We start from the raw sequence: 144,179 nt of genomic DNA on the forward strand, positions 1-144,179 counted from the left end.
CTACTACTGCACTATAACCCATCCTTATGTTCCTCCAAGCAGTTATTCATTTGTAGATTTGCAGGAGGCTACTCCTCTGCACTTCAGTGATGGTTTGCTGTCCCATTGTTATTACCCATCCTTCCGATATAGTGCTGCTGGCTAGACTGTCTGAAGCAGCTCTTTAGTGCTAGACTAACAGCGAAAATATGCTCTCTACATCCAACAGTTATTGACGAGACCGGCTAGAGATACTCTCTAGCACTCGATCACTAGCAGTTACCCCTCCCCAACTGCCTTGCTTCACCCCCAGACGAAAACATTTGAACATTCCCACAGTGCCTTAATTTCCCCTCAACTTTTGAATTTCCTGTCAATATAAGGAGGGGAGTTAGACTCCACAATTATTCTGAGTCAGCCACCTTGTATTGTGATATCATCGCTAGGCTGTTCCAGTATTCCACAGATGATGAAATGGATTGAGTACCCTACATGTCATAATTTTTATAAATAAAGAATATACATTATTATTATGTCCTCTGCATTGAAACGTAATTACCATTTTAATTCGCTGCCAAAATTCGAATTTACCACGAAAATTTGGATTATTGTCCTCTGCATTGAAACGTAATTACCACTTTAATTCGCTGCCAAAATTCGAATTTACCACGAAAATTTGGATTTCCTCCGATTTTGGAATTTCTCGCCGATTTCTCAATTTCCCACCAATAGAGATTGTGTAGTGGAGATCTGGGGATTTACCAGACGGCAAGGGGGGTGAGTGACTGATCAATTTAATTAATTAATTAGTTTGATATTAACTTGATATCAAAAGTGGGGCAGAATCAGCGACGGGGACGTCTCTGTAGGAGTGGTGTTGTATCAGCTGTGTCCCACAATTCAAATTCTCACCCACACTCTCAATCTCTGTCTCACTCACGCACGTCCTCCCACACACACACACACACACACACACACACACACACACACACACACACACACACACATACATACATACATACACATGTCTCATCATTCAGTATGATTTCTGTTCAATGTCGATATAGTTTTCAACACTAACAGGATTTATTCTTGTATCCTGTGCAGGAGAGTGATATTAGAAACAAAGTACTATCAAATCCAGAAACAGTTTCTGTCAGAAATGAAAAAGAGTACCCAACGATGGGAGATGAAAACTACCAGAAACAGATTCACAATACCAAATTCTGATTGGAATCTAGGCAGGCAGAGCATCTGTAACTAAATTCTGCAACAGGTGATCACGACTCAGTCATTTGTTGGAAAACGTTGCAAAGACGTATAATTTATAGAGTATACAAAGGGTACATCAGAAGTACCTCTTCATAAGAGTTGAATTTATGACATTAAAAAGGAAAAGCCGACAGTAACTATATCAGAAAATCTTTAGTTTATGAATAATTAATTAAAACTTTCTTTCAGCATATTTTATACTAAATTCATACAACTGAAGTTTGTAAACAATAATTAAAATTTAGTTTTTGAGCTATATTATACTATCGATACAGTTCCTCTAAAAGCTTGAGATTAATGTTTGGTCTGGAATTCTAGGTAAGTGTCTGATCAGTCCATTTGCCGTTATAGTATGTCTCACACAAGCTTTCTACAAGAACTTAATTCGTCACACGCAACCAGACTTCGTGAAGTACGTACCGCAGGAAATAAGTGGAAACACTTAGCTGATGTAAGATGCTGGTTTTTGGTTTGGGGAAGGAGACCAGACAGCGTGGTCATCGGTCTCATCGGATTAGGGAAGGATTGGGAAGGAAGTCGGCCATGCCCTTTCAGAGGAACCATCCCGGCATTTGCCTGGAGTGATTTAGGGAAATCACGGAAAACCTAAATCAGGATGGCCGGACGCGGGATTGAACCGTCGTCCTCCCGAATGCGAGTCGAGTGTCTAACCACTGCGCCACTGATGTAAGATGTGTCTCTAGTAAATCTGAGACACATTGTGAGAGATGCATAAGATAATATATACCATCTACATCTACATCCATACACCGCAAGCCACCTGACGGTGTGTGGTGGAGGGTACTTTCAGTACTTGTATCGGTTCACCCTTCTGTTCATCATGGACATAGGATGAATAGGCGAAAACTTCTATAGTCCCATAAGGGATACTGCGGCATGCGTAGCCTAACGTGTTATGGCAGGCTGCAAAATCGTTCTGTATCACTGGAAAGTGAGTAAAAGCAATAGAAGTGCACTGAAAAGATTTGTTACTGATTTCAGATTTGAGAAGTGCCTATAATGGAATTTCATCCCTGTCACTCAAGAGTTTCTTGACACTATCTTTGATGCCACTGACATCCTTTAGATATGACTAGAGTACTTCCGGGTTCCGCAATGGTAAGACACGTTGCTGTAACCAGCGACTCAGTCAACGATACTTGCTGCAACAACCGACGGTGCCACACACGCGCAGCAGGCAGCGAGCACTCTACACCGGGCCACATTACGTAGCGCGCTCTTGTCGTCTCCAAAGTAGGGTAAATCTGCCTGCACAGCACAACGACAATGAGCGAATGTCGTATTCAGTTTACATCATACGCTCTTGTTAGCGTTTTGCCGACTATGTTGGTGTTTGGCTGGATTTCTCATAGTAGCATGATGTTCGTGGGCGTATTTCATAGACACGCAGTATTTCAAAGCATTCACAATTTGTGTAGCCGCAACTAGCCAGAATTTTTTTTTGTATGCAGCGCTCTCAATATATACTTGTAACTGGTCTTTGTAGTCACATAAAAGAAAGAGGTACACAGTGGCAACACAATGAAATCAAATCGGGTAGACGGCAGTTAAAATCCATGACCAACCACCGAGAATTCGGTATTTAAGGATTTCCTTAAATCGATTAAGACAAACTGAAGGGTTGTTCTTTAGGAAGTATGTTCTTTCTTTCTTCCCCGTCCTTCGCCAGTCAGAGTTTGTTCTTCGTCTCTAATAACCTCGTCGTCGGCTTGATGTTTTCTTAGTGTTCTTCTGTACTTCAAAGTTTAGGGACGTCTGACTGCTCCGTCTTCAGTTTCCGCTGCCACGCTCTGGGTCTTCCTCTTGCCTGGTAAAGCACGTTCTTTGCAGCTAATTTTATCATAATGAATTATTTCCTTCAAACCTTTCATTAAAGTTGTAAATATCTGTCTGATTCCTAATGTCCTAATTGCTCATACGGTCTTCCATAGTAACAGACATAACTTACCTGAGAAATCACGTTTGTGCTGCTTGTAATTTTATAGAGGGATTCTCGACTCACGTTCACATAGTAAAGCAGGTGGAGCCACAATTTCATAAAATTTTCGTTTTGGTTCCTTCTACATTACGTTTTGGAATGCTATGGTTATAATTCCAGATATCGACTGATGTTTGGTAATCTTATATTCTACATCCTTGTTCTAAACACAGCTTTGTCTCATCCGAAAAGACTGAAGCTGCAGACCTGGTGAAGTGCGATGTTATCTATTACTTTTTATTTTGAATCCTAAGAATGCTTGTGGGATACTCCAGACTAAAACTCCTTACGATTCCTTTTCAATACCTTAAAGCTTCCCCAACACTAATTAGGCTTGATTTCTGATTTTCTTGTTATTAACAACACAGGTCTGAATTTGCTGTTTATGCACTGAATACAAAAAGACCTTAGTTTTCTCTCCATCACGTCAGAATTGTTTGCAAATCGCAATTTCTCAAAGCGTGTTATATGCGGGGTGTTTCAAAATGAATATTCGGCTTTTGTCGCTTTGTAGCAGTAATTATGTTCAACATACAAATATAAATTGTACGTCAAATGAAAGCGCAACTTAATCAGTTTTGTTTGTATATCTTTGCGCAAAGAGAAGAGTATGGAATAACCAAGAGTAACTGATCAACGCGTTGAACGAGTGAGAGGCTTTCACGCAGAGATCCAAGAAACCCTTTTGTAAGGCTAGTCGTGAATTAGCAATTCCAGTGAGTCTATGTGTAAACTCTTAACGAGACGCTTCAACTACGTCCTTATGGTTTTCAGTTCTAAAGCCTACAGACTATAATTTACGTGCCAACTTCGCAAACAAAATTTTGCTGCATGGCGATGAAGATTTTCTAGATCGTGTCGCCTTCAGTGATGAATCGACACTTCGACTAATTAGAGTTGGGAAAACATACACAATGTGCACAACTGGGGTCAGCCAGTTGACACGTAAACTATAGTCTGTAGGCTTTAGAACTTGTAAGAACTGCAAACGATAAGGACGTAGTTTAAGTGCCTCGTTGAAAGTTTCCGCACAGACTCATTGGAATTGTTAAATTACGATTTGCCTTTCGAAGGGGTTTTATGAGTCTCCACGTGAAAGACTCTCACTCATTCAACGTTCTTCATTTACTCTTGGTTACTCCATAAACTTCCCTTTGCGCAAAGATATGCAAATAAAACTGTTTGAGTTGCTCATTCATCTGATGTACAGTTTATAGTTGTAAATTGAATATAATAAATGCTACAAAACGATAAACCCCGAATATTAATTTTGAAGCACCATGTACATGAAAAAATCAGAAATATGAGTTGTACTAATAGATTTAAATTCATAGGAAATGCTGCCAACTATAGGTTTATGAAAAAAACGAATGCTTGAAATAAGAAACTGACAGTTGTCAACACTTTACTCATTAAACGTGTTGTACATCTCAGCGGTCCAGTGTTGGCGAAACCGTTCAAAACTATCAATCTGTCCTCAGCGATCAAAACTGTTTATGTCAGTGTATATATGCTAAAAACAACCATATACTGTTAGAAATGGCGCCACGAGGCTATAAAAATCTGAAAATTTCGTTTGTTACATTTGTCGTGAGTGGTCAAGGCAAATAAGACATACCACATCGCTCTGGCGGCAAGTGTATCTCGTGTATTTCGATGTAAAAGCAGAAGATCAAGAAAAAACTTGGGCACCCCACAATGTTTGCTTTACATCTGTTGAAGGATTGAGACAGTGGTCAAGTGGTCAATAACATGATTTCAAATTTAGCGTTGTGATGGTCTGACGACAGCCACAACATCATTGTCTTGATTGTCGTCTTTGTTGCACGGGTGTTCGCGATTTCAATGTAGAGTGTAAAAAGAACATCGCCATCGGCTTCACCTCCTGCCCCTCATCATGCAGACGTACCAGTGCCTATACAGCTGGAACATTTACATGAAGGAGATGGTTCAGAAATTGAATCAAATGAAGAAACTGAAGATAACAAAGAGGAGTGCGAACCTTTCAATTCTGCACCATAAAGTGAAGTCAATAAAAGAGGCTTGAGAATTACTTGGTTCAAGGCTTAAAAATAAGAATTTGCTTACAGTTGTCACTTCGTTTTCTTCGTTCAGGTACAGAGAAAAAATATTTAATTATATGCTTTTCGGAAGAACGAGACTCAGTATTCTGCAATGATATGTGTAGAACATTTAAGATATTCAACATTGCGTACGAAAGCACTGATTGTAGACTATTCATCGATTCTTCCAAAGAAAGCTTTAAAACTTTTCTGCTTCACAACGGAAACAGATTTGTATTAGTACCCATAATGCACTCTGCATATTTAAACGATACGACAGTATACAATTTGTTATCCAGAAAATTAAGCACAACGATCGTAAGTCGATCATATGTAGTGATCTCAAAATATCGATAATCTTTGGACAGCAAGGGGGGTACACAAAGTTTCCTTGATTAATACGTGAGTGGGATAGCAGAGAGACAGGGAAATTCAATGTAAACAGGAAGATTGGCCAAAATGAGCTTCTTTGGAGCCTGGAGTAAAAAATATGATCCAAAAACCTCTCATCGAGTCGGCGAAAGTTCTGGTTCCACCTCTAGATATTGAATTACGATTAATGAAGCAATTTGTGAAAGCCTTGCCAAAAGATAGTAAAATGTATTTGTAACAAATTTCCAGCCTTATCAACTGCAAAATCAAAAGAGGATGTCTTAACTGGCTGGGGCATTAAAAGCTTTGCAAAGATGGAAAATCTGAAAAAGAAGTGCAAGTTGTTGAAAAAGAAGCTTGATTTGCCATTAAAGACATAGTAACTAAGTTTTTGGGCAACAAGAACAATCAGAATCTCAAGTCTGCCGTTTAGGTTATGCCACAGAAATACCAAAATTTAGGTTGTTCCATGAGTTTTATGGTTCATTTTCTACATTCGCATTTCCACAATTTTCCTGAGAATCTGGCTGTGTCTGGTGAAGGGAGCGGTGAGAGATTCCATCAGTAGAACAAAGATAGGAAAAGCGTTTCCAAAGAAGATGGAATACTACAATGATGGCGAAATATTACTGGGTGTTGCACTGAGACAAACACAGAAGAGCATTTGTACGGAAAAGCCTGTAACAGAGCATCGCAAGCCCAAAGAGACGTCGACCTGACTAAAATCTTGAGTTTCTTGTATTCTATTTTCTGTTATATTATTGTCTCTCATAATACGTTTTATACGAAAGAAACCTATTTCACTCTGACATCAAGTCCGATATTGTGATATTTTTAGACATATTCTGATGTGATGGAATATAATTAAGGTTGCTTTCGGGCACAGCGCACCAAGATACATAGGAGTCTATCATCAAAAGCTACAAAACAGAAACTTCGCGGGCTATTGCAATCCCTGTAAAATTATTGCTGATGCATTATTTATAGTATGCGGTAGAACAGACAGAAGTGAATTAAGCACAGTAAACTGGCTTGACCTTTCTAGATAACTTCAAAAAAGGGTCCCTCTTGGCAGTCTCATAAAGTGAAGAGGTCGGTGAACCCCCAGTTCGCTATGTGGAGAGTTCTGAATGTTCAGTGCCCCAGCGAATTGAAAAGTTGCGGCTGTGACGGCTTGTCGCGGCAGTGTTTACGAGGCCGGCGCCAGCTCCTGGAGAGCGAGTGCTCCCAGCGGACAGCGTGATGGATCGCCGAGGCGCGCTGCCGGCTCTGAATACTGAGCAGCGCCTGATTAACTCCGCTCGCAGGCCGCCCACGCCGCACCACGCGCGACGCCCATGCGTCTCGCCAGCGCCTGCCGGGACCCCGCCGGCAACCCGCACATCACTTAGGCGCAATAGAGGCGTGTAGCGCGGCACTGTCTACCTCTGCCACCAGCCATTGTGCCACTCAACATATCATTAAGCGAAGACCTGGCGAGGATGGCAGCATCGCCCCGTTGACACCAGAGAAACGTTGCTGTGATGTACTAGACAGCTTAGACGGCGACTCCTTACCTTTCGTTCGAAGCCAGCGAGTGTACTGTTAATGAGATTATGCAAAAGGCCTAGAAGATAATGTTACAGCAGCAAGACACTGTCGAAAACATGGGCAAATTTAGTTTGGTGTATTGAATCCTACTGTATTTTTCCCTTAACGCCATTGTTACTTGAACGATCTCTCAACGACGGGATATTTTCAGTGGTTTCAAGATGGTGACTTTTGGTCACTGGTCGTTGTCTCGATAGTCTGTTTGTCTTGTAGAATAAGGTAAAGTGAAACCAATTTTTCTTTAATTTCTATTATACGTGTAGAAGACTTGGAGTATGTGATGATAGTCATAATCTAACATAATACAATATTTATTGGTCAAGAAAATTTTTTAAGCTCTAGTATATATTTAATTATGAGTGGTTAAATTTCTGAATTTTTCCTTTACTACGGAAATTAACATTTGTGTGTCTTAAAGCAAATTTGTGTTTCTTAAAAACAGTTTATTTGTCAAGTTTTTAAAAACTGACCTTGTACAGTTCTTAAATTTTTTGGTTGGGTCAAAGGCAAATAGTTAATAGTAGTGCAGTATCAGGTTGACCATCAACTCCTAGTTGATACTATGCACAATAAAATTTCTTTGCTTTTAGTTGAATGTTATAATGTAGAAGTTAAAAATTAGCATGTTCCACTCCCCTTGTTACCTGCCGCCTATCGCTTTCGTCTCGTCATGGTGTCGCTTAGTAAGCGCCGAAAAGTCAAGGACTCCAGTTGCAGGCAGTACCATAGAGGCATTGTCCGTCGTGGAAAGCTGTTACTTCAGAAATTCCGAAAGCTTCTGAAATTCCGAAAGCTTAGGTTCCAAGAAGAACTGTTCAACCTTTTACTTCCAGACAGGTCTCGCGAAACGATCATGGTGAGAAAATCAGAAAATTAAGAGGTCTTCCGGAGGTTTATCGATAGTCGTTGTTCCTATGTACCATTTTCAACTGGAACACGGATGTGGGGAATTGATAGTGGAGCCAGAAGTACGCTGCGTCACACACCGATAGGTGTCTTCCTAAGTGTAAATGTAGATGTGAATGTACACTACAGTATTCTTATTTTAGGGGCTCTAACACTCGATTCATGTCTATAGAGGCCTCTGAATTAAGTGGCTTCTTAGAGAGGAATAGAAATAGGTGGTACAGTATACTAATCTTACCTTAGACGTTCATGGTGCTTCACTCGTAGTATCGAAGCGTACTTTCCCCTGCTATCTCTGTCAATCCCTCGTCTGCCGTTTCATTTCCGGACGATAATGACTCTTCGCTAGAGTTCGTTCAGACCGTTTTAATTAATTTTCTATTTCATCTTCAGTTAAATCGTCTCTCCTCCAGTAATTATACAGCACTTTAACTTGGCATAAGCCTTTTTGCCAACCTGCTAAAGTGACGTATGTTATTTTTCTTATTTTTAAATTTCTCAGTAGCAATAACGACATGCTTGATACGTTACTGTTGCTAGTTTCATTCTTTGCAAACTTCCAGATAAGTATTATGATATTCATGTCTGGATGTTATATCAGCAGATGTAAGGGAACCAATCAACTACCTTGCAAACGTTTGGCTATCAAATAAAAAAGAGGTGCCAGTGCTCCTTAATTAATGCTAAGAGCGCAGCTTTTTCTTAGATTTAACTCTTTACTTGCCAGCTAGGACGACATTTCACTTTCTCTTGAACTACAGAAGTGTGACATATTTTTTTACTTATTCCGATGTGGAGCATAATAAATGGGCGTATATCTAGGAGGATATTCTAGAATAACTTTAGTCTCTACGTAATTTTTACAAAGTTTCTAGTCCATTTCTGTTCGATTGTGTTTGAGGTATCTGTGATTAAAGTTTATAGTGAATTCCTCGAGGATTAAGCTCGTTTAACATGCGTCTGACTTTGCTTAATCCTGTTTAATTACATCTCACAACGGAAAACCCAACATGTCTTTAACCCAGCTGTCTCACCTCGTGATGTGACTGTGGTGTCACCGCCAGACACAACACTTACTAGGTGGTAGCCTTTAAATCGGCCACGGTCCGTTAGTGTACGTCGGACCCGCGTGTCGCCACTATCAGTGATTGCAGACCGAGCGCCGCCACACGGCAAGTCTAGTCTAGAGAGACTCCCTAGCACTCACCCCAGTTGTACAGCCGTCTTTGCTAGCGATGGTTCACTGTCTACATACGCTCTCATTTGCAGAGATGACAGTTTAGCATAGCCTTCAGCTACGTCATTTGCTACGACCTAGCAAGGCGTCATAGTTAGTTACTATAGTTACTATCTTCAAGAATGTATTCTGAAGAGATAATATTGTGAACATGTACCGACAAGAGCGACGTTCATCATCAATGGATTAATGTTAAATATCAAACCGCTGGCCGTGGTGGCCGAGCGCTTCACTTAAGTAACTGTTTAGACTTCGTACATATGTGCTGTTTGTGTTTCTCTTTTTTCGTTTATAAATGTATAGCCATGGTGTTCTTTTAATAACTGACAAAGGTCTTTTTAGGCACTTGTGGGTTTTATTGTTCTGAAGAAGGTGTAGTTACCTACGCCGAAACCTAGGTAAACAGTAGGGGCTTTTTTCGCAGTCGATGCGGGTTTCTAGTTTTTTAATATATTAACCAATGACTGCTGACGCGCTGCAATGTTGAAGGTACTTGGTTCGGAATCGATGCCGCGATTACGAATATGTGTTCTTCCTGCTTGGTGTGTGCCGAACAACAATCAGCACCACCGTGGAAATTCTTTGCATGGCCAAAAGCCACTTCCCCTTGGTAACGCTTACACATCGATTTTGCTGGTCCCTTCTGCAATGCTCGATGGTTGGTAGTGATAGAGTCATTCAGTAATTTTCCTTTTGTTGTCCGGCTGTCTTCCACGACATCATCTGCCACCATCCAAGCTTTATCTGCTATCTTTTGCATTGAAGGTCTTCCACAGACAATTGTTTCCGACAATGGCCCACAATTCATGTCCGCAGAATTTCAGTCTTTCTGCAAGGCCATTGGTATTCAACATCTGCGTCCGCACCGTTTTCGCTGCAGTCAAACGGTGCCGCTGAACGATTTGTCAGGACTTCCAAGTCACAGATGTTGAAGTTGAAAGAGTCGCATTCTCGTGAGGACGCGTTATTGCTCTTTTTGTCCTCGTACCGCTCTCAGCCGCGAGATGGTCGCTCGCCGGCTGAGTTGCTCCACGGTCGCCATCATCAAACCTTGATGTCTTTGCTACATCCGCCGCATCAGGTTCCTGTGAAGCGGCAGACACCTGCTTTTGCCCCAGGCGACGTTGTCTAGTACCGCCACTATCGAGGTTCACGGCGTTGGCTCGAAGGGCGCATTTTTCGCTGCCTCGGACGCGCTATGTATCTGGTTTTGGGGGCCTCTGGTGAGGTGCGCCGGCATCTCAATCAGCTGCGCCTCTGTCGTCGCACGGGTTCTGCCGCTCGCCGTCTGCTTTCAGCGACGGTGTCGTCCGGTCAGCGCCCCGCGGACCCATCTACTGGCTCGCCTCAGCCCCAAGTGTTACCGACGCTGCCTTCTATTTTGCCCCATGGCGACGCTCCGCCGCCGCTGCCTGTTCTCCGGCCGGCGACGCCCGCAGTGGACGCGTCTCTGCAGCCGCCGGGCGCCTCCCTGGGTCACGCGCCGCCGATCGCTCCCCGGGACGTCCTCCGACATGGAACTCCTGCCCGCTCCGGACGTCTACGCCCGTCGGGTGCCCCGGCCCTATGGAGATTGACCCTTCGGCCCCTCCTGTCTCTCTACGGGCACATACACCGCTTGTTGGCATGCACCCTGGAGCAGGTTTTCAGGCGTTCCCTAGGCCCCCGCGGTCCGAATGGCAGGGAGCGGGTGGCACAGCCTCGCCTGTTGTTAGGCATACGTCAACATGGGGTCCTCCCCATGGCGGGCGGAGGCCTTATACCACAACCGTACGCCGATATGCGGAGTAGGAATGTGGTGTCACCGCCAGACACCACACTTGCTAGGTGGTAGCCTTTAAATCGGCATCGGTTCGTTAGTATACATCGGACCCGCGTGTCGCCACTATCAGTGATTGCAGACCGAGCGCCGCCCCACGGCAGGTCTAGTCTACAGAGACTCCCTAGCACTCGCCCCAGTTGCACAGCCGACTTTGCTAGCGTTGGTTCACTGTCTACATACGCTCTCATTTGCAGCGACGACAGTTTAGCATAGCCTTCAGCTACGTCATTTGCTACGACCTAGCAGGGCGCCTTAGTCAGTTACTATAATTACTATCTTCAAGAATGTATTCTGAATAGATAATATTGTGAACATGTACAGTCAAGAGCGACGTTCATCATTAATGGATTAAAGTTAAGTATCAAACTAATTACGTTCGCTTTCTGAATTCTCATTCCTTGTCATGTTCCAGACCTCACGTCAGTATAGTTCTTCCCTCCCGCCAGACTGCGTGAGCTAAAACGCGTGCATTTCCGTCTCCACTCGTAACACGGTGTTGGCTCTTCTGCTAACACAAAAGTGACAAATCGAGTTTCTGGCCGTTGTGGCCAAGCGGTTCTAGGCGCTTCAGTCTGGGACCGAGCGGTGCTACGGTCGAATGTTCGAATCCTGCCTCAGGCATGGATGTGTGTCATGTGCTTAGGTTAGTTAGATATAAGTAGTTCTAAGTTCTAGGGGACTTATGATTTCAGATGTTAAGTCCCATAGTGCTCAGAGCCATTTCAACCATTTGAACAAATCGAGTTACTCTCATTTTCTACATACACATTCCGCAAGCCACCATTCAGCGCTTCATGGAGGATACCTTCTACTACTGCTGGTCCGTCCCTTTCCTGTTACATTCGCAGATCGGGAGAGTGGAGTAAAAATAGTGTTTGAATTGAGAAATGTCAGTCAGATTTGTTTCATGAATGTCAGACGCACAATGCATCCCAAGTGTACTCGCAGTGCTGAATTCACTTCACATACCAGCCAGATTTAGTAATTATGAGCCTCTGGTGAAGGAAAGAGCTGACGTGTTCATTTATTTTACTTACGCAACACCTACTGGTTTCTCTTACTTTCCTATAAACACCGTCAGTGGACAGATACGAAAATAAACGTATTTGAGATCATTCTCCGGAACATCCAATGTTAGTATAGCAGTCTGTTAGCGTTACCAACTTAACCTTGTAGAACGGAGTTGCAGAGTGCTGACAGTATCGGTCATCGGCAAGTGTGGGTACTGTAGTTCGATTCATCAACGGTTGCTGTTCGCGCGCGCCGGCCGGAGTGGCCGTGCTGTTCTAGGCGCTACAGTCTGGAACCGAGCGGCCGCTATGGTCGCAGGTTCGAATCCTGCCTCGGACATGGATGTGTGTGATGTCCTTAGGTTAGTTAGGTTTAATTAGTTCTAAGTTCTAGGCGACTGATGACCTCAGTAGTTAAGTCGCATAGTGCTCAGAGCCATTTGAACCATTTTGCTGTTCGCGCTGGTCGAGAAACGAACGTGGGTTGCCGGTCCCAAGCGACAGTTGCGTTACACGCATACACGTGCTTTGCTCTCGGTGTAAGCGTGAAACCTGAAAATTTTATCTCTCACTTACTTTTGCAGAATTTTTCGCTTACCACCACCATCAGGCATGACAACTCGCAAGAAATTGAATAAATTTTCACTGATTGACTCGTTACGATGTCATTTAATGTTCGCAGTGAGTACGACATTTACAGCAGAGCACTAAGAACACTATTTGAACGGTCATTGCGTGTCGGAGAACGCATACGTGGGTCGGCAGAACGAGCCTAAATCTGACCGCCCTCGTCTGTGACTCTAATTATGGGCCAGCACATCACAGAAACGAGGTTGGCAATTTTCTTCTTAACGGGCACTGACCCCAACCACCTAACGAAGAAAGCGACTATTCGAGCGCGGGCCTCTTCCATCACTCTTCTTCTGGGACCCTCTAAATATAGGGCGCTCGTGTGAGAGGCCCGTTTTGGAGATGGATAAGGGTACTTGAACTGAATAGTTAACATATGATTGTGTTTAATTTCTTTCATTTTAGTTGTGGTAGAGAAGATGTGATACGCAACTCCCTTTGTAATGCTTTTACACAATTTCGTGTGGGTGAATATATCTTGGCAAAGTGCATTTCATGTCTTGGGAGCAGGCACCACATGTGCGTTCTTGTCTGAAACGTTAGATTGTCACGTACTGCCTTATTACTAGCTTCGATACATTTCCTTTAATAACCGTTGCGCTAATCATATGTTGAATTTATTAATATGTTAACAGTGTTGTCTTTTTGTTCAGTAAGGTAGTGCAGTGGTAGTTTGAAATGTTGCGCCGGATTCAAAACTTCAAATGGTTCAAATGGCTCTGAGCACTATGGAGCTTAAAATCTGAGGTCATCAGTCCCCTAGAACTTAGAACTACTTGAACCCAACTAACCTAAGGACATCACACACATCCTTGCCCGAGGCAGGATTCGAACCTGCGACCGTAGGGGTCACGAGGTTCAAGACTGAAGCGCCTAGAACCGCACGGCCACAGCAGGCGTTTGCGCCAGATTTCGCCACTTGAGGTCACTTGGTCCCGCTGGTTACGAGGTGCCCTACTCATCTTCCACACACGCGTCGTTTGGCAGTCTGTGCGGAAAATCTTGCCAGCCCCGGCCCCAGCACCCAATTCTCCAACCAGTAATAATCAGTTCATGTAACCTGTTGCGCCACTGTACCCATATTCCACTTTCCATGCACCTTCACGCCTTATCCATCCTCTCGCGCCGGAATATTAGCTTACTTCCACTCCCCAACAATAAAAACTGTCACTAAATACATCCCATATTCCAGCCGTAATCACAACACTCCACTTCACACCATCCTCCCATTTTCTCCTTCCCCATTCATCCACCTTACTGACGTCTAGTCTCTACCTGCAGTTCTATAGGACCCCATAGTCATACTCGCCATCGCATTTTTATGATGACTTTTTTTTCTTGTATCACCTAGCATCACCATTACACTTTGGCATCATTCATAATTATCAGTCACTGGAAGTTATTATAATATAAAATCGTCAAACGAGTTTTATTAAAACGGTCAATATTTTACATCTATTTCTATTTTACAAAAATTCGTTTTTATCATTTGTTTTTATGTAAAAATCGTAAAAATCATCAATCAATGTGTTTTTATTTTTTTTTCAAAATCACCTCTGGTTGGTATCTTTCTACATATTTTAAATATCTTTTAAATACAGCTTATATAAACATTGGCTCAAGAGCAGATTTTATCCTTCACCATCCCACCTCATTAATGGGGAATTGAAATAAAAATAAAGAAGAAAACAACCCTGGCGCTCGATAGTTTTTACTCCTGTCGGCGATGGATATCAATCGGAAGCTCAAGAATTTTATTTGAGCTAATGCGATTTGAAAACGGAGAAAATTTTATTCAATATAACTTTTGTCTGTTAGCCCAACACGTGCCGCCCAAGGTGAGCTGTGCTTGTCATGAACATTTTTGTGAGTCATCGGTCTCCGGAGTGCTTTGATGCAGCCCACTTAAATTCCTCTCCTGTGACAACCTCTTCATCTCAGAGTAGCACTTGCACCCTTCGTCCTCGGTTATTTGTTAGCTGTATTCGCATCTCTATTGCTCACTACAGTTCTTACTCTCTACAGTTCCATTTAGTACCATAGCCGTTATACCCTGACATTATCTCTTCTTCTTTTCAGTGTTTTCCACACGTTACTTTCTTCGCCAATTCTGCAGAGAACCTCCACAGCCCTTATCTCATAAGTCCACCTGATTTTCAATATGATTCTGAAGCACCTCATCTCTTCTATTCCGCTTTTCCTGCTGTTCACATTTCGTTCTCGTACTATGCTGTGCTTCAAATGTGCATTTTTAGAAATTTTTCCTGAGAATAAGCCCTGTCTTCCCAACCAGCAGCCTTCTCCTGACCAGGAATGCTTTTTAGTCTGTGATAGTCTTTTTGTTATGTCCTCATAGCCTCGTTTGTCTTGCGTTATTTTGCTTCCAATGTGGCAGAAATCCTTAGTATTGTCTACATCGTAATCACAAATTTTAACGTTAATTTTCTGGATATACTTTTGTATATTTCTCGTCACTACTACTCATTAGACTGTTCTACAGATACTACAACGCTTCTTCACTTTCACGGGAGATTGCAAGGTCATCGCGAATATTGTATTGGTACACTTTCACCCTGAATTTTAGTCCCATTCTTGAAGCTTCCTCTTATTCCACCATTGCTTTTTCAATGTATAGATTTAACACTAGCGGGAAAAGACTGAATCCGTGTCTTACCCAGATCTTTTAATCCGACCACATCGTTCTTGGTCTTCCAGTCTGGTTGTTTCCATTGGACTCTTCAACTTATTGTTTGTCATCCATCTTTCCTTGTTTATAACTCTATTTTTTTATAATTTCGAACATCTTGCACCATTTACAATGTTAAACGTGTTTTCAACGTCGAGACATTCTATGAAAGTATCTTGATTTATCTTCAGTGTTGCTTCCTTTATTAAACGCAACGTCAGGATTGTTTCTCTGGTATCTTTGTTTTTCCTAAAGCCAAATTGATCGTAGCCTAAGAGATCGTCAGTTTTCTTTTCCGTCGTTCTATGTATCAGCAACTTCTCTGCATTAGTTATTGTGCTACAGTTTTCACACTTATCTGCCCTTACTGCCATCGGAATTATATTGATATTATTATTATTTCCGAAAGTCTAATGGTATGTCGCCAGTCTCACAGATTGTACACACCACTTTGAATGGTCGTTGATCGCCATTTCCTCCAACGATTTTATAAATTCCGATGGAACGTTATCTATCCATTCCACCTTATTTATCTAAAATCATCCAGAGGTCTTTTAAATTATGACTATTATATTTCACCTCCTATGTCTTGTTTATCGACTCTAGTTTCATCGTCTATCGAATCATCAGCCATATCCTCTCCCCTTAGAGGTCCTCAGTGTACTTTTTCCACCAATTCGCTTTATCCTCCGTGTTTAAATGTGTAATTATCCTTGCCAAAATCACAAGAGAAGGAGATTAAAAGACTGGAAGGCACAGAAAAATTCGAGCTGGATTGCGTCGTGGTCCGAAAGAAATTCTGAAATCAATGTTGCTGGTAATGCATATCATCCTTGCTTTTTGAATTGATAGTATTTATTTTAATTTTTCTATGTGCTAGTCAGTCCTTCGGATGATCATTTCTCTTTCGATTTCTTCACATTCTTCCTGCAGCCATTTCACCTTGCCGCATAGCACTTCTTATGTCTTTCGGTCCTATATTCCCTTCTTTACTCGAACGTTCGTTTTCTTCTTTCTTTCGTCGACCAGTTGATGTGTTTCACCTGTTAGACATGGTTTCTTTGGAGTTATCCTTCTTGTATCTACATTTGGCGGTCCAACATCTGTGATTTTCCTTTTTAGATATGTCTACTTCTCTTCAACTGAACTACCTACTAGGGTGTTCCTTATCGCAATATCCACAATCCTAGCGAACTTCATTCATGCCTTATCATTCCTCATTATTTCTGTGTCTCACTTCCTTCTGCATTGATTCGTCCCGACGCTTCTCTTTACCTTGAGTCTCCTCTTCAACATTACTTAAGTGTGATCTGAATATGGTCCTGGGTACGCAGCGCCATCCAAAATCCGATTTCACAGTTTCTGTCTGACCATGACGCAATCCATCTGGAAGTTTCCAGTGTCTCCTGCTCTTTTCCTAGTATACCTCCTCCTCTTTTGATTCTTGAACAGAATGTTCGCTATTACCATCTGAAAGTTATTCCAAAGCTGAGTTAATTTTTCCTAAATTCTATTTCTTCCCCTACAACCGCGTTCGAATCCCCCACGATTATTAGGACATTTGAGATCACCAAGACTCTTTTTCAATTAAAGGCCACATGTTCTGTGGATACACATATTCCTTTACTGCAATTGTTTCCATTGCCTTCTTTATCCTCATGTCACTGATCATTATCGATTCTTACGTCATTCATGGATAATTTCCCACGCCAAGGAAAGAAACTGCCCTTTCCTCTGGTCTCTTAGAAAAGGCCGTCGATAGGGTGGTCTTCGACCATAACTGCTAATGGCTTTTATTCAAAATTTAAACTATAGCTGGGTTCCAACCCGGACGACTCAGACGTTCAGATTGTTAGTCAAAGACATTACTTCTAGTCCACGGCTTCTACAAACGGATGGTTACAGATTGGATATTGCTGCCTTCAGTCATTATTCCTTCCGTCATACTTTCCCCAGGGCCTGAGCGAGTGGCGTTTTTCTAAAAGTAGATGAACTATTGCGGTTATGAACTATGCCACGAGTTCTAAGTGATCGCCACTGTTGAATGTTATAGTTCAGCTTGTAGTATTCAAAATCTTGAATCTAACGAATATCTATACGTACTGGAAATTTTCTTTCGTTTCGTAATCTTGATTTTAATATTTGTTGTTGTTGCCGCATGCCTCAGATACGACGCACTCGCCCCTGGCTCCTCTATTTGCTCTCAAGTTACAGAAATGCTGGTAGATTGTAACCAGTTTCCTCCTCCGAATGCTAAATTATTTTTATTACCTGTACATTGAGAGAAATGCTGATGGCAATAAAATAAGAGGAATTATAGGTTGCACAGAAAGATTTAATTATTTGTTTTCCCCATCTGCTCTTGGAAAGTAGAACTCTAGAGAAATAGTCTGAAGGTGGTACCACGAATCCTCAGCCAGATTATTAAATGTGAATTGCAAAATAGTCATATACCCTCATCCATCTACTGTGTTGCCTCTCCCAGTTCGAATACGGGATTGCCTAGCCCTATATGATTTGCAGAGACCTCACTCGTAATGTGTACCTATCAAAAAATGCTCTCACCGGAACAGAAAAAGGCGAATATGTTCCTGTTTATTTTAAAACACTCAGACTGAAAAGTGAGGTACCAGCTGTCTCATTCTGCCGTCCTCAACAGCTTTAGAATTTTCTCAAAAATCTAGACCTTTGAATATATTCACGCTTTTTTTTAACATGCATCTCACCTAATCCAATGTCAGTTGCTCTTTCTAATTCACTCATTCAACTCAGCTCATTGTCATTTTCTCTTTGTGTCTCTCTGTCATTGTTTCCAATGCCACAGACACAATCCTTTTCCTTCTATCCTACTACTACAGTCTCCTCTCATGTCACCGACTCCCTCTTGCTCTTTCTTACTGCTAATATCTCAGTCCTTCCTTCCTACTGCTGTTGTTTCTTCTCACTGTCATTGTCTCTCTCCCTCTTCTTTGTTATCATAGTCTTATACTCTGTCTCTCATTGTCACTGGCTCTCAAGTCCTTCCACTTTCTTTTTCTCTCCATCCCTCTGCTTTCCCTGCCCCGGCAATGTGTCCTTCACTCTTTCCTTAGCACTGTTCTGACACTATGAACTATTTCCCCACTCTCACTGTGTCGTTCTCTTTCTCTCACACTGCCGTTGTCTCCTCCGCTTTTTCTATAGTACAACCACTGCCTACGGTCTTTCAGTATTTCTTATCTTTCCGTTTCTTCTCCTCTCTCAGCACAAAATGCACGAGTATATTCGCAAGCCACAGTTAAAGGTGCTGAGGAAGGTACAATCAGGCAACTGGTACCTCACTTTTTAGTCTGAGTCTTTTAAAACGTATAGGAACGCGTTCGCATTTTTTGCTTATGTGTATAAGTAGGGTAAACTTGAATCTATGTATCTTGGAAACGGATAAAGATATTAGGAAAATTTTCAAGGTTGTTCGAGATCAACATATTAGGAATAAATCGCATAAATTTCAGCTATTTTCCATGTATATCCGTCTTGGAATCCTCGGCTGGGTTTTGGTCTGCTGATGACGGTGAAAATATAGTTAAAAAACCGTTTTGTGAGCCTTTCCGAGGAACCGCAAAAGAGCTAATGGTGTCTCCATAAGTCCCATCAAGCTCACCGCAGATCACATCAAACAAACAAAGAACCAACAGATTTTCTCCATTTGCATGATCAGGGGGAGTTTGTAATATTCATATTTTTCCATGTACTGTAGGATAGTGACATTAATTCAGTCCTTCTGTTGGGTATACAAATGGTCGCTAGCCCGAACCCTATCCAAAACACTTGACCCTACAATGTTATTACCTATACAACCCAAGATATGGGCACTAAAGAATTGTACTTTTATGCGTTGCGTTTTGGAACATATTAGGTACACATGCTGCAGCAGGCATACCAATTAAGGGACCAATTATTTGTTAATTTGCCACACAAACCAAACGGACATTAAGTAACAGTGTTGTATAAACATGTTATGAAATGTAGATTATGTTGTGAGAGCTCCTTATTATTTAATAATAAATTCTCATTCGTGATGCATCAAAATTGCTTCTCCAGAGACGTATATTGTATCATATTATTGTGGTTTTTATTCGCATTTTTATGAATATCCCAAGAAAATAGCCCGAACGACTTGCAGGTGTGTCACTTGAAAAGGAATAGCACTGAAATTAATCCACAGTTAATGAATGTAAACCTAACGCATTATCCGTGACGTCAAGTTTGCGATTTATGGCATCTTCGTAGACATTGCCTGGTGCACTTCGTGCCGCTCATACCTATGCATGAGGTGGCACATTGAAATCTTCCACCAGCATTCCTCCAGGTGAGATAAGCCATTTGGCCACTCGCTGTCTCCGATGGGAGCTCCACGAATACACGCTACCAATGATGCCATACAACGTCACTGCCAGTGACTCTGGCTGACACGGTTTTTTAAGCAATCCCACTCAGAGCTTCACCCTAAGAGTCTCCCGTGAACTTCCAGACTTATGAACGTTAATACGGAGGACTGCAGTGAAGAAAATACAGACGTGGCAAATGGTTCAAATGGCTCTGAGCACCATAGGACTTAACATCTGAGGTCATCAGTCCCCTAGTACTTAAAACTACTTAAACCTAACTAACCTAAGGACATCACACACATCCATGCCCGAGGCAGGATTCGAACCCGCGTGCGTAGCGGCCGCGAGGTTCCAGACTGAAGCGCGTACAACCGCTTTGCCACAACGGCCGTCCAGACGTAGCACGATGCTACTAAGCTTTACTAGATGTCAGACTCTTATCAGAATCTATTATTATTTAAGACTGTCTATCAAGAACTTTAATCATATATAACTCAATACCACAAAAGGACCGATAGCACCTCAAAGCTGTGTACATTTCAGTTCTTAAAAGTTTATATTGTAAAGAAACCTATTTATAGTGTTACCTTGTTGTAGATGCCTAACAGTCTTTATTGGCCACCTCAAACTACCTACTCTTCAGACGTCTATTGGTGACTGGTCTGCTGCTTTGACGATGGAAGTTGTCGGAAATTCGTAAAATTTGAAATTGTTTTTGTGTGTTATATATTTTAGTTCTGGAGAGAAGTCACTTGCTCTATTCTGTTTCAGAACCAACCAATTACTTCCGTCCTCAATGAAACTGACCTTCTTATGGACGCACAACAAACGGAGTAAACAGTAACGATTGAAACACAGAAAGCCAGTGGACAGGTGCCACCTCTTCCGTTCCAAATTTTTATAAAAAACAGGAGGAATGGACAGAGTACCGCCTGCAGCTAGAGCATAGTATCACGCGAATCGCAATGCTCTCTTGTGTTTTCCTGGGAAGGAGTGTACAGTTTTAAGCTATGTAGGAAGTTCTTGCCTCAGAGTCCCAAATAAGACTTTATGAAGGCACTGTTAGCCAACTGACTGACTTCTTGGAAGCTGCGAAGTATGTAGCTGCTGTTCGTTTCAACATATGTTTTTTTGTACATTTCATCATAAAAATCATTTTTACAAGGAATGGATCACTGGACTCTAAGGCATGACTAGGTACTGCGAGTTAATCACCTGTTGTGGGGCTTCATTTCAAGGCGAAAAGCTTCGTGATGTCATTATTGCTAACATTTCTGATAACAGAATATGAGGTGACATTCTAAAGCATCATAACCCTGACATCACTGATGTGCTTCAAGTCATTGCAGCCCAGGAAGTGCAAGACTGTTGTTGCGACGTAGACTGAGGACAGCTCGCAGCGGCCCTCTTCTGGCATGGCTTACGAAAAATGCCGCTACTGCATAAATATGTCGTGAGGAGCTTAGCCGCATTTTCGGCTACTTCAGACCTTCCAAAGTCTTGCGTGAAATGTTATGTAATTCCTTCTCCGCCATCCAGAATGCTGACAAGTGTACATGCATACGAAACGTAATGTAAGTTCTGTTCCATACAAATCTCGACTGGAGAAAATGGAAATAAATGTAAAATCTCATTTTGAATCAGTACTCACTCTTCCCGGCAATCCACACGGTAACCATAAACGAAAGCGATGGAACTGCACAGCGAAATGCACAGAGAAAAACTTACCTCTCCTCTCATAGGTGTACAAATGCTGAGAAGATGACTCTTGTGTATACTATTATTTATAGAAGTTTGACAATGCTGGCGCTAATTTTGTGTTTATCATTTGACGATGCTTCTATGGCTCCAGTGTAGTAGGACATGTTTACTAAAACTGATCAGAAGATAGTCATTGTGGACCGAAACCGATAGTCTGATGACATAAAAATTTGTGACCATGGACGTGAAGTAAAGGAAATTTATTCTCTTTTCGGGCCAGTGTTCAATTCACGATCATGTCGCAGCTCGTGGTACAGCTAAACGCTTCATCAGTCACAAAGACAGTTCTCCTTAAGTCAGAACAGATGGTCACATTCACAGGGCAAACGGCATCATCACTCTGCAGATTGGCAGTCAGTCTGTACTGGTGTTTCAGTTACTTTGATTAATAAAAATAGTGATGCCCTCAATTACAAAACTCACGCCTTCATCTCACGGCATACAATGGTGAAACTATCTTTGTTCTTGTAAATATACTTCGTCAACAAATTATACAAATACAAGTACATCAAGGCCATTAGAGTTATTCTACATCAGTGCCATTCACAGTAGTTCAGTGACGTTCTAGTGCCAATATTTTTGGCATGGACGCATTCGATTTATTTGGTTTAGGTATTCAGAACAGCTCATGTTATTGATGCCAACTTGCCCACGCCATCAATTGTGTGAAAAATATGGACATTTGCTCTGCGGCACACGGGGACATGTTAAGAATTATTACGTACACACAACGGTCTTGAATACTGCAAAATCTGAGTCCTACCCCGCTCGTCCTGTACCACATGTCATTCGCGATGAAGCTGCATCTCAACTCAACCGATTTGAACAAATCTGAGCTTTTACACCCCATTCTGAAACTTAATTGGCATCGCTACTTGTAATCACAATAAAAGCACATGGGGATATCGGACTTTGTGTCGACTTCTAAGCTACAATTAATGCTGAGACAGTGACTGAATCCTTCTCGCTGCCATATATTGATGGATTATGGATTCGGATCAACTAGCAAGTGGACTATTCTTCTACAAAATTAATTTAGCTGAAGCATATCTTCAATTTCCCCTGGATGAAGAAACAAAAAAAATTTTGGTGATTAATTGCACGTAGATTTGTATCAATACCAGCCAGCACCTTCACTTCGTATGATCTTCTGCTAGTTAGTTAGTTAGCTATTTCAACGCTTCTTGGACATGTGACGTCGGAAGTTCCGTCTTGTTAAAATCATTTAGGTCCCATCACTGTATTCGAACCAATACCGGAACACCATCTCAAAAATTTTCAGTCTCTTTTTCACGTTTCAACTGTCACAGGATTCAAGTGTAATTTGCAGACGCGTTCATTCGTCAGCACTGAAATCGAATATTTAGAAAATGTCATTGAATGGCTTGCCACTCGTCCAAAGAGTAAGCATTTAGAGACCATATGAAGATAGCTTTCTACTAAAAATACACGAAAACTCTAAGCTGTTGCTGGCAAACCGTCTTACTAGATCAGATTCATTGCGAGCACAGCGCAGAGAGCCGCTGCCTTGCGTCACCTCTTACGTAAACATATTCCTGTTAATTGGACAGGAGAATGCAAACAGCCTTTTCAAAAACTGCAAAATGCATTGATTAATCACGCACGTCTTATGCATTTCGATCAGCAAAAGCAGGTAGTGCTTTAAGTTGGTATACAGTCACACAGAATAGGGGTATTTTGCCGCAGAATGTTGGCAACACAGAGTACCCGCAGGTTTTACATGTAAGATGTTGAACGAGGTCCAACTCAGCAACAGTCAGCTAGGAAAAGAAGCTTTAGCCATAATTCACTGTGTCACAAAATTTCTGCAATATCTGTAGTGCAGAAAATTTTTCTTGTGATTCATCATCTCGCACTATCAAAGAACTCACATCTGTCTTTGGCTTAGAAGGTTTGCCACGACCAGTTGTTTTGAACAACGGTCCATAATTTTCGTTTTCTGACTTTCAACAATTGTTCCTGCGAAATAGAATTCAACATAACCGATCTGCAGCGTTGTCTCCTTAGTTGGACAGTGAAGCTGTACATTTCTTTCGCACTTTCATGGCTACTCATATGAGGTAAAATGAATTGTTGTCTTTCCTTTCTTTTTTTTTTTTTTTGAGCAATTATTACACTTCGCCAATAGAACCTTCACGAGGGCATTTCATAAACAATACACACTAATTTTGTATACTTACACTTTTTTCCAATACATCTTTACAGTATTTCAGTTTAGTCTCCCAGCTGCTCTATTACTAAATCCCAATGCGTCGGAAGCTCTATTGTTCCATTCAGGAAACCACTTCCGTTGATCTTTTGAATGGCACGGGTATCTATACTTCCAGAAAAGGATAACGACGACCACTTCTAGGTTTTTTCAACTGCGGAAACAATTCGAAGTCATCGAGAACTTCAATGAACGCACTGCTTGTTGCCGCCCGGCCTGTGTGGTCATATGGAGGGCTAATTTTTCATAAATAAATGCTAAAAGTTACTTAACATGTTGGAAAAAATTACATTTTCAATAAATTTTGTATGTTCTATAGCACTGTAATATTCGTCCCTATTTCCCAGACACCCTCTACCATTATTTGGATTGCCGTCATGTTGGCTTGATTCGGCTTAACAAATTGGTACAGTGGCGGAATTGTAACTAGGACGTATTAAGTAGGTGTTTGATGTTATTATTATATGTTTTTAAATGTCCTTTCGGATCATATGGTGCACCAGTCCTAATACGTGACCGAAACTGAGATGTGAGTGGCAAAGACACTATCTGCCGTGGTCAGACAGCGTGAGCAGTCCGACAGGCAAAGACTACTGTGATAGCAGCTGGCCACGAGAAGAAGTGTAGAAGGCCATCTAAAAATTGAAATAATTCTTAAAAGCAATGTCATAGCTCTATATTTTTGGTGAATGATTTTTAAATGGTGTAGCATGGGATTAAATCAGTCGTCGTTGAATTATTCTTGAGGAGTGTAAGATTGGAAGAGCCTTGCTAAAGTGGGTATTTTCAGTGCAGGTGACATGTGAATAGTCATAGCTTCCTCTTTTTTTTCTACACGAGCACTGATCGAACCGAAATTGTCGAAGAATACATTCTGCCAGTTTACGCTTGTGAATTGTTAGTAAATATTGGATGGTTAACGTAGTGAATAGTTAAGATAACGAGGGAGATCTGGCTATTTGGCAACAAGGAGTGAGTAAAAGTATTTTATTGGAAGCGCGAGTTCTGTGGTGCAATGCTAATGGAGATCTGCTTAGGTATCAAAAAACGGTTCAAATGGCGCTGAGCTCTAAGGGACTTAACTTCTGAGATCATCGGTCCCCTAGAACTTAGAACTACTTAAACCTAACTAACCTAAGGACACCACACACACCCATGCCCGAGGCAGGATTCGAACCTGCGACCGTAGCAGTCGCGCAGTTCCGGACTGAGCGCCTAGAACCGCTAGACCACCGCGGCCGGCGTTAATCTCTCCATTGTCTGATGTGCAATCCTTCAGTTCTTCATATGGCACTCATGATTTCCATTTTGTGCAAAGATCCCTCAATGTCGTCTGCTAATTGGAATCCTAAAACGTTATTCTTAGTTTCGAAAACATTTTGCGCATTATGTTGCCCTTCATATCTGAAACGAGTGGTCAGTATATACCGATACATTTTTTTTTACCCAGTAGTTAGTTAGTTAGTAACGAACATGTTTGACAGATCATTTGAACAATTCTTTTATTGAAGTGATGTGGATCGGAACAATTTGCAGGATATGTATACATGTTTAGCGTTAACATTAATCAACGTATTTTTTAGTCCTGTTCATGTCACTACTCTTAAAAACTAGTTTATTTCGGGTTATTAGTTGTTAAACAGAAATAAGTATATTAAATGCAACGAATTTCCTAGAAGGAATGACTTTAGGTTTGATTTAAAACTTGCTTTGCTGCCTGGCAGACATTTTATTTTATTGAGAAAATGATAAAAAATTTCCCTTACTGCGTTTTGAGCTTCTTTCTGAGATACTGACAGCTATAATAATGGGTAATAAAGCTCATTTTCTTGTCAAGTGTTGTTGATGTGGCCACACTGTTCTTCTCAGATTGTGAGGGATTATTTGTGACTAACTTCATTAGTGAATACATGTGCTGTGATGGTGCAGTTAAAATGCCTAACTCCTTGAAGAGGAAGCTTCACGTCGACGAAGGTGAACAAACCATACAATTCTTACTGCGAGGTTTTTTTGAATCAATACTTGTTTAAACATTCTTCGATTTCTTGCCGCGTCAATTGAGAGTAAAACCTCCAGATTTCGACGATTTCCACAATCGTAATCATACGGAGCAACTGAAGATAACGATGGTGGAAATCGTCGAAATCTCGAGGTTCTACCCTGAACTGACGTGTCAAGAAGGCCGAGAATGTTTTATACAACAGTGCCGTCGCGAAATACTTACTTCTCAAATCAGTGCTTTCCTTCTGAGTGATGAGCTATCCGATAAAATTATTCCATAACACATTACTGAGTGGAAATCTGTACCTCGAGATTTCGACGATTTCCACAATCGCCGGCCGTTGTGGCCGAGCGGTTCTAGGCGCTACAGTCTGGAACCGCGCGACCGCTACGGTCGCAGGTTCGAATCCTGCCTCGGGCATGGATGTTTGTGATGTCCTTAGATTAGTTAGGTTTAAGTAGTTCTAAGTTCTAGGGGACTGATGACCTTAGAAGTTAAGTCCCGTAGTGCTCAGAGCCATTTGAACCGTTTGATTTCCACAATCAAGGAACAACTGACGATGACGATGGTGGAAATCGTCGGAAGACCGAGGTTTTACCCTGAACTGACATACCAATAATTCGAGAATGTTTTATACAATGGTACCGTCGCGAAAGACTTGGTTCTCAAATAAGTGCTTTCCTTCTGAGTGATAGGTTATCCCAGAAAATTATCCCATAACACATTATTGAGAGGAAATCTGCAAAAACGTCAGGAGGTGGATTCGTTAGTTTACGAGACCAGCAATTACACGAAGAGCAGAAGCAACTGAAATGCTCGAGAGGCTCACTAATACGCCTCTTCCAGTTCAAGTTTCCATCAACATGCACACGCAAAAGTTTAGAGCATTCTACGCTATACACTGACTCCTGTTCATGTGATACATCAATTTCTGGTATCACTCTATTTCTTGTACTTAACTGAACGTAGTGTGCTATTCCTTTTTTTAAATTATGGAGTGTCCATTTCCTGAGAACCACTTTATAATTTTTTGAAAAGACCATTTAAGATCACTTCTGTTGCTTTCATTCTAATGAGACGTATTATAAAAATAGTATTGTCTGCATAAAGTACCAATTCCATTTTGACGAATGTTAAATAAAATGTCATTAAGATAATGAATAGGAGAGGGCCCAAAGTCGAGCCCTGGGGTACTCCCTTAGTGATTTATCCGTAGTCATTAAAATTTCCTACGTTTCCATTATTGTCTGAATCACTGAGCATTATTTCCAGCATTCTTTTTATTAAGTATGATTCGTATAGTCTGTGTGTAAAACCAACGGTTCCATACAACTTGAATTTTTTCTAAGAGAGTATCATGATCTATAGAATCAAACGCTTTGAAAAGACTACAAAAAGTAACAGCTGGCGATATTTTAATATTTAAGGCTTGTAATATTCGATGAGTGAATGTTTGAAGAGCAGTGTCAGTCGACCAGTCCTTGTGGAATTAAAACTGTGATATGACAAATATATTGTATCTACTTAAATGTGAGGTTACCCCTGAGTATATTACTTTGTCAAATACTTTGGAAAAAAGGTATCAAGTAAGGGAATTGCATAATAATTATTTAAGTCCTTCTTGTCATGTTTCTGATAAAGTAGTTTAATGTCTGCATGTTTTAATGTGGCTGTAAAAGTTCCCAATGCTATTGATACATTATGTATATCATTAAGGACATTACTTATTAAATTATAGCAAAATTTCAGAATTCTGCTGGAAATTCCATCAACATATGAGATTTTCGATGTTTAGAGTTTACATAATTCTGTCAATTTCAGTGAAGTGTTTTCATACCACTCCTAGTTGCTTAAAATTTTTGTAGAGTGACATTTTAATGAATTCTCTTACTTCTTGAACTGAACACTTAAATCCTATTTTTGCGGACATATTTAGAAAATGACTGTTAAAATACTCACAGTTTATGAATTAGCACTCACAACAATGCAATTTAGTTTCATTGTTATGAAATCTTGTTCACTGATTAGCTGTCATGTTACAAATACTATAATACCCCACATCATTTTAATCTGAATATGTGTATTGTTCATTTCTGTCAGGAAGTGTGTACTTGTGTCCATTTTAATGATTTTCCTTTAAACACTACATATTCTTTGTTACATGCACGTGATGCAGCATCTTTACTTACTCTCCCTCTCGTATGAGGCTTTTATTCCCTTTTTGTTATCCATGACTTACATTTTTATGGATTTTATTGATAACTTTTTAAGAAATCTATTTTCAAATTTAGGCGTAAATTCACTGCGGAATAATTTGAATTTGACATTAGCATATCTTTCTATATATACTATATACTTCATCCTATACCTCCTCTTGTGACTTACTTTTAAACACTGTATGCTGTTGTCATTAAGAAGTCGTATTGCTTTATATGGACCTGCTTCAGGGCTGTTTTTCCATTAACTGGGCCTCGTGATCAGATGTATTATCTATGAGGGTCCTATTACCTTTCTGCACATAAGTTGGAAAATTAGCTACTCAGATTAGATTGAAAGTCATGAAAAATGACTCCATCTTATTTTCTTCTGTCTGTGTCTTTTAAGAAACATGCACTGAAAACATCACCAACTTCCGTTTCTTATTGTATGACAGGTAGCTCAATAACACATTCAGATTTCTCATAAACGCTGAAAGTTTCCTAGAGGGGGTCTGTAGACTGTTGCAATTACAAGAGGAGTATTCTGCAGTAACAACTCACAAGCACATTCTTCTAGGTTCTGATCTACACAAAACTACTTACATCAATGTTTTTCACCCTGAGTCCTACTTTCACATAATTTCAATTCCTTATATGGTGTACAGAAATGTAAACAATATCGATCGCTTCAGAATTTTTCACATCTTTTAGATGTACAAGAGGCTCATCTACCTTGTTTTCCAGCCCCCTAATGTTCTGATAACACTAACTGATTTTCTATTCTGGAAACTATTATGTACACAATGGTCCTGATCTGTACTAATGTCTTTCAAGACTTTCTGCCCACAGACTGATTCTAATGCAAAAAAAATGAGGTTCTGTTGTTCCAGTAATAATGTCGATTTTGTTAGGTGTGCTTGTGGCCCCTTTACACTTTCTGCAAGATGCTCAGCTAAACTGTCCCTCCATTCCTATTCACGTACAGGCCATGATTTGTGTATCTTCATCTCCCAATTGCAGCAACAGATATAGTCGAAAGCAACCCACTTATCTCTTTGTTTACATGATGGACATGTATCTCAACCCATGTCCCTACAAAATCTCCACAAACCCAACACAAGTGTGCTGTTGGTACAGATAATTCTTCCAGGTCACACTTAGTACTCTAAATTGCTAGCGAGGCTATTTCTTGCTCCTCTGTAAGTGTCTGATTCTCTTCATTAAAATCTCTGTACAAAGCTCTTAAGTCGTCTGTCAGCTGGCTAAGCTTGGCACTAGATTTCAAGGTGATTGTGACATGGTATTCTACACTTACCTTTTCCTGTAGCAGTTGGGCTACACTCCGCCCATGACTCCTTCCTAGCAGCAAGACTCTTTTGTTTCTAATTGACTTTTCAACCCACCTATCCTTAACATGGTTCTTATGATTCTGCTCCACTCTACATTGCTTAAAAACTGGTTGATGCTCTTGTAGTGTATCAATATACAAGTCAAACTGATTGCTATCCTGAGTATGAAACGTGGTTTCTGAAGTACTGTCGATTATTACTTGTCACCTTCTCGCAGTTCCCAGTGGCTCCCTCTCCCTTCAATGTATCTAATTCAATACACGCCATTTCTAATTCCGCCTGAAAGGCACAAATCCATCTTCTCCGTACCACAGTTCTCTTGCATGCACTATGGAGTCTACAATTCCATAGGATAGACTCAGTTGATACTCTTCTGGCTTTCCCACTGCAATCGCCCCAGTTAAATACACTAAAGAGCCACAGAAACTGGTACACTTGGCTTATATTTTGTAGGGCCCCACGAGCATGCAAAAGTGCTACAACAAGACGTGTATTGGACTCGACTATGTCTGACGTAATGCTGGAGGTAATTGATACCGTCAATCCTGCAGGGCTGTCCGTAAATCCGTAAGAGTACGAGGGGGCGGTGATCTTTTGTGAACAGCACGTTGCAAGGCATCCTCGACATACTCAACAATGTTCATCTCTGGGGAGTCTGGTGGCCAGCAGAAGTGTTTAAACTAAGAAGAGTGTTCCTGGAACCACACTGTAGCAATAATGGACGTGTGGAGTGTCCCATTTACCTGCCGGAAATGCCCAGCTCCATCGGAATCAATGGACATGAATGGATGCAGGTGATCAGACATGAGGCCTACGTACATGTCACCTGTCATAGTCGTATCCAGGGATCCCATATCACTCCAACTGCACAGGCCCCACACCATTACAGAGCCTCCATCAGCTTGAACAGTCCCCTGCTGACATGCGCGGTCCATGAATTCATGGGGTTGTCTCTATACCCGTACATGTCCATCCGTTCGATACAATTTGAAGCGAGATCAGGAAACATGTTTCCAGTCATCAACAGTCCAATGTCAGTGTTGACAGGCCCAGGCGAGGACTAAAGCTTGGTATCGTGCAGTCATAAAGGGTAAACGATCAGGCCTTCGGCTCCAGATTCCCATATCGATGACGTTTCATTGAATGGTTCGCATGTTGACTTTTGTTCAGGGCCCACCACTGAGATCTGCAGCACTTTGCGAAAGAGTTGCTCTTCTGTCACGTTGAACGATTCACTTCCGTCGTCGTTGGTCCCGTTCTTGCAGGATCTTTTCCCGCCGTAATGATGTCGGAGACTGATGTATTATCGGTCTCTTGGTATTCACTGTACACTCATATAATGGTCGTACGGGAAAATCCTCACCTCATCGCTACGTCGGAGATACTGTGTTCCATCGCTCGTGCGCCGACTGTAACACGACGTTCAAACTCACTTAAATATCGATAACCTCTCATTGTAGCAGCAGTAACCGATCTAACAACAGCGCCAGACACTTGTTGTCACATACAAGGCGTTACCGACTGCAGTGCCGTATTCTGCCTGTTTACATACTTCTATGATTGAATACACATAGTTATACCAGTTTCTTTAGCGCTTCAGTGTATCGACCCACATGCTTGCAAATTTCTCCGTTATTTACTAACCTTACGTAAGATCAACATTTGTCAAGCATGATGATAATTTTATCGTAAACTGAAAAGCATGAAAACGCAGCTAGACCGTTAAAAAGTAAGAACTGGCGATGCCTTATCTTTCCATGTGTCGTGCACTCAACTTCTAAGCGGCAGGCGGACGTAATGATTTTCCTGAATGTAAGTAAGATTTTCCTGTATGTAAGTTTTAGATAACAGAAGATAGCAGAAGGAGGAAAACTAAAACACGACATTTCTTGCAACAGTCTTAAACCGGCACTATCAGTAATTTATCAAAAAACCACCACAACAACAAAAAATGGTTCAAATGGCTCTGAGCACTATGGGACTCAACTGCTGAGGTCATGAGTCCCCTAGAACTTAGAACTAGTTAAACCTAACTAACCTAAGGACATCACAAACATCCATGCCCGAGGCAGGATTCGAATCTGCGACCGTAGCGGTCTTACGGTTCCAGACTGCAGCGCCTTTAACCGCACGGCCACTTCGGCCGGCCCACAACAACACATAACGACTAAAAAGCTGAATGAAGGTAACGCTTGATAGTAAACACTCAACATATACTTTCTTAGCTTAATTATTAAATTAGATCACACACTAAACGAATTAAAATCAAAAAAGGTTGATATTTAAAAAAAATAAAAACAAAAAAGTTAAACATGCACTATCCAGAAAATACGAAAAGTGTTGCAGTTTATTGAAAAGAACACAGTAGCTGCTGGTTCTTGCATTATAAACAATGGGATGACAAAAGTATTGGAATACCTCTTAATATGGTATGGGACATTCTTTTGCCAGGCCGGACATGGACTCAAGTCGTTGGAAGACCCCTGCAGAAATACTGAGCCATGCTGCTTCCATAGTCGTCCATATTTGCAAAAGTGCTGCCAGTGCAGGATTTTCTGCACAAATGACATGTCGGTTACGTCCCACAATTGTTCTATGAGATTCACGTCGGGTGATCTGGGTGGCCAGATCATTCGCTCGAACTGTCCAGAATGTTCTTCAAACCAGTCGCGAACAGCTGCGGTCCAGTGAGACGGCGCATTATCATTCACAAAAATTCCATCGTAGTTGGGGAACATGAGGCGCATGAGTGGCTGTAAACCATTTGCAGTCTGTTGGACCAGAGATTCCAGTACATTCCATGTGAACACAGCCCACACCTTTATTGAGCAGCCATCGGCTTGTACAGTGTCTTGTTGAAAACTTGGGTCCGTGGCTTCGTGGGGTCTGTGCCACACTCGAACCCTACCATGAGCTGTTACCAACTGAAGTCGGGGACCATCTGATCTGGCTAGGGTTTTTCTGTGGTCTAGTGTCCAACCGATATGCTGACGAGCCCAGCAGAGGCGCTGTTAGCCTAGACGCTTACGTCGATCATCTGCTGCCACAGCCCAATGACGCCAAATTTCGCAGCACTGTTCTAACAAATACGCTCGCCGTACATCACGCCTTGGTTCCTGCCATTATTTCACGCAAGTGTTGCTTGTCTGTTAGCATTGACAACTCTAAGCACACTATATACTTATATGGATATGATGTCTGTCCTTTCGGACATATAAGTCTAGTGCGTCAGAACATGAGACATTCATATTCCATTGTCTCAAGTTGCAAGAGTAACAACGTACCGCACAGATGGTGGTAGTATCGTACACAAGGTATTAAGAGGCAGGGCACTGGCGGAGCTGTCATTTGTGCTCAAGTGATTCGTATGAAAAGATGTGCGACGTGACTTTGGTCCCACGACGACAATTAATAGATTTTAAACGAGAATAGCTTATTGGGGATAGACGCGTGCGACATTCCATTTCAGAAATCGTTAGTAATTCAATATTAAGAGATCCACAGTGTCAATAGTGTGCCGAGAACAGAAAATTTCAGGCATTACCTCTCACCACGGACGACACAGTGGCAGACAGAAACCAGTGTAGTGTGCTTAGGAAATTAGGATTATATTAATACCTTCAGCTGCTGACGGGCGTTGATATATATCAACGGGGACAAGTGAATTTGTTTGCCCCGACCGGGACTCGAACCCGGGATGTCCTGCTTACATGGCAGGCGCTCTAGTCATCTGATCCACCGAGGGCACAGAGGATAGTGTGACTGCAGGGACTATCTCGCTCACACATCTCTCGAGACCCACATTCTCACCTTGTATGTCCACACACTACATTCGTAGTGTCCCACCCCAACACACCCATTACTCGTGGAAGACATTCTTACCAAGTCCCGTAAGAGTTCGGGGAATATGTGTGCATCCGTACAGAAGAAGAACGTCATGGCCGGTATTGCCAGAACTATATACTTATATGGATATGGTGTTTGTTCTTTCGGACATGTCCGTAAGAACAGACACCATATCCATGTAAGTTTATAGTGTATAAATATCTGTCCCGTACATTGTTACTCCTGCAACTTGAGACAATAGAACATGAACGTCTCATCTACTGACGCACTAGATTTAAACAGTACAATATTGTCTGATTGTCATAACGATATTATGAATAGAAGCCGTGAGCCAGAAACCATTTGCGTGTCACACAATTTCTAAATCATGTATCAGCGTACTGAAGGAACCTCTGTTTTGTTGCGAACGTCTGCCCCGTCTTATGGTATGCTTTTTTTCAACTGTCTTATATTAATTTTGGTAACATCTCCATTTAGAACGAAACGCTGGCTAGTTCAGTATTTGTGTTTAACAATACATTGCAGTATCGATCCTAAAATATTTTCTTAACCTTCACAAGGGACATTTTTGTCTTTATTTTAGCAACCGGTACGTCATTACGAACTGAAAACGCACGATATATTTTTTTTCCTTTTGTTACCAAATTATTAGCAAAAAAAAAAAAAAAAAAAAAAAAAAAAAAAAAAAAAGACGATAAACGATATTCATTCCCACGCAATCCTCTTTCTCAATGCATTCCGAAAGTACTTCCACAGAAACTGATTCTGTTGCTCTTCAGCATAAATCATTCAAAATGATATATAGTTTGTCAATGAAATAGGGAATTACGCCTTCATACAAACGGTTATTCTTGAACGAACAAATGAGTCAGGCAACTCTGAAAAACACGTACGCTGACGAAGGGAGACTTGACTACGAAACAGTGAACTAAAAGGTTCTGAATTTGATATTATTTTCTACTGTCGTTGTCGAGCTATACACACATCAAAATGTCAGTTAACAATCACACCTGCATGAAATTAAACAACATTATAAATATTCACACGTCTAGAACAAACGCTGAATTTATAACACTGCGAAAGTTCCGGTTAATTAAAAGCAGGCAGCAGAGAGTTACAAATGAAGAGCGACTGTTGCCATCGATGCTTCCGGAGCTAATTAAATCAATATCAAGTAAAGTGAATCGTATGGGATAAATTATCCAGAAACTAATTACGTTTGTTATAGTTAATATTATCGCAGTGCTACTCTACCCTCGAAACATTCCGTAGTTCAACTAAATTCGCTAATTGTTTTTTAGGAAAAACATCAAATCGTTGTGTCAGGGGTGAAAATTTCCTTAAGAAAGGGAAGGAAACAAATTTTAAAAATAATACTACACCTACTGACAAGTATAGTAACAAAGTAAGAAAAGCAAAGGAACTCTCGTACTAGATTATTTATTTGCGTTCTTTTTAATCTGGTTAATTAGGGCCTTCTCAGTTGCCATCCTTAGCGAATTTATCAACTTAATATGCACAGAAAATGGATGATAAGTAATAACAATTTTCCTCTTCTTCTTCGTTCCCACGGCAGGCTTTTTACTGTTCGTTAGAGTTTCCATCTTTTCTTCGATCAGCAAAGGAGACTCGTTTTGCTTTTAGTTAACATGTCTTCATTTTTACTGCCAGTCTCTCAGGGTACTTTCTTTGTAGCTGTTTTTTACGCCAGGGAAGTGCTATTGACAAGGGATTTCAAATTGATTCCGTATTTCTAGATTTGCAGACGGCTTTTGACACTGTACCACACAAGCAGCTTGTAGTGAAATCGCGTGTTTATCGAATATCGTCTTATTTATGTGACTGGATTCGTGATTTCCTGTCAGAGAGATCACAGTTCGTAGTAACTGAGGGGAAGTCATCAAGTAAAACAGAAGTGATTTCTGGCGTTCCCAAAGGTAGTGTTACAGACCTTTTGCTGTTTCTCATCTGTCTAAACGTTTTGGGAGACAATCTGAGCAACCGTCTTAGGTTGTTCGCAGATGATGCTTCCATTATCAACTAGAAAAGTCATCGCAAGATCAAAACATATTGCAAAACGATTTAGAAAAGATATTTGTATGGTGCAAAAATTGGCAGTTGACCCTAAATAACGAAAGTAGCGAGGTCATCCACATGAGTGCTAAAAGGAATCCGTTAAACTTCGATTGCACGTTAAATCAGTCTAATCTAAAAGCCATAAATTCAACTAAATACCTAGGAATCAAAATTATGAACAACTTAAATTGGAAGTAACACATAGAATACACTTAGAAAATGTAACGGACTACTAAAGAGACTGCCGACACTACACTTGTGCGTCCTCTTTTAGAATACTGCTGCGCGGTGTGGGATCCTTAACAGTTAGGACTGACGGAGTACATCGAGAAAGTTCAACGAAGAGCAGAACGTTCTATATTATCACGAGATAGGGGAGAGAGTGTCACTGAAATGATACAGTATTTGGAGTGGACATCATTAAAACAAAAGCGTTTTTCGTTGCAGCAGAATATTCTCATGAAATTTCGATCACCAACTTTCTCCTCAGAATACGAAAATATTTTGTTGACGCCGACCTACATAGGGAGGAACGATCATCTTAATTAAATAAGGGAAATCAGAACTCACACGGAATGATATAGGTGTTCGTTTTTTCCTCTCTGTGTACGAGATTGGAGTTACCTGGAGTTTTTGTGAAGGTGGTTCGATGAACCCTCTGCCAGGGACTTAAATGTGTTTTCAGAGTATGCATGTAAATATAAATGTAAGTGTACCAATGTTGACCCAATAGCACCATCATTTCTGACTGCAGTTGGCACAGGGCATCAAGAGTGGACGGCGGTTCAATGGAAACGTGTAGCCTGGTCGGATAAGTCACGTTTTCTAACTTATAGAGTGCAGCAATCAGATTTTATTACGGAAATCCAAATTTCGCATAGTGGCTAGCCATTCTCAATGAACTATTTTCTATTCTCGATGCATGTAAGTCCCTATTGTTCGGGCGTCAACAGGGACTTACATGCATCGAGAATAGAAAATAGTGCATTGAGAATGGCTAGCCACTAACCGAAATCTGGATTTGCGTAATGAAATCTAAAAAAGGACGACTGCTTGCTGCACTCTGTGATTTATAACTAACATAACAGTCGCTGTGTGCACCCACTTTCCGAATGGAAGGTAACCTGATAAATCACATTTGTTACTGCAGAACGTCGATGGTCGTGTTCAGATACACGGTCATACATGCGAACGGTTGGAACTGTTGCTCGAAACATGCGCCACACCAAGGACGTAGCACGGGTGATTTGGAGGTGAGGGTGGGGGGGGGGGGGGGAGGGGGTCAGTTTAATGCCGGGGAGTCCATGGGACATGTGGCTGTAATCGAAGCCACCAAAACACCAGTACTCTGCATTAACATTATTACGGACCACATGCATCTCTTCAGACTTAATGTCTTCCCACTTCCTCCAAGAGGTTAACTATCCGTGTCTCAAGGCTTGAATCGCACTGCAATGGCTTCACGAGCACGGTAGTGAATTCGCATTAACGTCTTGACGACGAAACTCGTTTGTTCCGAACCAGACGCAACACACCTCTGACGCTATGGGGCTCCAACTTTGCGATCACAAACTACCGGCCCGTAATTGAAGGGAACTGCGTAGATATCTAGAGTGACATTCTTTCAGAAACCTAAAAAGGACTTTTCGAATTCATGGAATGCAGAATCGCTGCTGAACCGCATTTCAGTTTTAGATCAAGACACTACTAAGCAGATGGTCATAATGTTTGGACCCTTCTGTTTATCCCTAAATCAAGAAAATTTGGAAATTTGTGGTAAGGTCATATGGGATCAAACTGCTAAGGTCATCGGACCCTAAGCTTACACATCATTTAATCTAATTTAAACTAACTTACACTAAGGACGACACACACACCCATGCCCGAGGGAAGACTCGTGCCTTCGACGGGGGGAGGGGGAGCGGGAGGCGCGCGGACCGAGACATGACGCCCTATAGCAAAGGTTGGATTTGTTTCATTCAGCATCACTGCATAAGCGGTAGTCACTACCCGTGTAAAGCTGATATAGTAACGAACAGTGAACAATGGACATCTCTAAAGACACGACCGCCGATTATCGTTTTCCCACGAAATTATGGCAGATATCGTTATGTAAGATGATTCACATCGCCGAATTGAGAACGAAGTAGTAACTGCGTTAAAACTACAAAAAAAGTCCTTGGCAACCATTTAGTTACTCAGATAAAACCGTCTTACAGCGATATTCATAGCTGATTAGCAAAAGTTTCCATGTCTGTGGAGGGATAAAACCAATTACTGGAGTTTAAGGACCCTTAGACATGTGTCATTTGAGAAATTTTACTAGCTCGGCTTAGGAAGGAATGGCAAGTGAAATTGGTTTGATCTTTTTCAAAGGATACTTCCAGGAGTTTACATGGTCTGTTTAGGAAAACTACGGTATACGTAACTTTGCATCGCTGGACAGTGATTTTCGGCCCCCTTGCTCGGAGATTATTCCAATGTGTGAAAGACTGCACCACCTCGCAGTACCATCAAAGGGGAGCAAGTGGTGAAAACCCCAAACAAGGGGAAATGCTTCCTTCGGTAGAGTTTACAAGAATTTTGAATACGAACACCTAGCCCTACACCCAGTCGCCAAAAGGGCACGTTCAGCCAGCGAGATTGAAGAAGCCAGTTTAAACTATCTTCCCTCTCGTATGACTATGTCGGGTCTTCGTGATGATAAATTGCCACTTCGTGAGACGAGCAACGTCTGGAAGCCATCAACCACTTTTGTCTAGCGCACGAGCAATCCAATTTTGAACTATGTGACAGGGAAGATTAATTTGAATAATACTAATATTTTTGTTTACACGTGGTACACAGTTCATCCTCACAATATAAATAAGTTTATGTGAGTTATCATTCGTGTTTCAGTGGACAACAACATAATCATAACAACATCCTTTCCAAGACTGTCTTTAGTAATGTCGTTAACGTACTGTAGTTCCCCCAGCTGGCTGGTTACGTCTTTGAATGAGGTAGTGTTGCTAGTGATCTTCCTTACCCACAGCTCCCGCAAGTTGTTTGAAAGATCAGGATTCGACCAGGGCCCTCACCTGTTCTGACTGAATGTGAACAGTTACCGCGATTGTAAAAAGGTCTTTTGGTACAGGATGCGACAGCAGGCCAACGTATATGTGAAGAGTTATGAGTTGGAATGCACTGAGGTAACCGTCATCACCCTTCCAATATTTTTGGTTGATCGCTGTGCATTTGGGCAACGTGAACATATTTATTGTCCTTTTACATTGCAGAATCATACGGATACCCTTGAATAACGTTGATTTTTTAATTGTAAGCGATCGTGTTGTAGATGCTGCACGACGTCGTTATTGAAGTCTGTTGGCCGTCATTGTAGCATTTATCGCTGACAAACACTGGGAATTTTTTCTGTGTTCTAAATGGTATTATGGTGCATAAATTACAATAATGAATTTCTTGCTGTATCCGCCTACGTCCTGATCGTACGCCGCGTTCCAGCAACGTTTTCGTTAAAAGGCGTGAAAATATTCAATGCCCAAACACACAGCTATCACGACGGAGCCCACAACAAACACATTTCATTAAGCAACCATGTATGAGGAAGAAGGGAGGGAGGGGAAGAAAGGGGTAAGATGGGCGGGGGGGGAGGCGGAGGAGGAAAATCCACTCTGAGAGAAGGAGGGGAGAGGAAAAGAGGGGCCCTGGGGAGGGGGGGGGGGGAACAAGGCCAGGTTATAGTTGGAAGGAAGTGTATATGTCACAGCAAAGTTCAACATCCGGGATGGGGAGGTGCTGGAAATTGCCCGGATGATGGAGAAGGAGGGTGTGGAGGTGGAGAGAGGGAGGGATAGAGGTGCGGCAACGAGCGGGGTTGCAGAGGATGAAGGGAACCATGGGGTGGGGGGATGTAGCCTGCGGACAGTGTAAGGGATGCGGAGATGTTGGAGGAAAAGGAGGAGGTTGGGGAAGGGGATCAGTTCATACAGGAGTCGTGTGGGGGAAGGAAGGCGGATATGGAAGGCAAGGCGGAGTGCAAGGCGTTCGAGGATTTGAAGGGCCTTGTAAAAGCGGGTGAGTGCGGAGATCCAGGTAACGCTGGCGTAAGAGAGGATAAGACGGATGAGGGATTTGTAGGTGTGGAGGATGGTGGAAGGATGCAATCCCCATGTCTGGCCAGACAGGAGTTTTAGGAGGTGGAGCCGGGAATGGGCTTTCTAGGTTTCTCTTCAGAAATCTTCCTTTTAAGTTTTTAAACCTGTTGTATTCGCTGATGTCCTTCACATTTTCCTTTTCCGTTTTCTTTGACGTGCTAAGATGTGTTGCTTTCATAGACTGAACTTCCTGAAAGTACACAGTGTTTTACGATACACTAAACATTTTTTTGTATAAAATGGTAAGATTCCTCGCACTGCAGACTGAAGTGCGAAGAAATAGTAAGTGCGTCGAAATTACCGGTATTATACAATGCTGACTCGCCACTGCTGCTATTAGTTGGTGTTGCTGTTGGGACTGACCCTCCCTATTTCACGGTTGGTGCTTCTCACTTGTCGCGTCTGCTCCCTTAGCTGAATGGTTCGGTCAGAGGGATATGTGCCCTCGATATTAAAACAAAAAAAAAACAAAACAAAAAAAAATATATATATATATATATATGTATATATATACACTATATGCTAGTGAAACGCTCACACTCCACACAAAATGTGATTTAGAAAAAATACTAAAAGAAGAACGCAAAATTATGAGAAAGATCTTAGGTCCAAAATTAACAGAAGAAGGATACCGGATACAATCAAGAAGAACCACAGAAACTATATCAAACCTGGCAGCAGACATAAGAAGGCGAAGATTAAAATTTTATGGACATGTCACTAGACTTCCCCCCACACGACTCACCAACAGAATTCTCACTTACATAGAAAAAGTCAAATCAACAACACCATGGATTAGCCAAGTAAAATTAGATTTACAAAAAGCAAATATTGAACTTAAATATGTCAAAGATAGAAAAACTTTTAGAAATAAGGTGGAAAAGTGGATTGTATTGTCGGAGAAGGAAGCACTAAAGAGACCAGGAACAAAATGGACAGAAGAAAGAAAAAGAAAACATGGAGAACGAATGAAAGAAGTATGGAAGAAACGACGTCAGAAAGCTTTGCGTGATCCTTCTGGGTCCATTCGCGATAAGTAAGTAAGTATATATATATACGAATTAAATATGTAGCGATGAGCTTGAAGGGATATCGTGTGACGTCCGCCCAGACCAAATGAGCCGAGCGATAACGAACTAAAGGGAAGAAAATGGGTCAGCGTGTTTGACTCCCATGCTGCAGGCATCGGTTCAGTTCTCGGTCGGATCGGAGATTTTCTCTGCTCGGCAGCCGAGTGTTGTGTTGACCTCATCATCATTTTATGATCATCGACACAAAGGTCGCCCAACTTGCAAGTCGACATCCGAACTTCCGCACGTCGGGACTCACAGCCATTAATGCTGTAGTATCATCATCATCACTAATGTCGCGACCGCATCATGTGTGTGCTTTCCGCTCACTCACCACCACGCAGCAGCTCCTCTGCACACGAGCAACAACTTGTAGTGGCTCGAGTGCCGACGCTCAAAATCAGCGAATTGTTAAGCCCTTTTACAAGCGCAGCTGAAGCGATAACCAGTTTCCATGAAATATTGATCCCGAATGTCATATGTATGCTTTATGTAGGAACGAAATGTACTGAAACATCTCATACGCTGTGGTACATAGACGCCTTACCGCAGTGTAAACTATCCATGATTCAGATTCCGGCATCGCTCTCACCTGCTTGAGAGCGTCACCTCGCAGACACGGTCCCCGGCCGGACGCGAGGTCCTCACTGCCTACCTACGGCCTCAATCGGTTACCCGGGCCAGGCGACATGATAAACGCAGCACTCTGGCCCGCGATCCGTCTCTGTCGCCAGTAATGGGCTGTCGCCGCGTCGCCTCTGCCTCCCCCGCCACCACCGCCACCCTCACCAGTAGAGGACTGCCTGTTTCCTCCAGTTCTTACCCCCTGGGACTACTGCACCCCCCTCCCCCCACCCCCCACCGCGCAGCTGCTGGGAACTGGTCTTTGCTTGGCAACACGTTGCGCCGACAGCCATCTGCTGCCTACGCCAGTTTATGAAACGACTGCCTCTCCCTCAGAGACCATATCTCGTGTCCCCCAGATTCTCACAACTCTGGGTGATCACTACTCTACGTTACATTAATCGTTACATCCCTTGTGATAAGACGTCGATTCCACAGGGCTCTACTTTTGGTCCATTACTTAGTATTACACAAAAGGTGTTCTATGAGGTACGGTAACATTCTGGGAGGTCAATTAAATCATCAGTTTCGATAAGCAACAACAAACTTTCTGCGCCTGTGGAAATGTCTCTTGCAGAGACTACTACAGTTCATATATATTAAAAAAAATTACTTTTTTGTTTCCTTTTCTTCTTCAACGGTTTAGTCATTAATTATTGACCAAGTTTCTTTCTTCTATAAATCACCATTAGGAAGCTACCTGTGGCTGGATGAGGTGGAAGCATGCGCATGTCTGACTAATATATCCTGTGTTTCCTAAATTAACTGTGTTTAAATTTACGTAAAAGTGTGTAAGTAGTGGCAGAGAATATTTGTTCAAGTTGTTGTCTATGATATTCTATGTATAGGGCGTTGTATGAGCATACTCTGACAGGAATCTAGCTGATGTACAATCTTGCCTTTATTAGGTGATTTAAGTTTCTTTGCTACTTGTAACATACCCAAGTTGGCAGCTGTTATTTGTTCGAATTCTGGAATAATTTAATAACTCCGATTTAGTGCTACTGTCATCGGTAACATTACTTTCACTACTGCGCCTTGAAAGTATTGTTTGTGTCTTGCCACTGGTATATTACACATACGACCAGAACCTCGACTGATTTGCAGTCCCATTTAGAGACAGAGTTTCGTTGTGGAAACTGTTAAAAGCATCTCACATTGAAGTTCACGCTAAATTTCGAGCCTCTGTAATCTCTCTATGGTGCTACGAGCTTACCACAGGGCCTAATTTTTTACCCATTACTTATCATTAGATGGAAGGTCTACCATGAAGTACGGTTCATATTTCGGGTGGTGAAACAAATAGGCAATTGAAAAAAGCAAGGTCAAGTTTTCTACGTCCACGGAAATGTAATCTACATGAAGTAGGACATTTCGCGGATTAAAATTCCTCTTCTTTTTTTTTCCTTCGTCAACAGCTTAGTCCATAATTAACATCAAAGTTTCTCGCTTATATGAATCGCCATTTGAAAACTACCTGTCGCTGCAACTGGTGGCAGCACGCGGATGTCTGAAGAAGGGAATGCAAGCACTAACAAGGAAATACGGAGGAAATGCGGTGTTCCCGCTATTACTACCCCACTTCCCTAGTTCGTCTGCCAGCCATAGTGGCCGAGCGGTTCTAGGCGCTTGAGTCTGCTACCGCGCGACCGCTACGGTCGCAGGTTCGGATCCTGCCTCGGGCATGCATGTGTGTGATGTCCTTAGGGTAGTTAAGTTTAAGTACTACTAAGTTCTAGGGGTCTGATGACCTCAGGTGTTAAGTCCAATAGTGCTCAGAGCCATTTGAACCCTAGGTTCTCTATTGAAGCTTTTCGTCCATTTTGCGAACAACGTGCTTCGTTTAGACAAACCAGCTTCATGAAACCCTTACAACGTGCTTAGAACACAGTAGCAAATTGCAAGAAGACTTGCAGAAAATCTGTATTTCTTGCACACACTGACGATCGACCCTAAAAGTATGATTATACTGTATTGCCCATAAATAGGTGCAGAGCCACATTACTGTTCTGTTACAATACTGGCGATAACCAGTGGAAACAGTACGTACCGTAAAATACCGGCAGTAGCCGTATCAAAGTGGAATGGCGTTGTAAAACAAATTCTGGGAAAAGCAGAAGGCAGTTCACGAAGAATCTCAAGAATGAGAAGAGTGTTGAAGATACGTAACAAATCCATGAAAGACGTTACAAATCACTTCTTCGGCCGATTCCTCAGCGCTGCTCATCAGTCAGCGTTGCTCATCCTCAGCGTTGCTTATCAAGTCTCATGCAATGCGTCTTCGGCCTCTCCTCCTTTAAAAACCCTGAGAAGAGATCTTCCGACACTTCCTGTGTATATCCACACCACTGCAGTAGTTGCTTTTCGGCAACCATCTCCTGACATATATCATTTAAATTTCTCCGAATGTCAGTGTTTTCGACCAGGTACTGTCATGCTCAAAAGTATCCGAATGACCTGTATTGCGTTCCGCCTGATTTGCAAGTAGGCCACATTGCTTAACTTTTTTTCAGGTACTCTACTGTGTTTACTATACAGTAGTGTGAGTATACGAAATGGTTATAAGAGGCCGGCCGGAGTGGCCGTGCGGTTCTAGGCGCTACAGTCTGGAGCCGAGCGACCGCTCCGGTCGCAGGTTCGAATCCTGCCTCGGGCATGGATGTGTGTGATGTCCTTAGGTTAGTTAGGTTTAATTAGTTCTAAGTTGTAGGCGACTGATGACCTCAGAAGTTAAGTCGCACAGTGCTCAGAGCCATTTGAACCATTTTTGGTTATAAGAAATGGTCCGTAGACAACCTTACTCTGTACGGCAATCAGTCTAGCTGAAAATTTCCCAGTTTTACAAATATTAGGAAACACATTATTAGAAATGGTTAACATTGTAAAGTAAAATATATTCAATAAGTGACATTTCAGTAATGTTACCGCTCCCATTAGCATCCGAGACAACTAATACTCATATATCTATCAGACAGATCATTTAGTAATCGTTAGTCAAATCTAATTTCTTTTTGCGAATAGGATTTTACAAGGAATTCTAGACTTCTAAACGTCATGATCAATCATGGTATTCGTACTGTCTATCGATTTTTTAATTAAAAAATTCTAAGATCGCATGTAAGTTGTTTAAATTTAACTTATCAATTAGGTAAACGTTTCCAATCGTGATGTTTACATAGTGGGCCGCTTTTCGCCACACTCTCTCCAGCTGCCATCATGGAGTGTTAGTGGTCTCAAGATGATCGTATCGAACCGATCACCTGATTAATAAATTTAAAATTTTAACGACTTACATACGCTCGGAGACCGTTCTGATTTTAAAAAAAGGCTTATTTTAATTTAGATCGTTTTCCTAGGAAGAATGTTCCAAAAGATACATGTTACATAGCGTTCGGTTGACTAGAAATTTTGCATAAATGCGTTCATAAACTATCCAGTTAAGAACCTCGCAGTTAACAGCGTCAACGCGCTTTAAGTTAACAGCGTACCACTAGTAATTTCTGAGCACTAGTAATGACACATGTGCCTATGTGCAGTCTGAAGTCGTCCTTTTAATTTAGGGCAAATTGACATGTAATATTCAAATGGTTCATGAGCAGCTGGTTGTGCATATTGAGCAAATTAACGTTTCTTCATGTGTAAGCACAATAACAATATGTGTGGCGTCCGGCTCTATCGGCATAGAACTTTGCTTCACATTTGCACCTGTCGCTAATGGAATAGAAATCGATATTCAGCTGTTCTTGGCTAGAAAGCAACGGTAGTATTTGCCGGGATATAATCTCGGCAGGGCAAAAATAATTTCGTGTCGCCATTTCAAGTGGTACGCTGTTGAAATTAACTTTCACAAAAGCAAAGTGTGATATTTTTGAATCAGAGCTGCCTCCGCTAGCTTCATCCTCAAGTAAACCAAAAGAGAACGAAATGTAACACACGTAAAGAGTTTTTCCGTTTTTCGCTGGGTTTTAACGTTTAAACAACGCTCCTCATAACCTTCAATTATGCAACAATCTGTAACTCACTCCACGAGCTATTCTAGAACCTCAAATAGAAACGGCGATTGGTAAATGCGGGACACCGTACAAAATCTCCTTGAATTTCTGCAACAATTTAGTTCTCCCAAGGAAATTTGGCCTAAAATGGTAGATTACATAACCCAATATTACTCATGTCATATGCTGCACCACCAATGGTCACACAGCTGTTGCCTAACCTCTTGTATCAGACGAAAAGAGGTTTAAAAATAAAGAAAATAAAGAGCTCGATATCTCAACTTTGCGTTTACACTGCGCGTCGCCTACCGCTAGACAACGATCGTACGCATCGTACACACCATGACGAGGGGTAAAGAGGAAGATAAAACTTCCTATAGAAAATTACGCATCCTATATTGTGCCATTTCTTGTTGATGGGCATAATGAGTTTGTTCTATAGATTAAAATATCAAGTCGAAAGTACATACTCGGTTATTGATACGGAGATGAACGACGATATGGTCGGACAAAGAAATGTGAATATTGAACAGGGTATAATCTACTTGCAGGGAGACAGAATTCTCATCCAGTGCAGCAAATCCTGTGTTACGACAAATATTTCATCGAGGCCAATGTGGACATCGGTGATTTGTTAATCTGATATCTGATTGGTACGCCTAGAGTCTATGTGTGGTGTCACCGCCAGACACCACACTTGCTAGGTGGTAGCTTTAAATCGGCCGCGGTCCATTAGTACATGTCGGACCCGCGTGTCGCCACTGTCAGTGATCGCAGACCGAGCGCCACCACACGGCAGGTCTAGAGAGACTTACTAGCACTCGCCCCAGTTGTACGGACGACTAAGATAGCGATGCACACTGACGAAGCCTCGCTCATTTGCAGAGCAGACAGAATAGCCTTCAGCTAAGTCAATGGCTACGACCTAGCAAGGCGCCATTAGCATTTCATTGCATGTATCTACAGAGTCTCACTTGTATCGTCAAGAGCGATGTACAACAAGGATGGATTAAAGTTAAGTATTCCAGAAGCTACGTACTTTTCTGTATAGCATTCATTACGTATCCTGTTTCAGACCTCACGCCATCCTGCGTGAGCTTATAGCGTGCATTTCGGTCTCCTCAAACCACACTGTGTCGGCACTTCTGTCGACACATCATAATTGATCCCATCCTCGTCGCCAATTATGGTGTGTCGACAGAAGTGCCGACACAGTGTGGTTTGAGGAGACCGAAATGCACGCTATAAGCTCACGCAGGATGGCGTGAGGTCTGAAACAGGATACGTAATGAATGCTATACAGAAAAGTACGTAGCTTCTGGAATACTTAACTTTAATCCATCCTTGTTGTACATCGCTCTTGACGATACAAGTGAGACTCTGTAGATACATGCAATGAAATGCTAATGGCGCCTTGCTAGGTCGTAGCCATTGACTTAGCTGAAGGCTATTCTAACTATCTGCTCTGCAAATGGGCGAGGCTTCGTCAGTGTGCATCGCTAGCTAAGTCGTCCGTACAACTGGGGCGAGTGCTAGTACGTCTCTCTAGACCTGCCGTGTGGTGGCGCTCGGTCTGCGATCACTGACAGTGGCGACACGCGGGTCCGACATGTACTAACGGACCGCGGCCGATTTAAAGCTACCACCTAGCAAGTGTGGTGTCTGGCGGTGACACCACACTATGTTCATTCCTATTTCGGGTGACAATTTTTGCAGGCACAAACAGACACTCTTTACCTCTGGGACCGTGGCTCCAAATGCATATCAACCATGTTCCTCATTAAGTACCGATTTGAGTATAGTCGGCTTAATTTGGGCTTTGAAGAAGCGAAAGTCGCCCTACGTGGGAAGTCCGTCTTGTAATAGCAGTTTTAATTTATTTAATGAGCCAATCGCCATGAAAGTCATAGGACACTCATTCCATTTCAACTTCACATGTTATAAATAACGCTAGATTGGCATTCACACTCACATCTTCCCTAACGTGGGACTTGACCCCTTTGAGATGTCCCTTTATCTCCTTATCTTCCCGAAATTCATAACTCCTCAAGGTTTCCACGAATTGTGCGCCTCTGTTTACGAATCCGGATCTGGCATAGAAATTGTCATCTCATTTCAGGCTCTAGCATTCATGCACCTGACTGTTGGTGAAAAATAGTTTCGATTTTTTAACATGTCATCGGTTTGAACTCACACAAATAAATATTCTCATCATATCGTTCAGGTTCAAACAAGTCACACCTAGCTATTCATGAAAGATAACGTTTCTTCGTGTGTAATCGACAACAACGGTATGTGAAGGGTTCAACTCCCAGTCAGCGAAGAACTATCCACGACGCTGTTTTTAATTCGAATACGTGCAGATCTACTTACTAGGGGACGAAACCGATACTCAACGTCTAATCGTGGCTTGAAAGTAAATGTGATGGGATTTGAATGCCAGCAAAGCAAACCAGAAATTTGTCTCTTTATTCCTAGTTCAAACGCCTCGCTTCTGGTGAAAACATTCGGCATCTAACATTGGACTTTGCATAGTTGACCATCCGAAAAGATGCTGGGGGCGAGTCACCGTCCTTCATAAACCATCATGTAGTGACTTTTAATGTTTAAACTTACAGACACTATGTTACTTGTGATGAAACCATATATATGTATATATACAAGAATCTATTATCCTCGATTGCGGTAATGAAACCAACCTTTACCTAGGTTTCAGCCCAAGTAATTGAGCCTTCTTCAGAAGATAAACCTGATTCTATAATATGTCTGCAAGGGCATGGTCTAGAAATAAAACTAAAACGGCCTGCATATTTTATGTAGGGCATTTCACAATTCGTGTTACACATTTCTAGAAGTTGCAGAGGGGCTTAATAGACCAAGTATTACACAGGAACCTATCTCTGGAAACGTCATCCAATGACTCTAAAGAGCGTCAAAGGTACATGCGCTGGTGCCTGTATATACAGGGTGTTACAAAAAGGTACGGCCAAACTTTCAGGAAACATTCATCACACACAAATAAAGAAAAGATGTTACGTGGACATGTGTCCGGAAACGCTTAATTTCCATGTTAGAGCTCATTTTAGTTTCGTCCGTATGTACTGTACTTCCTCAATTCACCGCCATGATTTCATACAGGATACTCTACCTGTGCTGCTAAAACATGTGCCTTTACAAGTACGACACAACATGTGTTTCATGCACGATGGAGGTCCTGCACATTTCAGTCGAAGTGTTCGTACGCTTCTCAACAACAGATTCGGTGACAGATAGATTGGTAGAGGCGGACCAATTCCATGGCCTCCACGCTCTCCTGACCTCAACCATCTTGACTTTCATTTATGGGGGCATTTGAAAGTTCTTGTCTACGTAACCCCGGTACCAAATGTATTGTGGACGGCTGTGATACAATACGCCATTCTCCAGGGCTGCATCAGCGCATCAGGAATTCCATGCGACGGAGGGTGGATGCATGTATCCTCGCTAACGGAGGACATTTTGAACATTTCCTGTAACAAAGTGTTTGAAGTCACGATGGTACGTTCTGTTGCTGTGTGTTTCCATTCCATGATTAATGTGATTTGAAGAGAAGTAATAAAATGAGCTCTAACATGGAAAGTAAGCATTTCCGGACACATTTTCACATAACATATTTTCTTTGTTTGTGTGTGAGAAATGTTTCCTGAAAGTTTGGCCGTACCTTTTTGTAACACCCCGCATATGTATACACAGAGTAATTCCATGATGACGTTAGAAGCTTTTTAGGGTGGTGTAGGAAAACCGTATCAATTTGAGGTAAGAGTTCCTGGTCTGGAAACGAACGAGTCGAAAGTTGTAAGTGAAAATTGTTCTAATACCTCACACAAGATACTGTTGTTGACATGATTGTCGGGTACGCAACGTTCAGAGGTGGTAGTATGCGGCACGACATGGAGAAATGTCTAGTAAGCATGGGCTCTATAATAACTATCAAAAGAGCTTTCAGTAATAGTTCATCTTTGCTAGTGTGAAAAACATTTCTTTTGAGCAAGTACTCATAGCCCCTCAGATAGGCCTTTTAGAGCCCATGTTTACTGGACATGTTTTCTTGTCTCGGTTCATACTACCACCTCTAAAAGTTGGCTATCATACATTCTTAGCAACAACAGTACCGGTACATGTATTCCACTGCCAGAAATATCAGAATAATGGCACAAAGGCCGGCATCAGGAAATCAAGCGCCTGTAGCTTTGACGCTCTTTAGCTTCTTTGGATGACGTTTCCTGACATGTGTTCCTACGTAAGACGTGGTCTACTGAGTCCACTCCACAACATATAGAAGTCTGTGACATAAATTGTGAAACACCCTGCATGTCACTTTTCGGAGGACTAAATCGAGGAGCTAGTGTTCATGAAATTACACCGAAGAGCCAAAGAAACTGGCACACCTGCCTAATATCATGTAGGGTCCCCGCAAGCCCGCAGAACTGGAGCAACATGACGTGGCATGGACTCGACTAACCTCTGAAATAGTGCTGGTGGGAACTGACAACATGAATTCTGCAGGGCTGTCCATAAATCCCTAACAGAACGAGGGGGTGGAGGTCTTTTCTGAACAGCACGTTTCAAGGCACCCAGATATGCTCACTAATGTTAACGTCTGGGGAGTTTTGTGGTCAGCGTGAGTGTTTAAACTCAGAAAATTGTTCCTGGAGCCACTCTGTAACAATTCCTGCTGGAATTGACCAAGTCCGTCAGAATGTACAATGGACATGAATGGATGTAGGTGATCAGACAGGATGATTACGTACGTTTCACCTGTTAGAATCATATCTAGACCTATCAGGGGTCCCATATCACTCCAACTGCACACGTCCCACAACATTACAGAGCCTTTACCAGCTTGAAATTTCTCTGCTGACATGCAGAGTCCATGGCGTTAGGCGGTTGTATCCATACCCGTGCACGTCCGTCTGGTCGATACAATTTGAAACGAGACTGAGCAGGCAACATGATTCCAGTCATCAACAGTCAAATGTCGGTGTTGACAGGCCCAGGCGAGATGTAAAGCTTTGTGTCATACAATCATCAAGGGTACATGAATGGGCCTTCTTTTCCGAAAGCTCATATCGATGATGTTTCGTTGAATGGAAATCTGTAGCAATTCGCAGAACGATCACATTTCTGTCAAGTTGAACGTTTTTCTTCAGTCGTCGTTGGTTCCGTTCTTGTAGGATACCTTTCCGGCCGCAGCAATGAAGGAGATTTGATATTTTACTGGATTTCGGACATTCAAGGTACAATCATGAAATGGGAGTCCAGGAAAACCCCCACTTCATCGCTACCTCGGAGGTATTTTGTCCGATCGCTCGCTCGTCGACTATAACACCACATTCACACTCACTTAAATATTGATAACTCTCATTGTAGCAGCAGTAACAACTACTGCGCCAGACACTTACATAAGCGTTGCAGACTGGAGCGCCGTATTCGGCATGCTTACATATCACTGTATTTGAATATGCGCGCCTATACCAGTTTCTTTGGCACTTCAGTGTGTAACAGGAGAGTAATAATAGCTATAATGAAACTTACGTGAATCTTATACAGCCGACAAGCCATAAGTTGAGGTAAGCTTAATGAACCACGTTACACAGGAATCAACTTAATTTTTTAGATTTTTTCAAGAGTTCCTTTCGAAAGAGTCACTCATGAGGAAACTCTTCAGTTTAGACTCAAAGATGAAAAGTTTTTTGAATACATGTGGCAGCTTGCTGGAAATGGTTGCAGCAGTATACTGCACGCCTTTCTGAACAAGAGTCAAGGAAGTGCGTTGGAAATGCGGGTTTGATATCTGCCTATTATTAACTGAGTAAAAGCTGCAAACCCTTGGAATAAGCTAATACTGTTAACAACAAACGACCTTAAAGAAAATATGTACTGAGCGGCCAATAACAGAATTCTCAGACCACCGAACAGGGATCGACAAGAGGTCGGCGACTTACACGATATATTGTCCGAACGGCCCGTTTCTGAGCCAAAAATACCGTTTTTCAATCAGAACAGTTACCACAAAATTGATACCACACGTCATAAAGGAATGAAAATAAGCAAAGAAGACTTTCCACGTTGAAATATGACCTATTTCAGATGCCGTTCTAACGGTAAATAAAGAAGCTTTTAATTTTAGAACAAGCACTTGCACATGGGCTTTCCACGGCAGCTTACTGTCTTTCTCAACGCCTTGGAATTTGAACTGTTCAGTCTCACAAATCATATACCCTTCTGTGCGAACAAAATGTCAGTTTTTGTTGAATTGTTTGGTAAAGAACCAGTAAAAACAAAGTCTTGCTCTGATTTAGCATTCATTTATTTTTTACAAGCCACTGTAGTATTCGATAGTGTGCTAATATTGCACAAAATGGTGTCATCAGCAAATAGAAACATTTTAGAATCACATGTAACACTAGAAAGCATGTCATTCATACAAATAAGGAACAGTAGCAGCTCCAGCGCCGACATCGGGCCACCCCCGCACCCCCCTACCCCCCCCCCCCCCCCCACAACTTACTTGTTTCACATTGGAACAGCACGTCTATTTTTAAAGAAAAATGTGAACCAGTTGTGAGCTGCTCCCCTTACTCCGTAACTGTCCAACGGCTGCAGTAATATTTTGTGATCGACAAAAGCTCCTGTAGTTCGTAGCCTTATATTTAATCCGTCCAGAGCATCACAGAGAAAACAGAATACAGCATTTTCAGTTGTTAAACCACTTCTAAAACAAAGCTGTACCTTTGACAGAAAATTATGTGAATTTAAATGACTATATATGTATATATAGCCTTTTCAATGATTTTGGCAAACACCAATGGCATAGAAATAGGTCTAAAACTGTCAAAATTATGCCTTTCCCATTTTTTATAAAGTGTCTTCACTACTGAGGACTTTACTAGGTTAGGAAAACGACCATTCCGAAAGGAAAAGTTACAGATATGGCTACGTACTGGGTTAGCATAGCCAGAACAGTACTTTAGTATTCTGACAGAAATCCCGCCATATCCAGGAGAGTCCTTTGTCTTTAATGATTTAATTTTTGACTCAATCTCCCCCTTGTCAGTATCATGGAGGAGTATTTCAGACATCAGTCTCAGAAACTTATATTCTAAGAGAGTTATGTTGTTCCCTGTAGGAACAAAGCTTCTAGTTAGTTCACCTGCTATATTCAGAATGTGATTATTAAATACTGTACGTATATCCTAATTATCGGTAACTGAAACATTTCTGCTATGCTCTGACTTTCCATCCCCAAACTGGTGGTGCTCACCAGACATTTCCTTCACGACTGACCATATGTTTTCAATTTGATGCTGATAATTGCCTATTCTACCTGCATACCACATATTTTTTGCCTGCTTAATAACATGTTAAAGGTCTTACAATGTAATGGGCAACAGCAGCGCGATTGTGACTTCTTCTTACATCCTGATGTACTTCCCACTTTGTTCTGCATGATATTCTAATCCCCCTACTCTTCGACTTATGCTCCCTGTTAAAGCCAGTACCAGTAACAGAAACTTCCAAAGAGCATGAAAAATGTGTTGAGGAAAGCATTACATTTATCGTCCAGGTTATAAGCACTATAAATTCCCTGATTCTCTTGTTCCTTAAAAGTTTTAAAAAGGTGTCTGTTGCAACTGGATTAGCTTTTGTAAATAGTTTATAATTATATTTAACATCTGACTGAGCACAAAAGCCTTTTAGCGTTAAATTTTGTGTATCACGTTATGAAACGCCATTCATTCGTTGCTGACAGAATGTCCCTCTACTAATGAGGAATGAACCAAAACGTTTAAGGGTGTGCTACGGTTCCCCTGCGCTGCTGTTGGAAAGAATACACTCTACCTCAGATGATATGAAATAGGAAGACGCACCAGGATCCTTTTTCTTGCACACTCACTCACACAATTAATATTGAAGTCATCACATGCAACTAATTTTTTGTATTTCCTATAAAGTGGACAGAGGACCTTATCTAGCTTCAGTAGAAATGTTCTGAAATCAGAGTCAAGGGACATATAAACTACAACAGTTAGAAGCTTAGTTTCACTAAATTCAACCACACCTGCAAGACATTCAAATGCCTCCACCATACAGTGCTTTGAAACATCAATGGACTAAAATGGAATACCGTTTCTCACGTACATGGCCACTCTTCCACACCCCAAAGAACTTCTAGAAAAGCAGGCAATTAATCAGTATCCTGGGAAAGGTAGTTTTTGAACTATCACACTATTTAAGAAGTACTAATCATGTCAGAGTCCACATCTATAAGCAGTTCACTAACTTTATCTCTAATACATTGTGTATTGTTGATGAAAATTATTAATTTCCTCATTACTTGGATACCTAATCTTTGTCGAAAGTGGTTCCTTTGTTAAAGAGACTTCCTTGAAGCAGGAATACCTACCAGATGACTTCAGTCTAAAAAAAGGTGCAGCTCTAATACCAACCATTACAGGAATTTTCTCACGAGTGCTCCAATCACTTCCCACTACGCTATCATTTACAAGCGTGTCAACCTTCCGTTCCCACACCCCAATACCTATTGAAGCGTAGGCCATGTGTACTGAAATTTACAGAATCTGTATTCAATACAGACTGTGCAACAATTGTGTTCCCTCCACCGTATATTTTACATATAAACCATGCGAACGAGGAAGGAGGCATAGGAAGTGGCAGAAAGTCACTTTTCATTCGCCTCATACGCTAGTGCAGAGTATGGTTAATATTCGTATGAAGTACGCTGCAGTCCACAGTATAAATAGCTTGCGGAGTATGGTTCAAACGGCACTGAGTACTATGGGACTTAACATCTGAGGTCATCAGTCCCCTAGAACTTAGAACTACTTAAAGCTTACTAACCAAGGACATCACACACAGCGATGAACGAGGCAGGATTCGAACCTGCGTTCGTAGCGGTCGCGCGGTTCCAGACTGAAGCGCCGAGAACCGCTCGTCAACAGTGGCCGGCCCCGGTTAATAGACGCAACTGACACCACTGCTGTAAGAGTCATGCCATCCGCCACCAGTGGCTTCTGAAGCCTCCTGTTAGTACGCCAGACAGCTGTATTAAGATGAGGCCGATCATGGCGCTGAAACAGTTACATGTAATTTTTTGCCACCAGTTTGAGTAGCTGTCATTTACATGTCACAACATACATCACTATTCGTCTATATCAAAACTATTCTTAGCTCCACGTACAGTCACTACTTAATCTTATTTTGTAAAATTTCTACATAACTCTTCTATGTTAGCAGTCACCTGAACCATCCCTGCACTAGGCTTCACAATGCTGGTGACCTGTTACTCACTCCCCTATAACTTCTGGCCTACACCTCTGCATGAGAATTACCTAACAGTAGAACCTTCCTCTTTCTATTAGCATTTGCAACTGACTTAGGCTCCCTAACTGCTGAGATCTGCTGCGTGCTTCCTACCCCTACAGCTACAAAAGGCTTCTCTCCACTAGACTCTGACAGTTGGTCAAATCCACTGGTAACATGCAAAGTGCTACTATCTGAATAACTTCTTTCTCTAACAGCCTTCTTGCCAATTGTCAGTTCCCGCTTCCCAGCCCACTTCACTCTCCTCATACTATCTAGTTACTCTTTTGGTGTAATTTCACCTCAAGGGCACAAATCTTACGCTCCTTCTCTTGCTACGTATCTTGTTATTCCAAGAGAGGATCTGATTTGAATGCCCATTGGCTTCCCCACAGCAGTCCAACAAATGAAAATACTATGAAGAAATCTAACAATATAATCCGCTGCTCACAAACCTACGACAAAGCTGAAACTTCTCAATCATGGTAAAATTTTGACAATTTCTGAGAAGAACTAAACTTCTACGTTTTCTAAGTCACTGCAACAGAAAAATTTTAAGAACTAACTAAAGTGATCTCAAATTTTTCTCCCTACAAAGAAAGTGGTAATCCACAACAAATAACAGTACCACAAAAACATTACACGCTTGCTATCTAAACCAAAAAATTCAAGCTTACACTAATACACTAACGAAGCCGAAGACAGTAAGCGAAAGTTTGTGAAAGTTTTCACTATATCTATTTTAGCAGAAATAGGAAGCAACGCTAGCTAAAATGTATTAAATTTAATGTCTGACTAAATGCAGAAAATGTTATTAAACACAGAAAGCAGAAGTATCCTAATTTCCCTACCGTTATTATGACAAAAGCAGCAAGAAATACCGGTTGAAAACTTTAAAATTTAATGAATTACTACATTTTACGAACAGCTTTATTCAACACAATGAGCGAAATTTATTTCACAGCGAGAAAAACTGGTTAGATACTAAATTTATTAACTGACCGCAATACGCATAGAACTTTATTAACGCAGTGAGCGAAAGTTTTCAAAAGTTTCTTCTGCAGTTATTTCACCAAAAAATAGTAGGAAACACCGTTTGAAGACCAATAAAATTAATAATTGCCTACAATGCAGAAACAGCTTATCAGCACTTAGCTTTCGGAGACCAGTAGAGCTGCAACTGCTCGCGCCGGAATGTAAACACACGCCAGAGAGACTCCGATGCACAACGCAAACACACTCACAAATAACAGACAGCTCGAAAAATAAATGAACATCCTCTATTAAATCATTTATAGAGTAAATATTATCACAAGTAATTGTTGAAACTAGTAGCTGAAATCTAAAATTTAAAAAGTGAGAGAGCGATTTTAAAAGCAGTTTTGAACTTGCGACGCTACACCAAAGATGTATAACATACTCGTAATTCGCGATTAGTTAACAGGGACAGTAGTTACTGGTTAGGATTCCCAGTCTAGCACAAACATTATCGTTATGTTATCTCAAGATGAGACCTGCAAAGTGGGAATGGCCTATAATTAGATATTTCACATCTCTTAGTGCCTAATCAGGAATGATAATCGGTACTGTGGTCGAGTCCTGGTCAGGTACGAAAATAGTGCTTGGTTAGCATTGGCTAAAGTAACTGGATTTGAATTCATATCCAGAACAAAACAATTTGACGTGTCATTTGAAGCTAAAACGTGTACAAATAACTGCTGATGAACACTTTAGATTTTTGTTGTCACTGTGTACTAGATAACAGGCGCGTTAGGTGACTTTCGACTGTACATAGATTAAATTATCGTCATGTGTACATTGAAATTACTAGTGAGACGCTGTTATTAGTGAGGGTTTCATATATCGTTTTTACTGTTAACCGTGACTTTCCTAACTAGTTAGTTCATTAACCAGTTTATGCCAAACAGGTCGTCAAGGGAACTACTGGTAATAATTGATTGGAATATCTATTAGAGAACGAGGATACTTCGAATTTTATGGTTAAAAATCCAGATGTTCTTGTAAAATCTCTTATTAATAGCGGTTTTGGCTAAGGAGTGCTGAATGATTAATAGTATAGTTTTAGTGGTTTGAGGTACAAAGCCGGCCGAAGTGGCCGTACGGTTAACGGCGCTGCAGTCTGGAACCGCAAGACCGCTACGGTCGCGGGTTCGAATCCTGCCTCGGGCATGGATGTTTGTGATGTCCTTAGGTTAGTTAGGTTTAACTAGTTCTAAGTTCTAGGGGACTGATGACCTCAGCAGTTGAGTCCCATAGTGCTCAGAGCCATTTTTTTTGAGGTACAAATGAGCTTGGTAATGTACTTGACATCTCACTTACTGTGACACATGAGTGTTTACAAACGTTAAGGACAGTCTTGTCACCGAGCGAGGTAGTGCAGTGGCTAGCCCACAGTCTCGCATTCGGGACCCATGTCCGGCCATCCAATTTAGGTTTTCCGTGAGTTCCCTAAATCGCTTCAGGCGCATGTCGAGATGGTTCCTTTGAAAAGGCACGGCCGACTTCCTTCCCCATCCTTCCCTAATTCGATGGGACATGATGACTTCTTTATTTGGTCCCCTCCCCCGGCTTAGTCAACCATACAGGCTTCGTCGACTGTCTTACTTCATATAACTTGTTTCCTGATGTATTATCGTAATAGAATTTCGTCTGGATTAATTGCTATACAGAAGACATAGGAGTCTCTTGTGGTAACCAATTTGTATACAAGTTTGCTTATTTCAGGTACAATAGCCACAAATTTATTGATACACAATTGTGTTCTCCAGTCTGGCTATTACGCTTATAACTACTGTCATTTAGTCCACGATCAGATCATTTCGGCCATCAGCTATTTTAAATACGTACTTCTGTTTGCAATTTCGTCTGTCGCCCTTGGAGGGTGTCTACAATTGTGCTCGTGCGTTCTAATACGTAACTACTGTAGTAGTAAACAGGAGCGATACCAATTTCCCATATTCATCAAAGTTTAAAATAATATTACTGCCGTAGGGGACTACGCACTTAAACATTAAAACTCACAGAACGTTGCTCTAACCGGGTTGATTGGACACTGTAATATTTACAGTAAACATCTATTTGAAGATTTACCGACAACTTGCTGATTGCAACTGTCTGTGTATGTTGAAGACGTCCCTCACTTTGCATACGCAAGTAGGTTCATGCTTGCGTCACACCAAATGGCAATTAAGTCTATAAAATGAAGTGTAAACTTTGAAAACAAACATTTTCAAGCATAGAAATTTAATTGTGTTTAATTACATTTTACATGTTTGCGAGATAATTTGTCCTGTAATGAAATGTAATTGCGGACTGTCCGTTCAACATATCATCCCTCTCTCTTTTATGGGGCGTGGACATTTCTATCTTCTCGTGTGAACCCACAACTCTTCCTATCTAGCTTTGATGTAATACTTGTAGGGCTTTAATGGCCCCTGAATTATTTGTGTTGTCTCTGATAAGTGTGTTACCAGTGTGTAATTATTGCTCCCAGTTAACTTGGAGTACTGTTTAAACCTAGTGTTGAAACTGCGTCCTCTCTGAGCTATATAAAATTTCTGGCATCCACCACAGTTAAATTTGTAGATCACAGACATTGACAAAGAGCCCACTTTGTTTTTTATATGCCGTGTGACCCTATCCAATATATGCTCGGCACGAAAGCTTCTAATTTCTATTGTATTTTTAACATCGTGGGCTATTTCATTTGACATTTTGCCAATATGCAGTACCGAAACGTATTTGGTTTTCCTGACAAATTCGTCTTCTTTAGATAATTTCTGCATCAGTTGTCAGTCTACTTTATTGCATCAAATTACATTCCACCTATTACTTGTAATTTGAAACCCTTGTTTTGAGTTACCTGCAGCAAAATTTGCAGTCCATTATGTACCTCATGAATTTCTAATACGATGCTAATAACTCAGCGCAGCATAGAGGAAAATAAACTTTTTTGTGACTATTTGACAGACATGACTTATTATGACATCCGTTGTGGTATCTCTACGATAGGACCCAGACTTACGCTATTATCTAACAGTCGTAATTTTAAGATTAAGATAGTTTATGCAATGATGGCTTTCATTATCTACAGTAAATTTGATCCTTTTATGTAAGATATTATATTGGGTATGGAACGTGCTAGCATCGCCCTGAGTTCCACCCAGTAGTACCAACGTATCATCGCATTCACATAATGTTGGTAATTACTAGTATGTCACCTGTCTGCTTATATGTATTAAAAAATTCTCATTCAAAAGTGGATTGTGAATAAACTGATGAACCAAAAGATTATAACCATTCCCTATCAGGACACTGGATGCCGCCTGGTGGCGTTGCGGGAACCTTACGCGGTAACAAAAGTATGTAAAGGGAGCAGACACGGGCGGGGGATCGTCCTAGCGAAGATATGGGCTGCAAATGGGGAAATCCATCGAGACGAGCGATTTTGACAAAGGGCAGACTATTATTACGCAGAGCCTGCTGACGAGTTCCTCGAAAATGGCCAAGCTGGTCGAATGTCCACATGCTACTCTCGTGAGCATCTACGGAAAGAGGTAGCAGGACAGTGAAACTACTACTAGGCACTAAATGGTTGGACGTCTACGACTCTTCACAGAACGTATAGTTCGATGGCTAGTCCCATCTGTAAAGTGGGACAGATGGTGATCTGTGGCATCTCTACCGTAAGAGCACAATGCTTGTGCACATACAATTGCTTCGGAGCACACTGTTCCTCGTACGTTGTTGACATGAAGCTCCTCAGCAGACCACTCCTACCGGTTCACATGTTGATAAGACGCTATAGTCAATTAGTTTTGCAGTCGCTACGGAAGCATCGGGATTCGACCGTCCATCAATGGAAACCCATCGGCTCTTCGGGTGAATAACATTTTTGTTACACTTCGTCAATGGATCTTTTCACAAACGCCGTCATCGAGATGGACGGCGGCTTGAAACAAGCAGTGCGCCACGGACGCAGGCTGGTGGGAGCGCAATTATGCTACGGGGGACATACTCCTGTGCTTGTCTGGGACCTGTGGTAGTAACCGAAGACACGCTGGAAGCTGTGAACCACCTGCACCCCTTTGTGCTTTATGTTTTCCCCGACGGTGATGTCATCTTTCAGCAGTATAACGGTCCGTGTCCCGCAGCCAGAACCACGCTACAGTGGTTTGAAGAGCGTTCTAGTGTACTCACATTGATGTCTGGGTGACGCAATTCGACTAATGTAAATCCTATGGATGCCACCTTACACAGATCAGCGGCCCGTTATTTACTCGATTTACATGACCTGTGCGTAGACATCCAATGCCACATACCTCCACAAACCTACCAACAAACTAAAACTTCCTGGCAGATTAAAATTGTGTGCCGGACCGAGACTCGAACTCGGGACCTTTGCCTTTCGCGGGCAAGTGTTCTACCAACCCAGCCACCCAAGCAAGACTCACGCCCGGTCCTCATAGCTTTACTTCTGCCAGTACCTCGCCTCCTACCTTCCAAACTTTACAGAAGCTCACCTGCGAACCTTCCTGACCTAGCTCTCCTGAAAGCATACTGCGGATACATGGCTATTCCACAGCCTGGGGGTTGTTTCCAGAACGCGATTTTCATTCTGCAGCGGAGTGTGCTCTAATATGAAACTTCCTGGCAGATTAAAACTGTGTGCCAGACCGAGACTCGAACTCGGAACCTTTGCCTTTCGCGGGCAAGTGCTCTAACAACTGAGCTACCCAAGCACGACTCACGCCCCGTCCTCACAGCTTTACTTCTGCCAGTACCTCGTCTCCTACCTTCCAAACTTTAGAGAATCTCTCCTGCGAGCCTTGCAGAACTAGCTCTCCTGAAAGAAAGAATATTGCAGAGACATGGCTTCGCCACAGGCTGGGGGATGTTTCCAGAATGAGATTTTCACTCTGCAGCGGGGTATGCGGTGATATGAAACTTCATGGTAGATTAAAACTGTGTGCCGGACTCAGTTTTAATCTACCAGGAAATTTCATATCAGGGCACACTCCGCTGCACAGTGAAAATCTCATTCTACCAACAAACTGTTGGATCCCTGATATGCTGAATTAGTGATATATTTCGTTGCAGAGATGGACAAACATGCTACTAAGCAGTGGTCATAATGTTTTTCTTCGACAGTGTATATCAGCCAGTGTTCCCGATGGAAAGCTTTCCTATAACAAGCTCATTCTGACGGCTATACACTTCGTCTTTGTATTTAAAGTAAGTGTATGGTAAGTTTTAAGTTTTTCACGAGCACTTTGTTTCACCATTGTTTAATTTGTTATAGTTCATTGTTTAGTCAGTAGCGAAAATGGCGTAACGTACAAAAATGTTGGTTTATTTAAGCTCCATGAAAATCAGGGGGAACGCAATTCAGATCGTTGAGATACTTCTGTGTATGATAAAGGGGAATTCTGTCCACTGGTCCTGGTGTGCCAGTTGGCACCGCCCGACCGTCATGTCATCTCCCGCCATTAGCGTCACTGGATGCGATGTGGAGGATCGTGGGGTCAGCACACTACTGTCCCTGCGGTTGTCAGTTTTGGCGACCTGGAGCCGCTACTACAGTGTCAAGTAGCTTTTCAGTTGGCATCACGCGGCCGAGAGGACTCCCTAACAGTACCCAGGATCGAACCCGGATCCTCATCATGGCAGCAGCCGAGCTGACCACTCCGTTCTGGAGGTGGACTTTGAGTATGACAGAACGTCTTAATTTTTTTTCAGAAGCGTGTCATTTCTGCTGCTTGTACTAACCTTTTTCTCTGTTATTACCATTCAAAATTTGCATCTATAGTTCACGTTAGATTAGTAGATGCATTATATGGTCATAAATAAAAACTCCGAATAACTAAGAGTGGGATTCGAGCATTGAGCGTTCCATACAAACTTAGTTAGGTATATGGACAGTTCCTCCATCCAAGGAACCGAGAATCTCTACCGTTTCTTCCTGTTATTGACGTCGATACTGGCAAGACATAGGTCCTGGCAATTCCATGAATTTAAAAAAATGACATAAATATTTTATCAATTTTTTTATTATTCCCTTACGTGTACTGTGAAACCTTGCTTCTTGCAAATATCGTAATTTAGCTCAACGGTAAGTACTCTACAGGTTTTTATGAGTGAGTTTGGGGTATTAAAGTACGTCATGTAAGTGGCCGTGTCTTGTGATAGCATTGACTTAGAAGCTTACGTTTTTACATAGACTGTTGTATGTCACAAAAATTTCAGCTCGATGCATATACCAGTTCCCGAGAAAAAGCGGTCTTATCAGGAGGACAGAGAGACACTTGATAACAATTAACAAAAAAAATTCTTTCTCATGTGATACAAATACCAGTGAACGATTGGCGGATTTTTTTCGCTTTACTTTTACTGTGAATTCTCGCTGCTTGAGAGGTTTCATGGCTCTGCATTTACGGGAAGTATCCTATAGGTTTTGAGTATCGAATATCTGACGTAAATGCTTGTACATTTTGATTGCATCGAGCTAAAAGATTACATTTATTACACCGCCGAGGGACTATACACCTAAGTATGTGACCTAAATTTCTACTGAGAAAAACGAATCTTAACAAACAGGACAGATAGGCAGTCGGATATCGAACGAAAATTGTTTTTGATATAATGTACGTAAAAATTAACAATTTCCAATTTTTTTTTCCTTGGCTGTACTTTAAAACCATGCATCTTGCCAAATATCATAATTCTAAGACAACGGGGCGAATCCCAAAGATTTTCATGAGTGGGTTGGTGTGCGTACTGTAAGACCTTCGGTACACACACCATCAGATTATTTGACTTGTTGCTCTAACGAAGTAGGCGAGTGTCAGCAATATGTCTCGTGGTCTTATCGTGGCGTGTTTATCTCCTGCCGTTAGATCAGACGATAGAAATGCCACTTGCACGCTTAGAGTAGCAGATCGACGGTGACCAACTTTAAACAGAACTTGATTAATTTTCACACACATTTATTAAAGTAATAAAAGTCGTAAACCTTACTTAACTTGATTCTGGATGCTATTTACAATGGACAATCTGAAGTTCCTTTGGTCTTGGTACATTAATCTTATTCTCACATATCTCTGACACTAGACAAAGTGTCTATTCATTTATCTTCATGGCTATGTACAGGAATATGATAATCTTATTAGGTGGAGACTGAAACTTGACTGTAGACTGGTACAGACAAATGCAGACTAATGCAGACTGGTACAGACTGATGCAGACTGACTAATCAGAGGTCTGTACACTCGTTACAATACCTCGAGCGTTCAGGTATCACTGCGCGAGTGTGATCAGCAATCTCATTGGCTGCGTTACATATTAATACGCAGATCGGCGGAAGCAGAATTTGGTCCGTCTCTAAGACAGCGCCACCTCGTAGTGCGGAGACGGACGAGCGCTGCGCCTGCGCTGTTGTGCTTAGCGGGGCGCGCTCTAGTGGGAAAGTTGTGCACGCGCTGACTATGTGGAACTATGTACACAACAGTGGGTTTGCAAGTATCAGAATATGGGACATAAATGGCCGTATGTTTTGATTGCACTGAAGTATAAGCTTAAATTTTTTACACTGCCAAGGGACTGTAGACATAAATTTCAACTTGATGCATCAACCTGTTCGTGAGGAAAAGAGTTTTTAACGGGCATACAGACAGACAGACGGACAGACAATAGAGTGATCATATAGTTTTCCAGATTTGCCGCCGCCCGGTGTGGCCGTGCGGTTCTAGGCGCTACAGTCTGGAGCCGAGCGACCGCTACGGTCGCAGGTTCGAATCCTGCCTCGGGCATGGATGTGTGTGATGTCGTTAGGTTAGTTAGGTTTAATTAGTTCTAAGTTCTAGGCGACTGATGACCTCAGAAGTTAAGTCGCATAGTTCTCAGAGCCATTTGAACCATTTGAACCAGATTTGCCGATTAACGTACGGAACCCTCAAAATTGGTAGTTTTCAGTAAAATTTGTATCAGCCTTTTCTTAATTTCGACTCTATCCAATATGAAAGCCATAGACCACTGCTTCAGCAGAATCAGTGTGAGACACATTGGTGATTTGTTCCCATATGTACACAACATAGCATCGCTCTCGGATGCCATATACCGAAGTGCAGCTATAGGACGTCCGTACAGCTGGCAGCTGCGGACCTTTGCGTGGGTGAGAGGAAGAAGAAGAAGAAGAAGACAGACGAGGCTGTCGCTTCCGGCTGCTTTGTATTCGGCCGCCGGGCGCCGCCTAGCAAGAGCGTCTCGTTGTGTAGCGGGGTGCGTCGCTCTTAAATAATGCACGCTGCTCAGCTGCGCCCGCTGGGTGAGCTACCCGCTGCTTTTGGGGTTCGGAGACGCCTCCCGTCTCTCTTTCCACCACAAAACCGAGGCAGCAGAGTGCTCGGCCGCTGTAAACTATAGCACGCCGAAGTTGATAGCATTCAGTGGCCACATGGCCTGAGATATACGACGGTGAGAATATCCGCTATATTTTTACGCAACCTCCAAATATCGACATAGTGTTTTAAACAATGGACTCGCGCTCGACACGTGTGGAGCTGAAATTCCTTTACTGCCTTACTCTGAAGAGAGGATAGTGTGATAGCCGCCCACCTCCACCACCGTTACCTGAACTTGCCACAGTTTTCCGGGAGGATGGCATACGATTATACTGAAAACCATACAGGACCATCACTTATCCATTCCGAGTCTACTGGACGGCCGGCCGTTGTGGCCGAGCGGTTCTAGGCGCTTCAGTCTGGAATAGCGCGACCGCTACGGTCGCAGGTTCGAATCCTGCCTCGGGCATACATGTGTATGATGTCCTTAGGTTAGTTAGGTTTAAGTAGTTCTAAGTCTAGGGGACTGATGACCTCAGATGTTAAGTCCCATAGTGCTCAGAGCCATATTTGAATCACTGGACGCTGTTACGAATGCCAACGTGTTTCCTGCCCAGAATTAGGGGTGAGTATGTGGTGTGGTTTTGGTGTTTCCATATTTTTGGTCAGTTCCTGAATAATAGCATTTCTTAACAGTGAGCTACACCGACGATCGATCGATCACAAGGGGCGTGCGAATCTCGCATTGCAAGATCGACTTCCACAGTCTCCTGACCACACGGTAGGTGAATAATTTTGTGGGGGGGGGGGCGGGGGGGGGGAGGGGTTATTGAAAGACTCCGTCTGTGTACGTCTCTTTAACAATGTCGAGTTGATTGTGACGCTCCATATCAACAACAGTTAACTCAGTAACCACTGAACGTTTGTAGAAACTGACATTCTAGCACAAGTATAGGACGAGTTTGACTGGCGTCTGGATGTTTCTCGCGCATCCGGTGAAGGGAATATTGCACATTAGGGAAAACTAAATGAAAACGTTGGTCCGGAATACGATTATCAATAGTAAAAAGTACCCTACGGTTGTATCTGCACCAGTGTAAAAGGTATACCCTTGCAAAATCGAATGTTCCTTCGGATGTATGTGATGTCCTTAGGTTAGTTAGGTTGAAGTAGTTCTAGGGGACTGATGACCTCAGATATTAAGTCCCATGGTGCTCAGAGCCATAAACATCAAGCAAATTCATAGAGAGGAATTTGGAGTACTTGCATCATATTTCACATCCTAAGGCGTACGAGATTGAAATTTCGGTCCCGTTCATCGAGTTGGACATTTATGGTTCAAAATGATTCAAATGGCTCTGAGCACTATGGGACTTAACTGCTGAGATCATCAGTCCCCTAGAACTTAGAACTACTTAAACCTAACTACCCTAAGGACATCACACACATCCATGCCCGAGGCAGGATTCGAACCTGCGACCGTAGCGGTCGTGTGGTTCCAGACTGTAGCGCCTAGAACCGCTCGGCCACTCCGGCCGGCGACATTTATGGTGATTTCAGACTTGTTTAACGTTTGTGTGAAAGTACTGCTCCGATTAAAACTCGTGAAAATTTAATTTTAAAAGTAGAAAAAAAAATTTTTTGATGTAGGTTTGATCGTATTCGACAGGCTGCTACCCAACCCCCACTCACCAGCGCTGTCCCACTATTGCTCACCACGGGGACTTTTGGCTCCTGAATTTCTCCCTGGCCAGATACGCCCCTCCTTAGGGAACCTGGTCATTGCGGACTCCTCCATAGTGACCATATTGATAGCGAACTTAGTGTGGACGCTGGGGGATGAGTCTTCAGTAAGTGCGAGCTTAACGATAATATTGTTTCGCGTGCTTAGCAGGTTGCTAGAACCGCTAGCAGAGATCCCTGTATTTTTCTGTGTTCACGTGCTGTATACCTGTTGATCAGTCCATTTTCCATACGCATTTCTAACGCTTAGTAATGAGAGAGTCACTGCCGGTAAATGTGAACGCGACGATCTTAATCTATTAATGCTGCATGCTATGTCCCAAGGAGACTTGTCACGTACAGTGTGTTTATTTGGCCGAAGTACTCTGGTGTAATGTCTTTGTTCAAAGCATCCGCAACCAATCTTGTTACGTGCCTGGCTGTTATATGATTCCAAATCTCTTACTCCGACAAGCATGTCTTACTTGTTGCTTCTTTAGGAAATAATCTTGAATGAACCCCGCAGCATTTTCACTGACGCCACTGGATGCAAATTATGTTTACTAGACATTGACTTTCCCAGACATGACTCTAACGCAGGTGTGGAGACCAATGGAACCGTGGTGTCTGTTGTGCAGGATTCGAAATTCGTTGTGCGGGAGTGTAGAGTGTGTCCCGCTGGCGTTCCCGAGGTCATCATGAACACAATGTTGGCTGTGAACACATCTATTGTCAGGATTTAAACACTGCAAAATAGCTTTTCCGCAGAAAGATGGGTAGGCAGTGGGTAGCAGTCTAGCTGGGATGTTAGCAGATGTTTACATAAATCACTTGGAGCACGCATTTTTTTGAAGCTAACAGTCACATCAGCACCAAAACCATCTAATACAAAAGATACGTTGATGATACAATTATACTTTCTGATGGCACCAATGAGGAAATAGACACATTAGCAATAAATCTGAGTAGCATGCACAAAAACATTAAATTCACCATTCAACATGAGACCAACTACATCAATTTACCAGGTTTAAAAAATCACCAACAAAAACCGTAAACATCATTTTGAGATTTGTAGAAAACCAGCATCCACTGATGTATGTATCAACAGCTCACTTTGTCATCCAAACCATCATTAGATGGCATATTTCAGATCCACACTGAACTACCTACACATAATTCCTCTTGAACCAGTTAAAAAAAATCAGAAACATTAAAAGCATAACCTCCAACAATGGTTGCAGCCCTCTCATGATAGACAAACCATCACAAAAAATACAAAAACCATCAGCCAACAAAGCTGTGCGCCAGAGAACTGTGCAACGTACACAAGACACAGTAGAATAGAGCAGTAAATATATTGCACTACCTTTCTTAGGGAGCATATCCTATAAAATAAGCAACCTATATAAAATACAAACACTAAAATAGGCTTGAACACGAAAAACAAACTCCAGCAGTTAGCAATTCACAAGTTAAAAAATAACAACCACTCATACAAACTCAGCTGTCAAAGTTGCCCCTCTTACTACATAGGACAAGCTGGAAGAAGCATTGAGACACAGTTAAAAGAGCATATATATGCCATACGTTTGAACAACATTTCGAAATCCACATTTGTCATGCACACAACTACCACAGCCATGGAATAAAGAGCATTGAAGACCATATACAAGTATTGCACCATGCTGAGAAATGTAGCCTGTTGAGGCGATTGAAATATATGTATATATAAGCAAACCACCATCGTCCTGGATATTCTGGACTATTTTATTTGCTGGGTGCAAACGTTGGAGAGAGTAATCTGCAGATGTCCAAGTATCTATACTTGGTATCTCGTGTCTACGACGTTACCGAGCGGTGGCAGTGAGCGAATTTTGTCCCATTTTATACACTTGTCAACACTCTATGACACACTGCGGTGTTCCAACTTTTGTTTCCGAATCTTCAGTTTGGCACTTTTTGCTATTTCTGTATGTGGTGGAGGTACTCTTGCATGGGCGTTACGCGTTACTAGATCTCCTTGTGCTGATGTCAGAATGGCCTTATAGTGGGGTCATTCTGCTGCGATCACATTCAGCTCTCTCTGCTCAACTGTCGTGTGGCAATGCCCGTATCTGCAGCATTGGCTTTTCTTTCTGGTTTATATTCCGAATGACACACTGCATTCGAGGCTCTCTTGGCTCGGCAATGTGCTCGCCAGGGATAAACATCAACAGATTTTACATTCACCCAGAATTCGATTCTTTGGTGCAACACATGACAGAAAAAACTGTACTTACATTTGAGGTTTCCTCTGGCTGCTCATGTTGCTTCGTACCTTGTGATGTAATTCTGGTAAACTCATTTTTCTTTCTGTCTCACAAAGATCGACGGCAAGCACATGATCTAAATCTAATCAGTCTTTCCAGACGGAAAGCTATTTATTTATCATAACAAATAACTTTATCTAAAATATAATATTGCTTGAAATTATGAATCTCTTCTCTTAGAGCCGGCCGCGGTGGTCTGGCGGTTCTAGGCGCTCAGTCCGGAACCGCGGTACTGCTACGGTCGTAGGTTCGAATCCTGCCTCGGGCATGGGTGTGTGCGATGTCCTTAGGTTAGTTAGATTTAAGTAGTTCTAAGTTCTAGTGGACTGATGACCAAAGAAGTTAAGTCCCATAGTGCTCAGAGCCATTTGAACCATCTTCTCTTGGAAGTCGTTTTACTTCTGTCAACTCTATTGTTATTGCTGGATTCAGGTTATTCTTCGCTTTTTGTTTCCTTTTTGGAAATTGTGCCCGATAGTTTTTAAATTGATACAAGAGCACAGCTCAACTTCAAAAACGCCTTTTGAAGCATCTGACTTACCTTATCCCAACCATAAATTTGAAGTATTAAGATCCAGAGAAATAGATTCACATAAAATGTATTTTAATTAAGTAAAAGATTAATAAGGGAACGTACATAACATTGAAGATGCATTACCTTGACTCCATAATCGCACTCGCCATATCAAAAGCAGTCGTTTGAAGAACATAACAACAGTATTAAATTCGATTTTGTATCGGAAATTTTGTTCTGTTACTGGTTTAGCTTCTTTTAAGTCTTTACATCGTTATGTCAGACCGCTTCAATCAATGTATTGTAAATGTGATTTGTACAGGAATAGAATCAACCTCTTTACGACGGAAATCAGTTTTCGTTATGATGCCCTAAATATTGCACAAAATTGTGCTTCACCTCAATTTACAATTATGTAAAGTACAATTTGCTTAAAAAAATTTATCGTTCTCTTAACGATTATTTTACAGACGCCGAATCAATGACGTCACAAGTCACGATTTCGAAAGAAGTTGCCTTAGACGAAATGGAGGACACATGCTGTTTTCACTCGAGATAGAAACGGATTGTCGCTTGAGGCAACTTCTATGGTGGTAACACTACCGCCAGCCATTCCTGTAATTCAATAAAATTAAACTCAACTGTCAAGGAAAGCCGTGGAGTAGACCGTCTAAGGTAACGTGATGTCAACAAAGGTAAGCATACCCACAGTAGTTGTGGATTTGGATACACTCTGATATAAATTTGTGAGGTCTTGTAAACTTTCCGAAAATAAACAATGGTTCGTTCTCACCCTATGGGTCCTAATGAACGGCGAATTAGTTTTACGGAATACCCATTTTGAACAGAAAGGAAGACTGCGTGAATTCTGTGGGCAAGGTGCCATAATATAAGTCGTAGCCTACAAAAATGCCTGCCCGTAGCACAGCACTTCATTGAGGAGCAAGAGGGCGATAGATTGTAAAGTATTTATTCGTTATGTTTATGACGACGTTACCGTCGCCACGTCTATATCAAATAAAATAATCCTATGTGGACTGTATAGACCCCATTATTTAGATTCTTTACCCAAGGTGTACATGTTACGACCTAATTATACAGATTTGCTGCCCATGTGTAAATGTTACAAAAATGTGCTCTTCTTATATTCCAAAACCATTTAGGTTTCAGACTCGATGACCGCACTGTTTTCTATCTTCAATCGTAATTGCTACTGTGTGAGGCAAAGGTTTGCTTACAGAAACACCATTATTCACTTCAGAAAATTACTTGTGGATTAAAATATAGACCGATTTGACCACATGCATGAAGAGGTGTACGAGTAGTTTTTGAAACACATTATCATCATTTTTTGATGGTAAGGATATAGTGAAAATTTGTGCACATGTCAAAGTTTAAAAAATATTAGATATGTATATGTCTCACAATCCTATCTATTTATATACTAATGGTTGTTCTATGTTTCTAACATGTGCTGAAATACAAAAGTTTTTTTCTATATTCAACTTGGAAATAGCTACAGTGCTGAAGCTGTAATAGCAAATTTTATAAATAAAAATATTTTAGTGCTCAGAGGCGACGATGACGTCTTTCAAAAAGTTTGAAACGACAGTGAATCCCAAGGAGAACAAATTAATTGAATGTGACAGTATATACAGGGTGTTACAAAAAGGTACGGCCAAACTTTCAGGAAACATTCCTCACACACAAAGAAAGAAAATGTTATGTGAACATGTGTCCGGAAATGCTTACTTTCCATGTTAGAGCTGATTTTATTACTTCTCTTCAAATCACATTAATCATGGAATGGAAACACACAGCAACAGAACGTACCATCGTGACTTCAAACACTTTGTTACAGGAAATGTTCAAAATGTCCTCCGTTAGCGAGGATACATGCATCCACCCTCCGTCGCATGGAATCCCTGATGCGCTGATGCAGCCCTGGAGAATGGCGTATTGTATCACAGCCGTCCGCAATACAATTGGTACCGGGGTTACGTAGACAAGAGCTTTCAAATGGCCCCATAAATGAAAGTCAAGATGGTTGAGGTCAGGAGAGCGTGGAGGCCATGGAATTGGTCCGCCTCTACCAATCCATCTGTCACCGAATCTGTTGTTGAGAAGCGTACGAACACTTCGACTGAAATGTGCAGGAGCTCCATCGTGCATGAAACACATGTTGTGTCGTACTTGTAAAGGCACATGTTGTAGCAGCACAGGTAGAGTATCCCGTATGAAATCATGATAACATGCTCCATTGATTGTAGGTGGAAGAAACTAAAATGAGCTCTGACATGGAAATTAAGCGTTTCCGGACACATGTCCATATTACATCTTTTCTTTATTTGAGTGTGAGGAATGTTTCCTGAAAGTTTGGCCTTACCTTTTTGTAACACCCCGAATATCAATTTAGTGTGGTGATGTATTCTGTTTTGCTCTATGAGGTCAGGACTATGTGCTGGCCAGTCCAGTACAGGGATGTTAATGTCGTGTAACCACTCCGCCACAGGCCGTACGTTATTAACAGGTGCTCGATCATGTTGAAAGATTCAATCGCCATCCCCCAATTGCTCTTCAACAGTGGGAAGCAAGTAGCTGCTTTAACATCAGAGTAGATCTGTACTGTGATAGTGTCACGCAAAACAACAAGGAATGCAAGCCCCCTTCATGAAAAACACGACCGCACTATAACATCACCGCTTCCGAATTTTACTTGCACTGCACACGTGCCAGATAACGTTCACCGGCCATTCGCCATACCCACGCACTGCCATCGGATCGCCACACTGTGTACCGTGATTCGTCACTCAACACAACTTTTTTCCACTGTTCAATCGCCCAATGTTTGCGCTCCTTACACCAAGTGAAGCGTCGTTTGGAATTTACTGGCGCGATGTGTGGCTTATGAACAGACGCTCGACCATGAAATCTAAGTTTTCTCACCTCCCACCTAACTGTCATAGTACTTACAGTGGATCTTGATGCAATTTGGTATTCCTGTGTGATGGTATGGATAGATACACATTACGAGCCTCTTCAACCGTCGGTGGTCTCTTTCAGTCAACAGACGATGTCGGCCTGTGCGCTTTTGTGCTGTACGTGCCCCTTCATGTTTGCACTTCACTATCACATCGGAAATGGTGGACCTAGGGATGTTTAGGAGTGTGGAAATCTCGCGTACAGACGTATGACACAAGTGATACCCAGTCACCCGACCAAGTTCGAAGTCCGTGAGTTTCGCTGAGCGCCCGATTCTGTCTAATGACTTCTGAAGTTGCTGATAGGGAGTACCTGGTAGTAGGTGTCGGCATAATGCATCTATTGTGAAACACGTATGTTTCTGTGGGTATCCGGATACTTTTGATGACATAGTGTAATTAACATGAAACTTTAAAGGTACTTACATTTCCTGTTTAAAGTGGTTTCCAAACATTTTGAAGTATAATTTTAATCATTAAGTCTTACTCGGCTTGCAACTGTCCAGTTTGAAGTGATTCATAAATGAAATGAAATTTCATAGAACGGTATCATATCATCCTTATCCCTCGAGGTATTATGTACACTCTAAAATGAGCATCTTCATTAATAAAGCTCCACAAAATGAAAAGTGTGTTAATTTCTCAAAGGTTACAAACTAAGATAGCACTAGAGATAGGGAACGTTCACACAATCATCTGCAACGTTCATGCGTCGTCTGGGAAGTGAGGCGTTGTCAGATTAAAATGTCTCTCACCTGAATCGAAACAAAGTGATGGCTCTTTACCAAAAGGGAATCATCATTCCCCTGAAGCTAAAATTGTCGATATAATAGGTACTGATCAAATACGTGATTTAAGCCATGGAAAGTATAACTTTTGATATTATAAATAATTTCACTGCCATTGTGATATTATTGACTTCACTATTCAATTAGGGCTACCTACCATTCAAATGCAAGGACGTGATAAGCTGGTTGTGTGAGTGCACAGACTTTCGGTCATCGCGCTTCCAGTCAGCGCCTCGTCAGAGAGGGCATTAATGCATCGTGACGTGGATTAGCTCAGCAGCATAACTCTGTCGCTCTGTTGACGGAGCATCTGGTTCGGGTTTCCTTGTCTGGGTGTAACGCTGTTTCGCCAGCAAGCGGAAATTTTATTAGACACTTCTCCTACCTGCGTATGGCTCTACGGAACAACAGAAAGACATGTATTACCTTCATACAAACCACGCTGCCTTATCTAATTAATTACTTGACTGACTAATAAAGTATGAGTTTCAATATTCTTTTTATTAAAATAATTTCTGTAAACAGTGCAGCACGGCTTCAGTATATTTAAAGGGCGAAACCACGGGAACACAAAAACTCTTGTGAAGCTTGTTTATTCACGAACAACTTGGCAAACTTATTGCCATTAATACATACAAGTAATGGCAGATTTTAGCGATTTCATGATGCCATTGCTTAAAGTCTTTTATTATTTATGTCGTGGCATTCCAACAGGAATGACAGTTACAACCATTAGGCACTGCCATTAGAAGAAGAAGATGTTGGTAATGATTATGATGACGGTGCTTATGGTTGTGGTGGTGGTTATGATGACAGTCATGAGGGCTTAATGGCAAGATGAGTTAAGGTACAAATACTTTCTTATATTGTCGTGAATTCTACAAGCAAAAAGAGCTGATGCCTAATTTGTAGACTTTGTCCGTAGAGAGTCACCACATTCTAATGACACGAAATGACGTTGTTTGTGAGATCTTCATGGCCATTTATGAGACAATACCCCAGAGTTAGAGAATAATAATACACACATCAAAAAATTTATGTATCACCACGGTTCTCCGAACTCCTAAAGATAGACGCTGACTGTGGATATTGTAGCACAGCCACAGTCCCTTTGACGGTTCAGAGATTTCACTAAACCCGCCCGAAGATGTAAACTACCGTGCATGAGCAGCGCTTATTAAACGGAGGCGGTGCGACAGGCGATCACTTCCAGTCATTCCACTAGGAAGGAGGTACACGGCTCGTGTTGTCTGTAGTTCAACCATGCCATGACGGTCAATACCGCGTATCAATCGCGTCCGCATTGTTACTTTGGGCCAGGAAGGGCTCTCAACACGGGCAATATCCAGGCGCCTCGGAGTGAATTAAAGTAATGTTGTTCGGACATGGAGGAGATACAGAGAGACAGGAACAGTCGAAGACCTGCCTCGCTTAGGCCGGCCAAGGGCTGCTACTGCAGTGGATGACCGCTACCTACGGATTATGGCTCGGAGGAACCCTGACAGCAACGCCACCATGTTGAATAATGCTTTTCGTGCAGCCACAGGACGTCGTGTTACGACTCAAACTGTGCGCAATAGGCTGCAAGATGAGCCACTTCACTCCCGACGTCCATGGCGAGGTCGATATTTGCAATCACGATACCAGGCAGTGCGGTACAGATACGACCAACAACATGCCGAATGGACCGCTCAGGACTCAGGACTGACATCACGTTCTCAGTGTCGCATATGCCTTCATCCAGACAACCGCTGGAGACGTATTTGGAGGCAACCCGGTCACGTTGAACGCCTTAGACAGACTCTCCAGCGGGTGCAGCAAGGTGGAGGTTCCCTGATGTTTTGGAGTGGCATTACGTGGAGCCGACTTACGCCGCTTGTTGTCATGGAAGGCGCCGTAACGACTGTACGATACGTGAATATCCTCCGACTGATAGTTCAACCAAATCGGCAGCATATTGGCGAGGCATTCGTCTTCATGGACGACAATTCGCGCCTTCATCGCGCACATCTTGTCAATGGCTTCCTTCAGGATGACGACATCGCTCTATGAGTGGCCAGGGTGATCTCCAGACATGAACCCTATGGAACATGCCTGGGATAGATTGGAAAGAGCTGTTTATGGACGACGTGACCCACCAACTACTCTGAGGGATCTACCTCGAATCGCCATTGACGAGTGGGACAATCTGGACCAACTGTGTTTGATGAACTTGGGGATAGTATGCCACGACGAATACAGGCACGCATCAGTGCAAGAGTACCGGTGTACCGGATACCGGTGTGTACAGCAATCTGGATCACCACCTCTAAGGGTCTCGCTGTATGGTGGAACAATATGCAATGTGTGGTTTTCATGAGCAATAAAAAGAGCGGAAATTATGTTTATGCTGATTTCTATTCTAATTTTCTCTACAGGTTCCGGAACTATCGTAACCGAGGTGATGCAAAACTTTTTTTGATGTGTGTAGTTCTCATCTTACTTCATTATTAGAGTGAATTGATGATGGTCGGCAGAGCGGTGTGCTGGCCACACGCGTCCCCACACCCATATCCAGCGATGGCCGTTGGCTGCGGATGGCACGGCAGCTGGGCCTCACGATTCCTGTTCCGGCGGAGTTTTGTTTATTAGAGTGATTGCCCAAAATGAGAAGTTACGTGTATCGTCACTAAAGCTCATAAAACTTTACACCAGCGATGTACTTGAGGGATTGCAGTATAATGGTAATCACTGGGAAGTCTGACGACAAATATGGTGGGAACAGTAATTTTGCAGGAAACATTGGTGGAGTTGCAACAAACGGGAAACTAAACTAGAATGAAAAATTTCCAGCATATTCCACATCTTTTATTTTAGACCACAACGGAAAGCGGAAATTTTCTATCCCTAAGTGATTAGCATTCGTATAGCTTATTTACTGAAACAGTGTAATATCTAAACTTTGAAGGCCTGTGGCACACCGTCAACGAATAACAGTCTGCAACATTTTGTGGACACTAAAATATTCAGCCATTTGTCTGCATTATTTAGCTTGATCGGTGATGTGGAAATACGAAGCTATGAAACTTTTCTGTTTTTTTTCCGACTTTCATGGGAGCTGCTGCAATCTCGAAATCGAGAGGCTTGATGCTGTATCTCATAAGACCGCTGCATACACTAGAAATCTTCAATATTCTAATGAGAAAAGTCATTTATTCAACTGTTAATGTGCGAGGCGACTGATAAAGAAAGTGCTGATTCTTATTGATATATTTAATACTGTGCCATAGGGCGACAAGAAAAGCTTGAGTTTGATTAGATACGGAAGTATTGCAGTAATATGTGAGCAGCTGAGGTGCCGCTCAGTAATGAATCATTGCATTTAAAGTGGGAATTTGATACACAAGATCGACCTATCGACCTATTGACTAGGGAAGATCTAAGGCCTCCGATTTTTTTTTTTTTTTCTAATTAACTACTCACCCGAAATCGATGAAACTCGCGTTACTTCTCGACGTAATCGCCCTGCAGACGTACACATTTTTCACAACGCTGACGCCATGATTCCATGGCAGCGGCGAAGGCTTCTTTAGGAGTCTGTTTTGACCACTGGAAAATCGCTGAGGCAATAGCAGCACGGCTTGTGAATGTGCGGCCACGGAGAGTGTCTTTCATTGTTGGAAAAAGCCAAAAGTCACTAGGAGCCAGGTCAGGTGAGTAGGGAGCATGAGGAATCACTTCAAAGTTGTTATCACGAAGAAACTGTTGCGTAACGTTAGCTCGATGTGCGGGTGCGTTGTCTTGGTGAAACAGCACACGCGCAGCCCTTCCCGGACGTTTTTGTTGCAGTGCAGGAAGGAATTTGTTCTTCAAAGCCTTTTCGTAGGATGCACTTGTTACCGTAGTGCCCTTTGGAACGCAATGGGTAAGGATTACGCCCGCGCTGTCCCAGAACATGGACACCATCATTTTTTCAGCACTGGCGGTCACCCGAAACCTTTTGGTGGCGGTGAATCTGTGTGCTTCCATTGAGATGACTGGCGCTTTGTTTCTGGATTGAATAATGGCATCCATGTCTCATCCATTGTCACAACCAATTGTGACATTGCACGTCAACATTGCTTGGCAACATGCCACACGGGCAGCCATGTGGTCGTCCGTCAGCATTCGTGGCACCCGCTTGGATGACACTTTTCGCATTTTCAGGTCGTCATGCAGGATTGTATGCACAGAACCCACCGAAATGTCAACTCTGGAGGCGATCTGTTCAACAGTCATTCGGCGATCCCCCAAAACAATTCTCTCCACTTTCTCGATCATGTCGTCAGACCGGCTTGTGCGAGCCCGAGGTTATTTCAGGTTGTTGTCACACGATGTTCTGCCTTCATTAAACTGTCCCACCCACGAACGCACTTTCGACACATCCATAACTCCATCGCCACATGTCTCCTTCAACTGTCGCCGAATTTCAATTGGTTTCACACCACGCAAATTCAGAAAACGAATGATTGCACGCTGTTCAAGTAAGGAAAACGTCGCTATTTTAAGTATTTAAAACAGTTCTCATTCTCGCCGCTGGCGGTAAAATTCCATCTGCCGTACGGTGCTGCCATCTCTGGGACGTATTGACAGTGAACGCGGCCTCATTTTAAAACAATGCGCATGTTTCTATCTCCTTCCAGTCTGGAGAAAAAAATCGGGGCCTTAGAACTTGAATGCACCTCGTAGCTGAAGGCGGCAACTCGATGGTGTGCATCGACTTCACGCAGCACAGTCCGCCTTAGCATCACAGGGCGGTGTGTTTGTAGCGACGTCCCGTAGACTCTAGCCAAATAAGAGGCCTGAGCGTCTCAGGTATTTCCACAGCAGCAAGTATACACCAGCCGAATAGCGGCAGCGGCAGCGGGTCAGTTGCGAGACATGCTAGCTCGCAGGCTGCGTCTCCAAGACCCTCGGAGACTCCCAGGAGCCGAATGAGGTCGCCCAGGAAGTGGTTGCTGCTCGATCCCGGGCTGCATCAGGACTTGCAGGACCCTTATACCGGCGCCTACTGGATGATGCTGCTATAAATGCGACCGTTTCAGGCAAGATGACCGCCGGATCCGTTGCATCTTGACGTCATCTCTATGTCTAAACGGTGTTTTAGTATAGCAAGTGACGCTTTTGGCAAGTGGTTCAGGTACTCAAAAAGTAGTATAAGTGTCAATTATTCGAGTGGACATTTTCTCCAAGGGACGTTAAGTATAAACAGGGCAGGGTAGGTGAATTAAATTTTTAAGTGCGATCGGTCGCCAAAAGGGTCGAGGCTTCGTCGCTCTCCCGTTGGTGCAGAGTGGGCGTCCGTACTCGCGCTGCGTCAGCTGAGGACAGGCACGCGAACCACAGCGCTGCGCCAGGCGCCCGCTGCTGCTGCCAGCTGTTCTGCCGTCCCGGTGAGACGAGGTGAGGCAAGTCACACCCGACAGGTACGGCGCTACTTCTGGCGAATCAGCGGAAAGCGACGTATGTACACTAAGTCATCAAAAGTATCCGGACACCCCCAAAACATACGTTTTTCATATTAGGTGCATTGCGCTGCCACCTACTGCCAGGTACTCCATGTCAGCGACCTCAGTAGTCATTAGACATCGTGAGAGAGCAGAATGGGAAGCTCCGCGGACCTCAGGGGCTTACGTCTGTACGCGAGATTTCCACCCTCCTAAAAATCATTAGGTCCACGGGTTCCGATGTGATAGTGAAGTGGAAACGTGAAGGGACACGTGCAGCACCAAAGCGTACAGGCCGACCTCGTCTGTTGACCGACAGAGACCACTCACATTTGAAGAGGGTCGTAATGAGTAAAAGACATCTATCCAGAAAAAAAAAACCAGGAATTCTAAACTGCATCAGGACGCATTGCAAGCAATATGACAATTAGGCAGCTCGTGAAAAAACTTGGATTTCATTGTCTAGCGGCTGCTCACAAGCCACACACAACACGCCGGTAAATGCCAAACGACGCATCGCTTGGTGTAAGGAGCGTAAACATTGAACGACTGAACAGTGGAAAAACGTTGTGTGGAGTGACGAATCACGGTACACAATATGGCGATCCGTTGGCAGGGTGTGGGTATGGTGAATAACTGGTGAATGTCATCTGTCAACGTGTGTAGTACCAATATTAGATTTCGGAGGCGGTGGTATTATGGTGTGGTCGTGTTTTTCATAGAGGGGGCTTGCACCCCTTGCTGTTTTGCGTGGCACTATCACAGCACAGGCCTACATTCATGTTTTAACGACCTTCTTGCTTCCCACTGTTGAAGAGCAATTCGAGGATGGCGATTGCATCTTTCTAAACGATCGAGCACCTGTTCATAAAGCACGGCGTGTGGCGGAGTGGTTACACGACAATACAATCCCTGTAATGGACTGGCCTGCACAGAGTCCTGACCTGAATCCCATAAAACACCTTTTGGATGTTTTGGAACGCCGACTTTGTGCCAATCTTCACCAACCGACAACTATACCAATCCTCAGTTCAGCACTCCGTGAAGAATGGGCTGCCATTCCCCAAGAAAGCTTCCAGCACCTGACTGAACGTATGCCTGCGAGACTGGAAGCTGTCATCAAGGCTAAGGTGGGCCAAGACCATATTGAATTCCAGCATTACCGATGGATGTCGCCACGAACTTGTAAGTCATTTTCAGGCAGGTGTTCGGATACTTTTGATCACACAATGTAAGTCAGCGGCGCAACTTAACGTGGAGAGGCCGTGCACTACAGTGTGTTCCACATGAAATAGACAAATAGATGTAGTCAAGATGGCTACCCAGAAAGGAACGCTGGCGACAGATACAACTAATTTAAACGATAGTACCGAAAGGAAAACTGCAATAATTAGAGAAGCAGTGAATATACAACATCGATACGAAGACTTGATGATATTTACTGAAAATAAATTTTCTGGGCAACAAATGACACAAACAAGACCAAGAGAATTGAAAGTGGAATTAAAGTAGAAAGTATCGCAATGGGCAATAGAGCAGCCGTTATTAATTGGCACGTTGGAATAATTATAGTAACAAAACGTGCTAACGGCGTCACCTAGTAGAGATTTATCTGTAGAGTCTTGTACTGCAAAAAGCGAGGGAGAGGATATGAGTGGCTGGTATTCTCTTTCTACAACACAAATGCACACGTGGATTGTGGTAGAAGCTCATCAATTATAGTCCTCTTGCAGACTGATGTAATGTCAATATCGGTAATCTTCCTATTACAAACTTTAGTTTCTCACTGTTAGTAAAGTACAATTCTGGTTGAGGTAAACTAGTCCCACTATAGTCACTAATCTGGTCACTATGTACTGTTGTAGCTTGTGACGAACTAAATCCGCTCTGCGAGTAAACTGACAGACGCCAAACTGGATGATTGAGTGAGGCCATCTAGTCAGCGGCGGCAGCCTAAATACGTACTGTTGAGAGGACGTTGGCGGCTTGTTGCTTGCGGGTGTGTCTCTGGCCTCTCGCGATATTCGCGCTTCATCTAGCGGCTGCTAATCGATCTTCGCACTTCATCTTTGCCGACCAGTGTGCTGGTGACAGCTTAAAAAAGCACAGTAATCGAAACAACTCCTGCAGCTAAAATCGTGGCAGTGCAAACAATGCGACAAAATACATTGCTCATGAACTAAAAAACGAATGAACAGGCTAAAATAGTGCTACAAAAACTAACGATCGTAATAAAACCCACCAAACAAAAAATTTTAGAAGGAAGAACAAGCAAAGCAATAATGTAGTCATTGTGGAAACTGCTACACAAAGTGACACGAAAATTATAATGGGCAACAAAAAGGTGAAAGAGACAGTGATTTGTGAACAAATTAACAAATATGAGACCTTTAGTGACACTGTACAATATCCCAGAGCACATAGGTGCAAAGACGCAATATACTTGCAGAAAAATAAATGGTTCAAATGGCTCTGAGCACTATGGGACTCAACTGCTGTGGTCATCAGTGCCCTAGAACTACTTAAACCTAACTAACCTAAGGACATCACACGCATCCATGCCCGAGGCAGGATTCGAACCTGCGACCGTAGCAGTCGCACGGTTCCGGACTGCGCGCCTAGAACCGCGAGACCACCGCGGCCGGCTACATGCAGAACCTTGAACGTGAACTGTCTAAGGAAAAATTGCGAAAGTGGCTTTAAAGTACGTTCCAGGAAAAGACCAAGGGGAAGAGAAGTGATCCATAAAATTACTGAAGTGAGATCTGAGGTTATAACAGTTCACATGAAGCATCAAAATGTGTGTCTTGGGTTTTGTTCGGTATCAGTAAAAGACTATCTAACAGTGAGGCAGTGCGTTCAGTACCAAGACCTTGGGCGTTGGGCAGACATTGCGATAAACAAGCAGTAATTGGAGGACATTTTGGGGAAGAAGGTCTTATAGAAGAAAGACTGTAATAAAATAAAACAAGCGGCAGTGTCTGTTTTTCATGTAAATAAGGGGTAAAAAGTGCACCAGGAACAGAGACGAATGTCACAGGTATCAAAACCTTCCTAACATGGCAGAGTAAAAGGACGGATAAGGGGTAGGTATCTGATAACACAAGAAATCAAGTGCCGTATAGGTACGAAATATAGACCACCTACGAAGAGGAGGAGGGACGCCGAAAGAGAGAGGAATTTCACGCAGAAAGTGCCATAGAACAGAGCATGCGACAGAGACGGAAATTGAGCATCATACACCTACGAAAAAGCAAGAAAGAACTTTTTAGCGAAAATTCAGACCCATGGGGCATAACGGAAAAGCAAGATCAGACACGGATGTAGGAGTTCAAATGGCTCTGAGCACTATGGGACTCAACTGCTGTGGTCATCAGTCCCCTAGAACTGAGAACTACTTAAACCTAACTAACCTAAGGACATCACACACATCCATGCCCGAGGCAGGATTCGAACCTGCGACCGTAGTGGTCGCACGGTCCCGGACTGCGCGCCTAGAACCGGATGTAGGAGTGACATATGACATAGGCTATCAGGATCTGGTGACACAAAGTGGACAGTTGTACCTAGGACGCGGCAGCATACATTTGTATGTGCAATGCGACAGCATATATCCTGAGGAATACACTGCGCTGCCTGCAGAAGTAAAAGAAGTTTCGCCAATGCAGGACGTGAATCTGCAACAAAACAGTTCCCGAGTCAAGGTCACTTCGTACAGGGAAAAAAAAACAGTTACTACAAGGAAATGAAGAATAAACCAGAGACCAGAACAGATGAGCGACTGAGTTATTAAAACAGCCAATGATGCTTACTACAGCATTAAGACACCTAGTAAGGTTAAGGATCCAGAAGATAAAAATATTTCTTTTACTATACCAGATTTCGTAGACAGAATCCATCTTAAAGAGAACAATCTGCGAACAGAAGTGGAAAAACTGGAAAAGTTACTGAAGCAGGTTTCTGCCAGAAGAAATGATTCAAATGACCCTAAGAACTATGGGATTTAACATCTGAGGTCATCAGTCCCCTAGACTTAGAACTACTTAAACCTAACTAACCTAAGGACATCACACACATCCATGCCCGAGGCAGCATTCGAACCTGCGGCCGCAGCACCAGCGCAGTTTCCGACTGAAGCGCCTAGAACCGCTCGGCCGGCCCAGAAGAAATGAATCATTCTCATTAGATGCGTCGTACAAGCACTTCGTGGTGATGCATGGTCGTATAGAATTTTATTTCTGGTGAGTAGGGTAAGACGGTCAAATATACACCCGTCATTCCTAATGGAGATAAGGGTAGGACAACTTAATGTCATGGGTAGCGTGAGAACGTAGCATAAGGCTAGAAGAGTGGTAAAAAAGTTGCAGTTAGATGTATCGTGCCTCCAAGAATCGTATACGAAGCCTGGAAAGATCCTCTGTATGCCAATAACTGCCCAGGTGGTCGTACAAGGGCAACGTCCTATGGCGGCAATAATTGTGCCTAACAAGGCCATAACAGTGACAAAAAATATTACAGTGCTTTTCACAACACGTAAATATTAACCAGAAGGGAGAGTTGCATCCTGATTGTTATGTGTTTTCAATTTAGTGATAAGATCAAAGAGTGCCTGCTAAGACTAAAGGATAGTAGTCACCTGGGACGAACTAAACCTCTTGTGTCCTCCACTGATGCAAATGCGAAGTCAGTATTGTGGCTTAGCCGCCTGACTGATGACCGAAGAAGACGAGTAGAGGAAGTGTTATGGAACTCAACCTGCAGGTATTGAATGCAGCTCACAGCCTGCGTACCTACGAAGGAAAGGTCGGAGCAACGTCAAATATTGACGTCACTTCAGCAAATACGGCTGCGGTGCGCCGTGTGAAAGGCTGGGAGGTTTCGAGTGGAGTGACATCGATTGACCCCAATCATACACTAGAACATCACTGGAAGGGAAATCCCAGACGACATAGAAAACGTACGCATAAGGCCCAAACATAAGATCAAGGACGCTAACTGGGAGAAACTAAGAAGAGTGTTTCAGTGTCCAGGGAGTCAATGGCTGGGTGATAACGCAGATGTTAAAGCACAAGGACTGACAGTGGCTAAACTTAGAGCAATGGAAGCATCAACACCCGTCAGCAGAGGCCATTCTGAAGGTGCACCTTCCATCTGGCACGAGACGCTGCGGAGATTAAGATGCGAAACAAGAAGAGCCAGGAAGCTTTACCAGAGCAATGTGACCCAAAAGAAAGAATCCGAAAGTTTGATAGATACAGGTATGTTAAACAACGTTTTAAGGAAGAGTTGTGGAAAATAAAAATGGAATGACTGAAGCAATTCGTGGAGGCTAACTTCGAAAACGGTCCCTGGGGTATACTACATAAAACAGTCTGCGAGGAAATACGATCAACAACAGTCTTATCTACGCTCAAAAGGAATGATGGGATGGTAACAGAAAGTTGGGAACAGTCAGCTGCCCTGCTAATGGGATCACTAGTTGATGATGATGGAGAAGGAGCCTAGACGGATGATCAGCGTCGTATGCGAGAAATGTTATGGCAAAAATATAGAAACAATAAACTTGTGTAGCCCTTCCGTACAAGAAGAAATTAGGCAAATAATTTTAAAATTGAAAAAGAAAAAATGCCCATGATTGGACGGGATCCCTGCCGAAGTGATACAAGCCTTATGTTACCGATTAGGTAGTTACTTGTGCGACCTGTAGTATGAGTGTCTCTTTCAAGGAAGGATCCCTGCAACGTGGAACTGCGCTGCAGTAGTAATAATTAGTATACGGAAAGATAAGGATCTAATGACACCCACATCCTACAGACCAATTCGTATTTTGAACATTCTCGGCAAGATATTTGAAAAACTATTATGCAAAAGATTACAAGATCACATACTGCTACAAGGGGTGAGCCCTCACGAGTACATGTTAAGAATAGGCAAATCAACTGAAGACTCAATTAATAAGGCGGTCTCGCTAGCGACAGGTACTTATTCTACGTTCGCTGTAGGGATAATAATTGATACTGCTGGCGCTTGCGATAGCCTATGATGGTATATTTCTTTGGTGGCCTTAGGGATTTGGAGTGTCCAGAAACGCTGTATAAGTGCCTGAGCGATTACTGCCACGGGTGACATGCCTCTCTAATATGCCCAGGAAAGAAAATAACGAAGACAATAACAAGAGTCTGTCTGCATGGGTGTGTGTGTGGTAACCCATACTATGCAAGTTACATCACAGCGGTAACATAATCAGACCGGTGGCATTTGCAGATAACGTGGTTTTCAGATAATAGGCTGTAATTATAAAGAATAAATAAATAAACAAAAAATAAATGGGACCATCGACTGGTGTGGAGTAGATCTGAGAGTAGGCAACAGTCTCAGACAGATACGACTAATTCCGAGTAACCACTATTTATAGCAGTTTTTTCCAGCTTTATTATCACTGGGCCCTGCCTCTGCTGACTTCTTGGAGGATGTTCTGGCGTAAAGTCAAGCGCCGGCAAGCCAGTTGGGAACTTTAGAGCAGAGTGGGCGGTGAGACGACGTCAGTCATTTGTATGCTGACCAACCCCTCTCCAGGACGACAACGCGATGGTAGCACCCTCTCTGCGAAAAGGACATAAGCGCCTCGCCGACTGGCAACGGCCCGGGTAAGGACTACCCGATTTTACAGAAGTGTCAAGACCAACGACCTGGATAGAAATATCCACTGTATTGCTTCACTTGTACTAGTACTTGTATATACTGAAGAGATTTCTTATTTTGCCTGTCACCCTTTGCCTGCAACACAGCTGTATTTTACAGAGTTAAGTATTGTAATCATTTCTTTATGTAATAAAGTTCATTAATACGATTTGCTTGAATAACTGTCTAGCAAACCGAGAAAGCAGGTTTCCTAGGCATCCCATATTTGACGATTAGGCAGGATACAAAATTTTTGACGAGTATTGGAAAGAACCCAGAGACAACAGCCACCACAGAGTGTCTGTTTTCTTTTCGTAGGTTTTTGTGTTTTGCTGGTGCCTTAATTCTACATTGTCTTTGCTTTGCAGTATTTCTTATAGTGATTTGGCTAATCAGTGTCTTCAGGTGGATATTTTCTTTGCTTTTGTACTTACTTTTATTGCTTATCTTGTCCGTTTATTGCATTTATCTCTTCCAAAATGAAGAACCCACCTCTCCACCCCATGCTCAGGTGCCTCAGCTGCAAGTGATAGATGTAAGGTAGCTAACGCAGATCTTTCAGTTTAAGACCCAACAAATAACCACATTGCTATACACGGTACAGCATCGCCTGGTGAATCAGACTACCAATACAGCACAAACCACATCTATAGTACCACCTAGTTCCATACCACCTAATCACCAGTTTAATGAACTACAAGGGGAAGGGCTCGAGGGTTGCAACTGTTTGAAGCCCAATTAATTGTCCCAACGTACCAGATACTGTGAAAGTCCCTTACTTTCTGTCAACAGTAGGAAGAGCAGTGTTTCGCCTCATCCAGAAATTATTCCATAACGGCATTCGGAGTGAACTTTCCTATGAACAGGCTGTCGATTCACTAACTAACTAATATGACCAACAAGTGAATGTGGTAGCAGCTAGGTACCAAAACGTCAGAACAAACATATTGCGAGTTGATAACAGATTTGCAGGGTATAATGAGGAAATGCAAATTTAAATGTGCCTGTGGTGCTTTGTATTCAGATGTTATGTTGTGTGATGCAATCATGTACATTGTAACTAGTGTCTGACTTCGAAAACAGATTTTGAAGTATTCTGAGCCTTCATTTCAACACGTAGTGCTAATACTAGATACGATTCAGGTGTCATGTCGGTCGATAAATCTGAGCAGCGTCTTGCTCGCGACTCGCCCATTAGGGAGCAACAGCAGGTGCATGCCATGCCTCGTAAATAGTTCTCCATGCCGCGTAAACAGCTCTCCAAACAGGCGAACGGAATTAAGTCTCGCCCTAGGTGCTATTCACAGCACAAACACCACGACTGCTCGTCCCGACAATCACAGTGTTATGCCTGTGGCAAGAAAGGTCGTATGCGAGCCGTATGTTTGCAATGGAACAAACATAAGAATTCTGCCCTCTCACAATATTCTCGTCTCAAGGTCCATGTAATAAATGCAGTGTATTCAAAGCCTGGTACAGGCATTAGCAAAACTAGCAAGCAACCAGTTTCTTCAGTGTTATGCTAGTCCAACAAGCTTCTCGTTAATTTGCATATTAGTGGAAAACGTGTGAAATTTCAGTTGGACACGGGTGCCTCTCTTACGTTGCTCAATCGTAATACATACTAACTGTCAGGCTCCCCACGCCTGTCTATAACTAGCAAGCACCTGACGGCTTATAATGGACAAGATATCCCCATTCTTTGGAAATGTACTTTGTCTGCCACGTATCGCTTGCATATGCGAACTGTGATTTTCACTGACTGTGAGAACATATTTGGTCTTGAGTAATTTGATTTATTTGGCTTTAAAGTTTAACACAGTGTGTTCTCAGTGACTGCATTTAGTGAAAAAGACAGTCCTTGAACATTTTGTGAAGGTTTAGGCAAGGCTAATAATTTTGTTGCACATATTACTATGAATGACAATGCTCATCCGAAATTTTGCTGGGACAGAACTGTTCCCTTTGCATTTATGTCTGCAGTCAACCCACAAACTGTGATTGATACTTATCCATTGTCACGGCCAGAGGATCTCATGGACAGATCATACGCTGGTCGTTACTTTTCAAAAACTGATTTGCGTGACATATATATTCAAATATCGCTAGATGAAGAATCTAAAAACGTGTGTGTTATGAGCACTAATTTAGGCGTGTTTAAAGATTGGCATTTCCCTTTCGGCGGTGCTTCACCATCCACCATTTTCCAACGGTATTTGGGACAGCTGAATACTCAAGTACCAAACTGTTCAAACTATTTGAACGATATTGTCATAGCAGGTCGTACACCTGAAGAACACATTGCAAATTGGCATGCTTTGTTTTGTATGTTATCTGATGCAGGACTAAAGTGTAGACTGCACAAGTGTGATTTTTTTAAACCTGAGTTGCAATATCTGTCTCCTGTGATAAGCAGTCAAGGTGTACATCCACCTCAGTCAAATTTTTTAGCCACACTTCATCCGCCTGTACTTCACAATGTCACAGAATTGGCGTCAGCCTTAAGGAAAATGTACAATTATATTCGGCTCATATCCAACGTTGCACAAATCGCAGCTCGATTGGCTAAAAATGGCTCTGAGCACTATGGAACTTAACATCTTAGGTCATCAGTCCCCTAGAACTTATAAGTACTTAAACCTAACTAACCTAAGGACATCACACACATCCATGCCCGAGGCAGGATTTGAACCTGCGACCTTAGCTGTTGCGCGGTTCCAGACTGTAGCGCCTAGAACCGCTCGGCCACGCCGGCCGGCGCAGCTCGATTGCATCGCTTGCGTTGCAAGAATGTCCCTTTGCTTGACAAGATGAGTGCCAAGAAGCTTTTCATAAACTTAAAGATGCGTTGCTCATTGAGCTATGTTTGGTGAATCATAATCCTGACAAACCAGTTGTATTGAAAGTTGACGCTTCTTCTTACGGAATCGGTGCAGTGCTTTCGCACAGATTTGGCGATAAAGGTCTATTGCTTTTGCAACTAAAGTGTTGTCCAAAGTGTAACTCTTCCCAAATGGAGAAGGAGGCATTGGCTACTGTGTATGGTGTCACCAAATTCCGGCATTATTTGTATGGCAGAAAATTCCACTTAGTAACGGATAACAAGCCATTGCAGTCCTTGTTTCATGCGACGAAGCCAGTTCCTGTGCGAACTGCCCAAAAATTGCAAAGATGGGCTTTGTTTTCTCTAGACCCGTGGTCTAGGGGTAGCTTCTTTAATTCATAATCAAAACGTCTTCGGTCCCGGGTTCGATCCCCGCCACTGCCTAAATTTTGATAAATAATCAGCATTGGTGGCCCAAGACTTCTGGCTTAAGAAGTCAGCCTCATTCTGCCAACGGCCTTGTCAAAGAGGGCGGAGGAGCGGATAGAGGTTCAGGGCACTCTCTTGTCCGAGGGGTGGGAAATTGCCCCTAAAGGCGGAAGAATCAGCAATGATCAACGACATGAGGAAGCAGAAAGCAATGGAAACAACTGCATTAAAGACACGTAACGTGTACCCACAGGAAATGTGGCCTGTAATTGAAGAAGTGTCATGATGATCTCTCCATTGGCAAAAGACTCCGGAATAGTCCCCCATTCGGATCTCCGGGAGGGGACTGCCAAGTGGGAGGTTACCATGAGAAAAAGATTGAATAATCTACGAAAGGATAACGTTCTACGAGTCGGGGCGTGGAATATCAGAAGCTTGAACGTGGTAGGGAAACTAGAAAATCTGGAAAGGGAAATGCAAACGCTCAATCTAGATATAGTAGGGGTCAGTGAAGTGAAGTGGAAGGAAGACAAGGATTTCTGGTCAGATGAGTATCGGGTAATATCAACAGCAGCTGAAAATTGTATAACAGATGTAGGATTCGTTATGAATAGGAAAGTGGGGCAGAGGGTGTGTTACTGTGAACAGTTCAGTGACCGGGTTGTTCTAATCAGAATCGACAGCAGACCAACACCGACAACGATAGTTCAGGTATACATGCCGACGTCGCAAGCTGAAGATGAACAGATAGAGAAAGTGTATGAGGATATTGAAAAGGTAATACAGTATGTAAAGGGGGACGAAAATCTATTAGTCATGGGCTACTGGAATGCAGTTGTAGGGGAAGGAGTAGAAGAAAAGGTTACAGGAGAATATGGGCTTGGGACAAAGAATGAAAGAGGAGAAAGACTATTTGAGTTCTGTAACAAGTTTCAGCTACTAATAGCGAATACCCTGTTCAAGAGTCACAAGAGGAGGTAGTATACTTGGAAAAGGCCGCGAGATACGGGAAGATTTCAATTAGATTACATCATGGTCAGACAGAGATTCCGAAAGCAGATACTGGATTGTAAGGCGTACCCAGGAGCAGATATAGACTCAGATCACAATATAGTAGTGATGAAGAGTAGTCTGAAGTTCAAGACATTAGTCAGGAAGAATCAATACGCAAAGAAGTGGGACACGGAAGTACTAAGAATGACGAGATACGTTTGAAGTTCTCTAACGCCATGGATACAGCAATAAGGAATAGCGCAGTAGGCGGTACAGTTGAAGATGATTGTACATCTCTAAAAAGGGCCATAACAGAAGTTGGGAAGGAAAACACAGGTACAAAGAAGGTAGCTGCGAAGAAACCATGGGTAGCGGAAGAAATACTTCAGTTGATTGATGAAAGGAGGAAGTACAAACATGTTCCAGGAAAATCAGGAATACAGAAATACAAGTCGCTGAGGAATGAAATAAATAGGAAGTGCAGGGAAACTAAGACGAAATGTCTACAGGAAAAATGTGAAGACATCGAAAAAGATATGATTGTCGGAAGAACAGACTCAGCATACAGGAAAGTCAAAACAACCTTTGGTGACGTTAAAAGCTACGGTGGTAACATTAAGAGTGCAACGGGAATTCCACTGTTAAATGCAGAGGAGAGAGCAGATATGTGGAAAGAATACATTGAAAGCCTCTATGAGGGTGAAGATTTGTCTCATGCGATAGAAGAAGAAACAGGAGTCGATTTAGAAGAGGTAGGGGATCCAGTATTAGACTCGGAATTTAAAAGAGCTTTGGAGGACTTACGGTCAAATAAGGCAGAAGGGATAGATAACATTCCATCAGAATTTCTAAAATTGGGGAAAGTGGCAACAAAACGACTATTCACGTTGGTGTGTAGAATATATGAGTCTGGCGATATACCATCTGACTTTCGGAAAAGCATCATCCACACAATTCCGAAGACGGCAAGATCTGACAAGTGCGATAATTATCGCACAATCAGCTTAACAGCTCATGCATCGAAGCTGCTTACAAGAATAATATACAGAAGAGTGGAAAAGAAAATTGAGAGTGCGCTAGGTGACGATCAGTTTGGCTTTAGGAAAAGTAAAGGGACGAGAGAGGCAATTCTGACGTTACGGCTAGTAATGGAAGCAAGGCTAAAGAAAAATCAACACACTTCCATAGGATTTGTTGACCTGGAAAAAGCGTTCGACAATATAAAATGGTGCAAGCTGTTCGAGATTCTGAAAAAAGTAGGGGTAAGCTATAGGGAGAGACGGGTCATATACAAGATGTACAACAACCAAGAGGGAATAATAAGAGTGGACGATCAAAAACTAAGTGCTCGTATTAAGAAGGGTGTAAGACAAGGCTGTAGCCTTTCGCCCCTACTCTTCAATCTGTACATCGAGGAAGCAATGATGGAAATAAAAGAAAGGTTCAGGAGTGGAATTAAAATACAAGGTGAAAGGATATCAATGATACGATTCGCTGATGACATTGCTATCCTGAGTGAAAGTGAAGAAGAATGAAATGATCTGCTGAACGGAATGAACAGTCTAATGAGTACACAGTATGGTTTGAGAGTAAATCGGAGAAAGACGAAGGTAATGAGAAGTAGTAGAAATGAGAACAGCGAGAAACTTAACATCAGGATTGATGGTCACGAAGTCAATGAAGTTAAGGAATTCTGCTACCTAGGCAGTAAAATAACCAATGACGGACGGAGCAAGGAGGACATCAAAAGCAGACTCGCTATGGCAAAAAAGGCGTTTCTGGCCAAGAGAAGTCTACTAATATCAAATACCCGTCTTAATTTGAGGAAGAAATTTCTGAGGATGTACGTCTGGAGTACAGCGTTGTATGGTAGTGAAACATGGACTGTGGGAAAACCGGAACAGAAGAGAATCGAAGCATTTGAGATGTGGTGCCATAGACGAATGTTGAAAATTAGGTGGACTAGTAAGATAAGGAATGAGGAGGTTCTACGCAGAATCGGAGAGGAAAGGAATATGTGGAAAACACTGATAAGGAGAAGGGACAGGATGATAGGACATCTGCTAAGACATGAGGGAATGACTTCCATGGTACTAGAGGGAGCTGTAGACGGCAAAAACTGTAGAGGAAGACAGAGATTGGAATACGTCAAGCAAATAATTGAGGACGTGGGTTGCAAGTGCTACTCTGAGATGAAGAGGTTAGCACAGGAAAGGAATTCGTGGCGGGCCGCATCAAACCAGTCAGTAGACTCACGACCCAAAAAAAAAAAAAAAAAAAAAAAAAAAACGAGTGCGAGGTTGTGTATCGCCCGACAGCTCTACATGGTAATGCGGACGAATTTCCACGTCTTCCGCTTGGCCCTGATACAGACTTTGACGCTTCTGTTGCATCTTCTTGTCACATCGATGCTCAGGATTATGAATTTCTTCAATTCGTTGCTCTGAACTAACGGGAAATTGCACAGGCCACGGAAGCTGTGTCAGATTTGAACATTTCGCTAAAATACATCCGCACATCTTGGCTTCACGCATTGCGTAGCATAAAGAACTCTGCACTGTGCCGATACATTGCACGTTGGCATAGCCTCGCTATACAGAAACGTGTGATTCTTGTTCAAAATGATAGTGAAGAGTCAAGTGTGTTGAAGAAAAGTAAACAAAAAAAAAAAAACAATTGTTGCAGTTACTTCACCAAGGACACTGACGGATTGTTCGTACGAAACATTTAGCGCGTCGACACTGTACTTAGCAGGGTATGGACATCCAAATAGAACAGATGAAGTCAGAGTGTCACGCTTGTGCGGAAAATCGGTCCTGTCCGCCACAAAAATTCTCTGTTTGGCCTAAGTTACAATCTCCATGGCAATGTGTGCACTTAGACTTTGCGGAACCTTTTTGATCACTCGTTGGTTGACTTTGATAGACTCATATAGCAAGTTTCCTTTTGGTGTGCCAATGAACTCGATAACGTCACGCAGCACTATTCAGGCGTTGTCCTCCATTTCTTGCGTCGTAGGTCTGCGTGAAGTCATAGTGTCGGACAAAGGCCCTCAGTTCATGTCAAATGAATTTGAAACGTTCTGTGAACGCAATGGCATACAGCATGTAACTAGTGCAACGTTACATCCGCTGTCAACGTTTTGCGGAACGTTTTGCCGAAACCTTCAAGAAACAGATGGCCATATTTCGCACCGCATGCACCAGGGAGCAAGCACTGCAACTGTTTCTCGCATCCTATCGTTCGCTTTCAACAGATGCATCATCGTTGGCGGAATTGCTTTATGGCCATCGCCATCGGACATTGCTCGACCTGCTCCACCTTCCTCAGCATCCGACGCCGACGGAAGTCCTCAACTATCGCTTCGAGCGGCGTGATTTTCACTGACCGTGAGAACATATTTGGTCTTGATTCATTTGATTTATTGCGTTTACAGGGCTTTTAGTGACAGCAGGGCGTGGGCACGAGGCGTGATCCTTCGTCTAATTCGCATGCATTTATTTCATTTCAGGCACAGAGGATTGCAGCACCGACATCGCAATCAACTTTGCCACTGTCATGTTGACAATGATACATCTGTGAATCTTCCCCCAAATTTACGGATCCCGAGGACAGCGCGTTACAGCAGCCGCCAGAGAGTGTCATCCCTACCCCATAGGACGACCCTATGGAGACGGATCATTCGCCGCCTCGTCTCCTCTCGTCCTACTGATGAGCTGGACTCACCGACATCGCTGTCTCAGCAGCTGATGCCTTCTTCATAAGGGCCTCAGGAGGTGGACCTGTGCCCTTCTGGTCGTTTTCTGGGGTACGTTTCCGCCAGAGCGAAGGCCAAATGGCAGGGTATGACTGGAAGAATGACGTCCCCCACAGCCACAGCTACCAGTCCCTCAGAGCACCCACACTCCTGCCTCTCCCGTTGTTGTCGGGCTCTTTATAGACGAGGGTCCGTCGCTTTGTGAGGGGGGGGGGGGGGAGGGGGGAATGATGTTCTGGCGTAAAGTCACGCAACAGCACGCTAGTCGGAAACGTTAAAGCAGAGAGGGCTGTGAGACGACGTTAGCCAGTTGCACACTGGCTGACTCCTCTCCAGAACGACAATGCGATGGCAGCGCCCTCTCCTTGAAGAGAACACAAACGCCGCGCCCACTGGCCGCGACCACGTTGAGTACACCCCAAGTTCTACAGGAGCAACAAGACCAACGACCTGGATAGAAACCTCCACTGTATTATTTCACTTGTATTAAGACTTGTATATACTGAAGAGATTTGTTATTTTGTCTGTTGTCCTTTGCCTGTGACACATCTGTATTTCACAGAGTTAAGTACTGAAATCATTTCCTTTTGTAATAAACTTCATTAATGCAATTTTCTTGAATTGCCAACCGAGAAAGCATGTTTTCTAGGCATCCCATATTTGATGAGTAGGCATGATACAACAGAGGGTGAAGACAATGTAACACTATGTTACTGAATGACGTAAAATAGCTTCCACTGTGATGGTCTGGAGGGATGCACCATGCTGGCTTAGCATTATCCTTGTCTCGGCAGCTGTGTTTCACTGGCAGCTGTGTTTCACTGGCAGCTAACGTGCTCGCATCGTGTGCTCTGAAGTTTTTTCCAGAGGGTGTTGGCGTAACAATGTCTAAACTTCCTTCCCAAGAAAACAAGAACTTTTATTAAGCTTCCTATCAGAAAAGAAGAAACAGTTTGTCGTTTGTTGAGATTTTAACTTAGATATCTTAAAATATATCAACCACAAAAATCAACTGGAATCATTATTTGGAGGTTTCAGTCCAATTTCAAAGGTTAATTTTTGAACTCATATGCAGCCTGATAGTGGAACCCTGACCAATAGCATCTTAATTGGCAGATTTTTGGCTGAAACATTTAATATATACCCATTTGTTAGCGAATTATCAGACCATAATGTACAACTAATGGAAATAAACAATATAGCATTTTACAGCAATGAGGCAGGTTCATACGAAGCAGTGAGGATTGTTAGTGAGAACAGGACACAATATTTTAAGGGAAAGTTAAGAGAGTTGGTGTGGAATGGAATGAGATATATTATGGAATTCCATTTACTCCATATTAAATTTGTATTAATATTTGAAAATTGATTTACTAAAATGTTATCCAGAAAACACGTTTAAAAAATGTAAGCCACGGATAATTCATGGAAATAGCATCTCATTTATGAGGGAGTGGGAAATTTTAGAAGGGCAAGAATAAGTCAACGTCTGGCATTACTGCATATTACGAAAAATAACGTAGTATTTTAAGGAAATTCATTAAAATATCAGGAAGTATCTTTGTTATGGCAGAAATAAGTAATGCAGAGAACAATATTAAAAGAATATGGTAAATTATCAAAAGAGAGTCTGAGTATCAATCCAATGTACAAGATATGATAATAATAATGTTGCAACTCGTAATTCACAACTTGTGTGTACTTTCAAGGATCTCTTTCTAAATGTCGCTGCAAAAGTAGGATTAAATGGTTCAGTTGAGGAAGGAAGAGAATACATCCAAAATGTCATTCCACAAAAGTTTAACCACCCAGATGTAGCATCGATATCTCTCACTGAAATTAATGGAATTATAAATAAAAACAAAAGCTCGCATCGTGTTGAATGAAATTTGAGACAGAATTCAGAGAAGTTGGTCTTACTTAATCAGTGAAGTGCTCAGTGATACAGGTATGTAATACATGAATGGCAAACTAATTTTTCCAGAAATACAAATAAGGAATCGGTAAACCTCGTTGTAAGAAAGGTGAAAAGATAGAATGAATCAGTTGTGGTCCAATTTCCTTAATGACTTATCTTTCCAGTATCTTCGAAAAAGTGATATACTAAAGAGTAGACACACAATTATGTAGAACAAATAACTTCACATATCAGCGTGTGAACTTCCAAAGAGTTGCTCGACTGAGACTACTATTTACTTATACACTCACCAAATATAAAAAGCCTTAAATAATAGAATATCATCAGTCGATATGATAGTGATCTTTCCAAGAAGTTAGATTGTAGAGATCGTGTTACATTCTTAGAAAAACTTCAGTGTAATGGAACTAGGGGTTTTGCTCACAACTGGTTTGAATAATACCCAACAACAGAATGGAAAGAATTGTGCTGCTGAATAATACAACCAACGTTGGAAGGGAAGAAAATTCTTCGGACTGGGGAGAAATCACAAAGGAAATTTCACGGGGTTCAATTTTGGACTGCTAGTCCTTATATACGTGAATGGCCTTCCATTTAACATACAACAAGCAGAATTGGTACTTTTTTGCAGACAATATCTGTGTCACAATAAATACCATTAGAAAGAAAGCAATAGAACATATTATTAATGATGTTTTTCAAAGAATTATTAAGTGGTTCTCTTGGAATGTACACCTCCTTAACTTTGAGAAAAGTCTGTACAGCAAATAGAGCTCTATAAAAGATTGATGAGGTAAATGAAGAGGGGTCAGTAAATAGGTTAGAATTATAAAATTTTTGGGTGTAGATATGATGGATATCCAACTCGACGAAGCTATCATATTGCTTAATTTCTCAAACAATTAATTTCTGTTACTTTGTATCGTTGTATAATTGCTAGTCTTCGAAACAATTGAATCATCCTCCTGATGAATTTTGCATATTTCCACTCAATAATGTCTTATAGAATAATTTTCTGGGGTAACTCGTCGGTTACTGACTGAACAAAGGTGGACAGTAAAAATAACATGTGGTGCTGACTCACGGTCATCATGTAGGTACTTCTTCAAGGCGTTAGGCATTTTAACTGCGTCGTCACAACACATTTATTTGCTAATTAAATTCGTCACAATTTGAGAACAAAGATTTTACTAATGGAAAAAATGATGTTATTGATTCATTACTGAAGCTGTCCGTGGCTCAGAAAGTTCAATATGCAGTAATCGAAATTTCTAGTCATTTGCCGAATAACATACAATTTCCTAGAGATAGCAAGACAAGTTTTAAATTTAACCTGAAATCATTTCTCCCACACAACTCTTCCTAGTACCTGTGCGAATTTCTGTTTGAAAACTGGTGGGCCGTTCTTTTTTTTAAGTTAAAAAAGTTTCTTTTAAGTGTAGTTGCATGAGTAGGACTGAAAAAGAATGTATGAATTAATGTTGACACTAATCATGTATATATATTCTACCAAATGATGTGTTACACATCATTTCATTAAAAGAATCGTTCTGATGGTCTACGGAACAAATAACTAAATTGTGGAATGTTTTTACATTCTACTGTGTTGCGGTCCAAAATGAACTGACCCTTCTAGAGAAAACTCATTCATGGCCGACAGCTTAGAAACTGTCGTTCGACTAATTCCGAAATACGGTACTTCGTAGGTTGTATTAACTGAACAAGTCAAAGACATTCAATGAAGAGCTATTAGTTTTCCCGGAGGTCATTTTTAGTCACCGTGAGAAGGTCACAGGAATGCTGATCAATCTCCAATGGAGAACTTCGTGAGGGGCGGTAGATTGCGATGAAATTTACTCTAAAAATTTCAAGATCTCAATATACATTACGTCAAAATGGTAATACTTCACATAGTCTGCAGTGAGAAGGAGCACGGTCCTTTTCACCGGTGCACACGCACCTGTATGACAAAATCTGCTGATGTTATTCAATACAAATTCTTTCAATTTTTGTATTCTTTTTTCCAACACAGACACGTGAGAATTTCACAGTGCGATAAACGATTTCAACCAGCCAGTTCATCTTAATAATGTGAATAGATAAAAAGAAGAGGCAAATAATTTTGAATGAATTTATGAAATTTTCTAACTTTTATTTACATAATAAAAAAATCCTGACTTAAAGCACACGTCGCAAATAATTTCTATTGCACTTCGAACAATACTGAAGGCAGCAGTAGATACATGTAATGGTTTTGTAGGCAGAGTAACTCTTCTCAGTGTCTGTCGAACATGTCCGCTCTCGGAACGAATATCTACTTTGGCAGATTTTACTGTTATCTTCATTAGAGTAGCTAATAAACTTTTTAAATCATTTCTGAAGAGCAAAAATGTTTAAGACTTTTTTTAAAATTTCAGCATGAGTAAGAAAGGGAGTGGTTCATAGGCAGGTCACGGTACATTATTACACGATTTTATTGGATAGGAATGATAATTAAGTAATGTAACTAAACAATTTCTTTTCTTTTTTTTTTTTTTTTTTTTTTTTTTGGAAATTCAATATATATCCTAATCTTCTAAGAGACAAATATGATGAAAGTAAATCTTTAAATAAGTAATACATGCTTAAGTTTCATATTCCAACCCTTTTATAGTCCCACGTGCAAAACGAAGTAGCTATTAACGTAATCTCAGTATTAAAGCTGTCCAGTACACGAACCTGCGGCTGCACAGCCTTCGCCTAGTGAGCGGCGAGCGAAAGAAATTTCTCACGCCGCTCTTAATGAATACTGCAGGCCGCCTAGTAGAGTGTGTGGGCGGCTGGGCTGCAGGGAGCAGGTGCAGAGAACGAGGGAGCGGTCCCAGGAGAGTCGAGAGAGGAAGGCCGGGCTAGACCTCGCCTGTCCAACCGGATTTATGCCTTCGAATACGAAATGCAGCAGCACACCACCATGGAGCACTGGACGCGTGTAATAGGATACGAGGCATTCTCTCTCCACTTACCAGCATAATTCCGTAGTCCAAGACTGGTGCGCGTCTACATCATTTCTCTGTTAATAACTACCACATACTAAGATTTGGTCCACTTTCATTCACGAATGAAGGATAGAAAGGACGATTGATTACACCTCTCAAACCGAGCTGTCACAGCGAAACAAGTTTTAACTGAAATATCTCTTGCATTTTGCATTTTATGTGATCAAATACAGCCATCGCTAGCAAACAACCGCAAATTGCTGCCCAACATTCCCGCCAAATCATTTACGTATATAAAGAACAACAGTGGTCCTATCACGCTTCCCAGTGGCACTCCTGACGATATCCTTGTCTCTGATGAACAATCGCCGTAGGGGACAACATACTGGGTTCTATTATTTAAGAAGTCGTCGAGCTACTTACATATCTGTGAATTTATTCCATAGGCTTGTACTTTCATTAACAGCCTGTAATGGGGCACTGTGTCAACGAGCTTTCCGGAAATCTAGGTATATGTTATCAACCTATTGCCAGCATCCATAGTTATCGGTGTATTATGTGAGAGAAGGGCAAACTGAGAACCGCTCGAACGATTCTTTCTAAAACTACGCTGATTTGTGGACATAAGCTTCTCAGTCTCAAGAACATTTATTATATTCGAACTAAGAATGTGTTCAACCGCAGAAAACCGAAGTTAGGGATATTGGTCAGTAATTCTGCTGATCCATTCCTTTACCGTTCTTACACTACTGGCCATTAAAATTGCTACACCAAGAAGAAATACAGATGATTAACGGATATTCATTGGACAAATACATTATACTAGAACTGACATGGGATTACATTTTCACGCAATTTGGGTGCATACATCCTGAGAAGTCAGTAAGTACCCAGAACAACCACCTCTGGCCGTAATAACGACCTTGATACGCCTGGGCATTGCGTCAAACATAGCTTGGATGGGTGTACAGCTACAGCTGCCCAAGCAGCTTCAACACGGTACCACAGTTCATCAAGGGTAGTGACTGGCGTATTGCGACGAGCCAGTTGCTCTGGGCGGTGGACCACACGTTTTCAGTTGGTGAGAGATCTGGAGAATGTGCTGGACAGGGCAGAGGCGAACATTTTCTGTATGCAGAAAGGCCTGTAAATGACCTGCAACTTGCGTTCGTGCATTATCCTGGTGAAATGTAGGGTTTCGCAGGGATCGAATGAAGGGTAGAGCCACGTGTCGTAACACATATGAAATGTAACGTCCACTGTTCAAAGTGCCGTCAATGCGAACAAGAGGTGACCGAGATGTGTAACCAATGGCACCCCATACCATCACGGCGGGTGATACGCCAGTATGGCGATGACGAATACACGCTTCCAATGTGCGTTCACCACGATGTCGCCAAACACGGATGCGACCATCATGATGCTGTAAACAGAACCTGGATTCATCCGAAAAAATGACGTTTTGCCATCTGTTCACCCAGGTTCGTCGTTTCGGCGTTGAGTATACCATCGCAGGCGCTCCTGTCTGTGATGCAGCGTCGAGGGTAACCGCAGCCATGGTCTCCGAGCTGATAGTCCACGTTTCTGCAACCGTCGTCGAACTCTTCGTGCAGATGATTGTTGTTTTGCAAACGTCCCCATCTGTTGACTCAGGCATCGAGACGTGACTGCACGATCCATTACAGCCATGCGGATAAGATGATAGTCATCTCGACTGTTAGTGATACGAGGCCGTTGGGATCCAGCATGGCGTTCCTTATTACCCTCCTGAAACCACCGGTTCCATACTCTGCCAACAGTCATTGGATGTCGACCAACGCGAGCAGCAATGTCACGATGCGATAAACCGCAATCGTAATAGGCTACAATCTGACTTTTTTCAAAGTCGGAAACGTGATGGTACGCATTTCTCCTCCTTACACAAAGCATCACAACAACGTTTCACCAGGCAACGCCGGTCAACTGCTGTTTGTGTCTGAGAAATCGGTTGGAAACTTTGTGAGCATGCTGTAGGTGTCGCCACCGGTGCCAACCTTGTGTGAATGCTCTGAAAAGCTAATCATCTGCATATCACAGCATCTTCTTCCTTTCGGTTAAATTTCGCGTCTGTAGTACGTCATCTTCGTGGTGTAGCAATTTTAATGGCCAGTAGTGTATATACTGGAGTCACCTACACTTTTTCCTAGTCACTTGCTGAGCGAGATACTCATGATAAATCCAAGCTAGGTAAGGGGCCAATGCCATAGAGTACTCTTTGTAAAATCGAACTGGGATTCCATCCGGACCTGGCGATTTATTTCCTTTCAAATCTTTCAGTTATTTCTCTATGTCAGGTACGCTTATTACTATGTGGTCCATCAGGATTCGGTCCGATAGCCAAATGATGGCATGTTTGTACGATACTCCTGTCCTAACGATTTCTTGAACGTGAAATTTAAATCTTCGACTTTCGTTTTGCTATCTTCAACTGCCACACCAGAATGCTCAAAAGGGACTGATTGGAAGCCTTAGACCCGATTAACGATTTCACATAAAACCGGAATTTTCTCGGTTTCGCTGCCAGATCTTTTGCTAAGGTGCAATGGTGGTAGTTGTCGTATGCTTCACACATAGATAGTTGCACAGACGCATGAATCTCTACTAATCCTTGCTTGTCGTCATTCATGCGTTCGCTTTTGAACCGAGATTGTAACAGCCTCTGCTTCCTCACCGTCGGCTGAATATTGTTATTAAACCACGGTGGGTCTTTTCTATCCTTTTTCAACTTACTAGGCACATAATCTCCAGACCACGACTTACAATCTGCTTAAACTTTGCCCATAATTACTGTACCTCGACGTTATTGGAAATAAGTGATGCTAGTTCACTGTCTAAGTGAGATGTTAATAACCGCTTATCTGCTCTGCCTAGCAGAAACACACTCCTAGCCTTCTTGACTGATGTATTAACTTTCTTAATCATAGTTGTTATAACTACATCCTGATAACAACTATAAACATGGCTGACAGCAACAACAGTAAATAAATTTGCAATATATGAAGTACGAGGGTTGACTAAAAACTAATGCCTCCACATTCGTAACTCTTCAACAGTTGGCAGCACTGGCGGGCTGCAGGTACTGACTTGTTCCGTAGCCTCTTCTCTACAGCTCCAGTTGGCGGGAAGCCTTAGCATTGAACAGTTGTGTTATTACAGTGTAAAGTATGGAACCCTGCGCAGACGGTCGGTCAATACGATTTAAGCAAGGTGCAGTCTTTGAATTCTTGACAGCAGAAGGTGTCACCCCAAAGAACATTCATCAGAGAATAAAAGCAGTTTATGGGGATTGTGTTGATGTGAGTACTGTGCGTCGTTGGGCGAGCAAGTTTAAAGATGTTCAGGCCGTAACATCTGACTGCGTGACAATGAGTAGAACGTCCTGTGGCAGCAACCACGGCATCCTCCTTATAGTCCATATTTAGCACCGCCTGACTTCCATCTGTTCCCGATAATGAAAGACGATCTGCAGGGACATCATTATGCATCTGATGGAGACATTGAGAGAACTGTGGGACTGAGGTCGCGGAAACAGAGTGTCGACTTCTTCCGTGACGGCTTCAGAAAACTTGTTCATCGTTGGCAGAAATGCATGCAATTGGCTGTTGATTATGTGGAAAAGTGAATATTGGTAATTAAATATTACATTGTAAGGATTATTTCTGCGTTTGATTTATTAAAATATTACCATCCGACAAAATTAACGAAGGTGGAAGCATTACTTTTCACTCAACCCTCGTATATAGTCCACTGTCTGCTCTTTTAACAATCTATACATGTGTAACAATTTTTCTTTATTTCATATTCTTTATTGTTGTGACTTGAGCTTCTTAGTTCGTTATGTATGTTTAATGTCATACGATTTATGTGACTTCCTTCTGGAGAAGATACTCTTTTTACATTAAACGTAGGCAACCGGTTGGCTGTTTACTTTGTTTACTGATAAGGGTGTGATGTTTTTGCGAAGCAAATGTTACTTCCTCACGGGCACCGTAAACATATTCTGCACTGTTAATGTAATTTCATGGCATTCATTTTGTTTTGATACACAAATGGTTAATGTTGTACCTGCAATGTGAATTCTAAAACTGTCAATCAACCAAGTTTCTTACACAAAATAACTTTAGAACACAACATAAGGACAAATAAAAATCAGTGCCACCTACAACAGTATCTGAAATAAGTTACTGAACTAACATAACCTTATAATTTTAAATTGTCTGATTCTTAGAATATGTAGCAACTGTACATAATTTGACAGTAAATTTCTTGCATTTTTCTTTGCAGCTGAAAGCTTTTGTAATCGGAGATAAGTTTCAGGATAACATTCGTTATCGTCACCATCGAATTACTAAGTATTAGGTAGTTCCAAACAGTTTACGTCTTCACCGTTAAAACGTGTTATTACTCCAGTGGTATGGGAGCGCGTGGTAAGGTGCACGGGCGACACAAGGCCACTCCGACAGGAATTTTCTGAATCTAATATCCGGGTTTTCATCATTTCTATTACTGACTCCCGTCAGTCCACTGTATGGACGCTCGCGTCGTCTCTGTTTATATTAACCTGCTACCTGCTGTTAGCATTATCTGAGTAAAAATCCATTGCGTGTTGTATAAATATTTAGTTAACAATACGCAATTTAGAGCAAGTATTATTTCTTACTAGCCTATAAATGAAAAGTTGTCATTTGGTTTGCTCCTCACCGAGCTTACATGATCGTTCAACATACTGAATAGATAGTAACTCCAACGTATTATGGTATAAGTGACTAGTTGTTACTCATTGAACCTGAAATTCAAGTTTAAAATTATGACAGACTAGCACGGAACGCGTTCTTAGTACATGTAGACTGGCAACACGTCATTTTTCTCGAAGCACATTTACCGATACTTTTATGTAACCAATGAAAGGCATGAAATAACTCGATATATTTTTAGCGGTGTAATTGAATTCATTTGTTAATTTTTCGGACGTTTTTCCTAGGTCCTGTACACGTAATGGCAGATACAGCACAGACTGAGATGTTACGTTAGGAAGAGAAAGCTTAGCTGAAATTGCAGCGATCTGCTGAGCTTCGATCGTTTGGAAAGCAATGAACATATCGAGATTGTGAATAGGTTAGTACGGGTAGCTGGAGTTGTCATCACCAAAAAAACTTTGGCTTACAGTCCGATAGTGGTAGTCCCACATATCCGATTACCATTTTCATTTTTTAGGACATAGTTCATGTCGAGTTTTCGTCACGATCTGGACATGAGATATTTATTTCAATTCATCGTCTCATAGTTACCGTTTTCGTTAGACCAGTAGCACAATCTATCATTACTCTGTATTGTGACAGATGCCGGTAGTTGAGAAACTATCAACCATAGCATTTTGAAATTAATAATATTACAAATTTCACGAGGAGACTAGACAATGAGTAAAGGAAAAAGGAAGTCAGTCTGGAGTGTAAGAAACACACAGAATCAAGAACGTTCTTAATTTATTTCAGTAACTCGATATATTTTCCTATTTCGTTAATGTAATAATTCGAGGTCATTAGTTTTGAAGAATTTCTTTGCTCCGTGAAAGTCTGAAACAAGCAAATAATGTGGTGCTCGATGAGGAGCATCTCGCAGACATCAGACGTCATCATAAGTTGGTACCGCGAGCTGAATCTGTCATCACCGAAAGCCTTTTTTTTTAAATTTGTGATAAGTTCCTATGCGACCAAACTGATGAGGTCATCCGTCCCTAGGCTTACACACTTCTTAACCTAACTTAAAGTAACTTAGACGTATCAGGGTAGCAGGGGTCCCATACCACTCCACCTGCGCACGCCCCACACCATTACGGAGCCTCCACGAGCTTGAACATGCTAAAATGTAATTTGAAACGAGACTCGTCCGACCAGGCGACTGTTTCCAGTCATTAGCAGTCCAACGTCGGTGTTGACGAGCCCAGGCGAGGCGTAAAGCTTTGTGTCGTGCAATCATCAAGGGTACAAGAGTGTGCCTTCTGTTCTGAAAGAACGTATCGATGATGTTTCGTTGAATGGTTCGCACGCTGACACTCGTTGATGGCTCAGTACTGAAGTCTGCAGCAATATGCCGAAGGATTACATTTCTGTCGCATTGAACGATTCTCAGTCGTCGCTGGTCCCGTTCTTGCAGGATCTTCTCCCGGCCGCAGCGATGTCAGAGATTTGATGTTTTACCGGATTCCTTATATTGATGGTATACTTGTGAAATAGTCGTACGGGAAAATCCCCACTTCAACGGTACCTCGGAGATGCTGTGTCCCATCGCTCGTGTGCCGTCTATAACACCACGTTCAAACTCACTCAAATCTTGATAACCTGCCATCTTTTCAGCAGTAACCGATCTAATAACTGTGTCAGACACTTGTTGCCTTATGTAGGCGTTGCCGACCGCAGAGCCATATTCTGCCGGTTTACATATCTCTGTATATGAATATGCATGCCTATACCAGTTTCTTTGCCGATTCAGTGTAAAGATATCTGAAACCCTGTGGCAAATTGAAACTGTGTGAAGTTGGTATGTAGAAAAATAAGTGAGCCGCTATGATGCTGCCATCCTAGAGAGTCATGCAAACTAAAACAAACAGCTAGCGATGGTTGAGGCTGTCAAACAGGAATCATGCAAGGACTAGCAAAAATGGTTTAACTGAACATCATTTACCATGACAATTTAACAACACAATTATTGAACATTGAAATAACTCTACTGAACATTGAAGCGTAGTACAATTCTTGTTTTAACAATGGCAAGCATTAAAGAGAAAAAAGAGTTCAGGCACTAGTTGATATTAAACCTTAAAATAAATCCACAGAAGGACCAGAAAATAGACAACCGTTTCCCGTTTGTTTGGGGCCACCTTTACCTTCAGGACAAGGCCGTAGATCAAAGTGAAAACAGTAGTTAGTGCTCAAGAAAAACCTTAAGACTACAATAAGAAAGAAATTCAAGTGAATATCATAGCTGAATAAGACTGCATCTAACGGTGCGACCACGAACGTTTATTCAACGACCAACCCACGTAGACGAGGACAGCAACGTCCGGTACAACCACACAACAACATCAAAGATATCAAAAACATAAGGATCGGCCGAGAAATGCGAGCCCCATCGGCCCGAGAGGTAATTTAGGTTGGACAGGAAGTGTACTTGAATAGTCAAACGGATAAGGCGACTTTCGCGTGAATCTGGAAATCTGGGTATAAGTCTCGATCTTGCACAAATTTTCCCCTGTCGCCATTTAAACCATTTCATTACCCGATTGCGGCCGATGTTAGGACTTCTATTTCATTCATCTTGTTTGTGTACGGCTGTCGGATCAAGAATGGTGTCTGTTCTTTTGGACATATCCATCACCACACACACATACTATGTGATCAAAAGTATCCGGCTAATTAGGTGCATTGTGCTGCCATCTACTGTCATATCAGCGACCTCAATAGTCATTAGACATCGCGAGAAGTAAAGCTGTGAGGACCGGGCGTGACTCGTGCTTCGATAGCTCAGATGGTGGAGCACTTGCCCGCGAAAGGCAAAGGTCCCGAGTTCGAGTCTCGGTCGGGCACACAGTTCTAATCTGCCAGGAAGTTTCATATCAGCGCACACTCCGCTGCAGAGTGAAAATCTCATTCTGGTATAGCATTATTGGCAGTACCTAAGTAAATTATTACATTATTATTACTATAATCACTAAAAACTACGAAGGGAATGACGTGTGTCGGGAAGAACCGAACTGTAGTAGGAGTTTGATAAGCAAAGTGTGTGTGATTAATGATTTAAATAGCGAGAGAAAACCTGTTCTGCTGCTGAAGTCGATAAACAACGTACGGTTTGTTATCACTTTATTAAAGCAACAGAATTTTGTTTGAACAGTCTTCCCCGACAGCGCGTGTGGACTGAGTAGTTAATGCGCTTGCGGCTTCATTTTCTGGGAAAACACAAACACGAGACGTTTTTACGTTTCGCGTCCTTGCCGGCGCAATACGATCTGTCCTGATAGCACGGTGCAAAATTCCTGCTACTGGCGCTACGGTCGCAGGTTCGAATCCTGCCTCGGGCATGGATGTGTGTGATGTCCTTAGGTTAGTTAGGGTTAAGTAGTTCTAAGTTCTAGGGGCTGATGGTCTTAGAAGTTAAGTCCCATAGTGCTCAAAGCCATTTTAACCAACTTGCTACTGGAAAAATCCAGCTTTATGACTTTACTCGTCAACATGGAACTCCACTAACACAACTTCCCGTGATCTGTCCACACTGGAAATTTTTTCCTATGGGTGGCGCGAGCCCTCTCGACCCTCTCGCCCTGAGGAGACCCTTTTAAGTGGGTTGCGTATTGGGCACTGACTTTTTAGCCGTTGCCATTTGTTAAGTGGTGCTCCCCCACCACTTTGTGCTCATTGCGTCCAGCCTTTGACGGTCCGCCATTTCCTGACGGTATGCCCTGTTCTTTAACCACTTACGTTCTTGTTTGTGTTTGCCGTCGGAGTTATCGGCCGTTTGAGCGAACAACGTGCTGGCTGGCGGCCGCGATTTACTTTTTATCGATCGTAGCAATATGGCGAAGGACATTTAATTTTTAGTTCAGTACCTCCGTTTCTCTATGGCATTTTATATAGACCTTTCTTGACGTCCCTGTTTTTAGCTCTCTTCTCTTCCGTCGGATGGAATTAACGTGTAATCGTTTTTAACTCCTCTCTTTGTCTTCGTCTTCTGCAGTTTTCACATGGGCAAGTATCAACCTAGTTGGTTTTGCGCCCTAGAACAAAACAAAACCATCAAACAACATCTAAGACGAATTCGCTCGTTGTATCAAGTTGCCTGAATCATTTTACAACAGATAACAATTATTTATTTGTGTCTGTGTGTGTGTGTCTAGATCTATATAGATACTTCGCAAGCAACGTACGCTGCGTGGTGGAAGGTACCATGTACCACTACTTGTCATTTCTTTTCCTGTTCCACCCGCAAATAGAGCGCGGGAAAAACAACTATCAATACGCCTCCGTATGATCCGAAATTTCTTGTAACTTACCTTCGTGGTCCTTACGCGCAATGTATGATGGCGGCAGTAGAATCGTTTGGCAGTCATCCTCAAATGACACTTCTCTAAATTTTCTCAATAGCGTTTCTCGAAAAGAACGTCGCCTGCCATCCAGGGATTCCCATTTGAGTTCCCGAAGCATCTCCGTATCACTTACGTGTTCTTCGAACTTACCGCTAACAAATCTAGTAGCCCGCCTCTGAATTGCTTCGATGTCTTCCTTCAATCCGACCTGGTATGGATCGCATCACTCCAGCGATACTGAAGAAGCACCAGTATCCTATATGCGGCGTCTTTCATATGTGAACCACTCTTTCCTAAAATTCTCCCAATATATCGAAATCGATCATTCACCTCGTCTACCACAGTTCTCACATGCTCGTTACATTTCACATCGCTTTGTAACGTTACGCCCAGATATTTCACTGTGTCAAGCAGGACACTAATAATACTGTATCCGAACATTACAGGTTTGTTCTTCCTACTCACCCGCATTAACTTACATTTTCGGGCATTTAAAGCCAGCTGCCATCCATTACATCAACTGGAAAATTGGTGTAAGTCGTCTTGTATCTTCCTACAGTCACGCAGTTTCGACAGCTTACCGTACACTACAGCTTGATCAACAAAAAACGCAGGTTGCAGTCCATCCTGTCCGCCAAATCATATATAACAGAGAGAACAACTGTCGTCCTACTACACTTCCCTGGGACACTCCTCACGATACCCTTACCTCTGATGAACACGCGCCTTCAAGGACAACGTACTCGGATCTATTACTTAAGACGTCTTTGAGCCCTTCACACGTCTGTGGACTTATTCCATATGCTCGTACTTTCGTTAATAGTCTGCAGTGGGGCTCCATGTAAAATGCTTAGTGGAAATCTAGAAATATGAAACCTGCCTGTTACCCTTCATCCATAGTTCTCACAAGGGAACCTCCCTATCGCACCCCCCTCAGATTTAGTTATAAGTTGGCACAGTGGATAGGCCTTGAAAAACTGAACACAGATCAATCGAGAAAACAGGAAGAAGTTGTGTGGAACTATGAAAAAAATTAGCAAAATATACAAACTGAGTAGTCCATGCGAAGATAGGCAACATCAAGGACAGTGGCAGTCCAGGAGCGCCGTGGTCCCGTGGTTAGCGTGAGCAACTGCGGAACGAGAGGTCCTTGGTTCAAGTCTTCCCTCGAGTGAAAAGTTTAATGTTTTATTTTCAGTTTATGTGACAAACTCTTATGTCTTCATCACTTTTTTGCGAGTGATTATCACATCCACAAGAAAACCTAAATGCGGCAAGGTAGAAGAATCTTTTTACCCATGTACAAGTTAGGTGGGTCGACAACATATTCCTGCCGTGTCACGCACATGCCGTCACCAGTGTCGTATAGAATATATCAGACGTGTTTTCCTGTGGAGGAATCGGTTGACCTATGACCTTGAGTTCAAATGTTTTCGGTTCCCATTGGAGAGGCACGTCCTTTCGTCTACTAATCGCACGGTTGCGGTGCGGTCGCAAAACACAGACACTAAACTTATTGCAGTGAACAGAGAGGTCAATGAACGAACGGACAGATGATAACTTTGCGAAAATAAAGAAAGTAAAATGTTCAGTCGAGGGTAGACATGAACGAAGGACCTCTCGTTCTGCAGCTACTCACGCTAAACACGGGACCACGGCGCTCCTGAGTTCACATATTCCTTGTTGTTATCTTGCGCATGGACTACTCAGTTTGTATATTTTACTAATTTTTTTCATAGTACCACACAACTTCTTCCTGTTTTCTCGATTGATCTGTGTTCAGTTTTTCAAGGCCTATCCACTGTGCCAACTTATAACTAAATCTGAGGGGAGTGCGATGGGGAGGTTCCCTTGTCAGTATATCGCATGAGAAAAGGGCAAGCTGAGTTTTGCACGACATAAGCTTCTCAGTCTCAAGAAAGTTTATTAGCTTGGCAGTTATTATGGGCTGGAGTTTGTGCTGTAAGGTGTAGTTATATACGATTAAAAAGCTAAACATTCATTTTTAACCATCAGTTACTTATCTCAAAGCACCCAGTTGATTCTCTAACATCGGTACAATTTTTTTATTCTGAATTGTTTTAAACCCTGTACTTTGAAACATTAAAATCCTGTGGCACGCCTTATACGACTGGGATTGTATAACAGAGCAAAGAAAGAAAACCTCCGCGTTCTGGTCGAGACGGGTAAATCGGGTATGACAGACTGCCGCGTCAGGTTCTGCCGTTGTCAGTCGCTGTATGGAGGGGCAATCCTTTGCTCTCCCAGCCGTTGTAGGCTCTCTCGACATTGAAGGCGCTACTTCTCAATCAAGTAGCTTCTCAGTTAGCGTCACGAGGTTAAGTGCACACTTTTCCAGTCCTCCCAACATGGAGAATTAACTGGCAGAAGCGGGAATCGAACCTGAGTTCCCCACATGAGAGCCAGAAACACTGACCAATGATGTAAGGAGGCGCACACTGTATAATAAAGGCCATGAGAAATTGTCGTGATTCCTAGAAATATGGACAGAGACAGAAGCTTTTAGCGTGAGTACGGCGTGGATTAGTGTTCCGGCAGTGAAGAAAGGTTCGCTGACTGGCCGCAGTTCAAGACTTCTGTGGAACCATCTACGACTCACAACTGGACAACACGTGCCAATGGTAGCTGTATGAATACCTGAATATCAGACAGTCGAAAATATATTAGGATAAAATATGTTTATCTGCAGGACAGCATAATGAAAATATTTGTCTAAAGACTGAATTTTGAATTCGTCTTGTAACGTCTTATGCACCAAGAATTTTATATTTATTTTCCGCTACACCTTGACAATATACGTATTTTCGTATGATTATCGTTCTCTCAATAAAAGTCTGTATGTTACATAAGCAGTAGCTTTTCTGAAGCTGAGAAACTCACAATCCGCGTGGTTCACTCTATGTAACGGGATTAGGATATCACATGTGAAGGGCACGGCACAGACTTGACATATGTAAATTTCGCGCTGAGGCATGGTATGTAGAGGATTCTTTGACAACATTAATTTCATCATTTAACGTCGTAAAGTGTAACTTTAACTCAAAAAATGGCTCTGAGCACTATGGGACTTAACTGCTGAGGTCATCAGTCCCCTAGAACTTAGAACTACTTAAACCTAACTAACCTGAGGACATCACACATATCCATGCCTGAGACAGAATTCGAACTTGCGACCATAGCGGTCGCGCAGTTCCAGACTGAAACGCCTAAAACCGCTCAGCCACCCCGGCCGGCCTAACTTTACCTCAGGCAGAAAATTGCTTGCGTGGGGGAAACTTAGTCTTTAGCTGTCGAGCCGTGGCGACTGGCGCTAGTTATGTTGCACTTGCATCGCTGATATCGATACTCGTCTGGTGTTGTATATCTAACTGTTTCGCCATTGGTTTTCCGGCTTGCCGTGTGGCCGGGGTCTCTCTCCGGTCGGCGTTCGACGAGGCAACATTGTTTTGAAAGGAAGCCTTCATGTCCATCCGCGGTGCCTGGGCCTCGCCGAACTTGTCGTTTGGACGAGTGCCGGGTGTGCGAAACGGTGGCGGGTTCGTCGACTCATTATGGATATCTTTTCATCGCGTAACTGGAACCATTAAGGTACGCTTGACTCACATTCTGTTGTTAACCGGTGAAGATGTGTGAGACTTACGGTGGCATGCGGTATCTACCGGAGATTAGTTAAGTATATTTCTGAACTTGGTTCCACAGTGTCTTATTCATTGAGGCTAATGTATTGCTTACTCCGCTTCAGGGCACGTACAGTGTGTGTTATTTTAACTGGTTTATATGGAAATTTTAGTTTGTTTTAGGACACACTGTCCGGCCCGAGTTTGGCCGGGACTGTGTACGTGTCCAGCAGCCGTAGAATCCATCACTATTGGCTCGGGGTTGGTTTAACCACTTGTTCAGCAGGGTTTGGTATAATTATTTAATGCGGGAATTTCTTAAGCTTACTGTAAGTGGTGTCTTCAATTGTTGCTGACTTCTTAGAAGACTGTTAAATTTCCAGGATCGCTCCGTAAGAATTTGCGTTAACTCTTGGGAGTGTAGTTATTATTAATTATTATCTTGGCTGTGACTGGAACTTGCACTTATTGGAATTTATTTGTGCTGCAGGGAATTTTGTTAAGACTACTTGTGCGCTGAGGAGGGTGTTGTTTACAAATCCTTGTCAGCGCTACTTATGTTGGGCCCAGTCGGATTTCACATCCGCCAGTTTATGCGATACTGTACACAAGTTTCTGGCAGTGAAAGCTCGCGCTGTCTGTGCTCCGCAGTGTATTTTTTTTTTCCAAGCAGCGCTATGGCCTTTAATGCTGTTGTTTAAAGTTGAGTTGCAATTCTAAGATATGCTACCTTTTATAACCTTATTCCTTCTGGAAGTTATTTAATCATTATACCAGTGATTGAGATAACAACCGTCATTCATATTTAATGTAAATTTTACTTATTTGCATTTTGTTGGGGAACTCTGTAACCCTTGCTGTAATTCCTGTTCGGTGAGGTTTTCAACACTGGGTTCTCCTTATTTGGCCATCTTGTGTTTTGGTATAAGAATTTTTGGACTGTGGACTATTATGTGGCCGGTTCAGTTTTATTAAAAATGTATTCTCTCTTGTGCCCATGAAGTTTTGGTAAATTTATGGCTGTTTAAATTTTGCTTGAAGGTTGTATCGTTAGTATCTTATCTTGGGCCATGAAGAGAATGATTTCCTGCGAGTTATAATTGACATTTTCTGCCATCGCTGATTATGGTTCAGGATTCAAATTAATTGTTTAATTAAAATATTAATTATGTTAATGTAATTCAGTCTGTGAAAAATAAATCTGTATATTGTACCAGTAAAAAAAAGTTCGAAATTTCGAATTAAATTTTTATATTGCCATTTTTTGATTCTGTAATTTTGTAATAATGAAAGTTGTTCTCTAGTAAAAATTAAAATTATGTACGAACCAAAAGTTTGTCCATCAGCAATGGACCCTAGCTTCCTGTTTCCTTGAGTAGCTGTGTAATTTGAGCTCAGCTGTAATATAATTGTATGTAATTCTCTGACCTGCAATTGTTATTGAGCAACGTAGTGATAAATGAATGGTGCAATTGACACCTGCAACATCGTGGTGTATAGTCTGGGGAAGACACGAAAGGGCTACATGAGAGTAGCGTAAAATCTTCACTGTTCGTTAAGTCACTGTATTTGCGTATATCAGGTACCAAATTGCAACATAATACACTGTCAGCTGGTTTCTGCCTCGGGTTCTTCGGCCGACAATTGTTTGATGATTTTCCTGACATTTTGACTAAAATCTGTACGGCTTGCATGAGAAGAAATGTACTAGTGTTCTGTATTAACAGTCGACAGCTTTTTTGGTGGTGCAGTAGCCTCTGCTCGTATATACTATCCGAACACGCTGGCGCGATCCTGATAATGCGGGACCTACATAGTTTGCAGACCAGTATCCAGCCAGGTAATTTTCTGCAGGGGGCTGTGACGCAATCTACTGATAATGAGACTACTTATCATCATTTAACTTCGACGTAATCGGGAAACACCTCCCAGAGTAAAGGCTTTTGTGAGTAGCCGAAGCAGGCACGGTGCGACCGTCACGCAGACAGGAATAGTATCGTATTGAGCTCATAGTACTTTGCGATGAACTTGCCACTAATCTCAATTACCGTTAATAATTACGTTTATATTAATAGAATCTAGGTGCTAACGAAAGCCAAGCTGAAATGCAGAACAATAGAGCAAACTCAAATGGAAATGAATAGAAGGCAACGGAACTTCACTTTAAAAACCTTTTAAAATACAGGTACTTTCATAACTTAAGGTACAGAGTTAAGGCGTCTGCAGTTTGCACAAAAAGTAGAGAATATTAATACTGCTAATTTGAATAACGATAGCAGTACACATTGAGAGCGCAGTAAACAATGAGCTATGTTCTCTATTTTAACTGGATGGAAGTTCGGGATACTTCAAATGAGTTTCGAGAATTACGTCATAAACTACCGATCTTATTAAATTTGGTGGCGTACTTCTTCCTGTTAGGCTGAAACTTTTGCATAAAAAGATATATAATCAGCAAACATTACCTAGAAACAGGAAGTAATAGTAGCTAGTGTCGATATGAAAGGGAAGCCACAGAAACCAAACTAGTTTCGGCGACAAATAGTTTGGGAAAAAAAGAAATAAACAAATAACACGGTAGTCAAAATATCCACGGGTGTGCTGCCGGTCTACAGTGTCCAACGGGCACAATATTTCGGCGATCATACATGTCGCCATCATCAGGTGAACTGACGGACGGATCTCCGTGCCGGCACGTTCACAGGAGCTCAGTCCGTCAGTTCACCTGATGATGGCGACATGTATGATCGCCGAAATATTGTGCCCGTTGGACACTGTAGACCGGCAGCACACCCGTGGATATTTTGACTATCAAATACGCCGGGAGAAACTCAAGAATCACAAATAACACGGTGTTTTGCATTAAGGCGGACACAATTTGTGGTATTACTGTTTTTCTATGCAAACACGGACCAAATGGAAGAGTTCCAAGATAATATTATTGTACCATTTAACATCTTTTATGGCAACTAATCTGTGAAGGTATTGATAAGAGCTTTACAATAGACCCTATAGATGAAATTATAACGATAGTGATAGTTTCTTTGCTTGTAGTTTTGTACTTTTGCTTCCTTTTTTGTGATATCTGACTGGTTTTATACTGCAGCTTGTTATGTTGTTAGATTTAAGTTAAACAATCGATCTACTTGAAAACTGGAGTGACGAAGATCGCAGATTCAAATGCAGAATTTTTTTTCACTATTTAATATCTATTAAGATAATATAGTCAAAAACTGATTCCAACAAAAGAGTGGTGTGACAGTAGAGGGAAGGGTAATGAAATGAACAAAATTCACAGACACCATGGTATTATTAAGCGAAAATGAAAACGCAATTTCCATAATGTTAAAAGATCTAAACACCAGATGTGAGGCCCGGCCGAAGTGGCCGCGCGGTTCTGGCGCTGCAGTCTGGAACCGCGAGACCGCTACGGTCGCAGGTTCGAATCCTGCCTCGGGCATGGATGTGTGTGATGTCCTTAGGTTAGTTAGGTTTAACTAGTTCTAAGTTCTAGGGGACTAATGACCGCAGCAGTTGAGTCCCATAGTGCTCAGAGCCATTTGAACCATTTGAACCAGATGTGAGGAATATGGAATCTACATAAATGTGAAGATTGCTAAGTTAATGACTTGTGCAAGGCCATCAAAGAGAAAATCTGTGATACGTTAAATGGAAGCAGCTAACGTCAGGTACGTAGGATGCAGAATAACCAGTAACATGACATGCTATCAAGAGGTAACCAAGAATAGCGACTGCAAAGGAAATGTTTCACAGGACGATGAGTATTTCCTGTGGCCTATTAAATAAGCAGTTAAGAAAAAGTTTAGTGAACTATTTTGTATGAAGTGTTGCTCTGTTTTATTCATAAGCTTGGAAACTGCGACTGATTGAGGCGGAATACTTAAAAGCTTTTGAGATGTGAAGAGGAATGGAAGATGCGTAATGGACAGATAAAACATGGAATGAGATTGCGTTCCACAGGATGAATGAGTGAGGCAGGAGCTGATAACTATCAGGAATAACAAAATGAATTAGCCTGGATGAAATAAAAGGAATGATGACTGAGAACAGGGCTAGAGGAAGATGTAGTTACAGCTAACTTACTCCATCAATATAAATACATCATACGCAACGGCGATAAGGATGATGGAAAAGTTGGAGAACTGGAATTTGCTGAAACTGCAGAGGAGGGCCTGCATAATTAGTGAGGAACATCACGTTGAATATCTAACATATACAACTGTGGGCAGGACAAGCAAATATTCCAACAATGCCAACCAGCCACAGACTGCACACAGCACAGTCAGTGATTTTCAGACAGAGCGCTACGTGGCGTTCCCAACATAAAAACCTAAACACCCTACTTACACAGTGTTTATCATGTTTAAGATAAACTGAAGCAACCTACGATAAAAATTACACATATCTGTGGAATCATTACTGATTAGCTTCCTTTTTTATTATAAATCTAAATTGGTACATTTCAATCCTATGTTTACTTCATAACCTATCAAACGGTATAATAAACAATGCAAGATTATATATACATAAGATTCGTTTAAGTATCAGACAGTCTCACTGTTAATTCACATGTTTTATCAGTTTTATCACTCTTCAGACGCTTTTATGCCCAAGAATCGTATCTGGATCGCAAGGAATGTGTGTATCTTTCATACTCAAGGGAAAACATAATTGCTAGTAATGCAAAATCCATAGTCGATTGAGATATACTTTCAACACAGTGGGATTTTTCGGATAATATTTCTCGAAATTTGGGATCATTAGATTCCTTGGGTTCCTACGTGAGTCATTCTGACTTACAGCACTTCCCATATTACGTTTCTCCTTTCAATCACCTTATTTTCTACAGTCAACGTTTCCAGTAACCTAAGCCATAGATTTCAATCTTCCTATAACACTCCAAACATTTCCATCCACTGTGCCTTGTAATGTCAATATAGTTTTTCCGGTTTACCATCTACGCCACTTATTTTAGACTTTTTTAAAGCATTTTCCCATGCCTGTTTATTACAGTATTAGTTGATTTCTGTTCAGGCATATTGATAAGCGCTGGCGAGAAGATGAAGAACAGAAGAGCAGAGAAGGCTGTGAAACGACGTCAGCCAATAGGCCGCTGATTAGGACCGCACCACGACAGGAGCGGCCTCTAGAAGAAGAGAATATAGGCGCCGCTCCTGCTAGCTTCGTCCGCACAGTACTAGACCGACACTAGGAGATCACTACAATATCAGTTACTAGTGTTCCTTATCCATTGCTTGTATGACTATTTGAGTGTCCCCCATCGCTTAAAAATATATTCTTGTAGTACAAAGTTAAGTATTGACTATCCTCTTCACTGTAGTAAAAGCTATTAATGTGATTTGCTTGACTTGTTGCACAGAAATCTGAAACACAGCATCCTTAAGGCACCCTATACGAGATGAATTGGCATGACCCCACATTGGCGACGAGAACTTACAACCCAACCTCGCGTCTGACAGCCCCGGAATTTTTTGTGCTTGCTGGCGCCATAATTCTCTCTCGTCTTTACTTTGCAGGGGCGTTTATTCTCTTTAACGGTTTCTTGTCGTTTTTGCTAATCAACGTTTTCATGTGGTCATTGCTGAAATTTTCTTTACTGTTGTTCTTATTTTGCTTGCTTGCCTTGTCTGTTTATTGCATTTGTCATTTCCAACATGCCCACCCCACCTCTCCGGCCCTATGCACAAGCGCCACAGCCGCAAGCGTTAGATGCCACCAAGCTAATGGAGATGTTTCAGTTCCATGTGCAGCAAATCTCTATTCTACTCAACACGGTGCCTGATGGAAGAAGCACCACCTCCTACAGCTGCTATACCACCTATTCGACAGTTTCGTGACCAAGAAGAGGAATGGCTCGAATGGTTGTCCCAGTTTAATGCCCACCTCCTAGCTCAACACATACCAGATATTGTGAAATTTCCGTATCTATTAACCACGGTAGGAAGTGCAGTGTTCTGCGTCATCAACAAACTACTCTCTAACCCCTCTCCTCGTGCTCTTATGACCAAGATATTGCTCCGATAACTAACTATTATGACCAACAACTGAATGTGGTATCTGCTAGGTATCCGTTTTTTAATTGCAAAAAACGGTAACAGAATTGCAGGGTATGACAAGTAAACGCAAATTCAGATGTGCTTGTGGTGCTTTATATTCAGATCTTATGTTGCGTGATGCGGTAGTGTACAATGTACCTGACGTCAAACTCAGAGAACAAATTTTGAAACCGTCCGATCCGTCATTTCAGCAGGTAGTGCAGGTGCTAGATCAGTGCCATTTAGGTGCTATATCAGCTCATAAATATGAGCGGCCAGCAATTTGTCAGGTTGGGTCCCTTAGTTGCGATCAGCACATTCGGCGCCGGCTGCAGCTCGCAAGCAGTTCGCTACACAAACGGCTACACAGGCGAATAAAATTAAGTCTTGCCATCAGTGTTATTCGCGGCACAAACGCCAAGACTGCCCCTCTCGACAATCTCAGTGTTACACTTGTGGTAAGAAATGACATATCAAATCCATTGAGCCGTGCACGGCTCGTGTTCATGCCATTTATTTTCTGTCATCTTCAATTACGGTACTGCCGCCTCGATTTCTTATTCCATTTACTGGCGTCACTAACTTCCTGCCCTACTTGCCCATGAGCGGCAGCAGCAGCGCGTATCCATAAGTGCACTGTCGTACCATGTCTGGAGCAACCGATAGTATTTCCGGATCGTCGTGTGTCTGACAGTCAGTTTGAGACAGACCAGCAGTGCAGTCGGGACGCAGCAGCAGTGAAGTCGGGGACGGACCGCCAGTGAGGTGCGGACAGCCAGTCCTCACCGACTGCTGGCGACACACGTGAACTGTCTGACGGACGAAGATTGGAGCGGGAGACCGTTGGTCCGTCGTTTGGTTGGTCGTCTCATCGGCCGACGTATATTTGGTCCTTTCACCGTTTCCGGGCCTGGGCAGTCGGTCGGTTGACGTGGAGCGGAAAGGAAGTCTCCGTCGCGCGTACTCTGGCCGGGGCCGCTGGTGGTGTGCACGCGTAGTTGGAGCGTGAGGTGCTGCTTTTGAGTGCTACGAAGTTCGTCTCCCACCGATCTTAGACATGAAAGGTGAGCACTCACTTAATATCGAGCCTCAGATATCTTCGTTTGATCCTGGTTGTCGCTTTTGTGACATTCCCGCGAGCAACAACGTGTGTGTATTCAAGTCGGCCAAGATTCCAGCTGTCTCCCTGTGGAGTTTAACTTAGCTTGGTTTATTCCCTGTTATTGAAGCTGACCAGAGGTATTTTCTGCCCTGGGGCTGTTGACGGTCCAGTTACCTGCTCTGGTCGTTGCCGTAATTTTCGGCGGTGTATTTTCCTCGTCGTGTTGTTGCTGTTCAGCACGGTGTGTTGTTCGACAGCTGAGGTGTTGTTGGTCGTTGTGGGCGCCAATATTGTGTGTGTCATTGTATTGAAATCTTGTGGTCGTTTTGCTGGTTGCATGGAGCGTGTGGTGTCACCGCCAGACACCACACTTGCTTGGTGGTAGCTTTTAAATCGTCCGCGGTCCGCTTACGTTGGACCCGCGTGTCGCCACTGTCAGTGATTACAGACCGAGCGCCGCCACACGGCAGGTCTAGAGAGACGTCCTAGCACTCGCCCCAGTTGTTCAGCCGACTTTGCTAGCGATGCTACACTGACAAATACGCTCTCATTTGCCGAGACGATAGTTAGCATAGCTTTCAGCTACGTCATTTGCTACGACCTAGCAAGGCGCGACTACCAGTTTTTATTGAGATTGTAATTATATATCATCAAGAGCGATGTACACCAATTATGGATTAAATTTAAGTATTCCACCAGCAACGTACCTTATTGGCTATATTAATTACATTGTCCTGTTCCAGACCTCACGCCAGTTTGCGTGAGCTTAAACGCGTGCATTTCGGCCTCCTCTAGCAACACGGTGTTGGCTCTTCTGCCAACACAGCAGAGCGGAACTGATCTTGTTGATTGGTCGGTGGGCTGTCTGTCGGTTGGGTTGGCTTCAGATTAAAAAGTCGTTGGATAGGCTGCCTGTCTCACCTAAACCGGCGTTAGTGCTACAATCCCAGGCCGACCCTTGGAAACTTCTGTGCGCCGTTCCTTGTGTCTTACATAGTAATTTCCCAGTTTGGGTTTTAGTTATTTGGTTGATGTGTGACCTTCAGCCGAGTGTCAATATCTCTTAAATTAATGTGCTTGTCTTTCCCTTAAGGCATGAGATTGTTATTCTTTATAGGGCATTCAGCCGAATTTTATACGAAATGTTTTAAGATATGGTCTTCTGCCTTTTAAAATTGAAACTCTTCTTTATAGGACTAAACCCGTTAAATTATTTGCTGATGTGCGGCCTTCAGCCGAGTTTTAATATCTCTTAAATTAATGGTCTTGTCTTGCCCTTAAAGCATAAGATTGTTATGCTTTTGTATGGGGTCTTCAACCGAATTTTGCATAAAATGTTTTAAGATACGGCCTTTTGCCTTTTGATTGAAACTCATTGCTTACTATGTGGCCTCCAGCCACGTTTCATTAAAATTAAATTGCTAATGCCTTCAGCATATTTAGATTGAAGATTTAGAAAATATTTTTGGGTGAATCCTCCAGAAGAACTTTGTATTTCAATTTCTTGCTTTGGCCTTGTGTCTTGGATATTGAGTGTGGCCTACAGCCGATCTAAAGTTAACCAAAGGTGGTCGATCAAAGTTTTGAGTGTTATGCATCCTTGTTGTAATATTGTGTGTTGATAAATAAAGTTTGTATGTTGAGTGCAACTGACAGCAACTTATTTTGGCCCCTTTCCACAACCTAATCCGCTCTGTCCTGCTAGCCCAGGCATTTCATCCACATGTTTCCAACGGAACAAACATAAGAATTTGGCCCACTGACAAAAATCCTGTCACAAGGCCAAAGTCATCAATGCAGTATATTCAAAGCGTGCAACGAGCATTTGCAAAACTAGTGAGTGTGAGTTTCTTCAGTGATTCGTAAGTCAAACAAGCTTTAGACCCAGACCCAGAAGGCCACTGCATTCGTGGCCGAAGCGTTGGTTTTTCTCCAGCAGCAGTAGTTTTGTACATTACGACGCGGTACCAAACCCAGAAAACTTTTATGTCGACTGACTCTGGCCGCGGAAGCCTACACAATTATATAAACAAGCTTTTTGTTCATTTGCTTCTTCATGAGGAACGTGTTTCAGTTGGACATGTGTGCCTCTGCCACATTGTTAAATCGACACACATATTGACTGTTAGGCTCTCCACACCTGTGTAAAAATAGCACGCAACTCACTGCTTATAATGGACACGACATTCCCATTCTCGGAAAATGCCATGTATCGCTCACAGTGACGTGTACAGTCCTACAATCCGGCCATTGTGAGAATATATTTTGTCTTGATTCTTTTGATTTGTTTGGCTTTAACTTTCAGGGCAATGCCAGAGCATGCATTCCATGCAAAAGACAGTGTAGCTATCTTTCCAAAAGAATTCTCGGAACTCTTTTCTGACGGTTTAGGAAAGGCTAACAAATTTGTTGCACATATTACGCTGAAAGATAACGGCCTAAATTTTGCCGTGCTAGAACTGTTCCCATTGAATTATGGGACAAAGTCGCTGCCGAGCTATAAGAAAATTCCACAGGCCACAGAAACTGATCCACATTTGAACATTTTGCTAACATACATTCGCACATCTTGGCCCTGATCCATGAATAGCATACAGAACCCTGTATTGCGCCGATACTTTGCCCGTCAGCATAGTCTCTCTGTACAGAAATGTGTGATTCTTGTTCAAAATGACGGTGGACAGTCACATGTATTGAGCCCAAAGCTTTGCAACAAGAAGTGTTGCAGTTACTTCACCAAGGAGACCGGGGGATTGTTCGTACGAAACAGTTAGCGCAGTCGACACCTTACTTGGCAGTGTATTGACACCCAATTAGAACAGATGACGTCAGAGTGCCACGCATGTGTGGAAAGCGAGTCCGCTCCGCTACAAAAATTCGCTGCTTGGCCTAAGTCGCAATCACCAGGGCAACATGTGCACATACACTTTGCAGGATCTTTTTGGAACACTCATTGGTTGACTGTGGTTGACTCGTATAGCAAGTTTCCTTTTGCTGTGCCAGTGAACTCGACAAAGTCATGTATCGCAATTCAGGTGTTGCCCTCGATTTTTTGCATCGAAGGTTTACCTGCAGTAATAGTGTAAGACAACGGACCCAGTTCACGTCAAGTGAATTTGAAACGTTCCTTGGCAGCAATGGCATACAGCATGTAACTACTGCACCGTTCCACATTCCGTCCACAGTGAAACGGCCAAGAGCAATTTTTGTCAGAACCTTCAAGCACCAGATGGCCAAACTTCACTCTGCACACACCAGGCATCAAGCATTAAAACTGTTTCTCGCCTAATATCGTTCGCACCCACGACATGGACCATCGCCGGAGGAATTGCTTCACGGCCGCCGCCATCGCACACTGGTTCACCTGCTCTACCCTCCTCAGCATCCGGCGACGAAGGAGGGCAGCAAGTATCGCTTCGCGCCGCATCATATTTTCTTTTACAGGGCTTTTACCGGCATCAGACGCTGCTCACGACGCGAGATAGTCACTCGACTTGGCGCTTGCATGTATCTTATTTCAGGTCCAGATGGTTTGCAGCACCGCCATCAAAATCAACTTCGCCTCTGTCATGTACACGATGATCTCTCAGTCTCTCTTCCCCCAGGTTCACGGACCCAGAGGACAGCGCGACCACAGCAGCCGCCAGAGGGTGTCCTCACGACAACGCGAACGACCCTAGGGAGACGGAGCCTTCGCCTCCTCCGCCTCTTCTCGTCCTACCGATGGAACAGGATCCGCCCACACCGTAGCAGTCGCAGCCTCCTTCAACTGGTTCCTGGCATCAGGAGGTGGATGCGTACCCTTCTGGTCGTTTTTCAGAGGACATTTCTGCCGGAGCGTAGGCCAGATGGAGGGATACCACCGGAAGCTTGACGTCCCCTGCTGACACAGATTCCGATCCCGCGAGGTGCCCCCACACCCTCCTGCCTGCGCCGCCATGGTCGTACTCCCTACACAACGACGGTCGGTCGCTTTTGGGGGAAGGATTGTTCCGGCGTATCGACAAGCACTGGGACTAAGATGGAGAACACAAGAGCAGAGAAGGCTGTGAGACAACGTCACCAATAGCCCTCTGACTAGGACCGCACCACGACAGGATCGGCCTCTTCAAGAAAAGTATATAAGCGCCGCTCCCGCCAGCATCGGCCGCACAATACTAGACCGGCACTGGGAGAGCAATACAATATCAGTTATTAGTGATCCATATCCATTGCTTGTATGGACACAGGATAAAGAGAAAAACACTGACTGTTTGCCTGTCGCCCATCGCCTGCAACACGTTCTTGTAATACGAAGTTAAGTATTGACTATCTTCTTTATGGTAATAAAAACCGTTAATGTGATTTGCTTGAATTGCTGTATAGCATTCCGATAATACAGCATCCCTTAGGCACCCTATACGGAACGAGTGGGTACGACCCCAAAATTTCATACTTCAGGAGTTCACTTAATTACCTACATCTTTTTGTAGCATTTCTTTTCTATTTCTTCTATCTATTTCATTCATTCTTTCTTGGTAGTATTTGCCACCTTGAACATTTGACTACACAATGTCCAAGAAGTACAGATTTAGATATAGTTTCGTCAACAGCATGTCAGTCTTATATACTAATATAGCGTTCTTCATTGAGGAAGCCGGCCGCGGTGGTCTAGTGGTTCTAGGCGCGCAGTCCGGAACCGTGGGACTGCTACGGTCGCAGGTTCGAATCCTGCCTCGGGCATGGATGTGTGTGATGTCCTTAGGTTAGTTAGGTTTAAGTAGTTCTAAGTTGTAGAGGACTGATGACCACAGATGTTAAGTCCCATAGTGCTCAGAGCCATTTGAACCATTTTTCATTGAGGAAGTTTGCTTTCGTTCAGGAGAATCCTTCCAATGCGGTTTCCTGACTTTTGAGTGAAATAAGTAATTTTTCTTTTTTCATCTTGATTTTGTTTATGCGCAGGTCGTATCCAGTGATCGGTTTATGTCTGTTCCATGCAGCAGTTAATGTGAAAGTCTTCTTTTTTTTAATTTTCAGCCAGAAGTTTGTGTAGGGAGTGAATACTGTCAGTAATGTCAGCTCCTGTAGCACTTTCATCCCTGTGATATGAAATTTTGATTACTTTGTTCGTTGCCTCGTTCAAACACAAGGCGGATTACGCTGGAAGATGCTTTAGACTGCTTTTAACACGAACTTGCCTTTAATATTTGCCACTAGGTTGTAGCATAAGTTGATGACGGATGATCTGTAGCTAACTTTCCGCATATTCTTTAATGAACCTCTACATCTACATCTACATCTATACTCCGCGAGCCACCTTACGGTGTGTGGCGGAGGGTACTTATTGTACCACTATCTGATCCCCCCTTCCCTGTTCCATTCACGAATTGTGCGTGGGAAGAACGACTGCTTGTAAGTCTCCGTATTTGCTCTAATTTCTCGGATCTTTTCGTTGTGATCATTACGCGAGATATATGTGGGCGGTAGTAATATGTTGCCCATCTCTTCCCGGAATGTGCTCTCTCGTAATTTCGATAATAAACCTCTCCGTATTGCGTAACGCCTTTCTTGAAGTGTCCGCCACTGGAGCTTGTTCAGCATCTCCGTAACGCTCTCGCGCTGACTAAATGTCCCCATGACGAATCGCGCTGCTTTTCGCTGGATCATGTCTATCTCTTCTATTAATCCAACCTGGTAAGGGTCCCATACTGATGAGCAATACTCAAGAATCGGACGAACAAGCGTTTTGTAAGCTACTTCTTTTGTCGATGAGTCACATTTTCTTAGAATTCTTCCTATGAATCTCAACCTGGCGCCTGCTTTTCCCACTATTTGTTTTATGTGATCATTCCACTTCAGATCGCTCCGGATAGTAACTCCTAAGTATTTTACGGTCGTTACCGCTTCCAATGATTTACCACCTATGGCATAATCGTACTGGAATGGATTTCTGCCCCTATGTATGCGCATTATATTACATTTATCTACGTTTAGGGAAAGCTGCCAGCTGTCGCACCATGCATTAATCATCTGCAGGTCCTCCTGGAGTACGTACGAGTCTTCTGATGTTGCTACTTTCTTGTAGACAACCGTGTCATCTGCAAATAGCCTCACGGAGCTACCGATGTTGTCAACTAAGTCATTTATGTATATTGTAAACAATAAAGGTCCTATCACGCTTCCCTGCGGTACTCCCGAAATTACCTCTACATCTGCAGATTTTGAACCGTTAAGAATGACATGTTGTGTTCTTTCTTCTAGGAAATCCTGAATCCAATCTCAAACCTGGTCCGATATTCCGTAAGCTCGTATTTTTTTCACTAAACGTAAGTGCGGAACCGTATCAAATGCCTTCCTGAAGTCCAGGAATACGGCATCAATCTGCTCGCCAGTGTCTACGGCACTGTGAATTTCTTGGGCAAATAGGGCGAGCTGAGTTTCACATGATCTCTGTTTGCGGAATCCATGTTGGTTATGATGAAGGAGATTTGTATTATCTAAGAACGTCATAATACGAGAACACAAAACATGTTCCATTATTCTACAATAGATTGACGTAAGCGAAATAGGCCTATAATTATTTGCATCTGATTTATGACCCTTCTTGAAAATGGGAACGACCTGCGCTTTCTTCCAGTCGCTAGGTACTTTACGTTCTTCCAGCGATCTACGATAAATTGCTGATAGAAAGGGGGCTAGTTCTTTAGCATAATCACTGTAGAATCTTAAGGGTATCTCGTCTGGTCCGGATGCTTTTCCGCTACTAAGTGATAGCAGTTGTTTTCCAATTCCGATATCGTTTATTTCAATATTTTCCATTTTGGCGTCCGTGCGACGGCTGAAGTCAGGGACCGTGTTACGATTTTCCGCAGTGAAACAGTTTCGGAACACTGAATTCAGTATTTCTGCCGTTCTTCGGTCGTCCTCTGTTTCGGTGCCATCGTGGTCAACGAGTGACTGACATTGTTGTTAATTGTGTCCGTATGATCATGAATCTAGTTTCTTTACTGTTCTTGCGAGAATGGCCATGATATTTTCTCCCATAGCTTTGCCATCGGTCAGCTAGATGGTTGATAGGTGAAGTTTTGAACACCGAACCTTCTGAATATGGGTTCAGTGTTTTAACAAGTGCTCCCTGTCGTTCAGTGTAGGCTATGGACGTGGTATTATTGTTCGCAGTGGCTAATTACAGGGTGGCGTCCAAAGGGGTACAAACTGTATAGACAGAGAAGGAGTTATATATGAAAAGGCAAAAAGTTACACTAGATAAAACATACGAGTAATACAAAATTTATTTAATAAATTACTAATTATGAACCCTTCGAACATGCAAATGATATTTCTGCATGTTAGCGAGTGGTCTCATTATATTTGTGGATGCGCTGAAGGACTTTGGAATTTTTTCTTTTCTCTTGTTCATCTACGTCTACATCTACGTGATTATTCACAATAAAGTTCCTGGCGGAGGACTCAATTAACCACCTTCAAGCTGTCTCTCTAGTGTTCCACTTTCGAATGGCGCGCGGGAAAAACGAGCACTTAAATTTTTTCTGTGCGAGCGCTGATTTCTCTTATTTTATCGTGATAATCATTGCTCACTGTGTAGGTGCGTGCCAACAGAACGTTTTCGCAATCAGAGGAGGAAAATGGTGATTCAGATTTCATGAGAAAATGCCGTCGCAACGAAAAACCCCTTTGTTTTAATGATTGCCACTCCAATTCGCGATATTACAATCCGAGCTGACCTCCTTTGTACTTTTTCGATGTCACCCAACAGTTCCACCTAATGTGGATCCCACACCGCACAGCAATACTCCAGAATAAGGCGGACAAGCATCGTGTTAGCGGTGTCTTTAGTAGACCTGTTGTACCTTCTAAGTGTTCTGCCAATGAAACGCAGGCTTTCGTTTGCTCTATCCAAAACATTATCTATATAATAGTTCCAATTTAGGTTATTTGTAATTGTAATCCCTAAGTATTGTTGAATTTACAGCCTTCAGCTTTGTGTGACTTATCACATAATCGAAATTTAGCGGATTTCTTTTAGTACACACGTGAATAACTTCACACTTTTCTTAGGGTCATTTGCCACTGTTCTCATCATACAGATATATCATCTTAATCCTTTTTCAATTCGTTTTGGTCGTCTGATGACTTTACAAGACGGCATCATCTACAAACTATTTAAGACGGCTACTTAAATTGTCTTCTATGTCGTTAATATAAATCAGGAACAACAGAGGGCCTATAACACTTCCTTAGGGAACGCTGGATATTACTTCTGATTTAGTCGATGATTTTCCGTCTATTACCTTTCTGATAGGAAATTACGGGCCCATTCGCACAACTGAGGCAATATACCATAGGCAAACAGTTTGGTTAGAAGACGCTTCTGAGGAACGGTGTTGAAAGCCTTCTGAAAATCTAAAAATATAGAGTCAATTTGATATCCCCCGTTGATGGCACTCATTACTTCAAGAGTATTGGCGGCCGAAGACTTCCGGCATAAGAAGTCACCCTCATTCTGCCAACGGCCTTGTCAAAGAGGGCGGAGGAGCGGATAGAGGTTCAGGGCACTCTCTTGTCCTAGGGGTGGGAAATTGCCCCTAAAGGCGGAAGAATCAGCAATGATCAACGGCATGAGGATGCAGAAGGCAATGGAAACCACTGCATTAAAGACACGTAACGTGTATCCACAGGACATGTGGCCTGTAATTGAAGAAGTATCATGCTGATCTCTCCATTGGCAAAAGATTCCGGAATAGTACCCCATTCGGATCTCCGGGAGGGGACTGCCTAGGGGGAGGTTACCACGGGAAAAAGATTGAATAATCAACGAAAGGATAACGTTCTACGAGTCGGGGCGTGGTATATCAGAAGCTTGAACGTGGTAGGGAAACTAGAAAATCTGAAAAGGGAAATGCAAAGGCTCAATCTAGATATAGTAGGGGTCAGTGAAGTGAAGTGGAAGGAAGACAAGGATTTCTGGTCAGATGAGTATCGGGTAATATCAACAGCAGCAGAAAATGGTATAACAGGTGTAGGATTCGTTATGAATAGGAAGGTAGGGCAGAGGGTGTGTTATTGTGAACAGTTCAGTGGCTGGGTTGTTCTAATCAGAATCGACAGCAGACCAACACCGACAACGGTAGCTCAAATATACATGCCGACGTCGCAAGCGGAAGATGAACAGATAGAGAAATTGTATGAGGATATTGAAAGGGTAATGCAGTATGTAAAAGGGGACGAAAATCTAATAGTCATGGGCGACTGGAATGCAGTTGTAGGGGAAGGAGTAGAAGAAAAGGTTACATGAGAATATGGGCTTGGGACAAGGAATGAAAGAGGAGAAAGACTAATTGAGTTCTGTAACAAGTTTCAGCTAGTAATAGCGAATACCCTGTTCTAGAATCACAAGAGGAGGAGGTATACTTGGAAAAGGCCGGGAGATACAGGAAGATTTCAATTAGATTACATCATGGTCAGACAGAGATTCCGAAATCAGATACTGGATTGTAAGGCGTACCCAGGAGCAGATATAGACTCAGATCACAATGTAGTTGTGATGAAGAGTAGGCTGAAGATCAAGACATTAGTCAGGAAGAATCAATACGCAAAGAAGTTGGATACGGAAGTACTAAGGAATGACGAGATACATTTGAAGTTCTCTAACGCTATAGATACAGCAATAAGGAATAACGCAGTAGGCAGTACAGTTGAAGAGGAATGGACATCTCTAAAAAGGGCCATCACAGAAGTTGGGAAGGAAAACACAGGTACAAAGATGGTAGCTGCGAAGAAACCATGGGTAACAGAAGAAATACATCAGTTGATTGATGAAAGGAGGAAGTACAAACATGTTCCGGGAAAACCAGGAATACAGAAATACAAGTCGCTGAGGAATGAAATAAACAGGAAGTGCAGGGAAGCTAAGACGAAATGGCTGCAGGAAAAATGTGAAGACATCGAAAAAGATATGATTGTCGGATGGACAGACTCAGCATACAGGAAAGTCAAAACAACCTTTGGTGACATTAAAAGCAACGGTGGTAACATTAAGAGTGCAACGGGAATTCCGCTGTTAAATGCAGAGCAGAGAGCAGGTAGGTGGAAAGAATACATTGAAAGCCTCTATGAGGGTGAATATTTGTCTGATGTGATAGAAGAAGAAACAGGAGTCGATTTAGAAGAGGTAGGGGATCCAGTATTAGAATCGGAATTTAAAAGAGCTTTGCAGGACTTACGGTCAAATAAGGCAAAAGGGATAGATAATATTCCATTAGAATTTCTAAAATCATTGGGGGAAGTGGCAACAAAACGACTATTCAGGTTGGTGTGTAGAATATATGAGTCTAGCGATATACCATCTGACTTTCGGAAAAGCATCATCCACACAATTCCGAAGACGGCAAGAGCTGACAAGTGCGAGAATTATCGCACAATCAGCTTAACAGCTCATGCATCGAAGCTGCTTACAAGAATAATATACAGAAGAATGGAAAAGAAAATTGAGAAAGCACTAGGTGACGATCAGTTTGGCTTTAGGAAAAGTAAAGGGGCAATTCTGACGTTACGGCTAGTAATGGAAGCAAGGCTAAAGAAAAATCAAGACACTTTCATAGGATTTGTCGACCTGGAAAAAGCGTTCGACAATATAAAATGGTGCAAGCTGTTCGAGATTCTGAAAAAAGTAGGGGTAAGCTATAGAGAGAGACGGGTCATATACAATATGTACAACAACCAAGAGGGAATATTAGGAGTGGACGATCAAGAACGAAGTGCTCGTATTAAGAAGGGTGTAAGACAAGGCTGTAGCCTTTCGCCCTTACTCTTCAATCTGTACATCGAGGAAGCAATGATGGAAATAAAAGAAAGGTTCAGGAGTGGAATTAAAATACAAGGTGAAAGGATATCAATGATACGATTCGCTGATGACATTGCTATCCTGCGTGAAAGTGAAGAAGAATTAAATGATCTGCTGAACGGAATGAACAGTCTAATGAGTACACAGTATGGTTTGAGAGTAAATCGGAGAAAGACGAAGGTAATGAGAAGTAGAAGAAATGAGAACAGCGAGAAACTTAACATCAGGATTGATGGTCACGAAGTCAATGAAGTTAAAGAATTCTGCTACCTAGGCAGTAAAATAACCAATGACGGACGGAGCAAGGGGACATGAAAAGCAGACTCGCTATGGCAAAAAAGGCATTTCTGGCCAAGAGAAGTCTACTAATATCAAATACCGGCCTTAATTTGAGGAAGAAATTTCTGAGGATGTACGTCTGGAGTACAGCATTGTATGGTAGTGAAACATGGACTGTGGGAAAACCGGAACAGAAGAGAATCGAAGCATTTGAGCTGTGGTGCTATAGACGAATGTTGAAAATTAGGTGGACTGATAAGGTACGGAATGAGGAGGTTCTACGCAGAATCGGAGAGGAAAGGAATATGTGGAACACACTGATAAGGAGAAGGGACAGGATGATAGGACATCTGCTAAGACATGAGGAAATGACTTCCATGGTACTAGAGGAAGCTGTAGAGGGCAAAAACTGTAGAGGAAGGCAGAGATTGGAATACGCCAAGCAAATAATTGAGGACGTAGGTTGCAAGTGCTACTCTGAGATGAAGAGGTTAGCACAGGAAAGGTATTCGTGGCGGGCCGCATCAAACCAGTCAGTAGACTGATGAGAAAAAAAAAAAAAAAAAAAAATTTAAGAGTGAGTTGTGTTTCCCAAGAACAATATTTTCTGACCCCTTGCTGACTATGTGTCAATACATCGTTTTCTTCGAGGTACTTCATAATGTTCAAATGCAGTATATGTTCCAAAACGCTACTGCAAATAGACGTTAGTGAAATGTGCCTGTAATTCAACGGATTGCTCCTACTTCCTTTTTTCGCTATTGATGTGACTTGAGCAATTTTTCAGTCTTTAGGTGCGAATCTTTCTGTGAGCGACCGCTTATATATAATTGCTAAATATGGAGCTATTTTATCAGCATACACTGAGAGGAATCTTACTGGTATACAATCTGGACCGGAGGACTTAGCTTTATTAGGTGATTTAAGCTGCTTCGTTACTCCGAGGATATCTACTTCTATGTTTCTCATCTTGGCAGTCGTTCATGATTGGAATTCAGGAATATTTACTTCGTCTTCTTTGGTGAAGGAGTCTCGAAAAAGCGTGTTTAATAACTCCGTTTTAGCGGCACTGCCATCAGTGACTTCACCGTTGTAATCGCGCAGCAAAGGTATTGTTTGCGTCTTGCCACTGGTGTGCTTTATGTATGACCGGAATCTCTTTGGCTTTTCTGCCAGATTTTGAGACAGAGTTTCGTTGTGGAAATTATGAAATGCATCGCATTGAAGTACGCGCTATATTCCGAACTTCTGCAAAACTTTGCCAGTCTAGGGGAATTTGTGTTCTTTTTCAGTACTCTTCATGGCATCAGGAAGCACCCTTTCTACATCCGGAATTACTCCCCTCGGTATGCACACGGAGTGCACACTGGCTTCCTTCCCCTCCTAGGCCCCCATGTTCCTAAGGGGCCCCATTACGCGCTTAACGTTGGAACTCCCAACTACCAGCAAACCTCTCCTCTGTGGATGCCCAGACCTTGCAGGCCGAGAAGCTTCTTCTGGAACAGGCTTAGAGACATCGTCAGCCACAGATAACCCCCGAAAACCGTTCTTCAAACGAACCGGGGAGGCCCTACGATAGGCCCCTCAGAGAGTTTTTCGCTGCCTGCCAGACTTACGAATGATCTCCCACTCGACAGCGGGTGAGTGGTCAACCTCAGTGCAGGCAGTACCTGGGGCGGCCACAGCAGCTGACCACTCGCGGGATACGTGGGGCTGTCATTAAAATAAAAGATTGTGCCTAGTAACCACTTGAACACGCAAGAAATTACAAAAATAATCTAGTAACCACACAGGTATCTGCAAATAAGTCGCTTCGGCTGGAAGCTTGAAAAATATATAACAGCAGAAGTGTGTACTCGACTTATTAGCAGCAGAAAAACGAGGTGCTCTGTCTCTGACGGTCTATCCGACACTCAACTTACCTTGAGTTACATCACATACGGAAAATATTAGTTTCCTCTACCACGGCGGATGACCTTTAAAATTAGCTTTTGTGAGACTCACGTGTCCTGTTCAATCATTATTAACTAAGCAGAGTTTTAATGGTTAACTAAAACATGAGGTGACAACCTGCCACTCCTCGTTGCATAAAATTCATGTTTCATTTTTAGATATTTCCTCACCAGTTGGATACACACTTAGGGCAAACTTGGCTCTTGTGTTATTTACTTGCTGAACGGGAAGCAATTCATGAGACGCAGGAAGGGCACACATCCCCATAACGATTCCCACTTGGAACCGACGACGTACCTCCTCCTGAGTAGGTTAGTCATAATGGACTCTCAGTTAGCCACTGCACTGTCTAATCTTTTATTAAGGAAAACATTTATCCACAACAAACTGTAAGAGCAATTTTATCGCACCTTAGTATACTCCCAACGCACTCAGTACTCGTGAGTCGCTATTAAGCTTGTTATTAATTAATAAAAGTGAAGGATTCTCGAAAAAGGAGAACAACCAAGCGTTGTCTTGATGTATTTTACATACGCATAGCACATAGACTAAAGTTCAAAATGAAGACGTTCTGAAACGAAAGAAAAAGAAAGAAAAAAAAGAAGAAACGAAAAATCACACGTGTGTGACGTATCGTCATTAGTAGTTTATCAGAGATGTCATCAAACAAACCGCAAATCTGCGTATATCCAACAAATGTCACAGAAAAATGACATCAATGAGTGTATCCTTCAAGAAACATCCGCGAACGACACAATGGAAAAAATTATTTGCGACTGTTTAACTGTTCGTAGGGCTATCCAACTATCTTTGTTCTTCTGTTCCACGTACTACATTACAAATAGTGTGCGGAACGTAGTTTGTCCATCCAGATATAAGTAATCAAGGGTTTTCCTAACAAGTTACGAACAACTGTCACGGTAGTTCCTTTGAAAAGAACTCGGACTATTTCGTTCTCTATACTTGTAGAATTGGATTGTGCTGAATCTTCCTTCCTTTCTCTCGTGCGCTTGAGATACGTTGGAGACAGTAAAAGGATTTTACAGACATTTTGGAAACTGATTCTTTGCATTTGTCCTATAGAATCTTGTACTAGGAAGCCCCACCTATCTTCAAACGAATAATAAATAATAACTTAAGGAATACCTTTAGTAGGTTCATGCAGAGTTCTGCTGCCTGTATGGCTTCTGCAGCTTCTCTCCTATGAACCCTCAGTCGCCATTCTGGACGACTTAGTCAGGCACCAGCCTTCGCTTCAGCAGCAGCAATGGGAGAGTACATCGTTTGTTTGTTTGCCATATTATAATCTCTGACCAGAAGCAAGCTACTTGCTTAGTTTCGCCTGAGTGCTTTTGTAGTTTAGTTCTTAACTTTCCGGGTTGTTTGTGTGTTTTAGGTTACCATCATCTTGAGTGTGGATACTAACTGTTTTTGGATGCGAGCTAACTCAGTGACCTATCGTTTACAGCTCAAGGTGGTGCAGACTTTGGTCACTCAGCTTGAGGCTGTTGCCAGTGGGAATTACTGTGAGAGGCCCGACATTAGTATCAAAGGGACGTCCAGCGTGTCCCACGTGACCATCGATCAGTCCGCAACTGCGGCCAGCTTGGTTACTGCCAATAATGAAGTTGACACGTCACCTTCGGCCGAGTGAATGGTCGTTTCAAGGTGTGGTAGGCAGCGGAAAACTTCCGGCCGACTGATCGCAGCGCGTCCCCATTTTGTCTGGCAAACGGATTTAAAGCGCAGTCTGAGGCTGATGAAGATCCTGAGTCAGATGCATTCGCTCGTCCCATTTCGGAGGAAGCCTCTAGCCCTTAAAAGTCCTCACAGAAGGTGAGTTTATAGGTAGTTGGGAGTTAAGATGTTAGAAGTGTGATGGAGATCGTTAGGCATGTGGCTGCCAAGGAAGGGAAGAACTTCAGTGTGCACTCGTTGCGCATACTGGTATGTGTGTATGGAGTGGGGGGCGGGTGGGGGGGGGGGACGGAGCGGAGCTTGAGGTGGAGCCTACCACCTGTAACTTTATTTATAGGACCCACTATGGATCTCTGGTACAAGACCGAGGATCTAAATGAGAGGATCAGATGGTCTCGCGACTGTATTGACTGCGGATTCCTAAACTTTCGCCATTTATACAGGACTTGCTAGTACTATGAGCAGCAAATGGCTCATAGTGACTACTTAAGGGACGCCAGTTCAAAAATAACTTGGCATGAGACAAGTTACTATTCGGGATTGAAGTCCCCCCTACCGCAAAACTAGTTAGACTCTGCTCAGAAGATCTAATTTCTACGAGGATCCGACCTCTCTTTCCAGAAAGGAAATGGAAGTAGAAAAGTACCAGAACGAATGGTGATGGGCAGGTTGCCATCAGACAAACAACGGGCTACATGCGGCCCGTAGGCCGCCGTCTGTGCAACCATGGCTTAATAGGCTGCGGGCCCATTAGACACAGGAGACCACTGCTCAGATAGCAGGTGTTGTGTGGAAGGAACTGGATGGCTTTTTACGATAGGGGGTTGGGGTAAAAACAGGAGTTCAGTCTCAAAGGGTGCAGGTCAAAGAGCGCACGAGGGCAGATCTAGAAAACATTGTTACTATAGTTGTAAATTGTTGTAGCCGGCTGACGAAAGATCCAGAGCTCTAAGAACTAATAGAAAGCTATGAAGCACAAATCGATATAGCCACTAAAATCTGGCGTTCTAATGGTATTCAGAAATATTAAACTCAGTTGGTGGTGGCGTGTTTATTGCTGTAAAAAGCGAAAATGAAGTAGATAGCTGTTACTAGTTAATGTCGTCAGAGGATGTACTCCACAACTGCAATAAATTAATATTTGGTTCCTTTTACCGACCCCTCACTCAGATGATAAGGTTGCTGATTAGTTCAAGGAAATTTTGAGCCTCATTTCGAATAGATATCCGACTCGAACGATTATAGGTTGAGGTGATTTCAACCTACCTTTGGTACGCTGGCGAAAATACATGTTCAATGGTGGCAAACATAAAACCTTGTGAGAAATGGTACTACATGGATTCTTATTTTGAGCATTTAGTTCACACGAAATAATGAGTACGAAATAATGAGTATTTGCGGTTGATTCCATATTACTATATTTGATACCATCCTCATAAGCAGCTTCTAATCAAACTGCGTGCCTATTGCGTATCGTCTCAGTTGTGCATCTGATTTTGCATTTACTGTCAAAAAGGTCAGGCAGATGGTCATCGAGTAAAACAGAAGTTATATGTGACTTTCCCTAATGAAGTGTAATAGCACTCTGGTGTGTCTTATCTATATAAACGATGTGGGAGACAATGTGCAAATAATGGTAGTTGACCCTGAAAAATATCATGTGAGATCCCCCACAAGAGTAGGATACTAAAATAAATGCGTTTTGTTTTGGATACACAATAAATAATATAAATATAAAGGTTGCTGATTCAAGAAAATGCTTAGGGATTACAAGTATGACCAACACAAATTGGAACCAACTCATAGAAGATGTGAGGAAGGTGAATCAAAGGAAGTGTTGTTTTGGCAGAACACTTAGAAGATTCAATAAGTCCACTAGAGCAATTGACCAAACTGCGCTCGTCTACTAGAGTACTGCTTTTGGAGTACGCGGTCGTTACCGGATATAACTGCTGAAGGGCATCGAAAAGTAGGGCCGGTCGTTTTGTATTTTCGTGGAATGGGGGAGAGAGTGTCACGGGTGTGATATGCGAGCATTAATTAAAACAAAGGCGTTTTCCGTTTCGGAGTCTGCTTTTCACAACTACTTTTTCCTCCAAATGCGAAAATATTTTGTCAACTCCCACCTACATACGGAGAAATGACCATCGTAATAAAATTATAGTGCAGAAGTCAGAGCCCACATGGCAAAATTTAGGAGTTTAGTTTTTCCACACCCAATTAGACATAGGAATGATAGAGAAATACTCTGAAAGAGGGTGTTTAAGCCATCTGACAAACAATTGTATGTCATTTCGATGATAGATATATAGAAATAGATGTAGCTGTAGGTTCAAAATTAGTTACAGAGGAAGTATTTGTAGCAGTTATTCACAGTTTATGTGTGCTGACATAAGCTGTCTCTAGCACACCGGCCGGCAAAGATGTAGCGAGAACATCGATAGCAGGCGCTGGATAAAGCGCGCCTATAACGAGAGCAACCAGAGACACACACGTACAAACAACAGGCCGCCAACACCCTCTCCACAGCATGTATTTAGACCGCCGGCGCTAACCGGATGGTCTCACTGACTCACTCATCGAGATTGGCGTCAGTCAGTACAATCGCATAATGGGTTCAGTTCACATTGCAGGTTATGGCAGTACATAGCGACCAGATTAGTGCGAACAGCGGAACTAGCAGTGAGAGACTAAAGATTGTAATAGTGAGATTACAAATGCACTTTACATCAGTCTGCAAGGGGACTATTATTGATTAGCTTGTACCACAACAAAAAAAATGGTTCAAATGGCTCTGAGCACTATGGGACTCAACTGCTGAGGTCATTAGTCCCCTAGAACTTAGAACTAGTTAAACCTAACTAACCTAAGGACATCACAAACATCCATGCCCGAGGCAGGATTCGAACCTGCGACCGTAGCGGTCTTGCGGTTCCAGACTGCAGCGCCTTTAACCGCACGGCCACTTCGGCCGGCCGTACCACAACAAATGGACTCCGTTCAATTTAAGTAAATAGTCATGTGAATAAAGAACTATATTAATACAAGTGTGCATTTGTGTTGTAGAATGAGGATGTGAGCTGACCGTTGTGGTCGAGCGGTTTTAGGCGCTTCAGTCTGGAACCACGTGACTGCTACGGTCGCAGGTTCGAATCCTGCCTATGGCATGAATGTGTGTGATGTCCTTAGGTTAGTTAGGTTTAAGTAGTTCTAAGTTCTAGGGGACTGATGAACTCAGTAGTTAAGTCCCATAGTGCTCAGAGCCATTTGAGCCATTTGAAGAGGATGCAGACCACCCTCAACATCATCTTCCTGCTTGTGGCACAAGACCTAATATTTTACCCTGTATATACACTCCTGGAAATGGAAAAAAGAACACATTGACACCGGTGTGTCAGACCCACCATACTTGCTCCGGACACTGCGAGAGGGCTGTACAAGCAATGATCACACGCACGGCACAGCGGACACACCAGGAACCGCGGTGTTGGCCGTCGAATGGCGCTAGCTGCGCAGCATTTGTGCACCGCCGCCGTCAGTGTCAGCCAGTTTGCCGTGGCATACGGAGCTCCATCGCAGTCTTTAACACTGGTAGCATGCCGCGACAGTGTGGACGTGAACCGTATGTGCAGTTGACGGACTTTGAGCGAGGGCGTATAGTGGGCATGCGGGAGGCCGGGTGGACGTACCGCCGAATTGCTCAACACGTGGGGCGTGAGGTCTCCACAGTACATCGATGTTGTCGCCAGTGGTCGGCGGAAGGTGCACGTGCCCGTCGACCTGGGACCGGACCGCAGCGACGCACGGATGCACGCCAAGACCGTAGGATCCTACGCAGTGCTGTAGGGGACCGCACCGCCACTTCCCAGCAAATTAGGGACACTGTTGCTCCTGGGGTATCGGCGAGGACCATTCGCAACCGTCTCCATGAAGCTGGGCTACGGTCCCGCACACCGTTAGGCCGTCTTCCGCTCACGCCCCAACATCCTGCAGCCCGCCTCCAGTGGTGTCACGACAGGCGTGAATGGAGGGACGAATGGAGACGTGTCGTCTTCAGCGATGAGAGTCGCTTCTGCCTTGGTGCCAATGATGGTCGTATGCGTGTTTGGCGCCGTGCAGGTGAGCGCCACAATCAGGACTGCATACGACCGAGGCACACAGGGCCAACACCCGGCATCATGGTGTGGGGAGCGATCTCCTACACTGGCCGTACACCACTGGTGATCGTCGAGGGGACACTGAATAGTGCACGGTACATCCAAACCGTCATCGAACCCATCGTTTTACCATTCCTAGACCGGCAAGGGAACTTGCTGTTGCAACAGGACAATGCACGTCCGCATGTATCCCGTGCCACCCAACGTGCTCTAGAAGGTGTAAGTCAACTACCCTGGCCAGCAAGATCTCCGGATCTGTCCCCCATTGAGCATGTTTGGGACTGGATGAAGCGTCGTCTCACGCGGTCTGCACGTCCAGCACGAACGATGGTCCAACTGAGGCGCCAGGTGGAAATGGCATGGCAAGCCGTTCCACAGGACTACATCCAGCATCTCTACGATCGTCTCCATGGGAGAATAGCAGCCTGCATTGCTGCGAAAGGTGGATATACACTGTACTAGTGCCGACATTGTACATGCCCTGTTGCCTGTGTCTATGTGCCTGTGGTTCTGTCAGTGTGATCGTGTGATGTATCTGACCCCAGGAATGTGTCAAATAAGTTTCCCCTTCCTGGGACAATGAATTCACGGTGTTCTTATTTCAATTTCCAGGAGTGTAGTTCGAGTATTATCACTCTCACAGAAAGTGCATTCTCATATTGACAGTAAGGAAGGCACAGATGATTTCAGATATGTGGCTACATAAATATTAGCAGAATGCATTGCAGACAACTGCATCTCATGTTTCAGATGAGATTATCTCGAAAACTATATATCGGGTAAAAATAGTGGGTAAGACAAGTTCGTAAGCTCAAAGGGGGACATCAAATGACACTACACGTGACCTCCAACCCCCGTCCCCTTGGGTGTGGCAACGGGCAACTTTTAAATCTTAAATGGGAACACCCATCTTTATTGCAGATTCGGATTGTCCATAAAAAGGTAATCAAGTTTTGTCTGAAACATATTTTAAACCATTGACAGATGGCGCTGAAATCGAGAAAAATTAAAACTGGGGAAGAACTCCGATTTATTTAGAATGATCCGAGAAGGACGCATCAAATCGATATAAAATGTGTACCAACTCTTTCATTACGCCAAATTAAGCTACTTTTTTTACAAAATGTATCCTACCCGACACAGTTTTTGATTGAGGGAGGCAGAATGGTATTAAAGTCTCGTTAGGGAACTCTTCACTATTGCATTACTCACCCAGCTGTGGCGCTACCGTGACCAAACTGCGAACTATGGCTCAGTATAAAGGTCGGTGCAATGCGATCAGACGACACACCATTTTCAGACTGTGAACCGTAAACATCAACTGACGAAAGTAAATTATTCTTTAGCGAAACATGGCTCACTATCCTACTACAGAGATCGTTGATATGATGTTAATTTTAGGTGAGTGCCATAACAATTAAGCTGTAGACGCGCAGTTGTATGCGGATCGTTCCCAAACAGACGACATCCAAGCACGAGAACATTATTCGAAATTGCACTCAACGAGCTCGAAATGGATACATGCACCGTCGACCTCGTTACCGCGAATACAATGAAAATGACGCTCGTACCCTTACCGTTCTCGCCTGTGTTCAACTGGATCCCGAAGTTAGTAGTCGTGCTATTCAGAGACAAACTGGAATACCGAAATCAACTGTTTTTAGGATTTTGAAGGCACATAAAATCATGCGTATCATATTACCCTGACACAGGCATTAACCGCGAAAGATATGCAAATACGCGTGCATTTCTGCCAATGCGCCTTGGAAATGATAAGAGGTGACAATGATTTTTTAGATACATTATGTTCACCGATGAAGCCACGTTAAAAACAATGGCGAATTAAATCGTCATGATTGTCATTATTGGTCCCCTGTCAATCCAAACTGGCACAGACCCGTTGACAATCAACACAAATGGTCGTTAATGGTCTGGTGTTAAATTTCAAACGGTTACTTGATAGGGCCGTATATTTTGACCGCAATGTTATTGGGGAATGTTATTTACAATGGAGCTAATGGACGATGTTGATTTAGAAACTAGGCAACGAAAGTGCTTCCAACAGGATGGAGCAGCTCCCCATTGTGCTAAAAATTTGCATAACGTTTTAAATTTACCGTACCCTGGTCGGTGCATAGTACGCGGCAGACCAATTCAGTGGCCTCCACGTTCACCGGACCTAACATCTCCTGATTTTTTCTCGTGGGGTTATTTAAAAAATATTGTTTATGAAAGACAGCCCACAACCAGAAACGATTTCGAGCAACGCACTCGAAGAGAGTGTGCAGCCTTACCACAGGATGTGCTGCTCAAAACTGTGGACAACTTTCGCAGATGATTGACTTTATGCTTTGAAGCAAATAGGGATAATTTTGAATAATTTCTTCGTGGCTAATTTCATTAATTAATTGTGAGATGCAAGGGGACTCTCACTAATAAAGCACCCCATGAGATCATCATTCTACAACGTCCATGATGTTGTTGCTAAGTAACGCTAAAAGTGGGATACAGTACATTTTGTACAAAAATAGTTTAATTTGGCATAACAAAAGAATTAGTGCACTTTTTTATCGATTTGATGAGTCTTTCTCGGATCTAAATAAATCCCAAATTTTACTTTCTTATCGATTTCAGCGCCATCTGTCAATTGTTTAAAAAATGTTTCAGACATAACTTGATTACTTTTATATGGAGAATCCGAATAGAAATTGATGTTTTCAATTAAGATTTAAAAGTTGTCCCCTCACCACCAGAGGGGGTGGGGGCTGGAGGTCACGTGTGGGTATCATTTGATGTCCCCCTTTGAGCTCACGAACTTGTCTTACCCACTATTTTTACCAGATGTATAGTTTTCACAGTTTTAGAGATAATCTCATCCGAAACTTGAGATGGCCCATGTGATGCCCTTGAAGCTGTGTCACAAGAACATCCATTGTCACCAAATTTCTTCCTCAAAATGAGTCCAGGAGGAATGATGAAATATCGATGTGGTATTCATTAGGGCCTATATAATGCTTGTCACATCGTTGACTATTTCGATACTACGGGAACCTTTCCTACATGCTTATTTTTAAGATCCTCCCCTCCCCACCCTGACCCATAACTACTCCTCTCTAACCTGCTTATACATCTCTTAGCTCTGACAACAATACTTAAAATCTGATGTAAACTGGGTGTCGACGAGTGACACCATAGAGGTGAAAGTGTTTACAGCTTCGGAGAATTGAAACTGATTTGCCAGTGTTTCTGTTAGTGTTGATATATGACAACGCAGCTGTATCATCAAACTCAATGTGATTCACCTCTATTAGATTGAGCATCTGGAGAAAAAGTTGGTTGCAATTCGCTACCGGGATTGTTCATCATAAACATCGCTGTATTTTCGGCGCAGAGGCACCCTCCATCGTCCATCTTTTGCCCACAGTAGTCTGGAATGGCCGGAATTTGTCACGGCGGTCGTCGCTAACAGCCGTTCTCAATCAGGCTCAACGCTTTTGTCTGTTTGCTGACGTCAGGCGCTGCCGGAACTCGTAACTCAGAGAACCTCCCCTGCAGCGGCGGTAACGCCGGCAACTCATCTCCCACAATTACCGCCACTTATCTCGTTCGAGTGCACCCCGCAATTTTGGACAGTTAGGCTGGATAAGGGCGCTTGTTGGCTCTCGCGAAGATTGATCGTTGCAGACGCATCTGTTCACTGCGAAGCACTATGAACTGCATGTCAGAGGTTACTTTTTATTTTACAATATGTTAAGATTTCTTTCGGATCCATTCACGCACAGAGCGCGGAAATACTTGCCAGCATACCTTGGAAGAGCTTGTCTTTGTTTGTCTGCGCGATCGTCACGGGATCGACAAGTAGGTCCTGAAGGACATAGTTTCTATCCTAAAACACGTTTCTTGAAGTCTAAACAGTATTCACGAATACGGCACTACGTCATACTTTCCAAAATAGTGACGTACGGTAAGTGCGGCATTTGTAAACAGTTGACGAGTTTGGCGACATCGTGTGGGATAACGAAGGCTTATAAACACTGAAATGTAAAAAAATGGCTCTGAGCACTATGGAACTTAACTACTGAGGTCATCAGTCCCCTAGAACTTAGAACTACTTAAACCTAACTAACCTAAGGACATCACACACATCCATGCCCGAGGCAGGATTCGAACCTGCGACCGTAGCGGTCACGCGGTTCCAAACTGACGCGCTTAGAACCGCACGGCCACACCGGCCGGCACACTGAAATGTATTCGTCTGTCGAGCAGCCTCATCTTGTTCTGCACCTTTTGAACACATTTGCGTACTAACTGCGCTCTGCATGATTCCTATGACTATTGCGTTTCAGGTTGAATTCAGAGTCGAAATTAAGCAGTAATTAATCAAGATAAATACAAACATTCCTTATAAGTAACAATGGAGGTACTTTTTTGCGGCATGAAACAACAGGTCCCAGCCTGTATGATCAGTGCTTGCAGCGGCACTTCAGTCACTATTATGAGTAAACAGATGCTCATAGGCAACTGGTGCGTTATTGCTTATTTCTAATTTGCAGGTGCATTACGAAATGCGATACTTACCGATACTTTAAAGCAACTCTCCAGCTTCTTCTGTAATCGTCAGTTAACTAGTGTCGATGGTCTCATTAAATTTATTGTGATCACATACTTTATCTTAACACGCAGTGAAAGGTACACAAATTCGCTTCTCTCCAGTTGCGAATGTGAAGAGACCGATTAATCCTCCAAATGTCTTGCTCTAATTCGTCAAATAGTAAGCTTTCCAAAGAAATGTGTTCTTGTATGCCGAAGTCACTCCTTTAGTCTGTTATCTATTATTACAGTAACCGGATGGTATTCTTAGGAGAAACTGAAATTTACACACATGGAAAAACGATTTTCATCACCTCAGTTCCGAGAGTTCCGGAACCTGTATGAATAGAGATCAACATAAACATCATTCAACATGGTGGCGTTGCTGTCAGGGTTCCTCCGAGTCATAATCCGTAGGTAGCGGTCTTCGACTGCAGTAGTAGCCGTTGGGCGGCCTGAGCGAGGCATGTCATCGCCAGTTCCTGTCTCTCTTTATCTCCTCCATGTCCGAACAACATTGGTTTGGTTCACTCCGAGATGCCTGGACACTTCCATTGTTGAGAGCCCTTCCTGACACAAAGTCACAATGCGGACGCGATCGAACCGCGGTACTGACCGTCTAGGCGTGGTTGAACTGCAAACAACACGAGCCGTGTACCTCCTTCCTGTTGGAATGACTGGAGCTGATCGGCTGTCGGACCCCCTCCGTCTAATAGGCGCTGCTCAAGCATGGTTGTTTTCATCTTTGGGCGGGTTTAGTTACACTTCTGAACAGTCAAAGAGACTATGTCTACGATACAATATCCACATTCAGCGTGTATCTTCAAGATTTCTGTGAACTAGGGTGATGCAAAATTTCTTTTTATGTGTGTACTGTAGCAGTATTCCTTGTTACTATCTTATCAAACTATGACTGTCTCCTGTGCAGCGAATAACAACTTCTAATGGCACATTTCAGGAATTTAGATTTTAATGTGATGTTCCTTAACACAGTGTGTAAAAGGTATAGATATTTGGGCAGTTCAAGCAATTTCTTGGTATTCATAGCTATTATCTGAAATTTATAAGAAGTAGACATAAAACATAGGCACAAGAAATTGCTTCACTGAGAAAAATCGTACTGCGGATCTTCCTTTAAATCGTCAAATAACGGATGTCGAAATAAATGACCACGCGATGGATAATCAACCGAAATCACTCACCACAGGACCTGAAGAGATAGCTATATAGTTCTACATTATGCGAAAGAATCTGCATATCTCCTAGCAGCTGTGTACAGCAGATTCCTGGAGGAGTGGAACGTTCCTGGTTATTAAAAAATGGACTGGTCATTTAAGAAGGGTCAACACCAGCAGGAATAGCCAAGTGCAATAACGTGCTGATTTCGGGATATTGGAAGACTAGCCCCCTGTCATCTTCACCTCTCGGAGAATTAGAGCGGGCCGGTGTGCCAGTCGGCGTGGATGTGGTTTCTAAACGTTTTCCCACATACGACTAGGTGAATACCGACTTGGTACCCAAGTCCCACCTCAGATAGATGATTAGGAATCATTTAGAAAACTTTGTCACACTTGAACATAGAGATCTAGTCTAGTCGCATGCCGATGGGTTATACACCATTCGGCTCCCAAGACGAGTGCATTTTGTCAGGAAGGGACTGTGGCCTAGCACTTCCATTAACATTGCCTCGACTCATATAACAACGGCGACCCCGCAGGAGAACGGGAGAAAGGACATGGAAAATAAGAAGATTCGAGAAGGGTTATCCAACAGACGCATACGACTATATGCTTCTGATGGAAAAGTCAGTGTTTTTGCAGTGTTCAGATTATTTCTCGGTCTCTTCTCTGTCGAATTGCACTACAGAATAATTTTATTGCAGGTGTGTACATTATTAAAAGTTCTACCAGGCGAACTCAGAGCAGGGAAGGTTACCGCTGGAGTGGTGTGCCAATCGGGATATCAACAAGGCACACCGCAAATGAAACAGGTGACGCATAAGGTGCGTATTCCCACACAACCTGACAGCGACGCACACAGAAGCGCAAACATTGCTGTGCTACGTAACAAAGCACTCTGAGGTAACGCTGCGTGTCTTCACTTCAAAATCGCCACTCCAAAATCAAACGTGAGCAAAATGAACCAAGCCCATCAACGCAGAATAATTACTGAATTATGATAGTGAGGCATCAGTCTTCCGGGTGGTTTCATGAGGCCCTCCAGGAACTCTCACCTGTGGCAACCTCTTCATGTCAGAGTAGCACTTGCAGCCTACGTCCTCATGTACTGGATATGTTCCTCTCGTCGTCTTCTTGTAAAGTTTTTACCCTTTACAGCTACCTCTAGCACCATGAAAAAATTTTCCATTTGTTCCTTTCCTCGCCGATTCTGCGGAGAACCTTCTGATTCCTTACCTTATCGCTATACGTAATTTTCAAAATTTTTCTTTAGCGTCTCTCTCCTGTTCCTGTTTTCCCACAGTCCATGTTTCACTAACGTACGATACTGTGCTATGACCGTATATACTCAGAAATTTTTTTCTCAAATTAAAACCTACGTTTGATGCTAGCAGACTTCTCTTGACCAGGAATGTTCTTCTTGCGAGGGCTAGTCTGCTTGTTATGTCCCAATTACTCTGTCTGTCATGGGTTATTTTCCTGCCTAGGCAGCAGAATTGCTTAAATTTATCTACTTCTTGATAACCAATTTCGATGTTAGGTTTCTCGCTGTTTTCATTTTTGGTACTTCTAATTACTTCCGCCTTTCTTCGATTTACTCCCACTCCATACGCTGTGCTCATTACCCTGTTCATCCCATTCAATACATCCTGTAACTCTTCTTTACATACACCGAGGACAACAACTTCACCAGTGAATCTTAACACCGATATCCTTTCACCCTGAATTTTAATCCCACCGTTGAACCTTTCTTTTACGTCCCTCATTGCTCCTTCGATGTATAGATTGTCTTCTTCCCCATTATAATCCAAGCACTTCGTTTTTGGTATTCCAGCTTTACTATTCCTTCTTCCTTCTTATACTTGTTGTTTATTAGCCTACCTTTCTTTTCCTATAGCTAGCCCTGTTTTTCTCAGAGTTTCGAACACTTTGCACCACTGCTAATAGTCGAACGCTTTTTGCAGGTGGACCAACCCAATGAACATGTATCGATTTGCTTTAATTACCAATCGCAACGTCATAATTGCCTCTCTGCTGCCTTTGTCTTTCCCAAAGCCAAACTGATCGTTATCTAACACATTCTCGATTTTTCTTTCCATTCTTCTGTATACAATTCTTGTCAGCAACTTTAGTGCGTGAACTGTTAAGCTGATCGTGCGATAATTCTCGCATTTGTCAGCTCTTGCTGCCTTTGAAATTGTGTGGATGATGTTTTTCCGAAAGT

Source organism: Schistocerca americana, chromosome 3 (assembly GCF_021461395.2).
Source record: "Schistocerca americana isolate TAMUIC-IGC-003095 chromosome 3, iqSchAmer2.1, whole genome shotgun sequence".
Taxonomy (NCBI): Eukaryota; Metazoa; Arthropoda; class Insecta; order Orthoptera; family Acrididae; genus Schistocerca; species Schistocerca americana.